The sequence below is a fragment of the Heptranchias perlo genome, chromosome 41 (genome assembly GCF_035084215.1).
Source record: "Heptranchias perlo isolate sHepPer1 chromosome 41, sHepPer1.hap1, whole genome shotgun sequence".
Classification (NCBI taxonomy): Eukaryota; Metazoa; Chordata; class Chondrichthyes; order Hexanchiformes; family Hexanchidae; genus Heptranchias; species Heptranchias perlo.
In genome coordinates this window covers 468,585-612,263 of record NC_090365.1, presented here as the reverse complement: position 1 = coordinate 612,263, position 143,679 = coordinate 468,585, and the positions used below count along the sequence as shown (strand labels likewise).

Sequence of the window (143,679 nt, the reverse complement as noted above, 5' to 3'; positions counted from 1 at the left end):
GTAAAGGCGCTAACTAGTGTTGTTCGAAAACATACAACAATAAATTGCATTTATATAGCAACTTTAATGGAGTAAAACGTCCCAAGGTGCTTCACAGGGGCTTAATCAACATAAGCTTGACCAAAAGCTTGATCAAAGAGGGAGGTTTTAAGGAGCGTCTTAAAAGGAGGAGAGAGGCGGAGAGGTTGTACATTACATTGAATTATAATCTACAGCACAGAAACAGGCCATTCGGCCCAACTGGTCTGTGCCAGTGTTTACGCACCACCTGAGCCTCTTCATCTCACCCTATCAGCATATCCTTCTGTTCCTTCCTCCCTCATGTGCTTAACTAGCTTTCCCCTTCAATGCATCACTGCTATTTGCCTCAACCAAACCACGTGATTTAGGGAGGGAATTCCAGAGCTTAGGGCCTAGGCAGCTGAAGGCACGGCCGCCAATGGTGGAGTGATGGAAATCGGGGATGCCCAAGAGGCCGGAATTGGAGAGATCTCGGAGGGTTGTGGGATCACAGTCAATAAAGCCCCAGGTTTGATCAGGATGTGCAGAGTTAGCTGATCTCAGCTGGAGCAGCGATGGGGCACAGGGCCTCCCTGGACGAGGGAGATGGAAAATCCACTCGGGTTCCTAGCCCTGATCACCACCCAGTAACGTCTGCTGGAAAGTGCACCCCAAGTGAGGTCAGCATCAGATTGAATGTGACGACTGGTTCCCCTCTCTACAGTTGAACAGGCTTCTGACACTCCCGTCAAGGCCAACACATCGAATCAGAGAATCTTATAGCACCAAAGGAGGCCATTCAGCCCATCGTGCCTGTGCCGGCTCTTTGAAAGAACTATCCAATTAGTCCCACTCCCCCGCTCTTTCCCCATAGCCCTGCAAATGTTTTTTTTCAAGAATTTATCCAATTACACAAGGAATTGGATAAATTCTGGAATGCGCTGCCTGAAAGGGCGGTGGAAGCAGATTCAATAATAACTTTCAAAAGGGAATTGAATAAATACTCGAAGGGAAAACATTTACAGAGCCATAGGGAAAGAGCCGGCACAGGCACAATGGGCCGAATGGCCTCCTTCTGTGCTGAATGATTCTATGGACAAGCTATAGGATGGCTACCACTACCCATAAACCCCAACAAGTAGTCATGGCTTTCAATAGAGGAGGGGTGAGCAGTGGAAGATAAAGAAGTGAGGCTGGCCGCTCACCCTCTGAATAGGGTCACATGGCTCCTCTCCTCTCTTCACTTACTCCCTTCTTTTTTAGTCAGTTGCGACTGCCATTGTGAGTTCACATTGGCTCCCAAAGCACCTTCATCACAGGAGCATGCAATGTACCTGCGTTTTACAGGACAGAGATGTCCTCCAACATGGTGGCAGCCTCTCGAGGACACCACAATCTCTACTGCAGTCTTCAAAACGGCCAACATGGGCAGTGTTGTGCTGTGGGCCCCAAGTCCACAAAGAAGTGGTCTGAGATGGGATCCTACCAGTTGGCAGAGGGCACTTTCAGCCCATCAATCCGGGCCACGGGGTGAAACCCAGAGTGCCCCTCGCTCTCTATTCACGTTCCTTTCTGAACTTCACTTCCAATGGCCAATTACCTGGGGGCTGAAGGGCGGGGGGTGGAAGAGAGGGAAAGAGACCCATCCCATATCAAACAAGGACACTAAATGTTGGATCAGCCTGGGAGCAGCACTGGCACTGCCTGCAGACATATCGAGGAGTGCACCAACCTGCTCGGCAGGCAATAGCCAATGCAAATGGTGAGTGGGTGGATGAAAGACGTGTAACTTTGGAGAGAGACAGAAAAGGGGCGAAAATAAAACATCTCGACAAAGCATTTTTCTTCGATTCCATCAACATTTGCCAGAGATTGAAACTCACAGCAGCATCTCTCAGCCCTGCACACCACATCTGGTACCCAAGTCAGGTTTAAGGCTTCAGCCTCAATTGATGTCACTTCCCGATTAAAGGAACATTAAAAAAAACAGCTCCAATTCTAACGCAGCAACATCACTCGAGATATATTGGGCACTGCTTTAAAACCTTGCTTCCAGCCCTCGATTTCTTCAATATTATATATTAAAAAAAGACGCCTAACACCGACACTGAAAAATCCGCCATTCAAATCACCTTTTCCGCATCCCCATCAAATCTCTCCTCTCACCATGTCCATTTAATTGCAATTTTAACAGAACTATTAATTTGAAGATGAACTAATTACTATTAGAATTATTTATTTCCTATGGTTTTCTGTCTATCTTTGCACCAAATACAATTTTGGAAAATTAAATCAGGATTTAAATGCAATGTTAATAACTCAAACATACATCAATACTGTAGAATAAAGGCATATTACTGAAATATTCAAATTGATATTTCTTCTTTAAAAAACAAAAGAAAACTCATTAATAAGATTTTTTAAAAAAAAATGGTCCTTCAGAGAGAGAAGATTGAAGATCAAAGGGTTTTATTAAGGGTTGGTCACATCAGTGCTGAATAAAGGGGATTGCGAGAAGGTACCAGTCTGTTAACTCCCTCTCTTTTCTAAATCCTTCACCGCACCAGCTGAAATATACCGCACCGTATCAAATAGAAAAATCACAGCGGATTTTCTGCATAAACCCTACCTGGTGCAAGCATATTTCTCTGATCCGAGCTGCAGTATATCCAATCACCTCTTCATTCACTCTCATTATCCGAATTTCCTGATTCCAGCCACAAGCACGATTTAAATGCACTCTGCGAGGGTCCAATCAACAATCTAACTATCAGCTTCTTTCCACCTACAGACCGTCTCCAACGTGTTCTGCATTCTAATTTTCACGCACCAACAATTTATTTTCTCTCATATAAGACAATTCTCGTCATTTTTTTATATTAAATAAAAGCATCGGTTTGAAATCACAAAACCTGCGGCTCCAGAAAGGGGAAATCTGCATTTAAAAAAAAAATAAATACAAATCTGCAGGGTTTTTTTTTAAATATCAATATTTCTGGACAGTCGCTCGCTGGGGAGCAATGCTGGATTCACATTCCTGGATTTGTACCCGATATCGAATCATTTAGTGAGGGTTTGCACTAAAAGAATAGAACGGTGTCAGTTTGAAAGATATTCGCTCTAAGATGGTGCTGAGCGGATTGTCGGTAACCGGTTAACGGGGGTCGATCTCACAACAACTACCCGGGGGGAGGGGGAAAGGGGGAAAGGGGGAAACTCGGGCAATACTCGGCTCTCGTTCATTTACATGTCCAGACCGCGAATAAACAAATAAATAAAACTTTAAACTCAACAGCACACAATGAGAAATCCATTGCACAGTCAGGACTCGCTTCCAATCACAGTCTGGAGCTGACTGAATGTCACTAGTTTTTCCCTCTCTCATTTCTTGGATTGTTAATATTCGGGGCTCCCATTTATTTATAACGGTTTGCGGCAGAGCGATTCTCGGAGCTGTCATTCGGCCACAGACCCCCGGCTCCCCCCTCATGCTGCTCACCTCCTGTGTTAGTCCGCTTTGTGCTGCCGGCCTCGATGGGCGCTTCGAGTGGTCTTTTCCTCGAGTCTGGGGGGTCGAGGTCTATGTGAGTCCCATTCTGCTGCATCGGGGCCATCATCTTTACAACAAGGTGTGAGGGGGTCAGTGAGCTGCGGGTTTAATGTTCCCCTTTGCTGGGCTGTGTTCTCCGGGGGGGGGAGGGGGGTGGGGGGAGACTGGTTATCTGGGTGTATTTTTGGGGAGGGGGGAGTGGAGTCTGCAGGCAGTGGGAGCGAGTGCTGCAGCAGCGCTGAGCCGAGGATCAGACAGTCCGCACCCCGCGATATTCGAGCGAGCTTTGCGCTCACATTGAAACACATCAAGCGCCCATTACGTCATCGAGAGCCGGCTCAGGCCACGTGACGAGGGTAGGCCCCGCCCACTCGTCGCTCCCCCTCCTCTGAAGCCGGCCCCATCGTCATGTGATCAGGGTCAACCTTCACATTCCAGTTTTCCCTCTTTCCCCCCCCCACTCCAGGGCGAACGGATCGCCAGCCCGGGGGGTGATGAGGACCGTTTATTGGCTCTCGGGACGTGGGCAAGGCCGGCCTGGCTGCGTTTACTGCCCATCCCGAGTTGCCCTGAGCAGGTGGTGGCAACTGAGTGACTTCGACAACAGCAAACAACAACTTGCATTTATATAGCGCCTTTAACGTAGTAAAATGTCCCAGGGTGCTTCACAGGAGCGATTATCAAACATAATTTGACACCGAGACACATAAGGAGATATTAGGACAGGTGACCAAAAGCTTGGTCAAAGGGGTAGGTTTTAAGGAGCATCTTAAAAGAGGAGAGAGAGGCAGAGAGGTTTAGGGAGGAAATTCCAGAGCTTGGGGCCCAGGCAGCTGAAGGCACGGCCGCCAATGGTGGAGTGATGGAAATCGGGAGATGTGCAAGAGGCCAGGATTGGAGGAGCGCAGAGATCTCAGACGGTTGTAGGGGCTGGAGGAGGTTACAGAGATAGGGAAGGGGCGAGGGCCATGGAGGGATTTGAAAACAAGGATGAGAATTTTAAAATTGAGGCGTTGCCAGACCGGGAGCCAGTGTAGGTCAGCGAGCACAGGGGGTGATGGGAGAACCGGACTTGGTGCGAGTTGGGAAACGGGCAGCAGAGTTTTGGATGAGCTCAAGTTTATGGAGGGTGGAAGACGGGAGACCGGCCAGGAGAGCATTGGAATAGTCCAGTCTGGAGGTAACAAAGGCATGGATGAGGGTTTCAGCAGCAGATGAGCTGAGGCGGGGGTGGAGACGGGCGATGTTACTGAGTTGGATGTAGGCGGTCTTGGTGATGGAGCGGATATGGGGTCAGAAGCTCATCTCAGGGTCTGGTTCAGCCTCAGACAGTGGCCGGGGAGAGGGATGGAGTCGGGGGCCAGGGAACGGAGTTTGTGGTGGGGAACAAAGACAGCGGCTTCAGTCTTCCCAATATTTAGTTGGAGGAAATTTCAGCTCATCCAGTACTGGATGTCGGACAAACAATGTGACAAATGAGAGACAGTGGAGGGGTCGAGGGAGGTGGTGGTGGGGTAGAGCTGGGTATCATCAGTGTACATGTGGAACCTGACGTGTTTTCGGATGATGTCGCTGAGGGGCAGCCCGTAGATGAGAAATAGGAGGGGGCCAAGGATAGATCCTCGGGGGACTCCAGAGGTAACGTTGAGGGAGCGGGAAGAGAAGCCATTGGAGGAGATTCTCTGACTACGACTGGATAGATAAGAATGGAACCAGGAGATCGCAGTCCCACCCAGCTGGACAATGGAGAAGGGACATTGGAGGAGGATGGTGTGGTCAATGTGTGACAGGCTGCAGACAGGTTGAGAAGGATGAGGAGGGATAGTTTACCACGGTCACAGTCACAGAGGATATCATTTGTGACTTTGATAAGGGCCGTTTCAGTGCTTGTGGCATTGGAAGGGTTCAAACATCGAGTTGCGGGATTTGGGAGACCACAACATGTTCAAGAACTTTGGAGAGGAAAGGGATGTTGGAGATGCTTCAGAGGGCATTCAGAGTCAACCACATATTGTGGGACTGGAGTCACGTGTAGGTCTGGCAGGCTCCCTTCCTAAGCGGACATCAGTGAGCCAGTTGGCAATCGAACCTGAGGCCTTCCTCTCCTGCCTGACTCACAACCAACACCAGGCAGTACATTCACCCAGTGAACCTGCAGCGCAGCTGCACCCAAGGGAGACTTGCCCTCGGGCCTCTCGTGCATGTCTTACAGATTTGCTTTGCATCGTTGGCAGAGGTCTGAGAGCAGATTGTCTGACTGCCCTCTCAACCATGGGGGGAAAGAAAGTAGAGTTACAGGCTGGAATCTAATCGAGGGGTTCGGGGTGTTTATATATAGAATAACAGATACCCGGGAGTGAGTTACAGACTGGAATCTAATCGAGGGGTTCGGGGGGTTTATATATAGAATAACAGATACCCGGGAGTGAGTTACAGACTGGAATCTAATCGAGGGGTTCGGGGGGTTTATATATAGAATAACAGATACCCGGGAGTGAGTTACAGACTGGAATCTAATCGAGGGGTTCAGGGGGTTTATATATAGAATAACAGATACCCGGGAGTGAGTTACAGACTAGAATCTAATCGAGGGGTTCGGGGGGTTTATATATAGAATAACAGATACCCGGGAGAGAGTTACTGGCTGGAATCTGGTTGTGATTTGGTTGCACCAGCTCTATAGTCCCTTTTGCACCCAAATTGTCATTCTTTACCGTGAGCCTGGAAGGCGGGTTTTCACAGTCAAACTCGACCCCTTGCTCACCCAACAGTCACACACACACAGGACATCGCCAGAAGGAATCAGTGGAGAGCAATGAGGAGCAAAGACCCTGTCTGACTATCCCCCGCCCCGATTAGGGCACAGTGACCGATTGTAACCAGGCACTGCCACCGTCCGATGGGGGCATAAACCGGGGGCAATGGCAAAGTGGGCATATTCTGCCTCTACGATGCAGCCCTCGAACTGACAGGGCCACGCTGAATCTTTCAAGTCTCGAAGACGTAGGCTCCGAATGAGGCCTAGTCGCGGTCGGGGCCGTTTTAAGGTCAGTGTCGGGTCAGTGGATCCAGTGGGAACGGTGAACTGTGACCCCGAGCGGCACGGTGAAGCAGATGGCATTCGCTGTGACCTTCTAGTCGAGAGCTTAGTTTGAAAATTTGCAAGACACAATCGGGGCAGCGGTTTGCTCAGCGCGTCCACAGTAAACACCATTGTTATTCTAAGTACGTCCCATCTGTTCAGTCTCGGCAGAGGCCGGGGTTGGGGGAGAGGGGGGGCTGCGGGCAGGAGGCTGCCTGTGGGGGTGGGGAGACGGTCGGGGAGAAGGCAGACGGGAGAATCCTTGAAAGGCTTTGTGAACAATGCCTGGTTTCCCAGAGGTGGAAGTTCAGTCGGTGAGAATCCTGGTGCAATGGAGTTTCCCCTGAATCTCTTCCCCCCCCAGTCTCGCTGGAATGTTTCCGATCTTTCTTGTACACAGCATTGGGGGCTTTTATTTCTGGGAGTTCCCTTGTTTAAAATTTTTCAGTTTCGTCTTAAGTTGTAATGAGATGCAGTGGTGAGCAGTGGTAAGATGCAGTGGTGAGATGCAGAGGTGAGATGCAGTGGTGAGATGCAGAGGTGAGATGCAGTGGTGAGCAGTGGTGAGATGCAGAGGTGAGATGCAGTGGTGAGCAGTGGTAAGATGCAGTGGTGAGATGCAGAGGTGAGATGCAGTGGAAGTTAAATTCCATCTCTACAGCAACAACAACAACCTGCATTTATATAGCGCCTTTAACGTAGTAAAATATCCCAAGGCGCTTCACAGGAGCGATTATCAGACAAAATTTGACACCGAGCCACATAAGGAGATATTAGGACAGGTGACCAAAAGCTCGGTCAAAGAGGGAGGTTTCACCACCCTAAAGGAGGAGAGCAGATTGCTTGGTTGGCAACTCTGACCCAAACACACGTCAACGTCCACCGAACAGAGATGAGGAACTGGCTGTTATCCCCTCCCTAGGTTGAGGACTTGAGTATGGTTTGAAGCCCTGGTATGTGGCAGTGGGGGCTATACAATTGGCCCCAGAGCCTAGGGTTGTCCAGTGTGTCAGTGGCAGCACTCTCGCCTCTGACTCAAAAGATTGTGGGCTCGAGCCCCACTCCAGAGACTTGAGCACAAAATCCAGGCTGACGCTCCCGGTGCAGTACTGAGGGAGTGCCGCACTGTCGGAGGGTCAGTACTGAGGGAGCGCCGCACTGTCGGAGGGTCAGTACTGAGGGAGTGCCGCACTGTCGGAGGGTCAGTACTGAGGGAGTGCCGCACTGTCGGAGGGTCAGTACTGAGGGAGTGCCGCACTGTCGGAGGGTCAGTACTGAGGGAGCGCCGCACTGTCGGAGGGTCAGTACTGAGGGAGTGCCGCACTGTCAGAGGTGCCGTCTTTTGGATGAGATGTTAAACCGAGGCCCTGTTTGCCCTCTCAGGTGGGCATAAAAGATCCCATGGCACTATTTTGAAGAGCAGGGGAGTTCTCCCGGGTGTCCTGGAACAATATTTATCCCTCGATCAACCACTAAAAACAAATGATCCAGCCATTACCTCATTGCTGTTTGTGGGATCTTGCTGTGCACAAATTGGCTGCCGCGTTTCCTACATTACAACAATGACTGCACTTCAAAAAGTACCTCATTGGCTGTAAAGTGCTTTGGGATGTCCTGAGGTTATGAAAAGCACTCTAAAAATGCAAGTCCTTTCTTTCTTTGGGTTAGTGAGTGAGGAAATACCGTCTGTAGTTTTGGTCTCCTTATTTAAGAAAGGACATAATTGCTTTGGAGACGGTTCAGAGAAGGTTCATTCGACTGATTCCTGGGATGAGGGGGTTATCTTATGAGGAAAGGTTGGACAAGTTGGGCCTGTATACACTGGAGTTTAGAAGAATGAGAGGTGATCTTATTGAAACATATAAGATCCTGAGGGGACGAGAAGGGGTAGATGCTGAGAGGATGTTTCCCCTGTGGGAGAGACTAGAACTCGGGGCCACAGCTTAAAAATAAGGGGTCTTCCATTTAAGACGGAGATGAGGAGAAATTTTTTCTCTCAGAGGGTCGTGAGTCTGTGGAACTCCCTTCCCCAGAGAGCGGTGGAGGCAGGGTCACTGAATATTTTTAAGGCTGAGTTCGATAGATTCCTGATTAACAAGGGAGTCAAAGGTTATAGGAGGTAGATGGGAAAGTAGGGTTGAGGTCACAATCACATCAGCCATGATCTTATCAAATGGCAGAGCAGGCTCGAGGGGCCGAATGGCCTACTCCTGCCCTTAATTCGTATGTTTGTATGAAATATCTCTCCCTCTCATGATCGCTATCCAACGAATCCTGTTGAAATGCTGAGAGAGAGCAGGGTTGTTCTCAGCTGGAATGCTCATCCATTTCAATGGCCCGCCGACAATCACAAGGAATTGCTCTGGACCGGGATACTGGAGGGAAAATGGCGCCTTGGAATTGTAACCCAGTCTTTAGGGGAAGGATGAATGAGGAGAAAATCGGGGATGGAGGAAGAACGATCGTTGGACGGGCACCTCGGAAACAGGAAGGGAAGAAAATCCCAGTATCTGTGGCTCTGGGTCACTCACGAGCAATCCCCACTCGTGGGCAGGCTGAGGCCCAGGAATAGGCCAAGGTGACGTCTTCAGAGAAGGGAGTGGGGGCAGGAAATTAAAATATGTCAAAAAATGTCACAAGTTCCGGGTGAATGATTTCAGTCCAATTATTGCCTACGAGATGGATCATAACTCATTCACAGAAATAAAATCAAAAACACTACGCAGGCCTGCGGGCCAGAGTCTATATATATTTATTTATTTTGGGTTTTTTTGGCTGCGACTAACACACGCTCTCTGACAGGCCACCGAACAGCACAATCTGTGAACCCAGTCGCCAGGGTGCAGCGGTTGCCGTGGTTACTCCGCAGCATCACCAGCGTGAAGCCTTTGACTCTTCGTTCTGCAGTTTGGTGGAGAAGGAGAGGGCGAGAATAATAATAATAAAAAAAAACCTCTCTTGTTTTCTTCTGTGGGAGGCTGACGTCATTTTCTGTGCTTCTTTTCGGCCTGCGTCTGGAGTGGGGGTTGGGGTGGATTTTGCCTCATTCTGGATTCTCTTGTTACCAAAAATGGCAGAAAAATGGTCTCCTTTTCGGGGCGATTAAAAAGCTGCAAATGAGCCACCGTTTTTTTTAAAGCAGCTGTGGTGTTTATTTATAACCTGCAGCTGAAATGAATGTCCATTGTATTTGTCTATTGTTATATTACTCCCCTTGATCGAATGTGTGCTGTGTGGGGAGTAGAGACAGATTAGAAGCCAGTTTCTCCGCACACTTGACGTCAATGGGAAGTTTTCAGTGAGTGATGTTGCCGGGCAGATCAGAGACTTGCGGCCACCGTGTCTTAAAGGAGAGACTGTAATCCCGTGACACAAACCCAAATGAACATTGACCAAGTGATAATTACATAGAATTTACAGCACAGGAACAGGCCATTCGGCCCAACTGGTCTATCCCGGTGTTTATGCTCCACACGAGCCTCCTCCCTCCCTACTTCATCTCACCCTATCAGCAAATCCTTCTATTCCTTTCTCCCTCATGTGTTTATCGAGCTTCCCCTTAAATGTATCTATGCTATTCGGCTCAAGCATTCCTTGTGGTAGCGAGTTCCATATTCTAATATTGTTAAGGGTAAGAACATAAGAAATAGGAGCAGGAGTCGGCCATACGGCCCCTCGAGCCTGCTCCACCATTCAGTCAGATCATGGCTGTTGCATTGAATGCTGGTATCGAGTGTTGTAACAATGTTTTGGTTTGATTGGCTCATCAAGCTATACCAAGCCTCATTCCCCTTTGCCAAATCCATCCACTACTCTGGGATCATTCTGGAGAGCAAGTGCTACCCTTGACTTCATCCCCCACTCCAGCAAGAAGGAGGTGAGGGTGGAAGGGGGTGAGGGTGGAAGGGGGTGAGGGTGGAAGAGGTGAGGGTGGAAGGAGGTGAGGGTGGAAGGGGCAGGGGTGACGGGGTGAGGGTGGAAGGGGGTGAGGGTGGAAGGGGGTGAGGGTGGAAGGGGTGATGGTGGAAGGGGGTGAGGGTGACAGGGGGTGATAGGGGGTGAGGGTGGAAGGGGCAGGGGTGACAGGGGGTGAGGGTGGAAGGGGGTGAGGGTGGAAGGGGCAGGGGTGACAGGGGGTGAGGGTGGAAGGAGGTGAGGGTGGAAGGGGCAGGGGTGACAGGAGCTCATCGACTTCTTTCTCATTAAGATTGAGGCTTCTGCCCTTTTCCGACTTTTCCCTTTCCCACCAAGCCAGACTTGCCCCAGTCTCCCTCATGAACCCCACCTCTCTACTTTCCTCCTTCTCCCATTCCTTCTGTGAGTTCATCTCACCCATGAGTCCCACCTCCTCTGAACCCCCCAACGTCCTTTCCTAGTCCCCCCGCCTCAACGTTAGCTGCCATTGTAAATGGTTCCTTTTCCCCTCCCTTTCAAAACTGTTGTTACCATTCCCTCCTCAAAAAAACCACCCTCAACCACTCTGTTCTTGCTAACTCGTGGCCCATCTCCAACCTCCCTTTCCTCTCCAAAGTCCTTGAACATATCGTTGCCTCCCAGATCCACGTCAATGTCTCCAGCAGCTCCCGATCTAAATTCCTCCTCAGAATTCTGCCCTACCCTTAATGTCATCACCTGTAGACATGAGGTCAGGTTCCACACGTACACCCAGCTCTACCTCTCCACCTCCCCCTCCACCTCCCCCTCCACCTCCCCCTCCACCCCTCCACCTCCCCCTCCACCCCTCCCTCCCCATCCACCCCTCCACCTCCCCCTCCACCCCTCCACCTCCCCCTCCACCCCTCCATCACTCTCCACCCCTCCACCTCCCCCTCCCCCTCCACCTCCCCCTCCACCACCACTCTCCACCCCTCCACCTCCCCCTCCACCACCACTCTCCACCTCGCCCTCCACCACCACTCTCCACCCCTCCACCTCCCCCTCCACCCCTCCACCTCCACTCTCTGCCCCTCCCCCTCCACCTCCCCCTCCACCCCTCCACCCCTCCACCACCCCCTCCACCTCCCCCTCTGCCACCTCTCTCGACCCCTCCCCTGCCTCTGTCAGATCACTTGTCTGAAAACCTTTCTTGAATGAACCGTGATTTCCTCCAACTAAATATTGGAAAGATTGAACCCATTGTCTTCTACCATAGCTCAAAACCAACAATTTCACTACTGACTTCATCCATCTCTCTGGCCACAGTCTCAGGTTGAACAAGATTGTTTGCATCTTTGGTGTCCCGTTGACCCTGAACTGAGTGTCTGACCCATCACAAAGACCACCTACTTCCACCTCCGTAATATTGCTCACCTCCACCCCTACCTCAGCCCATCTACCGCTGAATCCTAGATGGCAGAAGGCATGGCTGCCAATGGTGGGGTGAACGGAGGGGCAGATACACAAAAGGCTGGAGTCAAAGGAATGGAGAGTCCAAGGAAGGATGTAGGGCTGGAGGAGGTTACAGAGATAGGGAGGGGTTATACCATGAGGGATTTAAACATAGGATGAGAATTTTAAATTTCAGGCATTTGGAGACTAGGAGTCCATTTAGGTCAGCGAGGACATCGAGTTACATCAAGTTATGTCGAAACTACAGCACAGAAACAGGCCATTCGGCCCAACTGGTCTATGCTGATGTTTATGCTCCACACGAGTCTCCTCCCACCCTACTTCATCTCACCCAACCTCTCCAGTGCCTCTCTATCCTTTCCATAATATGGAGACCAGAACTGTGCCCAGTACCGCAAGTGTGGTCTAACCAAGGTTCGATACAAGTTTAACATAACTTCTTTATAATGGCTAGGGGTGATGACCTTTCTGTCCTCCTTAAGACCCCCCTTAAAAGCCACCTCTTTATCAAGCTTATGGTCAACCTCCTAACCTCTGCTCCTTTGGCTCAGTATCCATTTTTCCTTGTGCCTCTGTGAATGCCTTGAGATGCTTCTCGATGAGAAGGCACTATATAAATTCAAATTATTGTTGATGTATTGAATGTTTTAACAAATGCTCTATCTTACATTGAGTGTTGTAATGTATTGCATTAAGTAATGTACTGAGTGTTATAAGTGTTGTAATGAGTGTTGTAACAAGTGTTTTTGGATTGTATCGTGTCTTGTAACAAGGGTTGCATTGAGTGCTGTAAAGAAGCTTGCATTAAGGAATTTAACAAAGGTTGTATCAGGTGTTATATTAAGTGTCTTAACAAGTATTGCATTAGGTGTTATGATGAATGTGGCAGCAAGTATTGTATTGAATATTGTGGTAAGTGTAATAAATTTTGTAACATAAGAAATAGGAGCAGGAGTAGGCCATTCGGCCCCTCGAGCCTGCTCGGCCATTCAACAAGATCATGGCTGATCTTCTACCTCAACTCCACTTTCCCGCCCGATCCCCATATTCCTTGATTCCCTTAGAGTCCAAAAATCTATCGATCTCTGTTTTGAATATACTCAATGACTGAGCATCCATAGCCCTCTGGGGTAGAGAATTCCAAAGATTTACAGCCCTCTGAGTGAAGAAATTCCTCCTCATCTCAGTCTAAATGTCCTGAGACTATGCCTCCTAGTTCTAGACTCTCCAGCCAGGGGAAACAGCCTCTCAGCATCTACCCTGTCAAGTCCCCTCAGAATCTTATATGTTTCAATGAGATCACCTCTCATTCTTCTAAACTCCAGAGAGTATAGGCCCATTCTACTCAACCTCTCTTCATAGGACAACCCTCTCATCCCAGGAATCAATCTAGTGAACCTTCGTTGCACCGCCTCTAAGGCAAGTATATCCTTCCTTAGATAATGAGACCAAAACTGTACACAGTACTCCAGGTGAGGTCTCACCAAAGCCCTGTAGTAAGACTTCCTTACTCTTGCATTAAACCATTTGCCTTCCTAATTGCTTGCTGTACCTGCATGCTAACTTCCTAAGTTTTGTGTACCAGGACACCCAAATCCCTCTGACTACCAACATTTAATAGTTTCTCACCATTTAAAAAATATTCTGTTTTTCTATTTTTCTTACTGAAACGAATAACCTCACATTTCCCCACATTATACTGCATCTGCCACCTTCTCGCCCACTCAATTAACCTGTCTATATCCCTTTGCAGACTCTTTGTGTCCTCCTCACAGCTTACTTTCCCATCTAGCTTTGTATCATCAGCAAACTTTCATACATTACACTCGGTCCCTTCATCTAAGTCATTAATATAAATTGTAAACAGCTGAGGCCCAAGCACTGATCCTTACAGCACCCCACTAGTTACAGCCTGCCAACCCAAAAATGACGCTTTTATTCCTACTCTGTTTTCTGTGTGTTAACCAATCCTCTATCCAAGCTAATATATTATCCTCAATCCCATGAACCCTAATCTTGTGTAACAGCCTCTTGTATGGCACCTTATCGAATGCCTTTTGAAAGTCCAAATACACGACATCCACTGGTTCCCCTTTATCTACCCTGCTAGTTACACCCTCAAAAAACTCTAATAAATTTGTCAAACACGATTTCCCTTTCATAAAACTATGTTGACTCTGCCTAATCATATTATGATTTTCTAAATATTACTATGTCCTTAATAATGGATTCCAGCATTTTCCCGATGACTGATGTCAGGCTAACTGGCCCATAGTTCCCCGATTTCTCCCTCCCTTTCTTGAATAGCGGGGTTACATTTGCTACCTTCCAATCCACGGGGATCGTTCTAGAATCTAGGAAATTCTGGAAGATCAAAACCAATGCATCAACTATCTGCAGCCGCCTCTTTTAAAACTCTAGGATGTAGGCCATCAGGTCCAGGGGATTTGTCGGCTTTTAGTCCCATTAACATATGTGTTGTAATGACTGTTGTAATAAGTGCTACAACAAGTGTTGTAATGACTTCTGTCGTGTGTTTCTTGAGTTTTGTGACAACTGTTGCATCGAGTGTTTTAAAAAGTGTTGTAATGAATGTTGTAATGAATGCTGTATCAAATGTTCTATTAAATACTGTCATGAGTGTTATAGCAAGTGTTGTATTGAGTGTTTCAATGGGTATTATTTCAAATGATGTAATGATGTATTGTGTGTGGTATCAGATATTGTAATAAGTCCTGTAACAAATGCTGCTTTGAATGTTGCAATGAAAGTTGTAATGATTGTTGTATTGATCATCGTACCGAGTGCTTCAATGAATGTTGTTTCCAGTGTTATGAGTGCTGTATTAAGTATTCTATTGGATATTGCATTGTGTTTTGTGTTGTATTGATTGTTGTCTCAAGTTTTGTAATGAATGTTGTAATAGGTATATCACTGAGTGTTGTAATGAGTACTGTACCGAGTGCTGCATTCAGTGTTATAATGACTGTGTATCTACTGCTTCACTGAGCATTGTAACAAGTGTTGTAATGAATGTTGTATCAAATGTTATAATGAGTGTTGTATGAAACACTGTATCAAGTGTTGTATTGTATTGTAATGAGTGTTGTGATGTACGTTGTATCAAATTAAAAGAGTGTTGTAATGAGTTGTATGAATGTTGTAATTGGTGTTGTAATAGATGTTGTATAAAGTGTTGCATTGAATGTTGTGTTGAGTGCTATATTCAGCACTGTAACAGTGTTGTAATAGATGTTGCATTGTTACATTGAGTGTTACATTGAGTGTAAAATGGAGTGTCAGACTGAATATCGTGTGTTGTGTGATATTAGTGTTAGATTAAGGATTACAGAAGGGGTACTGAGTATTAACAGGCTATTTCACCATGAAGGTAGCTGGCCCTTGTGGACTGTACTGCAGCATGAGTCAGAAATGGAGGGGAGAGAACTGGGGGTGGAGAGGGAATAAAATCCTTTGGTGCATAAAACAATCTTCTGATACCAGCTCCTGATATCAAATCCTATTCATTTTGCGCTTTTAAATTTGCCTGCCCAATTTCTCAAAAAATATGAACAATTAATTAACGTCAGGAGCCCAATCTATCTGTCTGGTCTGGTGAGGAATATGGAATGGTTTTAGAACAAACAAAATACTGGCCAGCGGCAGGGTCGAGACTGAGCCGAGAACAGTTACAGATCTCCCCATCGCAGCAAGTGGCTGCTCTCAGTGAATTCACAGCAAATGCTTTAAAGCTCGTTTTTTTTTGTTCTGTAATGAACTGATGAATATTAATTACTGTCAGGATCTGTCTCTGCGAGGGAGTGCCTGTATGATCGGGAGAAAGTCCCTGAGAGCTTGAAGATCTCCCCGAGACGCTTTGCTGTGTCGATCGACAAAGGCCAAGCATTGGGCTTAGGGGCGAGGGGACGGGGGCAAGGGGCTGCATCTGGGCAAACTGCACCTCTCAATCTGATCAGAAGCATTTATTTTTTTGTAATCCTCTTCTGAAGGCGTTGACCCTCCTGGGGTAAGGGGTTCCCTAGACAACTGCCCGGCCTCCGACCTCCCATCTTGCCCAGGTGCCCACCATCTGTGTGAGTGTTCGCAGACTATTCTGGCATAGAAGGCATCGCAGCCGAGCCAAATCCAGCCCTCAATCCGACGCCCAAACATACTGACTTGCCGGCCAGGGTTGGTGGATATCCCGATCAGGAGGGGGATCACTTGCTGAACTCACCCTTTCTCAACATCAAGCTGACCCTTTCTGTTTAACTCATGCAATCACAAGAAAAAAAAGAAAGATTTGCATTTCTATGGCGCCTCTCACGATCTCAGGATGTTTCAAAGCGCTTTACAGCCAATGAAGTACTTTTGAAGTGTAGTCACTGTTGTAATGTAGGAAACGCAGCAGCCAATTTGCGCACAGCAAGATCCCACAAACAGCAATGTGATAATGACCAGTTAATCTGTTTTTAGTGATGTTGGTTGAGGGACAAATATTGACCCCAGGACACCGGGGAGAACTCCCCTGCTCTTCTTCAAAATAGTGTCATGGGATCTTTTACATCCACCCGAGAGGGCAGACGGGGCCTCAGTTTAACCTCTTATCTGAAAGACGGCACCTCCGACAGTGCAGCGCTCCCTCAGTACTGACCCTCCGACAGTGCAGCGCTCCCTCAGCACTGACCCCCCGACAGTGCGGCGCTCCCTCAGCACTGACCCCCCGACAGTGCGGCGCTCCCTCAGCACTGACCCTCCGACAGTGCGGCGCTCCCTCAGTACTGACCCTCCGACAGTGCGGCGCTCCCTCAGTACTGACCCTCCGACAGTGCGGCGCTCCCTCAGTACTGACCCTCCGACAGTGCGGCGCTCCCTCAGTACTGACCCTCCGACAGTGCGGCGCTCCCTCAGTACTGACCCTCCGACAGTGCGGCGCTCCCTCAGTACTGACCCTCCGACAGTGCGGCGCTCCCTCAGTACTGACCCTCCGACAGTGCGGCGCTCCCTCAGTACTGACCCTCCGACAGTGCGGCGCTCCCTCAGTACTGACCCCCCGACAGTGCGGCGCTCCCTCAGCACTGACCCCCCGACAGTGCGGCGCTCCCTCAGCACTGACCCTCCGACAGTGCGGCGCTCCCTCAGCACTGACCCTCCGACAGTGCGGCGCTCCCTCAGTACTGACCCTCCGACAGTGCGGCGCTCCCTCAGTACTGACCCTCCGACAGTGCGGCGCTCCCTCAGTACTGACCCTCCGACAGTGCGGCGCTCCCTCAGTACTGCACTGGGAGTGTCGGCCTGGATTTTGTGCTCAAGTCTCTGGAGTGGGACTCGAACCCACGACCTTCTGACTCAGAGGTGAGAGGGCCACCCACTGAGCCATGGCCGACACAGAAAGTTGGCAATGCCTTGATGGTGACCCTTTCTGTTTACCTTGCGAAATCAGGAGTGCATGACCAGGTCAGTCCAACAATTGGCGTTTCCGCTGGCTGACTGGACAAGTGTTTGAGGAGCTTCTTACCGGAACGCTGCAGATCCGAGGGGAACAGAGGGCCGATCTGCGACTTTGCCGGTTTTCCCATATCAGCAGCAATTTTTTTATTTGTTCATAGGATGTGGGCGTCGCTGGCGAGGCCGGCATTTATTGCCCATCCCTAATTGCCCTTGAGAAGGTGGTGGTGAGCCGCCTTCTTGAACCGCTGCAGTCCGTGTGGTGACGGTTCTCCCACAGTGCTGTTAGGAAGGGAGTTCCAGGATTTTGACCCAGTGACGATGAAGGAACGGCGATATATTTCCAAGTCGGGATGGTGTGTGACTTGGAGGGGAACGTGCAGGTGGTGTTGTTCCCATGTGCCTGCTGCTCTTGTCCTTCTAGGTGGTAGAGGTCGCGGGTTTGGGAGGTGCTGTCGAAGAAGCCTTGGCGAGTTGCTGCAGTGCATCCTGTGGATGGTGCACACTGCAGCCACAGTGCGCCGGTGGTGAAGGGAGTGAATGTTTAGGGTGGTGGATGGGGTGCCAATCAAGCGGGCTGCTTTGTCCTGGATGGTGTCGAGCTTCTTGAGTGTTGTTGGAGCTGCACTCATCCAGGCAAGTGGAGAGTATTCCATCACACTCCTGACTTGTGCCTTGTAGATGGTGGAAAGGCTTTGGGGAGTCAGGAGGTGAGTCACTCGCCGCAGAATACCCAGCCTCTAACCTGCTCTTGTAGCCACAGTATTTATGTGGCTGGTCCAGTTAAGTTTCTGGTCAATGGTGACCCCCAGGATGTTGATGGTGGGGGATTTGGCAATGGTCATGCCGTTGAATGTCAAGGGGAGGTGGTTAGACACTCTCTTGTTGGGGATGGTCATTGCCTGGCACTTGCCTGGCGCGAATGTTACTTGCCACTTATCAGCCCAAGCCTGGATGTTGTGCAGGTCTTGCAGCATGCAGGCACGGACTGCTTCATTATCTGAGGGGTTGCGAATGGAACTGAACACTGTGCAATCATCAGCAAACATCCCCATTTCTGACCTTAGGATGGAGGGAAGGTCATTGATGAAGCAGCTGAAGATGGTTGGGCCTAGGACACTGCCCTGAGGAACTACTGCAGCAATGTCCTGGGGCTGAGATGATTGGCCTCCAACAACCACTACCATCTTCCTTTGTGCTGGGTATGACTCCAGCCACTGGAGAATTTTCCTCCTCATTCCCATTGACTTCAATTTTACTGGGGCTCCTTGGTGCCACACTCGGTCAAATGCTGCCTTGATGTCAAGGGCAGTCACTCTCACCTCACCTCTGGAATTCAGCTCTTTTGTCCATGTTTGGACCAAGGTTGTAATAAGGTCTGGAGCCGAGTGGTCCTGGCGGAACCCAAACTGAGCATCGGTGAGCAGGTTATTGGTGAGTAAGTGCCACTTGATAGCACTGTCGACGACACCTTCCATCACTTTGCTGATGATTGTGAGTAGACTGATGGGGCGGTAATTGGCCGGATTGGATTTGTCCTGCTTTTTGTGGACAGGACATACCTGGGCAATTTTCCACATTGTCGGGTAGATGCCAGTGTTGTAGCTGTACTGGAACAGCTTGGCTAGAGGCATGGCTAGTTCTGGAGCACAAGTCTTCAGCACTACAGCTGGCATACTGTCGGGGCCCATAGCCTTTGTTGTATCCAGTGCACTCAGCCGTTTCTTGATATCATGTGGAGTGAATCGAATTTTCTGAAGACTGGCTTCTGTGATGGTGGGGATATCGGGAGGAGGCCGAGATGGATCATCCACTCAGCACTTCTGGCTGAAGATGGTTGCAACGCTTCAGCCTTGTCTTTTGCACTCACGTGCTGGACTCCGCCATCATTGAGGATGGGGATGTTTACAGAGCCTCCTCCTCCCGTTAGTTGTTTAATTGTCCACCACCATTCACGACTGGATGTGGCAGGACTGCAGAGCTTTGATCTGATCCGTTGGTTGTGGAATCGCTTAGCTCTGTCTATAGCATGTTGCTTCCGCTGTTTAGCATGCATGTAGTCCTGTGTTGTAGCTTCACCAGGTTGGCACCTCATTTTTAGGTACGCCCGGTGCTGCTCCTGGCATGCTCTTCTACACTCCTCATTGAACCAGGGTTGATCCCCTGGCTTGTTGGTAATGGTAGAGTGAGGAATATGCCGGGCCATAAGGTTACAGATTGTGCTGGAATACAATTCTGCTGCTGCTGATGGCCCACAGTGCCTCATGGATGCCGAGTTTTGAGCTGCTAGATCTGTTCTGAATCTATCCCATTCAGCACGGTGGTAGTGCCACACAACACATTGGATGGTGTCCTCAGTGTGAAGACAGGACTTCGTCTCCACAAGGACTGTGCGGTGGTCACTCCTACCAATACTGTCATGGACAGATGCATCTGCGACAGGTAGATTGGTGAGGACGAGGTCAAGTAGGTTTTTCCCTCGTTGGTTCGCTCACCACCTGCCGCAGACCCAATCTGGCAGCTATGTCCTTCAGGACTCGGCCAGCTCGGTCAGTAGTGGTGCTACCGAGCCACTCTTGGTGATGGACATTGAAGTCCCCCACCCAGAGTACATTCTGTGCCTTTGCTACCCTCAGTGCTTCCTCCAAGTGGTGCTCAACATGGAGGAGGACTGATTCATCAGCTGAGGGAGGACGGTAGGTGGTAATCAGCATGCAGCTGGAGAAAATGGTGTGACTCCTGATTCTCCTGCACCCAGTGAGTGACCTTTCCAAGGCCTGGAGGGGACTGGGCAACCGTGGGAAATGTATTGAGAAATGTACCTGCCGGGCTCTTCAGCCCTCACCCCTGTGCTCGCTGACCTACATTGGCTCCCGGTCCGGCCACCATTTTAAAATTCTCATCCTTGTGTTCAAATCCCTCCATGGCCTCGCCACCCTCCCTATCTCTGTCACCTCCTCCAGCCCTACAACCCTCCGAGATCTCTGCGTTCCTCCAATTCTGGCCTCTTGCGCATCCCCAATTTTCATCGCTCCACCATTGGCGGCCGTGCCTTCAGCTGCCTGGGCCCTAAGCTCTGGAATTCCCTCCCTAAACCTCTCCGCCTCTCTCTCCCCCTTTAAGACCCTCCTTAAAACCTGCCTCTTTGACCAAGCTTTTGGTCACCTGACCTAATATCTCCTTATGTGGCTCGGTGTCAGATTTTGTTTGATAATCGCTCCTGTGAAGTGTCTTGGGACATTTTACTACATTAAAGGCGCTATATAAATGCAAGTTGTTGTAGTTGTTGTTGCAATTCATGCCCACCCCAACAACTGGGGGGGATGGGGTTTGGGGACGGTTGGGGGCTCAACCGGGCGCTAATGAGGCAGGAATGACAGAAAACGCCATCACCACCTCATTACATAGAAACACACCCCCTTCCCAAAGTGGGCCAGCCCGCCCCCCCGACTGTCGAATAACGGGGTGGGCAATAGTTACAGAGGCTTTTGCTCTCACACCACTGCAGCGAGTGTCCGGAGAGGAAAATTCAGGACTGGACGTCCAGTTTATCTGTTAGAAATTTCCAAATGGCCCATTGAGAAACTGAGTGGCTTAGCTCCGTCATTGTAATTCTCAGGATGTGGGTATCGCTGGCATCTATTGCCCATCTCTAGTTGCCCTCGATAAGGTGGTGGTGGGCCGTCTACTTGCACCGCTGCATTGTAGCAGTTTGATACAACTGAACGACTTGCTCGGCCCACTTCAGAGGGTCAACCACGTTGGTGTGGGGTCTGGAGTCACAACTAGGCCAGACCGGGTAAGGACGGCAGGTTTCCTTCCCCAAAGGGATATTAATGAACCAGTTGGGTTTTTACGAGAATCCGACAGTTTCACAGTCACTTTTACTGAGACCAGCTTTTTAAAAAGTGAATTCAATTTCTCAAACTGCCACAGTGCGATTTAAACTCACATTCTCGGGATTACTAACCAAGTAACATAACCACTACTAACATAACCACTACACTACCAGTTATATGGTTTCGGCAGGCTCCTTGCTAGACTGAAGCACAAACTACAGTATTTGTCCGCCAACCAACATCACTAAAACAGATTACCTGGTCATTATCTCATTGCTGTTTGTGGGATCTTGCTGTGCGCAAATTGGCTTCTGTGTTTCCTACATTACAACAGTGACTACACTTCAAAAAGTACTTCATTGGCTGTAAAGCACTTTGGGACATCCTGAGGTCGTGAAAGGTGCTCTAAAAATGCAAGTTCTTTCTTTTCTTTTTATTTCATTCTGAACTCCCTCCCTCCCAACTACTCCACCCTTACTCCCTACTCCACCCTTACTGCCCTACTCCACCCTTACTCCCTATCCCACCCTTACTCCCTACTCCACCCTTACTGCCCTACTCCACCCTTACTGCCCTACTCCACCCTTACTCCCTACTCCACCCTTACTGCCCTACTCCACCCTTACTGCCCTACTCCACCCTTACTCCCTATCCCACCCTTACTCCCTACTCCACCCTTACTCCCTACTCCACCCTTACTGCCCTACTCCACCCTTACTGCCCTACTCCACCCTTACTCCCTATCCCACCCTTACTCCCTACTCCACCCTTACTCCCTACTCCACCCTTACTGCCCTACTCCACTCTTACTGCCCTACTCCACCCTTACTCCCTACTCCACCCTTACTGCCCTACTCCACCCTTACTGCCCTACTCCACCCTTACTCCCTACTCCACCCTTACTCCCTACTCCACCCTTACTGCCCTACTCCACCCTTACTGCCCTACTCCACCCTTACTCCCTATCCCACCCTTACTCCCTACTCCACCCTTACTCCCTACTCCACCCTTACTGCCCTACTCCACTCTTACTGCCCTACTCCACCCTTACTCCCTACTCCACCCTTACTGCCCTACTCCACTCTTACTGCCCTACTCCACCCTTACTCCCTACTCCACCCTTACTGCCCTACTCCACCCTTACTCCCTACTCAATCCTTACTGCCCTACTCCACCCTTACTCCCTACTCAATCCTTACTGCCAAGTGACCACTAAAGCTCATCACCACCACCAGCTGGTGGTTGGAGGTACTGTGGCTGCCTGTGTTGTGCTGATTTGGAAGTATCAGTGACGGTAATATCATGGATGACCAGGAATCTTAGATTGAAAGACGCACAGTGCTTTCCACAGAGTGTTTGTGAAGTATGTGTTGAACCTTTATAAAACACTGGTTCCGCCACAGCCCGAGTATTGTGCCTGTTCTGGACACCACACTTTAGGAAGGATGTCAAGGCCTTAGAGAGGGTGCAGAGGAGATTTATTAGAATGGGGGGGAATGAGGGATGAGGGATGAGGGACTTCAGTTATGTGGAGAGACTGGAGAAGCTGGGATTGTTCTCCTTAGAGCAGAGAAGGTTAAGGGGAGATTTAATCGAGGTGTTCAAAATCATGAAGGGTTTTGATAGAGTAAATAAGGAGAAACTGTTTCCAGTGGTGGAGGGTCGAGAACCAGAGGACACGGATTTAATGTGATTGGCAAAAGAACCAAAGGCGACATGAGGAAAAACTATTTTATGCAGCGAGTTGTTCTGATCTGGAATGCGCTGCCTGAAAGGGCGGTGGAAGCAGATTCATCGTGGCTTTCAAAAAGGAATTGGATAAATACTTGAAGGGAAAAAATTTGCAGGAAAGGGCGGGGGAGTCGGACTAGCTGGATTGCTCTTACAAAGAGCCGGCTCGGGCTCGATGGGCCGAATGACCTCCTCCTGTGCTATAACCGTTCGATGATTCTCTGCGAGCTGTGTGGTTCTCCCAACACAAGCGGAATATTATCAGCGTTCCACCTCCGGTCTGTGCCGAATTCACCGATTTCAGTTGGGACTTTGTATTCCTGGGTTGGAAGGAGGGGGAATTAACAGCTAGAATTCCCACTTTTGATCACACGGCAGTGATCTCCTGCTGAATGTACGTGCCTTGGATAGGAATATAGGATCATAGGAACAGAAGGAGGCCATTCAGCCCCTCGAGCCTGTTCCCCCATTCAATTAGATCATGGCTGATCTGTATCTTAACTCTATTTAGAATCATAGAATCATAGAAGTTTACAACATGGAAACAGGCCCTTCGGCCCAACATGTCCATGTTGCCCAGTTTATACCACTAAGCTAGTCCCAATTGCCTGCACTTGGCCCATATCCCTCTATACCCATCTTACCCATGTAACTGTCCAAATGCTTTTTAAAAGACAAAATTGTACCCGCCTCTACTACTGCCTCTGGCAGCTCGTTCCAGACACTCACCACCCTTTGAGTGAAAAAATTGCCCCTCTGGACCCTTTTGTATCTCTCCCCTCTCACCTTAAATCTATGCCCCCTCGTTATAGACTCCCCTACCTTTGGGAAAAGATTTTGACTATCTACCTTATCTATGCCCCTCATTATTTTATAGACTTCTATAAGATCACCCCTGAACCTCCTACTCTCCAGGGAAAAAAGTCTCAGTCTATCCAACCTCTCCCTATAAGTCAAACCATCAAGTCCCGGTAGCATCCTAGTAAATCTTTTCTGCACTCTTTCTAGTTTAATAATATCCTTTCTTGGTTCTGTAACCCTTAATCCCCTTACCTGACAAAAATCCATCGAGCTCACTCTTGAAAGCTCCAATTGACCCCCAGCCTCAACAGCTTTTTTGGGGGAGAGAGTTCCAGATTTCCACTCCCCTTTGTGTGAAGAAGTGCTTCCTGACATCACCCCTGAACGGCCTGGCTCTAATTTTAACGTTCTGCCCCCTTGTTCTGGACTCCCCCCACCAGAGGAAATAGTTTCTCTCTATCTACCCCATCAAATCTCTTTTAATCATCTTAAACACCTCAATTAGATCACCCCTTAATCTTCTACATTCAAGGGAATACAAGCCTAGTCTGTGTAACCTGTCCTCATAATTTCACCCTTTTAGTCCTGGGATGGAACCGGATAGAATAGGAGATTGAGGGGTGATCTGATCGAGGTGTTTAAAATGTTAAAAGGATTCAACAGGGTAGATACGGAGAAACCCCCGTACCCCAGTATTCCAATACCCCAGTACCCCTGTACCCCAGCACCCCCATACCCCAGTACCCCCATACCCCAGTACATCAGTACCCCCATACCCCCGTACCCCAGTACCCCCGTACCCCAGTACCTCAGTACCCCAGTACCTATGTACCCCAGTACCCCCATACCCCAGTACCCCCATACCCCAGTACCTCAGTACCCCAGTACCTCAGTACCCCAGTACCCCCATACCCCAGTACCCCCATACCCCAGTACCCCCATACCCCCGTACCCCAGTATTCCAATACCCCTGTACCTCAGTACCCCAGTACCTCAGTACCCCAGTACCCCCATACCCCAGTACCCCCATACCCCCGTACCCCAGTATTCCAATACCCCTGTACCTCAGTACCCCAGTACCCCTGTACCTCAGTACCCCTGTACCCCCATACCCCATACCCCAGTACCCCCATACCCATGTGCCTCAGTACCCCAGTACCCCCATACACCCATACCCCAATACCCCAGTACCTCAGTACCCCAGTACCCCAGTACCCCCATGCCCCAGTATTCCAATACCCCAGTACCTCAGTACCCCAGTACCCCCATATCCCAGTACCCCCATACCCCAGTACCTCAGTACCCCTGTACCCCCGTACCCCAGTATTCCAATACCCCAGTACCTCATTACCCCAGTACCTCAGTACCCCAGTACCCCCATGCCCCAGGACCCCTGTACCCCCATACCCCAGTATTCCAATACCCCAGTACCTCAGTACCCCAGTACCCCCATATCCCAGTACCCCCATACCCCAGTACCTCAGTACCCCTGTACCCCCGTACCCCAGTATTCCAATACCCCAGTACCTCATTACCCCAGTACCTCAGTACCCCAGTACCCCCATGCCCCAGGACCCCTGTACCCCCATACCCCAGTATTCCAATACCCCAGTATCTCAGTACCCCAGTACCTCAGTACCCCCATACCCCAGTACCTCAGTACCCCAGTACCCCCATATCCCAGTACCCCCATACCCCAGTACCTCAGTACCCCTGTACCCCCATACCCCAGTATTCCAATACCCCAGTACCTCAGTACCCCAGTACCTCAGTACCCCCATACCCCAGTACCTCAGTACCCCAGTACCCCCATATCCCAGTACCCCCATACCCCAGTACCTCAGTACCCCTGTACCCCCATACCCCAGTATTCCAATACCCCAGTACCTCATTACCCCAGTACCTCAGTACCCCTGTACCCCCATACCCCAGTACCCCTGTACCCCCATACAATGCAGCATCTTCAGTAGAAGAGAGGAAAGATTTGGGAAAACCAAACATAAAGTAGGGAATCTGAGCAACCAGAGCCTCTTGGTCTCAGCAGGAGGGGGTTTGAGGGGGTTTGAGGGGATTTGAGGGGGTTTGAGGGGATTTGAGGGGGTTTGAGGGGATTTGAGGGGGTTTGAGGGGGTTTGAGGCGGTTTGAGGGGGTTTGAGGGGGTTCTCCTTATGCAGCATATTGGCCCAATAGGAACTTAAGAAATAGGAGCAGGAGTCGGCCATTCGGCCCCTCGAGCCTGCTCCGCCATTCAATCAGATCATGGCTGATCTTCAACCTCAACTCCACTTTCCCGCCTGATCCCCATATCCTTTGATTCTCTTAGTGTCCAAAAATCTATTGATCTCAGTCTTGAATATACTCAATGACTGAGCAACAACAGCCCTCTGGGGTAAAGAATTCCAAAGGTTCACAACCCTCTGAGTGAAGAAATTTTTCCTCATCTCAGTCTTGAATGGCCGACCCCTTATCCTGAGACTATGCCCCAGTTCTAGACTCTCCAGTCAGGGGAAACAACCTCTCAGCATCTACCCTGTGAAGCCCCCTCAGAATTTTATATGTTTCAATGAGATCACCTCTCATTCTTCTAAACTCCAGAGAGTATAGGCCCATTCTACTCAATCTCTCCTCACAGGACAACCCTCTCATCCCAGGAATCAATCTAGTGAACCTTCATTGCACCCCCTCTAAGGCAAGTATATCCTTCCTTAGGTAAGGAGACCAAAACTGTACACAGTACTCCAGGTGTGGTCTCACCAAAGCCCCTGTACAATTGTAGTAAGACTTCCTTACTCTTGTACTCCAACCCCTTTGCAATAAAGGCTAACATACCATTTGCCTTCCTAATTGCATGCTGTACCTGCATGTTAACTTTCTGTCATTCACGTACCAGGATACCCAAATCCCTCAACACCAACATTTCTCAGTCTCTCACCTTTTAAAAAATATTCTGCTTTCCTATTCTTCCTACCAAAGTGAATAACCTCACATTTCCCCACATTATACTCCATCTGCCACCTTCTTGCCCACTCAATGAATCTGTCTATATCCCTTTGCAGCCTCTTTGCATCCTCCTCACAGCTTACTTTCCCACCTAGCTTTGTATCGTTAGCAAACTTGGATACGTTACACTCGGTCCCTTCGTCAAAGTCATTGATATATATTGTAAATAGCTGAGGCCCAAGCACTGATCCTTACAGCACCCCACTAGTTACAGCCTGCCAACCTGAGAATGACCCGTTTATCCCTACCCTCTGTTTTCTGTCCATTAACCAATCCTCAATCCATGCTAATATATTATCCTCAACCCCATGAGCCCTAATCTTGTATAACAACCTCTTGTGTGGCACCTTATCGAATACCTTTTGAAAATCCAAATATACTACATCCACTGGTTCCCCCTTATCTACCCTGCTAGTTACATCCTCAAAAAACTCTAATAAATTTGTCAATCATGATTTCCCTTTCATAAAACCATGTTGACTCTGCCTAATCATATTATGATTTTCTAAGTGCCCTGTTACTATGTCCTTAATAGTAGATTCTAGCATTTTCCCGATGACTGATGTCAGGCTAACTGGCCTATTTTCCCTCTCCCTCCTTTCTTGACTAGCGGGGTTACATTCGCTGGGAGATTCTGTTATTGAGCACATCACAAACAGTGGGCTCGATTTTACCAGCGGGTTCCGGGTGCGTTCCCGGCGGGGGGGCGTTAAAAATCGCGAAATCCAGGCGCGTCACCGGATCGCGCCTCGATCCCGCCCACTTCCGGGTTCCGCGCTGACGTGCGGGGGTGCGTGCGCAGCCCCCGCTGGTGGGAATCCCGCAGGCAATTAAAGCCAGCGGGAGGCCACTTGAGAGTATTTACTTTGCTTGTTGAGGTCATTAAATGACCTGATTCAGCTGTCCTAATAGGAAGTGTGGGATTTTACCTTCAACCGAGACTGTTTCACACACTGGGGGAAACAGTCTCACTCCAACCGGACGTGTTGCAGCCAGCAGCCTGTGGCAGTTGCCAAGGTGCACTCCACAGGTGGGGGGAGACCCCTCACCCACGCAGGAGGCCACTCCGTCACATAGGGCAACCCCTGCCCTCCACCACCCCCCTCCAAGCCAGAGGAAACACCGACGTGAAACCGCAGCCCCAGTGCGAGGAACCACCTACCTACCGTGCACAACCCCTCAGACCAACACCTGCCAGATGGGTGGTGCGTTGACATCCTCGGAGGACGAACAGCATCACCAGCCCCAGCAGCCTCGCAGTCCATGCCGTCCGCCTCATCGAAATGGAGCCCCCCAACACGGTGCTGTGGCACACCCACCTGCACAGCAGGAGGGAGGGCAACCGCAGAGAGAGCTGTGTCACAGGAGGCACTACCCTCCGCACAGGGTCTACAGACTGAGGCTCAGCTTCATGGACCCCTCCGAGGAGCAGTGCATACGTCGGCTCAGAGTCAATCGCCAGGTAGTCGCCGACATCTGCAGCCTCCTTAATGACGAGCTGCTCCCGGATGGACCAAGCAGCATCTTCTTACCTGTCGCCGTCAAAGTCACCACTGCCCTCAACTTCTTCGCATCCGGATCCTTCCAGGGTGCCACCGGGGACATCACCGGGGTCTGTCAGTCGTCTGCACACAAGTGCATAAGGCAGGTCACCGATGGGTTGTTCCGCAGGGCCTCGACCTACATCAACTTCGCCATGGATGAGCGCAGCCAGACGGAGAGGGCGGTTGGATTCCATGCTGTGGCCGGCTTCCCACGGGTGCAGGGTGTAATCGACTGCACCCACATCGCAATACGGGCACCTCCACATGAGCCAGGGCTGTTCATCAACAGGAAGGGGTATCACTCCATGAACGCCCAGCTCATCTGTGACCACCGCCAGAGATTCCTACACGTGTGCGCCAGATACCCCGGCAGCTGCCACGATGCCTTCGTCCTCAGGGAGTCCACCGTCCCGCCCCTCTTCCACGCACCCAACACCAGCAACGGCTGGCTCCTCGGCGACAAGGGGTATCCCCTCCACACGTGGCTCATGACACCTCTGAGGAACCCCATCACCGAGCCGGAGCGTCGGTACAATGACAGCCACACTGCTACCAGGTCTACAATTGAGCAGACCATAGGGCTGCTCAAGATGCGCTTCAGGTGCCTTGATCGTTCTGGGGGAGCGCTCCAATACACGCCACTCAGAGTGGGACGAATCATAGTTGTCTGTTGTGCCCTGCATAACATGGCCCAACAGAGAGGGGTGCCGCTGGAGGAGGCCCCATCCACACCCGCCACCCACATTGAGGACGGCGATGCGGACGGGGAGGTGGAGGAGGAGGAGGAGGAGGAGGGGGAGGAGGTGGAGGTGGAGGTGGAGGTGGAGGAGGAGGTGGAGGAGGAGGGGGAGGAGGGGGACGTGCCAGAGGATGATGTACGACCCATGCGCCGAACACCGGCTCACCGGGATGCTCGCCAGGCCAGGGAGGCACTCATATGTCAACGGTTCTCCTAGAGTCAGACAGTCTGAGGCGTTCACATCCCATCACCTGCACATGCGAGGGGCCATACCAGCCCCCTCCACTGAAGAGTGTTGCCAGTACTCCCGCACCCACAGCAGTGTGGCCAATGGGCGGCAGCAGGTGTTCGTCGTCATGATGGGCTGCACGGAACGTACCTATTGCACAGGCCGCAGAAGAATGGACGAGAGGTGGCAGGAGTGGTGAGAACGATTGTGTTTAATTTGTACACGGTGCAATACTATAAACAAAAAGTGTACAAATTAACAGACACCCTGGTGCATTCCCTTTGTGCTTATAACGCCTTTGGCTTTCGTTTCCAGGAACCCCTACGTGGTGCTACCCCTGTGGCTCCAGCAGAGGTAGTGGCAGGTTGCTCGAGTTCTTGCCCTGACCGGGTAGATGCTTTTGGCGGACGGCCCCTGGGTTTCGGTGCCCGTGAGGGCACCTCCACAGACTGCTCCTCCTGCACCGGGGCAGGGGCAGACTCGGCCACCTGGAGAGGAGGCACCATTGCGGGTACTGGTTGAGAGGTGGGCAACGGGTGGGACGTGGGGGCACCTTGAGAAGCGTCCCCGCTTCCATGACCCCAGTCACCATCATCCCTCTCGTGGCCTCGGCCCACATCACCCCTTCCACCCTGCTGGACGACGGTTTGGATGGCATGTGTGAGACCTTGCAAGGCCACCCCTAGTGTATCCGTCAGCCTGTTTATGGCGGCGGAATGTTGCTCACCCTGAATCCGTACAGCCGTTGTCAGGGCCTGCACGGACTCGATGTGGAGCTGTGCGTGACGCTCGAGGGAGGCCAGCCTGTCCTCCACCGCAGACGCTCCCGCACCTACCCGCGACACTGTGTCGCCGATACCCTCCTGTACCTGCGCCATCAATGCCCGCATGCAGGAGTTGGACTCCTCCATCGCCTGCGCAATTGTGGACAATGCGCGTGGCACCTCTCCCAGTACCTCGGCAATTAGCTGGTGCCCCTCGACGACTCTCCTTTTGACTGGTGGCCCCCTGGGTTCAGCACCTGGGTCCGGCTGAGCAGAGCCTGGAGATGAGTGCTCCCACCGACGCGGACCCTCCGCGGCTGCCCCTGCCACCAGGGTCTGCTCATGCTCACTCGTGCGCGGTGAATCACCAAGTGCTACCCCAACTAGTTGGCGAGGGGGACCCACCGAGGTGCGTGTCTCTGCGCTGGTGGATGGTTGGCTCAGATGTGACGATGCACCCTCAGAGACCGCCATGTCCTCTGAGGAATCGCCCTCCTCAATCGCAGCGCTCGCAGACGGCCCTGCAAGAGAACAGAGGGCACTATGAGGCATGTGGACCAACGTTACGGTGCGCCAGATGGCAGGTGATGATACGGTCACTCGCGATCATGAGTGTTGAGTGTCAGCTTTCCCTTACCGGCCGTTTCTGCAGCGCCAGACTCGCCATCCGCCACGGAGAGGCAATGTTGCGTGCCGGCGAGGTCGAGCGCCTCCACCTCTGCATCCGTCAGATCGACCACGTGCGGCGGGCCCCCTCCGGTGCGGGCCCTTTCTCGCGTGTTCTTGCATCTCTTCTCCTGTCAAGGCAAAACACAGATGCGTGAGTGAGTGCAGATTGCATAGTGACACGCATCGAGCATCGGTGTGGGTGGGTTGAGCGTGGGGCAGATGGATGGGAGGATGCGTGTGCCACATGCCCATCCCATTGCATGGGGATTGGGGTGTGTGGTAGTGCTTGGGTGGGGACAGGGACGGTGAGTACTTGCGGGCACGGCGAGGATGGTGAGTGAGTGGCTGTGAGGATTGCTGCGGGAGGGCTGTGGTGGCTCTGCAGGAGGGGTTGTGATCTGTTTGGTGTGATGTTGGAGACGGGTTGTGGGAGGGTGCGTTGGTGTACTCACCTTGCCGGACCTAGTGAGGTCATTGAAGCGCTTGCGGCACTGCTCCCATGTCCTGGGGGTGTTGGCCCTGCTGCTGACCTCCGCCGCCACCTCTGCCCATGCCTTCCTGGTGACGGAGCCAGGGCACTCGCGTCCGTCCGTCGGGAACAGCGTGTCCCTCCTCCTCCTCACACCCTCCAGCAGCAGCTGCAGCGCGAGGTCGGAGAAGCGTGGTGCAGCCTTGCCCCTGGGTTGCGCCATGCTGTGTTGCCTCTAGCCTGCAGCAGGAGGGGCTTTGGGGGACTGCCCCTTTAAGTGGAGCTCCTCCATCGCGATAACGTTAATGCGCATGCGCAGCCCGCCGGCACGCAGCTGGGGAGCGGAGAACCCGGAACCACGGCTTAATGTGATCAATTATCCCGCGATCGCGCGGGGGGCGCACTCAATTAGCCGTCCGCGTTTTCCACGCTCCCGAAGGACCACCCGCTGGGAACCCGCAGGCCTGCTAAAATCGGGCACAGTGACTCCATTCTGTGCAATTCTCCTTCTCTCACCCTCCCTTTTGGAACTTTAAGCAAAGAAAAAGCGACAGCAAACGCAAAATCAAACACTGATTGTGTCATGCATTGCCTCCCGCAGTTGGACAGCGGGCGATCTTTCACTCAGACACAATCCCTTCTTTCACTCTGTCTCCCTGGTGCTGTGACTCTGCGATGAATAACTGTGTTCATTGCAGTTTTAAAGGGCGGCTCTTCACGAGATCGCTGCCATCTGGTTGGCAGAGAACACGCCGCCCTGTTCTAAAAGATGTGGAGATCTTAAATCGAACAACGACGACAGCCTGCATTTATATAGCGCCTTTAACACAGTAAAACGTCCCAAGGTGCTTCACTGGAGCGATTATCAAACAAAATTTGACACCGAGTCACATAAGGAGATATTAGGACAGGTGACCAAAAGCTTGGTCAAAGTAGGTTTTAAAGGAGGAGAGAGAGGTGGAGGGGTTTAGGGAGGGAATTCCAGAGCTCAGGGCCGAGGCAGCTGAAGGCACGGCCACCAATGGTGGAGGGGATGAAAATTGGGAGATGCGCAAGAGGCCAGAATTGGAGGAGCACAGAGATCGCGGAGGGTTGTAGGGCTGGAGGGGGTTACAGAGATAGGGAGGGGCGAGGCCATGGAGGAGGTTACAGAGATAGGGAGGGGCGAGGCCATGGAGGAGGTCACAGAGATGGGGAGGGGGGGCGCGAGGCCCTGGGGGAGGTCACAGAGATGGGGAGGGGGGGCGCGAGGCCATGGGGGAGGTTACAGAGATAGGGAGGGGAGGCCATGGAGGAGGTTACAGAGATAGGGAGGGGAGGCCCTGGGGGAGGTCACAGAGATGGGGAGGGGGGGCGCGAGGCCATGGGGGAGGTTACAGAGATGAGGGGGGTGAGGTGAGGCCATGGGACTGCACACACTCTGTATTTCTGCCCTGCATCTGTACTCCGATTGTCACGAACATCCTCTCTCTCTCCTTCTCATCCTTCCCTCCCCTCCTCTCCCGGGAGTTGCTGGCTCCTTTTAGGGCGTCAGTCCCACAGATAAATTCCTCACATGTGAGCCTGGACTGTGAGCGTCGGTGAGCTATTAGACCACGGGAGGCTTCGCATCCGTCCTCAGCCAACGGGCACACAGCAGGATCAGCGAATGTTGATCAGGAGCAGGGACCCTGGCTGAGATCCCACCCCCTCACCCCACAACCTACCCCAGGGGTGTGGAGACAACTTGTAACCCACCCCCAAACTACCACCCTGCCAACTAACACAGCACAGTCCAGGGGTTGAAATGGGAGCTGTCTGGACTGTGGCTCAGTACCAGACTGAAATTAGCCACTGCAGGAAGACATGTTTTTTTCATTATAACATGTTTCTGCCTCTATTTCAAAAGGGAATTGGATAAATACTTGAAGGGGAGAAAATTTGCAGGGCCGGCACTGGCATGATGGGCCGAATGGCTGTGCTGTTAGATGATTCTAGAGCTATGCTTTTCCCTCCCTCCCTGTGAGAACCTGTCAGAAGAGGTCACCACCTGCTCCTGCTCCCTCGTCCCCTCCGTCACTGCCCCAATCCGTCCATCCCCAACTCTGTCTCTTCTCCACTGGTAGAGGAAGGCCATTTGGCCCTTCTCAGTTAATTCATTGAGATAGTCTCCCCCACACTGGCTATTCCCTGTCTTCAGAAATGCATCATGAAATTGATCACCAGCCAGAATCCTGCATCCTGAGCAAAGAATGTGTGGGTCCCATTCCTGGACCCCCAGTCCCTGGACCCCCAATTCCTGGCCCCCAAAACCTGTACCCCCAATCCCTGGCCCCCAGTCCCTGGACCCCCAATTCCTGGCCCCCAAAACCTGTACCCCCAATCCCTGTACCCCAGTCCCTGTACCCCAGTCCCTGTACCTCCAATCCCTGTACCCCAGTCCCTGTATCCCCCAATCCCTGTACCCCAATCCCTGTACCCCAATCCCTGTACCCCAATCCCTGTATCCCCCAGTCCCTGTATCCCAGTCCCTGTACCCCAATCCCTGTACCCCAATCCCTGTACCCCAATCCCTGTACCCCAATCCCTGTATCCCAGTCCCTGTATCCCAGTCCCTGTATCCCCCAGTCCCTGTACCCCAGCAAATCCTGTCTCCATGCTCTGCACTTTCAATCCAGCAAGTGGCAGCACTAACCTGTAATATCAGAGCTATCGGCTCAGTATTACGAGGGGCTCAGTGAGTATTACGAGGGGCTCAGTGAGTATTACGAGGGGCTCAGTGAGTATTACGAGGGGCTCAGTGAGTATTACGAGGGGCTCAGTGAGTATTACGAGGGGCTCAGTGAGTATTACGAGGGGCTCAGTGAGTATTACGAGGGGCTCAGTGAGTATTACGAGGGGCTCAGTGAGTATTACGAGGGGCTCAGTGAGTATTACGAGGGGCTCAGTGAGTATTACGGGACCTCGGTGAGTATTACGGGACCTCGGTGAGTATTACGAAAGCTCAGTGAATATTATTTTATTTAAACTGAATTCAAACTCTCAAACTGCCATGGTGGGATTTGAAGTCCCATTCTCTGGATTACTGGCCCAGTAACCAGTGTGTGACCGTGGCCACGCTGTGAATCAATGTGACGATGGGTTATTTGTGGAAGAACATCACCATCTGCTGGTCAACAATATGCCGACAATATCCTAAGCAGCTGAGTGAAATTAAAAGGGCAATTCCCTCCTCGCAGCCTGCCCGAGGAGATTTGGCTTCTCTCTCTCGGACGGGAGAAATAAAGGCGTGTTCTCCGCAGCCTTCAACATGTCATCGATGACGACGAACACCTCGCTAAGGCCATCCCCACACCTCCACTACTCGCCTTCAAACAGCCACCCAACCTCAAACAGACCATCGTTCGCAGCAAATTACCCAGCTTTCAGGAGAACAGCGTCCACGACACCACACAACCCTGCCACGGCAACCTCTGCAAGACATGCCAGATCATCGACACAGATACCACCATCACACGAGAGGACACCACCCACCAGGTACATGGTTCATACTCCTGTGACTCGGCCAACGTTGTCTACCTCATATGTTGCATGATGTGGAGATGCCGGTGATGGACTGGGGTTGACAATTGTAAACAATTTTACAACACCAAGTTATAGTCCAGCAATTTTATTTTAAATTCACAAGCTTTCGGAGATTTCCTCCTTCCTCAGGAAAATGTTTACATTTTCTACATTTTAAACATTTTGAAAATGTTTACATTTTCTACATTTTAAACATTTTCCTGAGGAAGGAGGAAATCTCCGAAAGCTTGTGAATTTAAAATAAAATTGCTGGACTATAACTTGGTGTTGTAAAATTGTTTACAATCATATGTTGCAGGAAAGGATGCCCCGGAGCATGGTACATTGGCGAGACCATGCAGACACTGCGACAACGGATGAACGGACACCGCGCAACAATCGCCAGACAGGAGGGTTCCCTCCCAGTCGGGGAACACTTCAGCAGTCAAGGACATTCAGCCACCGATCTTCGGGTCAGCGTTCTCCAAGGCGGCCTTCGAGACACAAGACAACACAAAATCGTCGAGCAGAAATTGATAGCCAAGTTCCGCACCCATGAGGACAGCCTCAACCGGGATCTTGGGTTCATGTCACGCTACACGTTACCCCACCAGCGAACAAATGTTATCTGTTTTTAATACAACGGGTCATTCTCTCTCTTTCTCTTCCTTTCGGATGTTTCTCTCTCTCTCTCTCTCTGTCTTTGGTTCTGGCCGTTTGTATATTCAGTAGTCTTGTATGTAATGTCTCTCTGTCTGAACACGATTCAATTCCTTTGATTGCCTTGATAACAGGCAGTTGGAAAGATTATCTGTAATCACCAGGCATTGTTCTCTGAATATATATGCGATAAATTTCAAGGGATCCCACACTCACCTGACGAAGGAGGAAGCCTCCGAAAGCTTGTGATTTTCAAATAAAACTGTTGGACTATAACCTGGTGTTGTAAGATTCCTATCATTATCTGAGGGGTTGCGAATGGAACTGAACATTGTGCAATCATCAGCGAACATCCCCATTTCTGACCTTATGATGGAGGGAAGGTCATTGATGAAGCAGCTGAAGATGGTTGGGCCTCGGACACTGCCCTGATTTGGCATCTTCAACGTAGAGAAATGTCCGGAGGAGCTTCACAGAGATGTGAGGAGAGAATAATCACCGAGCGAGAAAATGAGATAAGAAAGAATCTGCATTTATATAGCGCCTTTCACAAGCTCAGGGCATCCCAAAGCGCTTTACAGCCAATGAAGTACTTTTGAAGGTGTAATGTAGGAAACGCAGCAGCCAATTTGCGCACAGCAAGATCCCACAAACAGCAATGTGACAATGACCTGATAATCTATTTTTTAATGATCTTGGTTGAGGGATAACTATTGGCCCAGGACACCGGGGAGATCTCTCCTGCTCTTCTTCGAAATAGTGTCATGGGCTCTTTTACTTGAGATTGCCTCATTTAACGTCTCATCCGAAAGATGGCACCTCCGACAGTGCAGCGCTCCCTCAGTACTGACCCTCCGACAGTGCAGCGCTCCCTCAGTACTGACCCTCCGACAGTGCAGCGCTCCCTCAGTACTGACCCTCCGACAGTGCAGCGCTCCCTCAGTACTGACCCTCCGACAGTGCAGCGCTCCCTCAGTACTGACCCTCCGACAGTGCGGCGCTCCCTCAGTACTGACCCTCCGACAGTGCGGCGCTCCCTCAGTACTGACCCTCCGACAGTGCAGCGCTCCCTCAGTACTGACCCTCCGACAGTGCAGCGCTCCCTCAGTACTGACCCTCCGACAGTGCAGCGCTCCCTCAGTACTGACCCTCCGACAGTGCAGCGCTCCCTCAGTACTGACCCTCCGACAGTGCGGCGCTCCCTCAGTACTGACCCTCCGACAGTGCGGCACTCCCTCAGTACTGACCCTCCGACAGTGCAGCGCTCCCTCAGTACTGACCCTCCGACAGTGCGGCGCTCCCTCAGTACTGACCCTCCGACAGTGCAGCACTCCCTCAGTATTGACCCTCCGACATCCCCGGTCCCCCAGGATCACTTGTCCCCCCAACATCATCGTATCCCCGGCCTCTGAGGGTAATTCACCCCCTGCTGACTGTGGGCATCGCCAGGGGAGGTCCATGAGTGGATATAAAATTCTAAAATCACTGATTGATCAACCCCAAAAAGGGGCAAACTCAGCTCTACCCCCCCCCCCCTCCCCACCCACCCCCCCGCCTCCCTCCCACCCAACCCCCTGCCCCCGCCCCCCTCCCCACCCCCCGCCCCCGCCCCCTCCCCGCCTCCCTCCCTCCCCACCCCCCGCCCCCCTCCCTCCCCCTGCCCCCGCCCCCCTCCCCACCCCCCGCCCCCGCCCCCTCCCCGCCTCCCTCCCCCTGCCCCCGCCCCCCACCCCACCCCACCCCCCCACTGCTGACTGACTTTCTGTGAGCAATACCTCAGTTGATCCATTAACTAAAACAAAAATGTGATTAAAAGCAGGGATTTTACAGCAAAGGAAAGTCGTGGACGACTCTCCCAGTTGGGGTTTGAACTAAACCCCCCCCCAACCTGGAGAAGGTGCAAAACAGGTTCATGAGGCTGATACCAGAACTGAGAGGTCCAACCGATCAGGAAAGACTGAACAGGCTGGGGCTCTTTTCTCTAGAAAAAAGACCGAGAGGTGACCTGATAAAGGCCTTAAACATTATGAAGGGGTTTAATAGGGTAGATGTGGGGAAAATGTTTCCACTTGAGGGGAGTCCAAAACTAGGGGTCATAAATATAAGATAGTCACTAATAAATCCAATAAGGAATTCAGGAGAAACGTCTTTACCCAGAGAGTGGTGAGAATGTGGAACTCACTACAAGGAGTAGTTAGAATAGAAACACAGAAAGCTTACAGCACAGAAGGAGGCAATTCGGCCCGTTGAGTCTGTGCCAGCTTTCTGTAAGAGCAATCCAGCTAGTCCCACTCCCCCTAGTTGAGGTGAATAGCAGGGATGGATTTAAGGGGAATCGGGATAAACATGAGGGAGAAAGGGATAGAAACTTATGGTGATGGGGTGAGATGGAGGGGGAGGGGAGGGGATGGGGCGAGATGGAGGGGGGAGGGGGATAAGAACATAAGAAATAGGAGCAGGAGTAGGCCATTCGGCCCCTCGAACCTGCTCCGCCATTCAATAAGATCATGGCTGATCTTCAACCTCAACTCTACTTTCCCGCCCAATCCCCGTATCCCCTGATTCCCCTAGAGTCCAAAAATCTATCGATCTCAGTCTTGAACATGTTCAATGACTCAGCATCCACAGCCCTCTGGGGTAGAGAATTCCAAAGATTCACAATCCTCTGAGTGAAGAAATTCCTCCTCATCTCAGTCTTGGATGGCCGACCCCTTATCCTGAGACTATGCCCCCTAGTTCTAGACTCTCCAGCCAGGGGAAACAGCCTCTCAGCATCTACCCTGTCAAGCCCCCTCAGAATCTTATATGTTTCAATGAGATCACCTCTCATTCTTCTAAACTCCAGAGAGTATCGGCCCATTCTACTCAATCTCTCCTCATAGGACAACCCCCTCATCCCAGGAATCAATCTAATGAACCTTTGTTGCACCGCCTCTAAGGCAAGTATATCCTTCCTTAGATAAGGAGACCAAAACTGTACACAGTACTCCATGATGTGGAGATGCCGGTGATGGACTGGGGTTGACAATTGTAAACAATTTTACAACACCAAGTTATAGTCCAACAATTTTATTTGAAAATCACAAGCTTTCGGAGGCTTCCTCCTTCCTCAGGTGAATGTGGAAATGAAATCCTCAAACCTTTCGCATTTATAAATCACAGAACAATACCTGGTGATTACAGATAGTCTTTCCAACTGCCCGTTGCCAAGGCAATCAAAGTGTTCAGACAGAGAGGTGTTACCTACAAGGCCACCGAATATACAAACAACCAAAAAAAAAGAGAGAGGCAGAAACATGGAAACATCCAGAAGGAAGAGAAAGGCAGCAAATGACCCGTTATATTAAAAACAGATAACTTTTGTTCGCTGGTGGGGTTACGTGTAGCGTGACATGAACCCAAGATCCCGGTTAAGGCCGTCCTCATGGGTGCGGAACTTGGCTATCAATTTCTGCTCAACGATTTTGCGTTGTCGTGTGTCTCGAAGGCCACTGTCGAAAACTTAATTACCTATTATACACAATGCATTAACTCCAAACGCTTAATTCAGACAAGTAAGAATTTATTAAGAAACTTGTACAAGTTGGAAGTGCATCTCAATCAAGGGTTGAGACTACGACTTCAATTCAAACAAAGAAACGTTTATCTTTTATACACTTAGTTCAGTAATGTCTGTCTATCATTGAATATGGGCGTACATGTACACTCTCAGTGGTCAAGTGGTTCGTCAACCAAAAATAGGGAACCCACCCCCCTGACATCCATAGCTCATTCCTGCTTTGGCACGTAGGCTTTGCAGGCATGAGAGAACCCTGCCCCCCTAAATTCCGAAGCTCGCTGATCACAGGGATGAAGTCAGTATCAAGGCTACATGGCCTCTTCAAGAACTGTATTCTCATTATTTTATAAGCCAGCATGTCCTTATCTACAGGGGGGGGAGGGAGGGAAGGCCAGACAGTACCAAGCACCTGCACAGCCAACTTAATTATCGACGTACTAAGGACAATTGTGTCTTTCTGTGTGTGTGTGAGAAATTGTAACTACCCTATGTATGGGAGTCAAGGAGTTAACATTGGTCAAATACCCATCATGCTTTTCTCTTTTATGGTCAAGTAACTGTTCACGTATTTCTACATTAATGTGGTCTTTATAGTTTTCCACACCGCCTTGGAGTATGCTTACCTGAAGGTCGGTGGATGAATGTCCTTGACTGCTGAAGTGTTCCCCGACTGGGAGGGAACCCTCCTGTTTGGCGATTGTTGCGCGGTGTCCGTTCATCCGTTGTCGCAGCGTCTGCATGGTCTCGCCAATGTACCATGTTCCGGGGCATCCTTTCCTGCAACGTATGAGGTAGACAACGTTGGCCGAGTCACAGGAGTATGAACCACGCACCTGGTGGGTGGTGTCCTCTCGTGTGATGGTGGTATCTGTGTCGATGATCTGGCATGTCTTGCAGAGGTTACCGCCCTGTAGGTAACACCTCTCTGTCTGAACACTTTGCTAACGGGCAGTTGGAAAGACTATCTGTAATCACCAGGCATTGTTCTGTGATTTATAAATGCGAAGGGTTCGAGGATTTCATTTCCACAACCTTCACCTGAGGAAGGAGGAAGCCTCCGAAAGCTTGTGATTTTCAAATTGTTGGACTATAACTTGGTGTTGTAAAGTTGTTTACGCAGTGCTCCAGGTGCGGTCTCTCCAAAGCCCTGTGTAATTGCAGTCAGACTCCCTCACTCTGAACCTAAGGGCCAACAGGCCATTTAATGTCCCCGTGACCTCAATGAACTCTCTCTGGACACCAAGTGGGAGGACTACAAGGCCCAGGATGCCCCGCGCGGCGTCAGAGCGTCATTTCCGGCGTGCGGTGGCGCAGGCGCAGTGCGCGGGGGCCCAGTTTTTTTCCCCCCTATTGTCCGCCCGCCGCCCCCGGGGCCATGGGCTCGGCCCCGCCGCCCGCCGCCGCCTCCGCCCGCCGACACTCGTGTTACCTGTGCGACCTGCCGCGGATGCCGTGGGCCATGATCTGGGACTTCTCGCAGGCCGTGTGCCGGGGCTGCGTCAACTACGAGGGCGCGGATCGCATCGAGTTCGTCATCGAGCAAACCCGGCACCTGAAGCGGGCCCACGGCCTCCCGCCGCCCGGGCCGCCGCCAACCCAGCCCCCGGCTCCGCCCGCGGCCCAGGCCCCGGCCCGGCCTCACCCCCCGCCCCCCCACCACCAGCACCACCGCCTCCTCGGGGATTACCCGGGCCCCGAGCCCGCCGCCCGGCGCCCGCTGCTCGGCCCCGCCGCCGCCGCCGCCATCCTGGGCTTCCCCGCCCGCCCCGGGCCCAGCCTAGGCCTCGGCCTGGAGTTGGGCCGGCGGCCGGAGCTGGAGAGGGCGCTGAGGGAGAAGCCGCAGGGAGCGGAGGCGCTGGCCGAGCTGAGCCGGGCCCTGAGGCACCGGGCCGAGGAGTGGGCGGGCCGCCCGGCCGCCGTGCGGGACTCGCTGCTCGGCCTGTCGGACTGCGCCCCTTTCCCGGTGCGGCTGCGGGCCGAGCCCTCGCTCCTGGCCCGGGTCCTGGCCTTCGACGCGGCCGAGCGGCCCGACCGGGCCCTGGAGCTGCGGCTGTTGGTCGAGTACCCGAGCGGCTCGGGGGCCGTGTTCTCCGGGGTGACCGAGGCCTCCCGCCACATGCTGGGCGACAGCGGCAAGGAGGCCGGCAGCCCGGGCCTCGAGTGCCTCGAGTACGAGAGGAGGCCCGGGGCCGGCGACTGGCGCCCTCTGGCCCACCTGCTGACCGAGGCCGCCCGCCTCTTCAAGGAGGCCGTGCCCGCCGACCTGCTGCCCGAACCGCACTCGGACCCGGGCGGCTCGGGGCTGCCCCTGGGCCGCGGGGCCCCGGCTCGGCCTGGGGCTCGCCGGAGGAAAGCTTCCCCCGACCGGGACCCCGAGGCCGGCAAGCCGCCCGGGGACGAGCCGCAGAGGCCGGCCTGGCCCCCGGGGGGCGCGCACCTCGTCCTGGGCCCGGACGGCCCGGCCCAGATAGGCCACTCGCCCGGCCTGGTCAGCGCCGCCGACCCGCTGGGCGCCAAGGACCCGAGCCAGGCCGTCCACTCCACCACGGCGCCCGGGCACAGCGGCACCGGTCAGCGGCGCCTGGCGTCCCGCAACGGGGAGCCCGGGGGCCCCTCGGCCGAGCCCGGGCAGGGGCCGGAGGCCCAGAGTCCCCCCGACTCCTCCAACAGCCCCCTGTGCTGCACCATCTGCCACCAGCGGCTGGAGGACACCCACTTTGTCCAGTGCCCCTCGGTGCCCGGCCACAAGTTCTGCTTCCCCTGCTCGCGGGAGAGCATCAAGGCGCAGGGGGCCAGCGGGGAGGTCTACTGCCCCAGCGGGGACAAGTGCCCGCTCATCGGCTCCAACGTGCCCTGGGCCTTCATGCAGGGGGAGATCGCCACCATCCTGGCCGGGGACATCAAGGTGAAGAAGGAGAGGGACCCCTGATGTGGAGAGCGGCCGGGTTGGTGAAGAGAAACGGGAGCTGCCGCCCCACGGACGGGCCGAGATGTTTTACAACAACCAAAAGAGACGATGGGATTAATTCGCCCGCTTGGAAGAGTCCCCAGGACAGACCTGCTGTGCCCCTGGGGGCGTTGGCACAAAACGCTGGGGCTTAAGTGGAACAGAAGAAGGGGCACCATTTGCCGTCTTGCGTTCGAACACAGCTCTGCGGTCGGCGGCAGAGTTTTAACTATTTGAATTTGCGACGCGTCCGATCGTCCTGTCCGTGGTACCCCCATCGCGAATCTCAACGTCCCGCCGCGCTGCTGAGGGTTCGGTTGGCCGTTCAATCCAAGGGGAGGAGTTACCCAGTTGTTGACACTGGTCTGGAGTACTTCTTCACATTTATCAAAGTGGTCTCTCTCTCTCTCTCCCTCTCTCTGGACAAACATTTTGTACGTGTGTGTGTTTATCTGTCGTGCCGTTTTCCCCAGGGGAAGAATGGAGGAAGAGACACCCGTGAAGATCTTTGAAGCCACTTTGCGTGTCGCTCCCCTCGCTTTTGTACGCTGCCCACTCGAATGGGCGTAGAAAGCAGCGAAGCTTCGAGAGTTGCTGCTTCTGTAATTGGGAGGGGCCCGAGCGTAGGTAACGGGAGCTCGAGTCCCGCACCTCGCAGGTTCACACTGCACCCAGTAACTTTGCAGCAGTCGAGGGGTTAAAACAAACTGCTGGATCTGAGATTCACTTTTTTTTTTGAAGAGAAACTTTATGGACCTGTCGCAGATCAAACTGCCATAGCTGCAAACATGTGTTACAGGGCTGTGTTAGCATTTGTTTGTAAGTAGGTTGGGGGGGCGGTGAATGATTGTCCGTGTCTCTGAATCGTACTGTGTTACCTAGACGTCTACCACTTAAGAATTTCAGTTGTTCCCCTGTGGCTCAATTGGTTTAGGCACCTGTGGCTGGTCACCCAGGGGCACTGGGCAAGGTGGGTATCCTCCAACCTCAATTGGTTAAGTTGTGCCAATCACGCCACAGAGGCCCCGGATCAGAAGTCTGGCCTGTGCCGAGTTTACTGATCACAGCCCAGCGCGGTGAGTGGGGAATTTACCAATTGGCCTCAGCCCCCTCCCCCCGGATTAGGGAAGGGGGAAATTTGACCAGGGTTCCGTGCTCCCGATCGCTGTTCAGTGACTCCCGCTGGGAAGTGTGCACAGGTCTTGAGCAAGGACAAGATTGGCTTGGCTGTGATGCCTCACACGACCTGTGAACATTCGCTGCCTCAGCTCACAAGTGGGCGAGGTATTGGAGAGAGCTCCAACAGGAGTCAGCGACCGCAGGAGAGGAATGGAGAAAATGGGACAAAAACTAATATTTTCCTTTGTGATAGGAGCGAGGAGGCGACTCAGGCTGTGAGATCTCTCTGTGCTCATGTTGTTTTTCTCATGGGCTGATGGGTGCGGTTTGTGCTCTCGATGTTTTCAGTTGAGAGGAGAATATTTGTCTTAAAGTCCTTAGGGAAAAGGCCAAACTACAGTGTTACCATCAGACCTGAAATGTGTATTGAAACCTCCGTGGTGCTTTATCTTTCGTGTAAAAACACTGTACTGTCAAACTTTTTTTTTGTATCTTTGCAGTCTGGCCAATAAAAGATGGCACAGACTCTGAAGCCTTTTAAAAAGGGTACATTGTGAGCTCTGTCTTGGGCACTCCCACCCAGCGGTCTGTTACTGAACCAGACAGCAGGCAGGCTCCATGTTTGATCCCTGGTCTGAGTTCAGTTGGCTGATCGCAGCCTGGGCAGTGGTTGGGGCATTACAGTAACAATTGGCGCCAGGATTCTCACTCAAGTCTCGCTGTCCTTTGTTCTAAAGAGTGCACGTCCAGGTGGTGCCTTCTGTGGTGGAATAGTCTGCCTTGCACTTGAGTGACCGATTGGGTTGAACTCTGGAGGGGCAGCAAGAGTCCGTGTAACCGAACCCCAACAAAAGTCAGCTTGGTGGGGGGCTGGGCATGTCAGTAAAATGTTGTGATAATGACGGGCAGTGGTGTCTGCCTTTAGTTTAATCATCTCTCCTGTTCAGTGTGTTAAAATGCTACTGTTTTACAAATGATAAAACTACTGCCCCCTTGCAAGTAAACCTGAAGGTGTGGGGAGATTTTCATTGTGTTGTCACTGTAAGGATTTCATGGTGGTCTGATTTTACCAGTGTGTTGTGTCTCTCGATTCCTGTGATTTGTATCGACTGTTTTGTCCCCCCTATCTGTTGTGATAATCTGTAATTACGTTAGCTTGTGATAATCATGATTCAAGAGAAGAATGTGTTTTTTATATTTAAAAAAAAACCTCCCAAAATAAAGCCTTTTTACTGGTATTGGGATTGTTCTGTAGAATTAGAATTTGAGAGGGAGTTGCAATGATTGGGAATTGAATGTAAAATGGGGACAGTCCAGGCGAGGGGAAATGTAATCAAACACATTGATTCTTGTTTTAACATGCTGGCTGAGATCTGCTAACTTTTCTCATTAGGAAAAATTGTCCATCTTGAAACTGTGCGTCCCTGTGATTTTACTAGTTGGTCATTATTTCCCGAGAAAACACGGGAATTCTTTCCTTACTAAAGGAGCTTTGACCCTTGTTGCTCAAACTAGGAAGAGCCCCATCTCCCAGCACTTCAGGAGAACAGAAAGTGAGAGTTTTAACAGTGTACAAGGATGAGACACAACTGGGAGGAGGAGGAGGAGGAGGAGAGCCTCTGATTAATGGCTGGGGTTAGGGTAGTTCTGTGTTAGTCTCGACTCCCTCAAACTTATTTTTAAAAAAAAGATTAATTCTTGGGATGTGGGCGTCGCTGGCAAGGCTGGCATTTATTGCCCATCCCTAGTTGCCCTTGAGAAGGTGGTGTGTCTTGTTCTCGAACTGCTGCAGTCCGTGTGGTGAAGGTTCTCCTGTGTGAGGTTACCGAGCCGGTGACAATGAAGGAGTGTTGGTATGTGTCCAAGTCACGGTGGTGTGAGACTTGGAGGCGATTCTGTTCCCATGACTGCTCTTGTTAGAGCACTAGAGAAGAGGATAGTAGACAATTGCGATAGTAATGGTGGAAATGTTTGTCGGCTATGTTAGAAGTCAGAGGTCTATTGAAGACTAATACCATTGAAATACTCCCAGGGGATGGTACAGGTATTATATAGTTATTAGGGTTAGATGAAGAGGGGTGGGAGGAGGCTCGTGTGGAGCAAAACGCCAGCATCGACCGGTTGGGCCGAATGGCCTGTTTCTGTGCTGTCGGCTATAACTATATTTATGATTACTTCGGATCAGTCTTTAATTTTTACAACTTTTATTTCCCCTTATTCATTCTCTGGTTGTGGGTGGTGTTGGCAAGGCCGGCATTTATTGTCCATCTCTAGTTGTTCTGAGAAGATGGTGGGCCTTCTAACGATTTTCATACAACGGAATGACTTGCTGGGTCACTTCAGTGGGCAGTTAAGAGTCAACCACGTTAGTGTTGGACTTGGAGTCAGGTGTGGGCCCAGACCGGGTGAGGACGGCAGGTTTCCTTCCCTAAAGGACATTAGTGAACCAGTTGGGTTTTTACGACAATCTGACAGTTTTATGGTCACTTTTATTTCCAGATTTTTTTAAAAAACTGAATTCAAGTTCTTGAACTGGCTCAGTGGGGATTTGAACTCACTCAGGATTATCAATCCAGGCCTCTGGATGCTATCAGTGGGAAGTTAGAATCATAGAAGTTTACAACATGGAAACAGGCCCTTCGGCCCAACATGTCCATGTCGCCCAGTTTATACCACTAAGCTAGTCCCAATTTCCTGCACTTGGCCCATATCCCTCTATACCCATCTTACCCATGTAACTGTCCAAATACTTTTTAAAAGACAAAATTGTACCCGCCTCTACTACTGCCTCTGGCAGCTCGTTCCAGACACTCACCACCCTTTGAGTGAAAAAATTGCCCCTCTGGACCCTTTTGTATCTCTCCCCTCTCACCTTAAATCTATGCCCCCTCGTTATAGACTCCCCTACCTTTGGGAAAAGATTTTGACTGTCTACCTTATCTATGCCCCTCATTATTTTATAGACTTCTATAAGATCACCCCTGAACCTCCTACTCTCCAGGGAAAAAAGTCTCAGTCTATCCAACCTCTCCCTATAAGTCAAACCATCAAGTTCCGGTAGCATCCTAGTAAATCTTTTCTGCACTCTTTCTAGTTTAATAATATCCTTTCTATAATAGGGTGACCAGAACTGTACACAGTATTCCAAGTGTGGCCTTACTAATGTCTTGTACAACTTCAACAAGACATCCCAACTCCTGTATTCAATGTTCTGACCAATGAAACCAAGCAAGCTGAATGCCTTCTTCACCACCCTATCCACCTGTGACTCCACTTTCAAGGAGCTATGAACCTGTACTCCTAGATCTCTTTGTTCTATAACTCTCCCCAACGCCCTACCATTAACTAGAAGAATGTTCATGTAGTTCCAGTTTTCAAACAGAAAGATAAGGCAGTGACAGGGAACTGGACTTGAGTCATAGGAAAGATGGGATTGTAAGAGCTGCTCTATACCATCACCGGGACAGGGAAGGAGCCACGAGGGATGCCCATCATGACCTCTGTAGAAGAAGGTCGTGTTTTACTAATTTGAATTTTTTGAAGAAGTCACCAGGTTGGTGGATTGGGGGTAAACATAGTCTACCTGGACTTTCAGAAAGCCGTTGATTTTAAAATTCTCATTCTTGTTTTCAAATCCCTTCATGGCCTCGCCCCTCCTATCTCTAACCTCCTCCAGCCCTACAACCCTCTGAGATCTCTGCGCTCCTCCAATTCTGGCCTCTTGCGCATCCCCGATTTTCATTGTTCCACCATTGGCGGCCGTGCCTTCAGCTGCTTAGGCACTAAGCTCTGGAATTCCCTCCCTAAACCCCTCTACCCCTCTCTCCTTTAAGATGCTCCTTAAAACCTACCTCTTTGACAAAGCTTTTGGTCACCTGTCCTAATATCTCCTTATGAGGCTCGGTGTCAAATTTTGTTTGATAATCGCTCCTGTGAAGCACCTTGGGACGTTTTACTACGTTAAAGGCGCTATATAAATGCACGGTGTGGTTGATTATGGTCCCTCAAAGATAGAATTGTGGAATTAGTGGGAAGCTCCTAGGGTGGATTAATAATGGGCTCCGTGCCTGCAGGCAGAGATTTATCAATGGCTGTGGATCTGCTTGGAGTTGCCAGTGGTGTCCTACAGGGATCAGTGTTGGACCTTTGCTCCAGTGTCTTTGTTAATGACCCAGATGAAAGTGTTGGGGGGAACGATCTGCAGGTTTATGGATGTTAGGACTGGAGGAGACTAAACAACTCGGTGTTTGGCAAATGATATTTAACTGAGACAACTGCAGTATTATGTGGGCAGGACCAACGCTAAGTACACTTGCACCTTACAAGGAACAGAACTGACACCTGTGTTGAAAGAAAAAATCTTGATGTCATAGTTCATAACTCTCTGAAGATTCATTGAATTACATAGAATTTACAGCCATTCGGCCCCACTGGTCTATCCCGGTGTTTATGCTCCACACGAGCCTCCTCCCTCCCCTCTTCATCTCACCCTATCAGCATATCCTTCGATTCCTTTCTCCCTCATGTGTTTATTGAGCTTCCCCTTAAATACATCGCTGCTATTCACCTCAACTACTCCTTGTGGTAACGAGTTCCACATTCTCACCACCACCATGACACATGCAGAGAAACTATAGCTAAAGTAAATAGGCTGCATTCACAGGGCGATCCATTACCAAACGAAGCATGCCATTTTGTCTTTGTATAAAACCTTGGTTAGGCCTCATTTAGAATACTGCATCCAGTTCTGGTCCCCTCACAGGGTGGGTGACATTAAGGCTTTGGAAAAGGTTCAGTGGAGAGTCTTCAAGAATAATTCCCAGTTTAAAGCACCTTCACTACCCAGATAAGCTGAAGGTGCTGGGCCTACATTAGAGAAATGTAGACTTGGGCAATTGGATTGAGGTCCATAAAGTAATGAAGGGGCGAGATTGTGTGCATACTACAGATTATTTCAATTTGAAGGACATGGGCTCATGCTTATAAATTACACAAGGGAAGCAATAGGTTAGATGTTAGGCTGTTCTTTTCTCCCTAGAGAATGTTGGACCTGTGGAACAGGCTGCCGGCTCGTGTGATGAACACTGAGTCACCATGTATCTTCAGCCGAGAGCTGGACTGTTTCCTGGCTGGGGTGGAGATCGCATTATACAAGATGTAAGTACCAATTAACAGTCATAAAGAAAGATTTGCATTTATGTAGTGCCTTTCACGACCTCAGGACGTCCCAAAGCAGTGTTGTAGGTGTCACTGTTGTAGGAAACAAGGCAGCCAATTTGCGCACAGCAAGATCCCACAAATACCAAATAATCTATTTTTTAATGTTGCTTGACGGATAAATATTGGGCAGAATACCAAGGAGAACTCCCCTGCTCTTTAAAATAGTGTCACAGGATCTTTTACCTCCACCTGAGAGGGCCTTGGTTTAACGTTTCATCTGAAAGACAACACCTCCGACAGTGCAGCACTCCCTCAGTACTGCACTAAGTACTGGGAGTGACGGCCTGGATTACGATGAATCTCGAGTTCAACACCGTGAAGATGCAGGGAATGGTGAGATGAGTGTGTGAGGGCAGAGTATTTGGAGCGAGGACCATGAAAGTTCAGAGGAGAAGTGAAGGAACGGGATGGAAAGGTCAGTCAGCCACGCCAACAGTATCGATGAGACAATTATACGGTGGAGTAATTGGTAATGAGTGCGTTGTCTACAGGGTAGTATTTACAGCAATTCCACCATTAAATGTTAGTTCAGCATTGGAAGAATCAGAGGCTCGGATAGCTTCCAGCCGTCTACACGAGCAACTTAGGCATTGGTTGTTAAGCAACACAACCTTTAGCCCCCCCTACAAAAAGGTCAACAAGTCACGTGTAACTCATGGACAATATTGGCCTGAACACTTTAAGTCGCTTTCGTCAGGAGTCTGGCAGACAAAGTCAGCTCTGCCCGTCGTGAACCAGGTGACTGAGCAAACACAGGCGTCTCCAAACACACGAGCACAATGTCGCTCAGTAGAGATAAAAAGAAACAACAAAACCCAGAAAAGGCTCGAGTGCACATTGGCGATCTCAGCATCTCAATTGGCTGCTGGGTTTCCTACAATTCAACACTGACTACACTTCAAAAGTACTTCATTGGCTGTAAAGCGCTTTGGGACGTCCTGAGGTGGTGAAAGGCGCGATAGAAATGCAAGTTCTTTCTTTTAGGAAAGGAGAAGAACATTGGAACGGAGAATGCACTTTTTGCTTTTTTTTCTATTTTGGTTGGTGTAGTTGAAGGGACACGCAGACGCCCATAGGCGCACGCAGACGCCCATAGGCGCACGCAGACGCCCATAGACGCACGCAGACGCCCATAGACGCACGCAGACGCCCGTACACACACGCAGGCACGCACACACACGTAGCCTCCACAAATTCCTGCTTTGGACTTCTTGTGAGAATCAGTTGCGGTGATGGATCTGGGAGGCAGGTTGGCCTCTTCCAATCCGGGTTCTGTAAGCGGGGCTGATTGACGTCTGTGTGGGCGTTGCCCTGGAAACGCGGGCACACTGGGAAGTAGGCCTCTGCGTCAGTGACCCTGGGGTGAGGAATGTGGTGGAATGCGGCCATCGATTTGGAGGGAGGAGGGGAGAAGGATTGAATTTCAACAGTTTTTAAAACAAAAACGCAGCCTAAATATTTAACCCTGTGAGACCAATGCCTCTTTGCTGCTGAATTTCTCCCCCCGCTCCCCCATCCTGAAGCTGCTGCCTTGCGCTGGCAGCCCCCTGCTGTCATGCCTGAATTGTTCTCAGGATGTGGGCGTCGCTGGCAAGGCCGGCATTTATTGCCCATCCCTAGTTGCCCAGAGATGGTGGTGGTGAGCCGCTGATAGTGAGTGGTTTGATACGACTGAGAGGGTTGTTAGGCCGCTTCAGAGGGCAGTTAAGAGTCAACCACGTTGGTGTGGGACTGGAGTCACGTATAGGCCCAGACCGGGTAAGGACGGCAGGTTTCATTCCCTAAAGGACATTAGTGAACCAGTTGGGTTTTTACAACAATCTGACAGCTTCACGGTCACTTTTACTGATCCCAGCTTTTTATCTCCAGAGTTTTTAAACTGAATTCAAATTCTCAAACTGCCAAGATTTGAACTCTCAATTTCTAGATCATTAGTCAAGGCCTCCGGGTTACCAGCCCAGTAACGACCACCTCGGGATAATCGTGTGGGGAGTGGCAATTGCAGCCGAGACTGGTAACTCTCCGTGTGTTTGTGGTTTCCAGCAGGGGCTCGCGATCAGGAGCAGGAATCCTGGCTGATTCGTATTGACCCTGTCCCTAGCCCAGGGCTGCTGAGACAAAGTGTAAAACTTCAGCTGCTGCCCCATCTGTGATCAGTAATTCAGCCCAGGACCTTCTGGCCTGTATGGATCAGGATTGTACCATCTGGCAGGTTCACCCACTGGGTCTTGGGGTGAGCTGTAACTATTGAATGGGCCTGATTACAGGTGTCAGCCGTGGCTCAGTGGGTCTCACTCTCGCCTCGGAGTCAGAAGGTCATGGGCTCAAGCCCCACTCCAGAGAGTTGAACCCATAATCCAGGCTGACGCTCAGTGCAGTACTGAGGGAGTGCTGCACTGTCGAGGTGCCGTCTTTTGGATGAGACATTAAACCCCCTCAAGTGTATGTAAAAGATTCAATGGCACTATTCGGAGAAGTACAGGGGAGTTTTCTCTGGCATCCTGGGGCCAATATCCCTCAACCAACATCATCAAAACACAGATTATCTGGTCATTATTGCATTGCTGTTTGTGGGATCTTGCTGTGCGCAAATTGGCTGCTGCGTTTCTTACATTACAACAGTGACTACACTTCAAAAGTATTTCAGTGGCTGTAAAGAGCTTTGGGACGTCCTGAGGTTGTGAAAGGCGCTATATAAATGCAAGCTCTTCCTTTCCTTTTGTTAATTAAACTCAACAACTTGCTTTTAGAGAACGCCTTTTATGTAGAAAAACGTCTCATGGCACAATCAAAAAATATGTGCACCAAGCCTTAAAAGGAGCTGCTGATCAGAGAGATGGAGGGTCATAAAGGAGGAGAGAGAGGAGAGGTTTAAGGAGGGGCTCCCAGAGCTCTCAGCAGTTTGAACAGGGCCGGAGCTGGGGGACGTTCGCTCGAGATGGGGTGGGGTGAGGCAGATGGGGTGGGATCTCAAACTGCTGTTCTCCATCTCTCAGCTCCTTGATCAATTCCTCCCTCTCCCGTCCCCATCATAAAGCAATGCTGAGCACGGGTATGTCAGTGAGAGTATTGTCAGGATGTATCTGCCTTGCATTCGAGCGTCGTAGGCCAGCGATGACCAAGAATAAACAATAAATCTCACTAAAGGTGCAGGGGCTGGTTACTGTGAAGAAAGTTTCCTATATTCCTCTCACGACCGCTCCCCCTTCTCCCCCTTTCTGATCTCTAGTCTTCCTTCATCTCTGCACATTTGCTGGGTGAGTTCGCCAGCAGAATTTCAAGTACCCTCGAGCCATTAAATCACTTCCCTCCCATCTTCATTGACATCATGAGCCACTCTCTTGGGTCAGCTGCTCAGATTCCTCTCGCTTTTAACTCCTTCATTCTCGCTGCATTCATTGAAAAGCTTCCTATGCCCTCCCTCCAATATTTCTCCCCTCTCCTGAAGGGGCTGTCTCTTGCTGGAGTATCGTTCCACCAGCAGCCAACCCAGTAACCCATTCAACTGGGCACTCATCGTGTGACATTCGCAGGCTATTTGGCCATGGGCAGCATCACCCAAAGTCTGTATAAACATTCATTTTCCATCATTCAGTTCCCATTGTATAGAATTCCAATGGACCAAATCCCTTCCCATTTGTGCCTTTTGTATTCATCCACCCAAGGACAGACTGGACGTCGGGCGATTATCTTTTCCCAGACAGTAGTGAGCCTGTGGAGAGGTTTGCCGGCTGGTGCGATGGGTGCTGACTCTGCATTACCTCCAAGAGGGAGCTGGACTGGGGCAGAGATTGCATCATATAGAAGGTCAGTATCTTTACAGATTACACTTGGTCCCTGTGATCTGGACTGGTTTTCATCGCTTGAGGGGGTCGGAGAGGAATTTTCCTGAGTATTTTTTCCATTACTGGCCCTGGATTTTTTTTGCCTCTCCCGGGAGATTATATTGGGGGGTGGGGCAGGGTGGGGTGGTGCAGGATTGGGGGGGTGCAGGGTGGGGGTGCAGGGTGGGGGGAGTGGGGGTGGGTTGGGGTGGTGCAGGGTGGGGGTGCAGGGTGGGGGGAGTGGGGGTGGGGTGGGTGGTGTGGGGGGTGGGGGTGGGGTGGGGGGAGTGGGGGTGGGTTGGGTGGTGTGGGGGTGGGTTGGGTGGTGTGGGGGGTGGGTTGGGTGGTGTGGGGGGTGGGTTGGGTGGTGTGGGGGGTGGGGTGGGGGTGGGTTGGGTGGGGTGGGGGGGGGGTGGGGGTGGGTTGGGTGGGGGGTGGGGGTGGGGTGGGGGGAGTCTTTAGTCCTGATGCTCCAGTCGTCATGGTGTGTGGGGCAGGCCTGATGGTCTTTTCCAGCCCGTTAATCTCGTATGTTGGTAACGCAATTGAAATGGTGGATGAAATTTCTGTGAAGCTCTCTGCGTGGGGAGGAGACTCGTGATGTGAGACTCTGTCAGTGGCTCAGGATGAAATTGAAAGGAATCTGAGGGGGATGAGAAGCAGCAACAAACTAACGAAAGAAAGAAAGTCTTGCATTTATATAGCACCTTTCACAACCTCAGGATGTCCCAAAGTGCTTTACAGCCAATGAAATACTTTTTGAAGTGTAGTCACTGTTGTAATGTAGGAAACGCGAGAGCCAATTTGCGCACAGCAAGATCCCACAAACAGCAATGTGATAATGAGCAGATAATCTACTCCCATGGGATCCAAGGGAAAGTGGCAAGTTGGATCCAAAATTGTCTCAGTGGCAGGAAGCAAAGGGTAATGGTCGACGGGTGTTTTTGCGACTGGGAGGCTGTTTCCAGTGGGGTTCCACAGGGCTCAGTACGAGGTCCCTTGCTTTTTGTGATATATATTAATGATTTGGACTTAAATATAGTGGGCATGATTAAGAAGTTTGTAGATGATACAAAAATTGGCCGTGTGGTTGATAGTGAGGAGGAAAGCTGTAGACTGCAGGAAGATATCAATGGACTGGTCAGGTGGGCAGAAAAGTGGCAAATGGAATCCAGTCCGGAGAAGTGTGAGGTAATGCATTTGGGGAGAGCAAACAAGGCAAGGGAGTACACAATAAATGGGAGGATACTGAAAGGTGTAGAGGAAGTGAGGGACCTTGGAGTGCATGTCCACAGATCCCTGAAGGGAGCAGGTCAGGTAGATAAGGTGGTTAAGAAGGCATATGGAATAATTTCCTTTATTAGCCGAGGCATAGAATATAAGAGCAGGGAGGTTATGCTGGAACTGTATAAAACACTGGTTAGGCCACAGCTTGAGTACTGGGTACAGTTCTGGTCACCACATTACAGGAAGGATGTGATTGCACTAGAGAGGGTGCAGAGGAGATTTACGAGGATGTTGCCAGGACTGGAGAATTTTAGCTATGAGGAAAGATTGGATAGGCTGGGGTTGTTTTCATTGGAACAGAGGAGGCTGAGGGGAGATTTAATTGAGGTGTATAAAATTATGAGGGGCCTAGATAGAGTGGATAGGAAGGACCTATTTCCCTTAGCAGAGGGGTCAGTGACCAGGGGGCATAGATTTAAAGTAATTGGTGGAAGGATTAGAGGGGAGCTGAGGAGAAATATTTTCACCCAGAGGGTGGTGGCGGTCTGGAACTCACTGCCTGAGAGGGTGGGAGAGGCAGAAACCCTCAACTCATTTAAAAAGTACCTGGATGTGCACCTGAAGAGCCGTAACCCACAGGGCTACGGACCAAGAGCTGGAAAGTGGGATTAGACTGGATAGCTCTTTTTCAGCCGGCACAGACACCTCCTGTGCCGTAACTTTCTATAATTCTAAGATCATTTTAGTGATGTTGATTGAGGGATAAATATTGGCCCAGGACACCGGGGAGAACCCCCCTGCTCATCTTCGAAATAGTGGCAGTGGGATCTTTTACATCCAACTGAGCGTAACCAAATAAAATCATAGAACGGTTACAGCACTGAAGCAGGCCATTCAGCACGTTCAATCCATGCCAGCTCCATGCAAGAGCAGTCCAGCTAGTCCCACTCCCGTGCCCTATCCCTAAATAAAACATGGAAGTCGTGCCAAAGTTGTACAGAGCTCTGGTCAGACTGCGTCTTAAATACTGTGTTCAGTTCTGGTGACACAAGCGAGCCATTCAACTGCTGGGGGCAATGTAGAGAAGAGCCACGAGGTTTATCCCTAATCTTGAGTTCAGATGGCGAGTGTCAAGCAATTTGTCTCGGGGAGGCATCACTGTTGGTTCTGAACCTGCCCTTATCTAAACTGACATATGCCACGCACGCCCACACCCAGAGACACACACACCTTCCAGCAAGAGTTACTAGATAGCTATCGGGAACAGAAATCCCTAGCCCTGGGCTGCTGCCCCCCTATTGCTCCCTCAGCACAGATCAACCCCGGGCCTCGACCTGTATCTCTGGGCATTCTTCAGTCCCAGCAGAATCCTCCAATTGTTTGCTTCAATCATTAGCCTAAACATTCCACTCCCCCCACCACCGGTGCACCATGGCTGCAGTGTGTGCAATCATAGAATCATACTGCACAAAAGGAGGCCATTCGGCCCATCGTGCCTGTGCCGGCTCTTTGAAAGAGCTATCCAATTAGTCCCACTCCCCCTGCTCTTTCCCCATAGCCCTTCAAACCTCCCCCCTCCAAGTATTTATCCAATTCCCTTTTTGAAAGTTATTATTGAATCTGCTTCCACCGCCCTTTCAGGCAGCACATTCCAGATCAGAACAACTCGCTGCCTAACATTTTTTTTCCTCATGTCGCCACTGATTCTTTCACCAATTATCTTAAATCTGTCTCCTCTGGTTACCGAACCTTTTGCCAATGGAAACAGTTTCTCCTTATTTACTCTATCAAAACCCTTCTACAGGATGCACTGCAGCAACTCGCCACGGCTTCCCCGGCAGCACTTCCCAAACCCGCGATCTCCACCACCGAGAAGGACAAGCACGGGACCCCGGCGGGACGGGACCCCGGCGGGAGCCGGCGCCTGCGGGAATGGGACCCCGGCGGGAGTCGGCGCCTGTGGGAGAGAACGGGGCCCCGGCGGGAGTCGGCGCCTGCGGGACGGGACAGTGGATCTGAAGATGTCGCCCTGTGAGGGTGCTGCCACCTGTTGGCAGATTAAGTATCGTTGCTGCTGTTGATGGATGAAAGTTGAAGTATTTGTTAAATGGGATGTTTTATACAGTGGGCCTGGATCAATGAGGGTGATAGTGAGATAACTAGTAATTAGTAGTGTTATTAATAAGTACTAACAGATCACTAATAGTGTTGCTCATGGTGAGTTGGAGGATACACTATTTTATAATGATTGGGGTCTCATTAATAACGTGGGAGGTTGGCGGAGGGGGGCAGGGGAAGTGTCACAGGAGATGTGACATAGAAAGAGCACAAAACTTTTTAAGACATTACTGGTAAATCGCCCGTGACATTCCTCCGATCAGTTTATATACCGGGAGTGATGGAATTGGGAGGGAGAGTCCAGAAACTTGCTCCTCAGCACCGCCTACTGGCCACATCCTGCATGTGCACCGTTACAGGCAACTGTTTACATACAGGATTTCCATTCTAAATGTTTACATGGCCGTTTCAATGTTAAATGTTGACCTAAAGGCATGACTAAAAATCATGACCACAGGAAGTTGAAAAAAGGTCAGGGCCGAATTTGAAGCAATGGGCCCAATTCTAAACATGGGCCAATTCTGGTGTTTACAGTGAATTTGGGAATTTGAGAATCGGTCCGATTTAGTCCACTTTTTTAATGCGAATTGGACAGGTCATCGCAAAAAAACGACGTGGGCTGCCCCCCCAAATGGCTCCCTGGGTAAATGCATCACCTGGTGTGGTACTGAGCCAAACATAAATCATATTCGATGCCACAGTCTGTACTCCCCCACTCATCCCATGGTCAAGTAGCTTGCTGATGATCACTGCCTAGAATGGCCCTTTGGGTGAGGTACCGGAGGGAGCCTCCTTCATTGAATTATACCCCAACAAAGAGTCAAACCCCCCCAGTCGGGGGAGGGGGCTGGCGGTGGGGTGGGGAGATGAGAGAGACAATTGATCGCTCCTGTAATCATTCTCGGTCCGGCAGCACCTCGATTTTAAAATTCTCATCATTGTTTTCAAATCCCTCCGTGGCCCTCGCCCCCTCCCTATCTCTGTAACCTCCTCCAGCCCCACAACCCTCCCAGATCTCTGCGCTCCTCCAATTCTGGCCTTTTGCGCATCCCCCGATTTTCCACCACTGGCGGCCGTGCTTTCAGCCGCCAAGGCCCTGAATTCCCTCCCTAAACCTCTGTCTTTCCACCTCTCTCTCCTCCTTTAGAGAAAGAAGGAAGAAAGAAAGAAAGTCTTGCATTTATATAGCGCCTATCACAACCTCAGGACGTCGCAAAACGCTTCACAGCTTAAGACGCTCCTTCAGACCGACCTCTTTGACCAAGCTTTTGGTCACCTGTCCTAATATCTCTTTATGTGGCTCGGTGTCAAATTTTGTTTGATAATCGCTCCTGTGAAGCGCCTTGGGACGTTTTACTACGTTAAAGGCGCTATATAAATGCAAGTTGTTGTAATAACTGAGTCAGGCATTGGCTGAACGTGCAGCTCCTCAGTACAGCCACGAGAGGTCAGTAGAGGTTCAGTATCCACTCAGCCGCCTCCAGTCACCTCACTGATTAAATCAAGGCCCACAATTGTCATTAACCCTCGGCTGCGTCAACTTTTTGGACTTAGTTAGTCCCTGACACCAAACAGTAAAATAAATACCAGTTGTTAAACCTCCTGATTTGATAGTGAGAAGCTGCTGTCTGCCAGTAGCCAACATGTCAACATAAGAAATAGGAGCAGGAGTAGGCCATTCGGCCCCTCGAGCCTGCTTCGCCATTCAATCTGATCATGGCTGATCTTCAACCTCAACTCCACTTTCCCGCCCGATCCCCGTATCCATTGATTTCCCTAGAGTCCAAAAATCTATCGATCTCAGTCTTGAATATTCTCAACGACTCAGCATCCACAGCCCTCTGGAGTAGAGAATCCCAAAGATTCACAACCCTCTGAATGAAGAAATACTTCTATCTCAGTCTTAAATGGTCACCCCCTTATCCTGAGATAATCCCTCTAGTTCTAGACTCTCCAGCCAGGGGAAACAGCCTCTCAGCATCGACCCTGTCAAGTGAACAACTTGCATTTATATAGCACCTTTAACATAGTAAAACGTCCCAAGGTGCTTCACAGGAGCGATTATCAAACAAAATTTGACACCGAGTCACATAAGGAGATATTAGGACAGGTGACCAAAAGCTTGGTCAAAGAGGGAGGTTTTAAGGAGGGTCTTAAAGGGGGAGAGAGAGGTGGAGAGGTTTAGGGAGGGAATTCCAGAGCTCAGGGCCGAGGCAGCTGAAGGCACGGCCGCCAATGGTGGAGTGATGGAAATCAGGGATGCGCAAGAGGCCAGAATTGGAGGAGCGCAGAGATCTCGGAGGGTTGTAGGACTGGAGGAGGTTACAGAGATAGGGAGGGGGTGAGGCAAAGGAGGAGTTTGAAAACAAAGACCAGAATTTTAAATGGAGGCGTTCGGGGACCAGCGTGAAGCACCTTGGGACAATTCACCACGTTAAAGACAATATATAACTGCAAGTTGTTAACAATGTGTACAGACTACCTGAAGTGAATGGTTGCTGCGAGATCTCTGGTACACACAGGCTGGCATTTCCCAGTCAGTAAATCCACCGCCTGGTTTGCGGCTGAGCCATGCAGACCTGGATGGTTCCGGATTGCACACCCCAGGCCTGTGTTAAGATAGCTGATCACACCTGGGGCAAGAGGAGGGGAAGAGATGGGTGGGTGGGTGTACAATTGGCCCTGGGCTCCCTGGCCGGCTCCTCACTCCTGCTGGCTATTGAATGACTACTGTTGGAAAGTGCACATGGATGTCAGGGGAAAGCATGCTTAGTTGTGATGCTGCCTTTGGCCAAATAGCCAATTTCCTAGGTTCGTGGGTGATGAATGGGCACTTGGGAGAGAGGTTCCTGGAGGGCGGGCAGTGGGGCCCTGCCCCAGGGAGGGTGAATGCCTTCAGGAGAGGAATATATTTTAGAAAAATCATTCATGACCAAGCATAACGAGTACAATAGAGACAAGTGGTAACTCCACACAGTCTGGTTGTGACTTCGGTATTCGTGTGCAGAGGGGTCCCTATGTTCAGGACTCACACTGAAATACTTTCACAGTCTTATATGTTTCCAGTTCTTTCACCTCCTCCAAGTGGGATGTTCAACTGTGGAGGGCATCACGAGCAAGCCAGATCCTGTCCTCACTTGAGTCTCACAAGGGTACACACTCGCGTGCTCGCACAGACCCGCGCGCGCACACTCGCGTGCTCGCACAGACCCGCGCGCGCACACTCGCGTGCTCGCACAGACCCGCACGCGCACACTCGCGTGCTCGCACAGACCCGCGCGCGCACACCCTCTTTGCAGCTCGGATCACTGGATGGTGATCGGGGCCAAGAACCCTGGCTGATTCTCCCGCTCCCGAACCCAGGGACGCTGAGGGCAGTTGGAGTATCCGTTACTGCCACACAGACCAGGATGTGGAAGCTGGGACCAATGGCGTCTGTGTGCATTGGTTGTCCGCAGTCTCTTCCCACTGAGCATTCGGGAGCCCGCCCAGCTCGGGGTGTAAATGGAGAGGTGGCTGGGCCAGTGATGGATCGACAGGTCCCCCTGTCAGTCATAGCTCAGGGGGAAGGACTCTCATCTCTGAGTCAGAAGGTCGTGGGTTCAAGCCCCACTCCAGAGACCTGAGCACAAAATCCAGGCTGACACTCCCAGTGCAGTACTGAGGGAGTGTTGCACTGTCGGAGGGTCAGTACTGAGGGAGTGTTGCACTGTCGGAGGGTCAGTACCGAGGGAGTGCCGCACTGTCGGAGGGTCAGTACCGAGGGAGCGCCGCACTGTCGGAAGGTCAGTACCGAGGGAGCGCCGCACTGTCGGAGGGTCAGTACCGAGGGAGCGCCGCACTGTCGGAGGGTCAGTACCGAGGGAGCGCCGCACTGTCGGAGGGTCAGTACCGAGGGAGCGCCGCACTGTCGGAGGGTCAGTACCGAGGGAGCGCCGCACTGTCGGAGGGTCAGTACCGAGGGAGCGCCGCACTGTCGGAGGGTCAGTACCGAGGGAGCGCCGCACTGTCGGAGGGTCAGTACCGAGGGAGCGCCGCACTGTCGGAGGGTCAGTACCGAGGGAGTGCTGCACTGTCGGAGGTGCCGTCTCTCAGATGAGACGTTAAACCGAGGCCCCGTCTGCCCTCTCAGGTGAACGTAAAAGATCCCGCGGCCACTATTTCAAAGAAGAGCAGGGGAGTTCTCCCCGGTGACCTGGTCAATAATTATTCTTCAACCACCATCACTAAAACAGATTATCTGGTCATTATCATATTGCTGTCTGTGGGATCTTGCTGTGCGTAAATTGGCTGCTGCGTTTCCTACATTACAACAATGACTACACTTCAAAAGTACTTCATTGGCTGTAAAGCATTTTGGGACGTCCTGAGGTCGTTAAAGGCGCTATATAAATGCAAGTCAGTCTTTCTTTCATGTAGCCCATCCCTAATGAGTCCCTGTGGACAATATGGAAAACTGTGGGAGCTGGATTCAGGGCCAGGGCCAGAGGTGAAAGGCCAGGGACTCACTCTGTACCACACAGCTCCCTGCGATTGCACCTGTGTGAGTGAGTGTCAACAGGCTATTTGACCATGGAGGACCTCACAGCCCAGTCGTGACACCCTCACAGGGGCTGACTGGATAGTGATCAAGAGCGGGATCTCTGGCTGAATTTATCCCTCCCAAGGGCTGCCTGTGTCGGTGGAGAAAATGCAGCAGCAATAGTCAGGAGGAGAAGGGAGATTCCAACATTTCAAAGCTGGAACAGAGCAGCAGAGGACCAGTACTGTGGAAAGAGAATGCTGCCTTGTTGAGGGCTTGTGCACCAGGCACTGTCCGATTGAATGCCAGTGAATGTGAGGGGCAAGATTCTGCTCCAAGGTATGAACTTGGACACTGATTAATGAAAAGCAGAGCTGACTGTTCTGCGTGAGAAGGTGTTTATCTCGAGCATTCTGCTGTCGTGTGGAAATATACAAATTATTTATTTTTGCACTGGGAGCTCAACGCTGAAAAGAAAGAACTTGCATTTCTATAGGGCCTTTCACACCCTCAGGACGTCCCAAAGTGCTTTACAGCCAGTGAAGTACTATTGAAGTGTCGTCACTGTTGTAATGTAGGAAACGCGGCAGCCAATTTGCACACAGCAAGATCCCACAAACAGCAATATGATAATGACCAGATCATCTATTTTCCGGTGCTAATGGGGGATAAATGTTAGCTGGGACATTGGGGAGAATTCTCCTGCTCTTCTTCAAATAGTGCCATGGGATCTTTTACATCCACCTGAGAGGGCAGACGGGGCCTCAGTTTAACATCCCATCTGAGAGACAGCCCCTCCGACAATGCAGCACTCTCTCCGTACTGTATTGGGAGCGTCAGCCTGGATTTTGTGCTCAAGTCTCTGGAGTGGGTCTTGTACCCACGACCTTCTGACTCTGAGACGAGAGTGCGACCCGCTGAGCCACGACCGACTGACTCACCAATAGGTGGTGAACAGGCTGAGGGCAGTGAGCCATGGGAGGGATGTCGGTCAGATCAGGGAGTGCTGGTGTAGAACGGCCAACTGTTGCCATGTTCTGAGGGAGTCGATGTGTTCGATCGAGGTCTCCTTACCTCCTGCTTCAGGATTGCCATCTCATGCCTGCACCCGTCTGTAATTCACTGCGTTTCTCTTGCATTTTCTCACTGGAGGCCGAGGGGAAACTATGGAGGCATAGCTATCCCAGCATTCATAGCATTAGTGAAAGCTCTCCATTCAGCCACTATTATTTAAAAATATTTCTCCCCACCTCTCCTGAAAGCACTGATTCGTGCGGGAGTAAACGGTTAACGTCTGTTGCTGCTCCCAAGTGCAAGCCCAGACGGTCAGGGTTGGCCAGCTATTTGACTATAGGGGGACTCACAGACAAGCCTGATCTTATCAGTACCCCACACAGGTGGACTTTCCAGCGGGAGGTAGGGGAGGGTCACTGGATCCTGATCAGGAGGTTTTCTCTCTGCTCCATAACCCCAGGGGCACCGAGACCACTCGAACCTGAAGGCCTCCCGTTCCGTCTGGCTCAGCACCAGTCCAGACAGTGCGTCTACCCGCTGAGCCACGGGACGGGGTGGTGGGAGAAGGGGGGTAGAGGCGGTGAAACACGTGGACTTGATTACGGCACGGACACTTAAGAACAATTAAAGAGCTTCTGATAAGGAAAGAGATGAAAACTGCAAGGAGTTGATATTGATTGTCGCCTCTCTCTGTGAACATTCACTGTTTGGCACAGGACCAAGTGTCGAAAGATAAAACTGAGACGTTGAACAAATGGAAAAAATGATCCTGTCGTTTATTTTTTTAAAAACACACCGTTTGCACTGCCTGTAAATCACAGCCAGGCATTTAGGTTCTCAGTATCTGGTGTCCTTTACCATTTATTGCCTCTGCTGTGAGATTTATTAGGTTGACAGGATTTTTTTTTAATGATAGTATCTTGGTACAAATTACATCTCTGGGGGACAACAACTTCCTGTTCGAATGCAGCTGCATTAACCCCTTGTGGAGCCCCGGGCCAGTGTGCATTAAGGTCACGGGTTCAGTCTCGGTGCTGAGTTAGCCAATCTGGGCAGTTGGGCCTACATTTGGCCTCAGCACCTCCGCACCGGGGTGGGGGGAACGTTAAAAAAAGGTCACCCAGGACTCCTGCCCAGTCGTGTGGGAGGGTCAAGGATCAGGGCACAGCTTTGATACCCCCTCTGGAGCAATGACTTGCTGACAGTCAGTGTCTAGGCTCAGGGCTGACTGCTCCCTTTCGAACTGAATCTCGAAACAGTCGGCATCTTTCAGGGTAAAGAGGGCAGAAAATTAACACAAGAAATTTTCAGATGAGACATTAAACCGAAGCCCTGTCTGAGGCACCCCCTCCCTCGGTCCCCCTCGCGCCCCCCCTCGCGCCCCCCCCCCTCTCGGTCCCCCTCGCGCCCCCCCTCTCGGTCCCCCTCGCGCCCCCTCTCTCGGTCCCCCTCGGTCCCCCTCGCGCCCCCCCTCTCGGTCCCCCTCGCGCCCCCCCTCTCGGTCCCCCTCGCGCCCCCCCTCTCGGTCCCCCTCGTGCCCCCTCTCTCGGTCCCCCTCGCGCCCCCCCTCTCGGTCCCCCTCGCGCCCCCCCTCTCGGTCCCCCTCGTGCCCCCTCTCTCGGTCCCCCTCGCGCCCCCCCCTCTCGGTCCCCCTCGCGCCCCCCCCCCTCGGTCCCCCTCGGGCCCCCCCCTCTCGGTCCCCCTCGCGCCCCCCCTCTCGGTCCCCCTCGCGCCCCCTCTCTCGGTCCCCCTCGGTCCCCCTCGCGCCCCCCCTCTCGGTCCCCCTCGCGCCCCCTCGCGCCCCCCCTCTCGGTCCCCCTCGCGCCCCCCCTCGCGCCCCCCCTCGCGCCCCCCCTCTCGGTCCCCCTCGCGGTCCCCCTCGCGCCCCCCTCTCTCGGTCCCCCGACAGTGGTTCTCTTGCCTGATGCTGCACCAGCTGCAGATCATCACTTGGTCACAGGCGCCGTTCTGGCCTGCGCCCGAGGGTCAGACAAAGGTCACCGTCATCACGAGGCGTCAAAGTGATTGCTCCATCAGATGAGGAGGGACTGACTCCCGACTCCCGACTCCCGACTCCCGACAGGCCATTGGCACCTACAACCCCTGGCACGTGCCCTCTGCATCGATTGAACGCTGGTCGTAGTTGGCACCTGCCCGTCTTTAGAAGCCAATTCGATATTGGGCACGGTGCCCTTACCTGTACCACCGGAGGTAAACTTACCGGATTCGCTGAGGGCGGCAGTAGGTTAGTCACTGAAATCAGGGCTCGATGCCACCGGTACGATATCGAAGTGCTTTCATTGGACTGCAGCACTTGCTCTCGGGTACCTGCCAACCGTGCGAGGTCGCGACCTACATCGGCATATCACCCCTCGGGCAAAGGATAGCTTTAGGGTGAGGGTGGGGAGGGAGACACCAAGGAGGAAGAGGGGAGAGTGAAAATGGTGTAACGGAGGGAGCAGAGACCACACTAGAGTCAAAAATAACATAGGAACAGGAGGAGGCCATTCAGCCCCTCAAGCCTGTTCCGCCATTCAATTAGATCATGGCTGATCTGTACCTCAACTTCATCCGTCTTTGCTCCAAATCCCTTGATATCTTCACCTAACAAAAAATCTATTGACCTCAGTCTTGAAAGCTACAGCTGACCTGCAGCATCGACAGCCTTTTGGGAGAGAGAGTTCCAGAGGATGCAGTCTGGCATGTCGGCTGAGGAAGATTATTCAGCTCGGGCACGGAGAGATTTGAAGTCAAGGATGAGGATTTTTTGCTTGAGAAGTTTTCATTGATATAATTTCTCTAGCTTTTCATTTCTTTGCTCAACACCCACCCACCCCCCAACTCTCTCTCCAGAACCTGTGATCCCACGGTCCAGAGCTCCCACGGTCCAGAGCTCCCACGGTCCAGAGCTCCCACGGTCCAGAGCTCCCACGGTCCAGAGCTCCCACGGTCCAGCGCTCCCACGGTCCAGCGCTCCCACGGTCCAGAGCTCCCACGGTCCAGAGCTCCCACGGTCCAGAGCTCCCACGGTCCAGAGCTCCCACAGGGGAGCCGCCGTTACAGTGCGTTGCTCCTCGGGAGATCGCGGGTGAATACCTCATCGCTTTCCATCCGTCGATAGTAAAAAAAATTAAAATTAATGGACCCGAAATCATGGCCTGCTTGCCCGGGATTTCCTCAGGTGCGCTGCCTACGAACGCCGCTCCCAGACAGGAGCTCCGGATTGTGCCGCTCCCCGCCGGGAGCTCCGGATTGTGCAGCTCCCAGACAGGAGCTCCGGATTGTGCTGCTCCCTGCTGGGAGCTCCAGATTGTGCCGCTCCCCGCCGGGAGCTCCGGATTGTGCAGCTCCCAGACAGGAGCTCCGGATTGTGCCGCTCCCCGCCGGGAGCTCCGGATTGTGCCGCTCCCCGCCGGGAGCTCCGGATTGTGCCGCTCCCCGCCGGGAGCTCCGGATTGTGCCGCTCCCCGCCGGGAGCTCCGGATTGTGCAGCTCCCAGACAGGAGCTCCGGATTGTGGAACTCCCCGCCGGGCACTCCGGATTGTGCCGCTCCCCGCCGGGCACTCCGGATTGTGCCGCTCCCCGCCGGGAGCTCCGGATTGTGCCGCTCCCCGCCGGGAGCTCCGGATTGTGCCGCTCCCCGCCGGGAGCTCCGGATTATGTCAACATTCTCACAGCTGGATTCAGTTCTGACAGTGCCCTCCTCCCCAATCACAGCCCTCGCTATAGATTCAGCCCCAATCCAAAGATTTGAGCACATAATCCATAACCTGACACTCCCAGTGCAGTACTGAGGGAGTGCTGCACTGTCATAGGTACCATCTTTCAGATGAGACATTAAACCGAGGCCCCGTCTGCCCTCTCAGGTCGACATAAAAGATCCCATGGCACTATTTTGAAGAAGAGCAGGGGAGTTCTCCCCGGTGTCCTGGGGCCAATATTTATCCCTCAACCAACATCACTAAAAACAGATTATCTGGTCATGATCTCATTTCTGTTTGTGGGATCTTGCTGTGTGCAAACTGGGTGCCATGTTTCCTACATTACAACAGTGAGTACACTTCAAAAAAAATACTTCATTGGCTGTAAAGCATTTGGGACGTCCTGAGGTTGTGAAAGGCGATATATAAATGCAGGTCTTTCTTCAAAGGATGTGAAATTGACTTTAATTGTAAAGAATATCAGGGACGGTCTCACACTGGCTGGCGATTTGTTACAGGCCCGTTTCACGTTATTAATGTAGATCAATTTCACCACCAAATTGTTTCTTTCTTCACACATCCAATCACATCAATATTCACACCTGAACATGTGCAAAAGCTGCACATGCAGTAGGAGGCCAGTATATGGCAATACCTCCTGCACCGACTGACTGTCCAATCTGACTGGACATCCCAGTGTGTCACATGTATAAATACTCCATCAGCCTACATGTCAGTTTCTGTGTTCAGGTAATTTCATTTAATGCAGTAATCAGAACCGATCTGACCATAAGACCATAAGAGATAGGAGCAGGAGCTGGCCATTCAGCCCCTCGAGCCTGCTCCACCATTCAATGAGATCGTGTTGATATGAAATTATTTACTTATCTAACAGGAGGTTTCTGCAAACTGTTTGGATAAATCATGTCCCACTGTCCAAGTTCAGGGACATGTGAATTGCATCTGCACTGAAATATACCTCTGTCACCTGGTGTAGGAATAAGCCACAAGGTCTAGGTTCAGTCCTCGGCCCACGCTGAGTTAGTTCTTCAACAGCACCTCCCAAACCCGCGACCTCTACCACCTAGAAGGACAAGGGCAGCAGGCGCATGGGAACAACACCACCTGCACGTTCCCCTCCAAGTCACACACCATCCCGACTTGGAAATATATCGCCGTTCCTTCATCGTCACTGGGTCAAAATCCTGGAACTCCCTTCCTAACAGCACTGTGGGAGAACCGTCACCACACGGACTGCAGCGGTTCAAGAAGGCGGCTCACCACCACCTTCTCAAGGGCAATTAGGGATGGGCAATAAATGCTGTGCAAGAGAGGGGAGAATCAGCCAGGTCACTATCCAATGATGCTTGCTGTCAAATACAACAACAACCTGCATTTATATAGCGCCTTTAACGTAGTAAAACGTCCCAAGGTGCTTCACAGGAGGGTAAATCAGACAGAATTTGACACCGAGCCACATAAGGAGATATTAGGACAGGTGACCAAAAGCTTGGTCAAAGAGGCGGGTTTTAAGGAGCGTCTTAAAGGAGGAGAGAGAGGCGGAGAGGTTTAGGGAGGGAATTCCAGAGCTTAGGGCCCAGGCAGCTGAAGGCACGGCCGCCGATGGTGGAGCGATGGAAATCAAGGATGGAAGAGGCCAGAATTGGAGGAGCGCAGAGATCTCGGAGGGTTGTAGGGCTGGAGGAGGTTACAGAGATAGGGAGGGGCGAGGCAATGGAGGGATTTGAAAACAAGGATGACATTTTAAAAATTGAGGCTTCCGATCACTGTCCGGTGACACAGACAGGAAAGTGTGCATTCGGGCGTGGATAGGATCAGGCTCGACTGTGAGGCTGTCCTGCTGACACTCAACTGTCTGGACTCACGTGTGGCAGAATGGCCATTTGGGTGAGGCACCAGAATGCAGGCGCCCATGGGAGCAGTAAACCAGTGAGAATCAGTGTCTTTCAGCAGAGGAGGGGAGAAAAGATGCATTTGTGCTCCTTAAGTGTGTAATTTAATTATTTTTTAAAATAGTTTAATTTGAACCGAAAGCTTTTTGCCTGGGACACTGAGCTAATGGAATTATTTTGTACTGATTTAATTTCGAGCAGATTTCTTAGCTGTTTCCTATTTTTGGTCCTTTCTGGATTAGCCCATGAAACAATTGGCATCTCCTCCAAACAGGAGTCATGCTCCCTCCCTCCCTCCCTCAGCATCGACCTGCCTGAAGCGTTAAAGCTTTCAGTTGATAAGATACTTTCAGCACCATTGATTTCAAGGCAAACTAGCTTTCATTTAATAAACGTATCTCCTTTAATTAAGCTTTCTGCATTCACGCTCCTTCCCGCTTATTTAATCCACAATTTCAGAGCAATCTCGTTTGCAAAAACTGTGGATAAATTCACACAAGTTGCAGACAGGAGCAAGGAAAGAAACAAAACAGAGAGAGGGAGAGGAAGTAATAATCACACAGACACATTTAACAATGCACGGGCAATAAAAATAGACATTCCAAAGGCTCAGTATAAGGACCTGGGTCTAAGCTTTTGAAGGGTGATGTAATGAGAGAGGGGAACTGACGAATCAGAGGGAATGGGGGGACGGGGCTTGTATGTTAATGACCGATTGAGTGACACAGTCCTCTCTACATGTCAGTTTCCCCTAATGAAATTGACCAAAAAAAAGTGTAAGACACACAGACTGTATCAATTGCTGGGGAAACAGTCTTAAAACGGGCCACATGGAAACTCTGCCGGGCTGATACATCCTACTGAGAGAGAGAAAGAAAGAAATAGCTCAAATAACGAGATGCTCCCGGCTTTTTCTTTCCCTGTGAACCTGGATCGAAGCAGGAATAAAGAGCGACTGGAAGCCAGCCTGGCCGGCCTCTTGGAGTTGCAATTCCTGAGGCAAAGGCAGGAATATTTGGTACAAGAGGCTCTGCAGATCGCCGGGAGCAGACGGGAGCAGGATCCGTTCCTGCTAAACTGGGATTTAAACGACGAAGAGAGCTTTTATGCCGCCCCTGGCTTCAGGGAAGCAGAAGGAAACAGTCTCAGAAGGCATCTGGTGAGTGCAGATTTCTGCCGTTCTCTCTCCCCCCTCTCATCTCTGGGCTCCCTGATCACCGGCATTAATCATAACCAGAAAGGCAGAACATTTTACATTTAGCAACATCGAAAGCCCATCAGGTCCTGTTGCAAAGGACACTTTGCCCCCCCCCCGCAAATTAATCTTTTTTTTGTTACAAACATTTGGCTCTGAAAGCTTCCAAAAATGTGATTTATTTTTTGTGTGTGACATTGCAACTGACGCAAATGTTGGTTTTCAGTATTTTGTCTGACCTTTTCTTGTTTCAAGTTGCAAGTGCTGGACTTTTAGACAGTTTGAGTCCCTCTGACCATAATTTGAGGGATTCAGCACAGAGGGAAGTGTTTCTTGAGATCTCTTGTAAACGTGACGAGAAAGTCCAGAGAGAGGCGATCTTAGCCCATGTTTAAAAATAGAAAAAAAATTATAGCTGTAGCACAATTTCAAAAAAGTCCTCTAAATATTTAAATGCTACAATGTGCGAATCAGCATATTAACTCTACCCCTTCCCATAAAACCATAACACCACCCCCCTCTTAAAATGAAATTGGAATAGCTCCTTCAAAGAGCTGGCACAGGCACGATGGGCCGAATGGCCTCCTTCTGTGTCATTCTATGATTCCATGACAGTTATTCCTAATTTCTGTTACCACTTAATTGCCTCCAACAGTTAAAAACCTTCAGTGTAAAAAGGTGTGTTTCTGTAGGTGTTCCAAACATGTGCCAGATTTTCCTCTGAAATAACATACTTTGCAAATTACATAAGGGATATTTTACAGCACTTTTACAGAGATTTAAAACCAATTAAATGTTAATATTATGTTGTGAAAAAAAAGCAGGCAGCTTCCTTTTAAAGATGATAATTTAACATGCCTGTGAACACAATGTTGTGAAGAGATGTCCCTGCCTTATGCCTGACAAGGGGCAGCTCAGTTAGTTTAAATAATGAGGGATGTGTTTTCAAGACAGAGACGCTTCCCTTTAAGAATGAAATAACTAGGCCAAAAGATAATGTGGAATTTAAAGGGGCGGGTGCAAATTGTTTACCGAAATGGTATCATTGCAAAACAGGGAGAGTTCAACGAGGGAACCGCAAGGTGATGATGTCATTATGTTACCGGCCAAACGCCTGCCCCTTGAAAAGTTCCTCCTCTCTCCCCTCAGCGGGCGAAGCCACTGCTCGGTGGGGTACAAGCCGGGGAGAGGCGAGGTTTCGGTCCCTGCTCTGATCCAAGCCAGGACGCCACTGAAAATCAGCCCGTGTTCTCAAGACTTCTGCGTGAGGATGTGGTTTGGATGTGATGCCCCACACAGTCAAATAGCCCGCTACCTAGGCTCACACGAGGCTGAATGCTTTCAGGAGAGGGGACAAGGGCAAAACGAGTCAGCAATTTCAGGAAACGAGAAGAGCTGTGATTTCAACCCTCTGAGATCTCTGTGTTCCTCCTACTCTGGCCTCATGCGCAACCCCCACATCCTTCACCCCACCATTGGCGGCCGTGCCTTCAGCTGTGTAGGCGCTAAGCTCTGGAATTCCCTCCCTAAAACTTTCCGCCTCTTTCTAAGACGCTCTTTAAAGCTTACCTCTTTGACCAAGCTTTTGGTCACCTGTCCTAATCTCTCCTTTGGCTCAGTATCAAATTTTGTTTGATAATCGCTCCTGTGAAGCGCCTTGGGACGTTTTACTACATTAAAGGCGCTATATAAATGCAGGTTGTTGTATTGTACAAAGCGAATGTCCGCATGGCTGCTCATGGGATGGTGTTTGCACCATTTGTTTACCTGATATGACACACGAGGCTCTGCCCACTTTGTGTCCTGATTGTTTGCTCTCATGTCAAGTTCTTGGCCATGGCGGCCATTTCCTGTGTAACCTTTAAATAATGCGGCAGGGATGAATCATAGGAACAGGAGGAGGCCATTCAGCCCCTCAAGCCTGTTCCATCATTCCATCATGGCTGATCTGTATCTTAACTCCATTTACCCGCCTTGGTTCCATGACCCTTAATCCCCTCACCCAACAAAAATCCATCAATCTCAGTTTTGACATTTTCAATTGACCTCCAGCCTCAACAGCTTTTTGGGGGAGAGAGTTCCAGATTCCCACTCCCCTTTGTGTGAAGAAATGCTTCCTGACATCACCCCTGAACGGCCTCACTCTGGGTGAGTGGGGAGCTGAGAGCTATCTTTAATAAATATGGCATGTGAAGCCCAACACAGCTGAATTTCCTGCAGACACTCAAATGTCTAGACTCATTTATTACTCGAGTGGACCCCTGAGAGGGGGTTATGTGCCCAGCGTGTACCCCCAGCAAAAGGCAGCTCCTTCAGGAGAGGAGGGGAGAAAATTGAGGGTGAGAATCAATTATATTCTCATAATAGTAAGAGAGGAGGAGTAAGTGGTAAATCTCACAGATTGTTGGTAGGGTGGGGGGTGGGGGCGGGTCAGAGTCCAAAGCAGATGTTCAGAGAGAGTCCACATCTGGTCCAGTCTGGCACCTATTGCCTGACTCTTGCTTCCCACCTCTTCAAATCTAAATCTACACACAGACTCAGGGAGGATATCTCTCTGATATCGAGGCTGATATCTGTTGCCTGGAGACGAGCACAGTGATCGAAGGCTCACCTTGGTGCCAGGCCAAACACCATCCTGTTGTCGGAGGAGAGGCTGCTCCCTGTATCCAAACTCGTACCAAGTCCCATTCACCCATCCATCTCTGTAACCTCCTCCAGCCCAACAACCCTCCGAGATCTCTGCACTCCTCCAATTCTGGCCTCTTGTGGATCCCCACTTCGCTCCACCATTGGCGGCCGTGCCTTCAGCTGCCTCGGCCCTAAGCTCTGGAATTCCCTCCCTAAACCCCTCCGTCCCTTCGCCTCTCTATCCTTTGAGACACTCCTTAAAACCTACCTCTTTGACCAAGTTTTTGTTCACCTGTCCGAATATCTCTTCATGTGTCAAATTCTGTGAAGCACCTTGGGACGTTTTACTATGTTAAAGGCGCTATATAAATGCAGGGTGTTGTTGTTTGCTGTATTACTGTTTATTCTCAGAAACCCAAGGCCCAGGATGCAGGGTGCCACCAAGAATATAAAGAGCACAAGAAAAGGTGAGGAATAACCTTAAAATTAGAGCCAGGCCGTTCAGGGGTGATGTCAGGAAGCATTTCTTCACACAAAGGGGAGTGGGAATCTGGAACTCTCTCCCCCAAAAATCTGTTGAGGCTGGGGGTCAATTGGAAATTTCAAGAGTGAGATCGATAGATTTTTGTTGGGTGAGGGGATTAAGGGTTATGGAACCAAGGCGGGTAAATGGAGTTAAAATACAGATCAGCCATGATCTAATTGAATGGCGGAATAGGCTCAAGGGGCAGAATGGCCTCCTCCTGTTCCTGTTTCCTAAACACCAAGCCTGGGTTTTAGAACCCTGTAGATTGTAGGAGGAAGGCGAGGCTGAGGGAGTGTGAGGAGGCGAGGCTGAGGGAGTGTGAGGAGGCGAGGCTGAGGGGGTGTGAGGAGGCGAGGCTGAGGGAGTGTGAGGAGGCGAGGCTGAGGGGGTGTGAGGAGGCGAGGCTGAGGGAGTGTGAGGAGGCGAGGCTGAGGGGGTGTGAGGAGGCGAGGCTGAGGGAGTGTGAGGAGGCGAGGCTGAGGGGGTGTGAGGAGGCGAGGCTGAGGGAGTGTGAGGAGGCGAGGCTGAGGGGGTGTGAGGAGGCGAGGCTGAGGGGGTGTGAGGAGGCGAGGCTGAGGGGGTTGTGTGGAGGCGAGGCCGAGGGAGTGTGAGGAGGTGCGGCTGAGGGAGGGTGAGGAGGCGAGGCTGAGGGGGTGTGAGGAGGCGAGGCTGAGGGGGTGTGAGGAGGCGAGGCTGAGGGAGTGTGAGGAGGCGAGGCTGAGGGAGTTGTGAGGAGGCGAGGCTGAGGGAGTGTGAGGAGGCGAGGCTGAGGGGGTGTGAGGAGGCGAGGCTGAGGGGGTGTGAGGAGGTGAGGCTGAGGGAGTGTGAGGAGGCGAGGCTGAGGGGGTGTGAGGAGGCGAGGCTGAGGGAGTGTGAGGAGGCGAGGCTGAGGGCGTGTGAGGAGGCGAGGCTGAGGGAGTGTGAGGAGGCGAGGCTGAGGGAGTGTGAGGAGCAGGGAGGAGGGGCCAAGGTATGTCACTTAAGCTGAAGTAGAACAAGAGTGAAAAGCTCTGAGAAGCACTAACAATAACAACAACAACCTGCATTTATATAGCGCCTTTAACGTAGTAAAACGTCCCAAGGTGCTTCACAGGAGCGATTATCCAACAAAATTTAACACCGAGCCACATAAGGAGATATTAGGACAGGTGACCAAAAGCTTAGTCAAAGAGGTAGGTTTTAAGGAGCATCTTAAAGGAGGAGAGAGAGGCGGAGAGGTTTAAGGAGGGAATTCCAGAGCTTAGGGCCCAGGCAGCTGAAGGCACGGCCGCCAATGGTGGAGCGAAGGAAGTCGGGGATGAGCAAGAGGCCAGAATTGGAGGAACGCAGAGATCTCGGAGGGTTGTAGGGCTGGAGGAGGTTACAGAGAAAGGGAGGGGCGAGGCCATGGAGGGATTTGAAAACAACGATGAGAATTTTAAAATGGAGGTAGTGAGTGGGTGAAGAAGGCAGAAGGCTTCCAATGGTTACTGTACGTTGCAGACCATCCATTGGATGGATCCCCACAGTCCTGGATCACGGGTGATTTGGAGGATCATTTCCTGGCCCGTACACTAGGAGCCAATAGCGACTCTGCTACAGGCAGGTCTTTAATCTGAACTTGGTGTTGCCATTGTTGGATGCACTCGGTATCACTCTCTCCTCCCCCCACCCAGCGATTTAGAGAGAGAAAAGACTTTGTCCCCGGGGGATGAATTGTCTTCATGTTCCCAGGAATGTTAAACAGTACCAGGGTGCGACAGTCACACATTATTGGGCTCCATCTCACACCTAGGCGATTGGTTCAGTCTTCAAGTGTCTCACATGTGTTTGTACACAGAGTGTCTGTGTGAAGACAGATGTTCCCTTGTCTGAACCACATGTTCAGCAATTTGAAGTTTACTTTCTTTCTCCGCTCTCCAGTGGCAAGAGCTGTAGGGGCTGTCATAGTGCCCAGACAGCCAGAATTCAGCTTGGCTCAGTGGGTTTACTGACTCAGGAGGTTGTGGGCCTGTGCCCCACTTTGGAGACTTGGACCTGTGACCAAAGCTGACACTCCCAGCACAGTACCGAGGGAGTGCTGCACTGTCAGAGGTGCTGTCTTTCAGATAAGACACTAAACTAGTCTGTTCAGCTGGTGCTATAAGAGATGGCTGCTCAGCGTAGCTCCATGTAACAGCAGTCGCTACCGTACAAAGTCATTAATGAAGCATGTTAAGATCTTTCGGAGAGGCACGATTAGGCGTTGTATAAAAAGGAAAAGAAAGACTTGCATTTATATAGCGCCTTTCACAACCTCAGGACACCACAAAGCTCTTTACAGCCAGTGAAATAGTTTGGAAGTGAGGTCATTGTTGTAATGTAGGAAACGCAGCCGACAATTTGCTGAGCAAAAAGAATGGAGGGAGACAAGGTGAAGGGGAAAGAGAAAGAGGAAAAGGACTGGGACAGAGAGAGAGAGAGAGAGAGAGAAGGACAGAAGAGTGAAAGGGACGAGATACAAAGGGAGAGAGAGAAAAGGAGGGAGAGAGGGGAGGCACAAAGAAAATAGGGAACGAGAAAAAGAGTACAGAAGATTGGGGGAGCGAGAGTGACTCGGCAAACGCAGAATGAGGCAGAGGGAGAGATTAACAGAGAGACGGGGAGAGCAGACAGATTGTGGTGTGGGATGTGTGAATGTATTTAACTGTGACAGACAGGAAATGAACTGTCCTGAGTTTCTTGTAGAAATGTTTTTACAGTCTGCAGGATGTGGAGAAAGTTCGGGGCCTGACCTCCCTGTGAGGGTGCCCCTGGACCCCAGTAAAGGGGGGAGGGTCCCTCAAAGACCACCTGGCTAGTCTAACCGTTCCCTCTCCTATCTCTGAAACTGACTGCATCCTGTACGAAGCTCGAGGGTTTTGTTTCTATCCATGAGCTATGGTCGGCCTCAAAAGGGCCTCTTAACACTGTGGCCATTCAGTGTCTTGTACGTCAGTCTCCAGGCAATCCCACAGGCCACACACCTCCCCCTCAGCCTTCACTCCAAGCCTCAACTGACATCTGCACTTGATCCCGGGCAGGCATCTAATTATTTTCCCCCCTCCCTCCTCCCCCTGGGGTGGCACCGTTCTAGTTTCTCTCCAGTACTTCACCCAAAGGGCCATCTTTCATTTGTACATCTAATCAGTGAGGCTATTCCACCATGGAAGGAGCATCACAACTGAAGGCCGATTCAGCGGAGTGGGCGGGGGGGGTCACTGGGTAGCAATCGGGGGAGGAACCTTCACTGATTTATTCCTCTCCCTCGTCCGGGGATACTGAGACCAGTTGTAGTGCCCTAGGCCGAGACTGGAATCAAAACGGACAGACAGACAGAGAGATACAAACAGACAGAGGGGTAGAGAGAGAGAGAGACAGTGGGAGAGGGACAGAGTGAGATACAGACAGAGGGGCAGAGAAAGAGAGACAGACAGAGAGGGACAGAGAGAGATACAGACAGAAGGAGAGAGAGAGATACAGACAGAGGGGCAGAGAGGCAGAGAGAGAGAGATAGAGTGGGAGAGGTAGAGAGAGAGAGAAAGAGCGGGAGAGGTAGAGAGAGAGAGAAAGAGTGGGAGAGGTAGAGAGAGAGAGAAAGAGTGGGAGAGGTAGAGAGAGAGAGATAGAGTGGGAGAGGTAGAGAGAGAGAGATAGAGTGGGAGAGGTAGAGAGAGAGAGAAAGAGTGGGAGAGGTAGAGAGAGAGAGAAAGAGTGGGAGAGGTAGAGAGAGAGAGATAGAGTGGGAGAGGTAGAGAGAGAGAGATAGAGTGGGAGAGGTAGAGAGAGAGAGAAAGAGTGGGAGAGGTAGAGAGAGAGAGAAAGAGTGGGAGAGGTAGAGAGAGAGAGATAGAGTGGGAGAGGTAGAGAGAGAGAGAAAGAGTGGGAGAGGTAGAGAGAGAGAGATAGAATGGGAGAGGTAGAGAGAGATAGAGTGGGAGAGGTAGAGAGAGAGAGAGAGAGAGTGGGAGAGGCAGAGAGAGAGAGAGAGAGAAAGGGACAAACAGGAAGTGCTCACCCAATCCATAAAACATTGGAACCCCATGCGTCACTCCCTCCAGGTCCCAATCCTGCCAATTTCCGGAGCAGGTTAAACCTGTGGCCAATTTCAGGAGAAACTTGGATCTTTCTTTTCCAAAGCCCTGGAATCATCGAGCTCCAGGAGATCACATTTTGAAAAATTTGTGCCGGGGATGTGGGTGACACTGGCGAGGCCGGCATTTATTGCCCATCCCTAGTTGCCCCTTGAGAAGGTGATGGTTGGCATTCTCCCTGAACCGCTGCAGTCTGTGTGGTGAAGGTTCTCCCACGATAGTGTTAGGTTGGGAATTGCAGGATCACAATGAGGGAGCGGTGATATTTGTCCGAGTCAGGATGGGGGGGTGATTTGATGGGGAACTTGGAAGTGACAGTGTTCCCACAACATTGCTGCCCTTGTCCTCAGTTGTAGAGCTCACCATGATGCATCCACTAGAGAGATTTAAACTAACGCCCGCTCTCTCCCCTCCAATCCCTGTTTCAATCTCCTCAGCAACACAGGATGGAAATGACCAAATCCGCCCAGTGAGTTTCTCGCAAAGGTCCCTCACTCCGATTCCCTGACAGCAGCCCTGCCTCCCAAAAACCCTTCAACATTTGTAACATCCTCTGATTGTGCTGTGTCCCTGGATCGCAATTCCACATTCCACTCTCTGTGTGAAGATGTTTAGGATAATATTCTGACTGCACATTCCTGGCAGGGAGCCTTGCCCAATGGGAGCACATATCTGAAATTCAGACACGATCTGCGCATTGATTTCTCAACCATTAAATGGCAAAGGCGGAAAATTACGAGAGAGTGAAGGAGATAAAGAGAGAGAAGGGGGAGAGAGAGGGAGGGGAGAGAGTGTGGGGGTGGGAGAAAGACAGACAGAAACAGAGATATATAGGGGAAGAGAGGGAGAGGAGAGTAAGAGGTAGACAGAGAGTAGGAGGAGAGAGAAAGAATGTAGAGATGAGGAAGGAAAGTGGGAGACAAAACAAAGAGAGAGACAGAGACAGAGATAGACGGGAAGAGGGAAAGAGAGAAGGAGAGACAGTGACAGAGAAAGAGAAATGGAGAGCGAGTGTGAGAGAAAGTCAGAGATGGAGAGTGTGAGAGAGACAGAGAAGAGTGAGAGAAAGACATACAGAGGCAAAGAGAGGAAGAGACAGAAAGAGAGAGACAGAAAGAGATTGAGAGAGAGAAAGAGACAGAGAGAGTGAGAAAACACTGATGAAGACAGAGGTCCCAAAATTCCTCCTCGGTTCGGACAGTCTCTTGATTTAACTCCGGGTCAGATACTGTCAAGACCTTCAGGAAGATGGCGGAGATCTGGTCTCCTAATCTCCTTCAGTACCTCACAAGATAAATCATGGCCTGGGTGGAGATGGGGCAGGGTCAATGATGGTCTGGGTGGAGATGGGGCAGGGTCAATGATGGTCTGGGTGGCGTTGGGGCAGGGTCAACGATGGTCTGGTGGAGATGGGGCAGGGTCAATGATGGTCTGGGTGGAGATGGGGCAGGGTCAATGATGGTCTGGGTGGAGATGGGGCAGGGTCAATGATGGTCTGGGTGGAGATGGGGCAGGGTCAATGATGGTCTGGGTGGAGATGGGGCAGGGTCAATGATGGTCTGGGTGGAGATGGGGCAGGGTCAATGATGGTCTGGGTGGAGATGGGGCAGGGTCAATGATGGTCTGGGTGGAGATGGGGCAGGGTCAGTGATTGTCTGGTGGAGATGGGGCAGGGTCAACGATGGTCTGGGTGGAGATGGGGCAGGGTCAGTGATTGTCTGGTGGAGATGGGGCAGGGTCTGAGGTTGGAGTCCCTGCTCCTCAGGCTGAACGGGGACCTGGATGTTTTTGTGGGTGAGTGAGCGAGAGGAGGCCTACCATCCTGCACGGGGGGCCGTATGTGGGCCCACCGATGGGGTCCAGACCAGGCAAGTGGCCTGAACCCTGGAGGAGAGGAAATTTCCAGATGGGCTCCCTTGCTTAGGAGGCTGAGGGGAGTGTGAGCTGGGGCGTGGGTAACGCCCTCCGCCACAGGCAGGCACGGGGCAGGTGGTTCTCATGCCTGCCTATCCCATGGCAATTCAGTATCCCCTTCCCCCACCCACGGAGCCCACAAATTCCTGTGGGTTCAGTGTTAGAGATCACCACCAGTGCAATCGTCATCGCGACCCGAGAAATCCCAGGGCCAGACTGTTAGGGACGCAGGATAGAGAACTGGAGCGGGAGCTAGGAAGGAACCAGAGTGAAGCATGAAAGAAATCAGACAGGGAGAGATTAAACTCTGGAGTGGCAGAGAGTGAAAACAGATAGAGAGAGCGAGAAAGAGAGACGGACAAGTAGAGAGAGAGAGAGACAGGGAGACAGAGACAGAGAGAGAGAGAGACAAGGAGAGAGAAACACATCGAGACAAGGAGAGAGAGACACAAAAAGAGACAGACAGACAGGCAGACAGAGAGAGACAAGGATAGAGAGACAAGGATAGAGAGACACGGAGAGAGAGACACGGAGAGAGAGACACGGAGAGAGAGACACGGAGAGAGAGACAAGGAGAGAGAGAGCAGAGAGAGAGAGAGACAGAGAGAGAGAGAGAGACAAAGAGAGAGAGACACGGAGAGAGAGACAAGGAGAGAGAGACAAGGAGAGAGAGAGCAGAGAGAGAGAGAGAGACAGAGAGAGAGAGAGAGACAAAGAGAGAGAGACACGGAGAGAGAGACAAGGAGAGAGAGACAAGGAGAGAGAGACACGGAGAGAGAGACACGGAAAGCAAGACACAGAGAGAGAGAGAGAGCAGAGAGAGATAAGGAGAGAAAGAGCAGAGAGAGAGAGAGAGACAGAGAGAGGCAAGGAGAGAGAGACTCAGAACCAGAGGGAGAAACAGAGAGAGACAAAGACAGATACAGCCAGAGAGCGAAGGGGAGACAAAGAGATAAACACACAGCCAGATAGAAGGAGACAAGGAGAGAAGGAGAGAGGGAGAGAAGGAGGCACAAGAGGTGGGAGAACACAGACAAATAAAACATAGCAGGAATAACATCTTAGGACTGATGGAAATTGAAAGACTTGGTTTTTAATATTGTAAATTTGATGTAATCGAACATGTTTAAATGAAAAGCAAAGGATTAAATTTAAAATTAAACTATGTGCTACTAAAAACCACACATAAATATTTCTTCTGGGTATGCTCGCTGAGTGTGATTTATTTCCGAGGTTTATTGTATATGAACTGATTCCATTACCCGGTCATGTATTTTAGATTCTCAGTTCATTTAAGGGCAGGTGTGAGTTGCTGGAGTCTCCACCAGAATGAGTTACGTCTAACAGAAATCAAAGGGGTTTGTAAAATGGTCGGAAAACCAGGTGAGACCCACAGCTACATTTCTAAGATGAGCTTTGGGTGGACAAGCTGGCAGGGCCGTGAAGTCAGAAAATCCCCCAAATACTCACTCTTTGAGTTACTTGCTCTCGGGGTGTGGTGACACTGACAAGGCTCCATTTACCGCCCATCCCTAATTGTCCCGAGAACATCCAGTGGGTGAAATTGGTCTTCGGCAATAGAACAAAACAAATGTTAGCGAGTCAGGAGCTCCTTTCACATTCAAAGTGGCAATTGCGTTCTGACTCACCCTTGGCCTCTAAAAGAAAGGCTTTGATTTGTTCAGCACTTTCCATGACTTTGGGACGTCCCAAAGAGCTTCTCAGTAAATGAAGTACATCCAAAGTGCAGTCACTACTTTTATGTAGGCACATGCAGCAGTACTGAGGGAGTGCTGCATTGTCGGAGGTGCCGTCTTTCGGATAAGGCGTTAAACTGAGGTCCCGTCTGACCTCTCAGGTGGACGTAAAAGATCCCACGGCCACTATTTCGAAGAAGAGCAGGGGAGCTCTCCCCGGTGTCCTGGGGCCGATATTTATCCCTCAACCAACATCACTAAAACAGATTATTTGGTATTTGTGGGATCTTGCTGTGCGCAAATTGGCTGCTGCATTTCCTACATTACAACAGTGACTACACTTCAAAAGTACGTCATTGGCTGTAAAGCACTTTGAGACATCCTGAGGTCATGAAAGGTGCTATAGAAATGCAAGTCTTTCTTTATTTTATTGCTGTTTGTGGGATCTTGCTGTGCGCAAATTGGCTGCTGCGTTTCCTACATTACAACAGTGACTACACTTCAAAAAAAAAGTAATTGATCAGCTATAAAACGCTTAGGGAGAAGTTAGAGGTACTGTATAAATACAAGTCCTTTCTTTCTTTTTCTTTAAAAAACCCAGCTCGGCTCTTACTGCGTGCTCTGTGCTCCGTTATGTGTGATTATTCCCGGATATTTAAACCAGTGGTTTGTAATGAGAGGGCTCACTGGAGTCAATAAGACAGTCAGTGTCGTATTAAATTGAAAGTCGTTTACAATCAGCCCGGGCTGATTGCTTGTTTGAGGTACAGCTGTGGGGAAATGATTACACCAGCAGAGAATGTTTACCTGACAGATGGGAACGAGCAGTCTGCAGTCAGCTCGATCAGGGCTGTTTAAACACGGCCCACTCATTTTTTTGCTTTTTAAGCAATTTGCGAATTTTTGTTGCCTTAATTGAAGCATTCTGGCTGCTTCCGCCCAGCGTCTACACTCATTGCCCCCCCTCCCGCCCCTCAAACCTCTCCTGAAGAGGCCTCCCCATCTTTGCAGTATTTTTAACAATTTCATTTTTGGCATGTGGGTGTCGCTGGCAAGGTTGGCGATTATTGGCCATCCCCACACATCCATTAGCCCCAGGCATCAATCCCTTGCCTAGTCCAGGTTGCTGGTTTTTGTTTTAGTGTTGGCCGTGCCTCAGTGGGCAGCTCTCTCACCTCCGAGTCAGAAGATCGTGGGTTCATGTCCCACTCCAGAGACTTGAGCATAAAATCCAGGCCGACACTCCCAGTGCCAGTGCTGAGGGAGTGCTGCACTTTCAGAGGCGCCGTCTTTCAAATGAGACTTTAAACTGAGGCCCTGTCTGCCCTCTTAGGTGGACATAAAAGATCCCACAGCCACTATTCGAAGAAGAGCAGGGGAGTTCTCCCTGGGATGGGTGTGTTAGTGTTCCCAGTGAGGGGAAGGGGTTTGTGCTTGGGGTGAGACCCTCTCACCATGACCCCGTGCTGGTGGGACCCTCTCACCATGACCCCGTGCTGGTGGGACCCTCTCACCATGACCCCGTGCTGGTGGGACCCTCTCACCATGACCCCGAGCTGGTGGGACCCTCTCACCATGACCCCGTGCTGGTGGGACCCTCTCACCATGACCCCGTGCTGGTGGGACCCTCTCACCATGACCCCGTGCTGGTGGGACCCTCTCACCATGACCCCGAGCTGGTGGGACCCTCTCACCATGACCCCACACTGGTGGGACCCTCTCACCATGACCCCGTGCTGGTGGGACCCTCTCACCATGACCCCACACTGGTGGGACCCTCTCACCATGACCCCACACTGGTGAGACCCTGTCACCATGACCCCGTGCTGGTGGGACCCTCTCACCATGACCCCACACTGGTGGGACCCTCTCACCATGACCCCACACTGGTGGGACCCTCTCACCATGACCCCGTGCTGGTGAGACCCTCTCACCATGACCCCGTGCTGGTGAGACCCTCTCACCATGGCCCCGTGCTGGTGAGACCCTCTCACCATGACCCCACACTGGTGAGACCCTCTCACCATGACCCCATGCTGGTGGGACCCTCTCACCATGACCCCGTGCTGGTGGGACCCTCTCACCATGACCCCGTGCTGGTGGGACCCTCTCACCATGACCCCACGCTGGTGAGACCCTCTCACCATGACCCCACGCTGGTGGGACCCTCTCACCATGACCCCGTGCTGGTGGGACCCTCTCACCATGACCCCACACTGGTGGGACCCTCTCACCATGACCCCACGCTGGTGGGACCCTCTCACCATGACCCCGTGCTGGTGGGACCCTCTCACCATGACCCCACGCTGGTGGGACCCTCTCACCATGACCCCGTGCTGGTGGGACCCTCTCACCGTGGCCCCATGCTGGTGGGACCCTCGATCTTGTCCACTTTGCCAGTTTCTCGTGGTTCCATTTCGAGCTGCCTCATCGCTCACTCCTCAACTATTCACTCATTCTGTGCCTCGTAAATGACTTTAAATTCTCTCATTCTACATCCTGTTGTCTCAGTACCATTTCTGCCATTTAATCATCTCCTGTTTTCAATTTAAGCACTTTAGTGGTCATTATATTTCTTGTATGTGTCAGTGTGCGCATGTGTGTCTGTCTGGGTGTGTATATCTGTTTCTGTGTGTCTACATGCATGTGAGTGTATGTTTAAATGTGTGTGTATGTGTTTGGGTGTTTGTGCGTGCATGCATGTGTGTTTGAGTTTGTGTCTGTATGTGCGTTTGTGTGAGTGTGTGTCTTTGTATCTGTATTTGTGTGTTTGTGTCTGTCTGCACGTATTTGTGTCTCTGCGTGTGTTTGTGTCTTTGTGTACGTTTGTGTTTGTGCCTGTGTATATCTGCACACGTTTGTCTGTCTGTCCACCTGTGTGTATCTGTGTGTATGTGTCGATATCTGTGTGTGTATCTGTATATGTGTGTTTGACTGTCTATCTGTGTGAATCTGTGTGCATGTTTTTGTCTGTCTGTATATCAGTGTGTATCTGTGTGCGGTGTTTGTCTGTCTGTATATCTGTGAGCGTGTGTTTGTCTGTCTGTATATCTGTGTGTATCTGTGTGCGGCGTGTGTCTGTCTGTATATCTGTGTGTATCTGGGAGTGTGTGTGTGTCTGTCTGTATATCTGTGTGTATCTGGGAGCGTGTGTGTGTCTGTCTGTATATCTGTGTGTATCTGGGAGTGTGTGTGTGTCTGTCTGTATGTCTGTGTGTATCTGGGAGCTTGTGGTTTCCCTCCCCCTTTCCTTTTGTTCTGTTCCTTTATAAATGCTCGTTATCTGTAATATCCTCCAGTTCTGATGAAGGGTCTACACAGGAAACGTTAATTTGTCTGTTCTGACCTGTCTGACCCGCTGAGTGTTTGCTGCATTTTCTGTTTTTAGATCAGAATCTCAGTGTTATTTCACCCACTTTTGTTACTCTTTGTTTTGGAGGAGGGTCCCGCAGGGAGAGGCAGCTCAGTGCTGGCGGATGGAATACTTTCCTAGTTTGGACACCCAGTGTTCAGTGCTCCCAGGCCAGGCACACCACCAAATGTAATTAACCCCCAACCCAAGAACAATATCCCCCTTACTGCACCCAGTGTGACCTTTTAATTTCCCACATCAGGCATCTCTGAACAACAACAACTATCTGCATTTATATAGCGCCTTTAATGTAGAAAAACGTCCAAAGGTGCTTCACAGGAGCGATTATCAAACAAAATTTGACGCCGAGCCACATAAGGAGATATTAGGACAGGTGACCAAAAGCTTGGTCAAAGAGGTAGGTTTTCAGAAGCATGTTAAAGGTGGAGAGAGAGGCGGAGGGGTTTAGGGAGGGAATTCCGGAGCTTAGGGCCCAGGCAGCTGAAGGCACGGCCGCCAATGGTGGAGTGAAGGAAGTCGGGGATGAGCAAGAGGCCAGAATTGGAGGAGCGCAGAGATCTCAGAGGGTTGTAGGGGCTGGAGGAGGTTACAGAGATAGGGAGGGGGTGAGACCATGGAGCGATTTGAAAATGAGGTTGAGAATTTTAAATTTGAGGCATTGGTGGACCAGGAGCCAATATCGGTCAGTGAGCACAGGGGGCGATGGATGAAAGGGACTTGGTGCGAGTTAGGATACGGGCAGCAGAGTTTTGGATGAGGCGGCCAGCTTACAGCTGAATTCTGTCCCTGTGATAACCAGCAAGTTTCTTGAGATTGACCTCTGGTACCTCCCTCCGTGTGTGAGGCAGTGAGTATTGGTGGGCCATTCTACTGTGGGTGCCAGCACTATCAAGCCCGACCCTTTCCTCCCCCTAATGTCCTTCTGGCGGGGGTTGGGTGGTCACGGCATGGTGATCAAGAGTAGATGAATTTTCCACCTCTCTCCTCGGTTCAGGTGTGGTGAGACCAATTGTAGAGTTGATTCTGAGACCTAGACTGGTATCAGCCAGCTCAACACAGACTGGGGATCAAAACTGGGGTCCCCCTGGTGTTTATCGTCCAATGTCGACTGGGTCTTTGAGGGGGGAGGGGGAGCAGCAGTCTACTTCGTTCCATCTCTCAGTAGGGTCGCCAACTCTGGTTGGACGTATTCCTGGAGGTTTCATCACATGACCGTCCGATCGAACAGCCTTTTATTCCCCCATTTCTAATATTTCGACAACTAATAAACAAAGAATACGAAAAAAACCTTTTTTTTTAATGCCCCTATGATTTTACTCCCAGGTTGCTCACGGCAGTGTCCTGGTGATTCGTAGAATCATAGAATGATATAGCACAGAAGGAGGCCATTTGGCCCATTTTGCCCGTGCCAGCTCTTTGAAAGAGATATCCAATTAGTCCCACTCCCCTGCAACTTTCTCCATAGCCCTTCAAAATCTTTCCCCTTCATGTATTTATCTAATTCTCTTGTGAAAGTTTTATTGAATCTGCTTCCCCCACCCTTTCAGGGTTCCGATTAATCTGCAATTCCTGGAGACTCCAGGGCAATCCTGGAGGGTTGGCAACCCCCTCCACCAGTGATAGAATTCTGTTTTATTTTAAATTTAGGCAGAGAATTCCCTTGGGGTCCATGCAAGAGGAAGAAGAAAGATACAAACAGCCTCGACTCTGAGTCAGTGAGAAATCAGGAAGTGTTGAGTCTGCCTATGCGCCATCCTGTGAGTGAATGAGGCAGGCAGGAAGCACCAGCCAGTCAATAAAGATCGAGCCGAGATATTTAAAGAGGGACTGAAGTCAGGGAATGAAGCAAAGCAGAAACAGGTGTAGTGACCACAAGGCATCATAAGGAGAGCTCGCTTAGTAAACATGCTGGCAGGAAAGGGTTAATGCAGAATGGTTATCAATTCCAAGGGAGTGCAGATAGACATTCAGAATTATTGGGTCAGGGAAAGAGAGAGAGAGAAAAACAGAGACAGACATAGAGAAAATGACAGACGCAAAGGAGAGAGAGACAGACATTGAGATAGAGACACAAAGGCAGAGAGAGATAGAGAGAAACTCTAAGGGAGAGAAAGTCAGAGACAAAAAGAGAGGCAGAGACAAAGATTCACAAAGAGGGAGAGATAAAGAGAGAGAGGGACAAATGGAGAGACAGGCGGAGGCAGACGTAGAGGCAGAGACAGCAAGGGAGAGACAGAAACAAAGGGAGAGAGAGTGACAGAGATAGATTTAGAGACAGAGACAGAGAGAAACAAAGGCAGAGAAAGAGATAGAGACAAAGTGAGAAACAGAGACAGAGACAAAGGTTTGCAGGGACAGGAAGAGACAGAGAGGGAGGTACACAAATAAACAGAGGAAGACAAGCAGAGAAAGAGACCGACATAGAAGACATAGAAACATGCACAAAAAGACAGACACACAGAGAGACAAGGACAAAAGAGCAAAACAGAATGAAAGAGTGTGGTGGGGAGAGAGAGAGACACACAAAAGGCAGAGAGCGAGAGACAAGACCCACTCTGGGGTAAACCTGCACTCGGTAAAGGTCAGCATCAGTTCCAGTGGCCGGCCACCAATAACACCTGTATTTTCCCCCCATCAGATGGGCTGACTTCAGTCATTAACAAATACTGTTCCCGCGGGCAGTAAGGCACTGATTGGTGCCCAGCCTGGACAGCCCATGAGCACAGTGCAGCCCACTGGGGAGAGGGGAAACATCTCATCCTGACCCGACCTGGTTGGGGGCCTGTATAGGTCTGGGAATCTAAAGGGGTGGGGGTGGTTCTGGGAGACAATTCATAATCAGATGTCATGAACAAGGCAAGACCGAGGAATGAGAGACCAATACACTAGATGGGAAAGAACTGAATGATGCAGAGAGATAAGGAGTGAGAAAGTGGAAAAATAGACCGAGATAAAGAGAGACGAGAAGAAAGAACAAACTTGCATTGATATAGCAACTTCCACAACCTCCTGAGACAGCCAATTAAGTACTTATGAAGTGTAGTCACTGTTGTATTGTAGGAAAGAGAAACTCTGAGGTAAAGTCAGTGCTTTCATAATATTTATTTAGTGAATTGGTGCCAATACATAAACCCAGTTCCCTCTAATGTGGTGGGATAAGCTTGTTCAGGCTTTTACGTTGGTCTTTTAATTTGGATTCTAGGAGCCCAGTAACCATGAACCAGTTCGCGGCCTTTCCTTCAGACCAGCGACAGACTGGTAGACTCTGTCGATACTGGATCTACAGGTGTAATTTTCTGACTTCATTCTACCTTTGAGGGGCCTCACCTACTGGCAGCACCTGGTAAAATTCAGGCATGCATTGGGCATGACCTTTTGACCAAAGACGGTTAAATGCCCAGGGTGTGTTGCCAGCAGGCTGGCCTCCGTCTAGCGGTGGGGAGCGTGCCTCCTATCTGTCTTGCCGCCCGGTCTACAGAAACCGGATTTAACGGCCTGCAGCTGGATCGAGGAATTCTCGGGCTCCTGGAATCCCATTGAGAAGTAAGGCCATATAAAAGTGGCTTTAAACCATCTCCTCAAGTTGTCCTCCTACTGTGAGTGACAGACCTGAACCCACTTTACCCTTGTGTGATGCAACTCAAGCCTCTGAAGATAGTATTGGATGAAAAAGACTCTTTGGGGCCCATTGATCCCACCCTACTGTCTTCCTATCACTGCAGCTCACTGATTTCCTGGGAACTTCATCCAGTTGTTAATCATCCTTTGTGTAAAGAAATAGCTCCTGTGTCAGTCTCAAACTTGTCCTTCAGATCCCTGAATCGGTGCCCTTGTTGTCCTGGATAGGGATTGGGAGTAAGGACCCAAACGGACTTTTCCCTCCCTGGTGCAGGGACATGGACGCACAACTGTGGTGTCCCCCTAGTTCTACCTGGGCTGAGATGGGCTCACTCGGCACACACCAGGGATGGAATCTCGGACCTCCCCAGTCGAGTAATGTGCTCAATCTCTGATTTTACTGAGTTTCTTCAGTTTAAGAAAATAATTACAGTGGAAGGACAGAGTCTAATAAATCAAGAGGTTGTGGTGTAGTCAATGCCAAGTTTGGCTTATAAAGCCTATAGATTGAAGCAGCAATGGGAGACTGAGGGAGGTGAAGAGTTTAATAGGTTTGAGGTCCTGGGAATGAGCGAGTCAAAGCAGGAGATGGTTCAATAGAGTCTTGATTTCAACAGAGTGAGGATCGACTTCACATCAAAAATTTGCGGTCTGATGGTGCACAGGAAGAGTCTCCTGGATGTGGGAGCAGTGTTTGAAATATTGAACGGACGGGGGCTTGAGTCAGAGCCAGTGTAGGGGTGGGGTCCAGACACGAATCAGTGGGCCCTGTCAACTCATTCTTCGAGCATTCAGTCCCTCCTCTCCTGGTCATCCTGCAAGTGGTTTTGATGGAGACCTGCCTTCTGCCTGTCTGGTTTGCCCCCTAATGTTTTTCACTACTTTTGAAGGTCGACCGTGTCTTTCCACCAAACTTTTGGTAGTTTAAATGGAACAGTTTCCCCTGATAAAGCCGATTGGCATGTGGTCCATTAGGTGCTGGGAAGTCTGCCTCCTGGTATGGTGTTGCCAACCCCCCAGGATTGGCCTGGAGTCAGGAATTGAAGGTTAATCCCCAGGACACTGCTGCCAGCAAAATCCGGGAGAAAAATCACAATGGGCATTAAATAAATATGGTGTGTTTTTTTTTCATTTTCTTTGAACACTTCTCTTTATCAGTTACAAAAATATTGGAGATTAGGGAACAAAAAGGCTGTTTGACTGACAGTCAAGAATCATCCAATCGGGTAACAAAGAGTCTGTTTGCTTTCCGATTGGACATGGGAAGGTGGAACGCCATGCGGATAATGTGTAGGGCAACCAATGGCGGGAGCGTGGGGGGGATGGGCGGGTCACCACGAGGATGGACGTGTCAGGAGACCAATGGCGGGAGCGTGGGGGCGGGGCACTGTGAGGATGGACGTGTCAGGAGACCAATGGCGGGAGCGTGGGGGCGGGGCACCACGAGGATGGACGTGTCAGGAGACCAATGGCGGGAGCGTGGGGGCGGGTCACCACGAGGATGGACGTGTCAGGAGACCAATGGCGGGAGCGTGGGGGCGGGGCACTGCGAGGATGGACGTGTCAGGAGACCAATGGCGGGAGCGTGGGGGCGGGGCACTACGAGGATGGACGTGTCAGGAGACCAATGGCGGGAGCGTGGGGGCGGGGCACTGCGAGGATGGACGTGTCAGGAGACCAATGGCGGGAGCGTGGGGGCGGGGTGGTTGGAAGCCATGTGATGAAACCTCCAGGAATAGGTTCAGCCAGAGTTGGCAACCCGATCTCGACACCTCACCCGAGTGGCGGTCCCTCATGTGTGAATCTAGACATTATTGCCAGGCTGTTTGTTGCAGGGAAAAGAGAGAATGCATCACTGCCATGTGACTGCTTCCTGCGGTGCAGTTTGCTGCTTTTAACCATGACGACATTTTAGACACAGGGCGATGCCTCGAATCTACTGAAGAGCTCACACTGCTGCCTGTTCTGTTAATATTTGTGCTGCGGAGCCTGTCAGTGATTGCTGAGCCAGGCCTGAATTCCCAAAATGGGTCATTCAGTGTCCTCGAACGATGGGCTTGCATTGTTCCTATTTGGCGGCCTGCAGTCCACAGATAGTTTTGTGCCTCGGGTTGAGAAATCATTTCTATTCAAGGTTGTAAGAGGCTGAATTCAATTTAAAATTTCAATTCCTCTCAACACCGCGGCGTTTGATACAAAGTACTAGCTGATCTCCCATGGCATTGCTCCCTGCTAGGGAAGAAAGATCAAACTTGCATTTATATAGCACCTTTCACAAACTCAGGATGTCCCAAAACACTTCACAGCCAATGAAAACTTTTGCAGTGTAGTCACGTCCGTTATTCTACATATTTATCCCCCGAACCCCTCGATTAGATTCCAGTCTGTAACTCACTCCCGGGTATCTGTTATTCTATATATAAACCCCCCAAACCCTTCGATTAGATTCCAGTCTGTAACTCACTCCCGGGTATCTGTTATTCTATATATAAACCCTCCGAACCCCTCGATTAGATTCCAGTCTGTAACTCATTCCCGGGTATCTGTTATTCTATATATAAACCCCCCGAACCCCTCGATTAGATTCCAGTCTGTAACTCACTCCCGGGTATCTGTTATTCTATATATAAACCCTCCGAACCCCTCGATTAGATTCCAGTCTGTAACTCACTCCCGGGTATCTGTTATTCTATATATAAACCCTCCGAACCCCTCGATTAGATTCCAGTCTGTAACTCACTCCCGGGTATCTGTTATTCTATATATAAACCCCCTGAACCCCTTGATTAGATTCCAGTCTGTAACTCACTCCCGGGTATCTGTTATTCTATATATAAACCCTCCGAACCCTTCGATTAGATTCCAGTCTGTAACTCACTCCCGGACATCTCTTATTCTATATATAAACCCCCCGAACCCCTCGATTAGATTCCAGTCTGTAACTCACTCCCGGGTATCTGTTATTCTATATATAAACCCCCCGAACCCCTCGATTAGATTCCAGCCTGTAACTCACTCCCGGGTATCTGTTATTCTATATATAAACCCTCCGAACCCCTCGATTAGATTCCAGCCTGTAACTCACTCCCGGGTATCTGTTATTCTATATATAAACCCCCCGAACCCCTCGATTAGATTCCAGCCTGTAACTCACTCCCGGGTATCTGTTATTCTATATATAAACCCCCCGAACCCCTCGATTAGATTCCAGCCTGTAACTCACTCCCGGGTATCTGTTATTCTATATATAAACCCCCCGAACCCCTCGATTAGATTCCAGCCTGTAACTCACTCCCGGGTATCTGTTATTCTATATATAAACCCCCCGAACCCCTCGATTAGATTCCAGTCCGTAACTCACTCCCGGGTATCTGTTATTCTATATATAAACCCCCCGAACCCCTCGATTAGATTCCAGCCTGTAACTCACTCCCGGGTATCTGTTATTCTATATATAAACCCCCCGAACCCCTCGATTAGATTCCAGTCCGTAACTCACTCCCGGGTATCTGTTATTCTATATATAAACCCCCCGAACCCCTCGATTAGATTCCAGCCTGTAACTCACTCCCGGGTATCTGTTATTCTATATATAAACCCCCCGAACCCCTCGATTAGATTCCAGCCTGTAACTCACTCCCGGGTATCTGTTATTCTATATATAAACCCCCTGAACCCCTCGATTAGATTCCAGCCTGTAACTCACTCCCGGGTATCTGTTATTCTATATATAAACCCCCCGAACCCCTCGATTAGATTCCAGTCCGTAACTCACTCCCGGGTATCTGTTATTCTATATATAAACCCCCCGAACCCCTCGATTAGATTCCAGTCTGTAACTCACTCCCGGGTATCTGTTATTCTATATATAAACCCCCCGAACCCCTCGATTAGATTCCAGTCTGTAACTCACTCCCGGGTATCTGTTATTCTATATATAAACCCCCCGAACCCCTCGATTAGATTCCAGCCTGTAACTCACTCCCGGGTATCTGTTATTCTATATATAAACCCCCCGAACCCCTCGATTAGATTCCAGCCTGTAACTCACTCCCGGGTATCTGTTATTCTATATATAAACCCCCCGAACCCCTCGATTAGATTCCAGCCTGTAACTCACTCCCGGGTATCTGTTATTCTATATATAAACCCCCCGAACCCCTCGATTAGATTCCAGTCCGTAACTCACTCCCGGGTATCTGTTATTCTATATATAAACCCCCCGAACCCCTCGATTAGATTCCAGTCCGTAGCTCACTCCCGGGTATCTGTTATTCTATATATAAACCCCCCGAACCCCTCGATTAGATTCCAGTCTGTAACTCACTCCCGGGTATCTGTTATTCTATATATAAACCCCCCGAACCCCTCGATTAGATTCCAGTCTGTAACTCACTCCCGGGTATCTGTTATTCCATATATAAACCCCCCGAACCCCTCGATTAGATTCCAGTCTGTAACTCACTCCCGGGTATCTGTTATTCTATATATAAACCCTCCGAACCCCTCGATTAGATTCCAGTCTGTAACTCACTCCCGGGTGTCTGTTATTCTATATATAAACCCCCCGAACCCCTCGATTAGATTCCAGTCTGTAACTCACTCCCGGGTATCTGTTATTCTATATATAAACCCCCCGAACCCCTCGATTAGATTCCAGTCTGTAACTCACTCCCAGGTATCTGTTATTCTATATATAAACCCCCCGAACCCCTCGATTAGATTCCAGTCTGTAACTCACTCCCGGGTATCTGTTATTCTATATATAAACCCCCCGAACCCCTCGATTAGATTCCAGTCTGTAACTCACTCCCGGGTGTCTGTTATTCTATATATAAACCCCCCGAACCCCTCGATTAGATTCCAGTCTGTAACTCACTCCCGGGTATCTGTTATTCTATATATAAACCCCCCGAACCCCTCGATTAGATTCCAGTCTGTAACTCACTCCCGGGTATCTGTTATTCTATATATAAACCCCCCGAACCCCTCGATTAGATTCCAGTCTGTAACTCACTCCCAGGTATCTGTTATTCTATATATAAACCCCCCGAACCCCTCGATTAGATTCCAGTCTGTAACTCACTCCCGGGTATCTGTTATTCTATATATAAACCCCCCGAACCCCTCGATTAGATTCCAGTCTGTAACTCACTCCCGGGTGTCTGTTATTCTATATATAAACTCCCTGAACCCCTCGATTAGATTCCAGTCTGTAACTCACTCCCGGGTATCTGTTATTCTATGTATAGTGAACAGCTGAGAGTTTGGTGAGTGGGGGAGTTCGGTGACGTGGGGGAAGGAGGTGCTGCTTTTCCTTTGCTTTTCCTAACTTTTTCCACAGAGCAGCGGCGGACCTGAGCGGCAGAAGACTGAGAGTGGGGAATAAAAGCAGCAGGTGAGATGAGGCAGGAGAGTCCGAGAGGTGAACACAGGATAAAAGGAGAGACTGAGAGCGGGAGGAGAGTCCGAGAGGTGAACGCAGTGTAAATCTAAGGCAAGTCATGGCAGCACAGCTCGCACCCGTGATATGCTCCTCCTGCTCTATGTGGGAAGTCATGGACACTACCAGTGTCCCTGGCGACCATGTGTGCAGGAAGTGTGTCCAGCTGCAGCTATTGGCTAACCGTATTTCAGAGCTGGAGCTGCGGGTGGATTCACTGTGGAGCATCCGCGATGCTGAGATTATCGTGGATAGCACGTTCAGTGAGGTGGTCACACCGCAGGTAAAGATTACGCAGGCAGAAAGGAAATGGGTGACTGCCAGGCAGAGTAAAAGGACTAGGCAGGTACAGCAGGAGTCCCCTGGGGCCATCTCTCAAACAGATATACCACTTTGGATACTGTTGGGGGAGATGGCTTATCAGGGGAAAGCAGCAAGAGCCAGGTTTGTGGCACCACCTCTGCTGCACAGGAGGGGAGGAAGAAGAGTGGCAGGGCTATAGTGATAGGGGATTCAATTGTAAGGGGAACAGATAGGCGTTTCTGCGGCCGCAAACGTGACTCCAGGATGGTATGTTGCCTCCCTGGTGCTAGGGTCAAGGATGTCACTGAGCGGCTGCAGGGCATTCTGGAGGGGGAGGGTGAACAGCCAGTAGTCGTGGTCCATATCGGTACCAACGACATAGGTAAAAAAAGGGATGGGGTCCTGCAAGGTGAATTTAAGGAGTTAGGAGATAAATTAAAAAGCAGGACTTCAAAGGTAGTGATCTCAGGATTACTACCAGTGCCATGTGCTAGTGAGTATAGGAACAGGAGAATAGACAGGATGAATGCGTGGCTGCAGGGATGGTGTAGGAGGGAGGGATTTAGATTCCTGGGACATTGGGACCGGTTCTGGGGAAGGTGGGACCTGTACAAGCGTGACGGGTTACACCCGAGCAGGACCGGGACCAATGTCCTCGCGGGGGTGTTTGCTAGTGCTGTTGGGGAAGGTTTAAACTAGAGTGGCAGGGGGATGGGAACCTGAGCGGGGAGTCAGAAGGGAGTAAAGTTGAGAGCAGCAAGAGAGGGCAAGACCCAGGGGAAATTTACAATACAAATAGTACAAACAGTTGTTCAAGAACAAGTGAAAGGGAAAAGCGTAGAGCAGCAGAAAGAAAGTGTACTTTAGGTACAACAGATAAAGTGAAAACTAGAAGGTGTAAGGCGATTAACCCAGTATCAAAGCTGAAGGTCAGGCTAGGGTGTGTGGCCCAACTAAGAGTTCTATATACAAATGCACGGAGCATAAGGAATAAATTAAATGAACCACAGGTTCAAATTCAAATTGGAGGGTATGACATGATAGCTATTACTGAGACATGGCTGCAGGATGGTCAGGATTGGGAACTAAATATACCAGGTTATAAGGTCTACAGGAGAGATAGGGAAAATGGAAGAGGGGGAGGAGTAGCCTTAATGATGAGAGATGAAATCACTTCAATGATAAAGGAGGATATAACGAGAGGTAAGCAGACAACAGAGACCTTATGGGTTGAATTGAGAAATAGGAAAGGATCCAAGACTATAGTGGGAGTTGTGTATAGGACCCCTGGCAGCAGCTCTGAAGTGCTAGATTGTATAAATGCAGAGATTAGACAAGCGTGTAACAAAGGCATAGTGGTCTTAATGGGGGACTTTAACCTTCACATAGATTGGGGAAAGCAGACTAGCAACTGTCAGAAAGGTAGTGAATTTCTTGAGTGTGTCCAGGATAGTTTTCTACAGCAGTATGTCCTAGAGGCAACAAGGGGGCAAGCCATACTAGATTTAGTAATGAGTAATGAACCAGATTTAGTTAACGGCTTAACTGTGCGTGAACATCTATCCAATAGCGATCATAACATGATCGAGTTCAATGTAGTGTTTGAAAGGTAAAAAAGTGAATCAGCTGCTAAGATTCTAGACTTGGGTAAGGCCGACTTCAATGGGATGAGACAGAGACTGTCCACAGTAAACTGGGCAAATCTGTTAATGGGTAAAACGACTGATGATCAGTGGGAAATGTTTAAAGAAACATTTAACGTGATACAGAATCGGTTTATACCCCTGAGGGGCAAGAACTCTACTTGCCATAAAAAACAGCCTTGGACAAATAAAGAGGTAAGGGACAGTATAAGACATAAGGAAAGGGCATACAAAAAGGCAAAAAATGGCACAGATCCTGGCGAATGGGAAAGATACAAAGATCAACAAAGGGTCACAAAACAGATGGTAAGAGCTACAAAAAGAGAGTATGAAAAGAAACTTGCAAGGGATATCAAAACCAATACAAAGAACTTTTATCGTTACATTAGGAAAAAGAGGGTGGTCAGGAGCAGCGTGGCCCCTTAAAAACTGAAAGTGGGGATATTGTCATTGACAATGGGGAAATGGCGGACATGTTGAACAATTACTTTGCGTCAGTATTTACAGTAGAAAAAGCATGCCGGAAATCCCAAGAAAACTAATATTGAATCGGGGACAGGGACTCAATAAAATTAATATTAGTAAAACAACAGTAATGAAGAAAATAATAGCACTAAAGAGTGACAAATCCCCAGGACCAGATGGTTTCCATCCCAGGGTTTTAAAGGAAGTAGGTGAGCACATTGCAGATGCCCTAACTATAATCTTTCAAAGTTCTCTAGATTCAGGAACTGTCCCTCTGGATTGGAAAATTGCACATGTCACTCCGCTTTTTAAGAAAGGAGAGAGAGGGAAACCGAGGAATTATAGACCAGTTAGCCTAACATCTGTTGTGGGGAAAATGCTGGAGTCTATAATTAAGGATAGGGTGACTGAACACCTCGAGAATTTTCAGTTAATCAGAGAGAGCCAGCATGGATTTGTGAAAGGTAGGTCGTGCCTGACAAACCTGATTGAATTTTTTGAAGAGGTGACTAAAGTAGTGGACAGGGGAATGTCAATGGATGTTATTTATATGGACTTCCAGAAGGCATTTGATAAGGTCCCACATAAGAGACTGTTAGCTAAGATAGAAGCCCATGGAATCGAGGGAAAAGTATGGACTTGGTTAGGAAGTTGGCTGAGCGAAAGGCGACAGAGAGTAGGGATAATGGGAAGATACTCACATTGGCAGGATGTGACCAGTGGAGTCCCGCAGGGATCTGTCTTGGGGCCTCAATTATTCACAATATTTATTAACGACTTGGATGAAGGCATAGAAAGTCTCATATCTAAGTTTGCCGATGACACAAAGATTGGTGGCATTGTAAGCAGTGTAGATGAAAACATAAAATTACAAAGCGATATTGATAGATTAGGTGAATGGGCAAAACTGTGGCAAATGGAATTCAATGTAGACAAATGTGAGGTCATCCACTTTGGATCAAAAAAGGATAGAACAGGGTACTTTCTAAATGGTAAAAAGTTAAAAACAGGTCCAAAGGGACTTAGGGGTTCAGGTACATAGATCATTGAAGTGTCGTGAACAGGTGCAGAAAACAATCAATAAGGCTAATGGAATGCTGGCCTTTATATCTAGAGGACTAGAGTACAAGGGGGCAGAAGTTATGCTGCAGCTATACAAAACCCTGGTTAGACCGCACCTGGAGTACTGTGAGCAGTTCTGGGCACCGCACCTTCGGAAGGACATATTGGCCTTGGAGGGAGTGCAGTGTAGGTTTACTAGAATGATACCCGGACTTCAAGGGTTAAGTTACAAGGAGAGATTACACAAATTGGGGTTGTATTCTCTGGAGTTTCGAAGGTTAAGGGGTGATCTGATCGAAGTTTATAAGATATTAAGGGGAACAGATAGGGTGGATAGAGAGAAACTATTTCTGCTGGTTGGGGATTCTAGGAGTAGGGGGCACAGTCTAAAAATTAGAGCCAGACCTTTCAGGAGCGAGATTAGAAAACATTTCTACACACAAAGGGTGGTAGAAGTTTGGAATTCTCTTCCGCAAACGGCAATTGATACTAGCTCAATTGCTAAATTTAAATCTGAGATAGATAGCTTTTTGGCAACCAAAGGTATTAAGGGATATGGGCCAAAGGCAGGTATATGGAGTTAGATCACAGATCAGCCATGATCTTATAAAATGGCAGAGCAGGCACGAGGGGCTGAATGGCCTACTCCTGTTCCTATGTTCCTATAAACTCCCTGAACCCCTCGATTAGATTCCAGCCTGTAACTCACTCCCGGGTATCTGTTATTCTATATATAAACCCCCCGAACCCCTCGATTAGATTCCAGCCTGTAACTCACTCCCGGGTATCTGTTATTCTATATATAAACCCCCCGAACCCCTCGATTAGATTCCAGTCTGTAACTCACTCCCGGGTATCTGTTATTCTATATATAAACCCCCCAAACCGCTCGATTAGATTCCAGCCTGTAAATATGTCCATTGTGTAGCTTGACAGAAACACTCTGAGCCAAGTGGGAGCTTTGTTCCTTCTGAGTGAGGAAAGAGAAAGTACTGAGTCTATTTATAACCCCAGCCACTCGTCTCTAATTTTCTTAATATGGATGAAAAATGTCTTCCTGATATAAATTATTTCTCTAGGTTTAGCTGCCCGTTGTACAGAGTTGTTGCACAACTCGGGGATCTGTCCCTTGCTCTTGTTGTTGATATAACCTTTAGTCGGTCAGCTTTTTGTTTCTTGTTTAACCCCTTGCTGCCTGAACTATGTGAGCGGCACAAGTGGGAGCAAGGCTGAATTAGGACCACCCACCTCTCCCCCTCCTCTCCTGAAAGCTCCGGCTCTCGCCTGTGGTATGGTTTCTGTGGGAACTGGCCATCTACCAGCACCTGGCCCCAAGCGGCGTGTAAGCCGAAGGTCAGTGGGCTATTTGACCACTGGAGGCATCACAGGCAAACCCGACCTGGCCGGAGCAGGATCATTGGTGCACCTTCCCGGGGATTCACCAGATCGCGAACAGGAGCCCCGGCAACCCTGGCTGACCTTTCACCTCCACTACCTTGAGGTTATCATGGTGTCTCTCCACGGTTGCTCTGCTTGCAATCGGGGAAATCAAACTCCTCCGAGGCCAACTCCATCTTGCTGCCGGCGCTTTCGAGGACACCCCCAGACCGTCTCCCCCTCCCCACCTTCCCCCTTCCCCCAACCCGGCCAATCAGACTGGAGCTGGTTGATTTTCCGCCCTCCCAGACAGGCGAGCCCTTTTGTCATGAGCCCATAATCCAGGCCGACACTCCCAGTGGAGCACCGAGAGAGTGCTGCACTGCTGGAGGTGCCGTCTTTCGGATAACACATTAAACCGAGGCCCTGACTGCCCTCTCAAGTGGACGTAAAAAATCCCATGGCAGGGAATTCGAAGAAGAGCAGGGGAGTTCTCCCCGGAGTCCTGGGCCAATATTTATCCCTCAACCAACATCACTAAAAAACAGATTATCTGCTCATTATCACATTGCTGTTTGTGGGATCTTGCTGTGCACAAATTGGCTGCTGCATTTCCTACATTACAACAGTGACTACACTTCAAAAAGTACTTCATCGGCTGTAAAGTGCTTTGGGACGTCCTGAGTTCATAAAAGTCTCTATAAAAATGCAAGTCTTCCTCTCACTCTTTCTTTCTTTCTACCAACTCCACCAAAAAAAGATGAACTGGTCATTTGCCTCATTGCTGTTTGTGGGACCTTGCCATGTTTGCAGCAACTAAGCATGAGTTAACCTCTGTCTGGTGATCTCTGGTGTCTCCTGTCACCTGGACTCAGAATAGCATTTTGCTGGCCGTCTCACTGCAAGCAGCAAGTCCGCCAGGCATTGAAAAAGGTGATAAAATACAAAAGATGAAGGGAGACATTTTCTCAAATGCTCCATAAATATATCAGCAATTCCACATGACTCACCTTTCTCGATGATTCACACATCATTAGGAAATTATTGAACGTCTGTTTCTCTACAAATTCCAAAAGCCCGGTTTGTACTCTAGAGGATTTAGAAACAGACTGACAGGAAGAAACTAACCACAGCAATGATATAATCGGAGAAAGATCTGCCAAAGAATTCACTGCTTTACAATGTAGAACAAGATTAGGAGTGACACAGACTGTTAGAGATAGAGGAGCTGGTATCTGAGAGTGGGACAGACTGTGTGTGGGGGTGATGGAGGAGCTGGTATCTGAGAGTGGGACAGACTGTGTGTGGGGGTGATGGAGGAGCTGGTATCTGAGAGTGGGACAGACTGTGTGTGAGGGTGATGGAGGAGCTGGTATCTGAGAGTGGGACAGACTGTGTGGGGGTGATGGAGGATCTGGTATCTGAGAGTGGGACAGACTGTGTGGGGGTGATGGAGGAGCTGGTATCTGAGAATGGGACAGACTGTGTGGGGGTGATGGAGGAGCTGGTATCTGAGAGTGGGACAGACTGTGTGTGGGGGTGATGGAGGAGCTGGTATCTGAGAGTGGGACAGACTGTGTGTGGGGGTGATGGAGGAGCTGGTATCTGAGAGTGGGACAGACTGTGTGGGTGATGGAGGAGCTGGTATCTGAGAGTGGGACAGACTGTGTGTGGGGTGATGGAGGAGCTGGTATCTGAGAGTGGGACAGACTGTGTGTGGGGGTGATGGAGGAGCTGGTATCTGAGAGTGGGACAGACTGTGTGTGGGGGTGATGGAGGAGCTGGTATCTGAGAGTGGGACAGACTGTGTGTGAGGGTGATGGAGGAGCTGGTATCTGAGAGTGGGACAGACTGTGTGGGGGTGATGGAGGAGCTGGTATCTGAGAGTGGGACAGACTGTGTGGGGGTGATGGAGGAGCTGGTATCTGAGAATGGGACAGACTGTGTGGGGGTGATGGAGGAGCTGGTATCTGAGAGTGGGACAGACTGTGTGTGGGGGTGATGGAGGAGCTGGTATCTGAGAGTGGGACAGACTGTGTGTGGGGGTGATGGAGGAGCTGGTATCTGAGAGTGGGACAGACTGTGTGGGTGATGGAGGAGCTGGTATCTGAGAGTGGGACAGACTGTGTGTGGGGTGATGGAGGAGCTGGTATCTGAGAGTGGGACAGACTGTGTGTGGGGGTGATGGAGGAGCTGGTATCTGAGAGTGGGACAGACTGTGTGTGGGGGTGATGGAGGAGCTGGTATCTGAGAGTGGGACAGACTGTGTGTGGGGGTGATGGAGGAGCTGGTATCTGAGAGTGGGACAGACTGTGTGTGTGGGTGATTGAGGAGCTGGTGTCTGAGAGTGGGACAGACTGTGTGTGTGGGTGATGGAGGAGCTGGTATCTGAGAGTGGGACAGACTGTGTGTGTGGGTGATGGAGGAGCTGGTATCTGAGAGTGGGACAGACTGTGTGTGGGGGTGATGGAGGAGCTGGTATCTGAGAGTGGGACAGACTGTGTGTGGGGGTGATGGAGGAGCTGGTATCTGAGAATGGGACAGACTGTGTGTGGGGGTGATGGAGGAGCTGGTATCTGAGAGTGGGACAGACTGTGTGTGGGGGTGATGGAGGAGCTGGTATCTGAGAGTGGGACAGACTGTGTGGGGGTGATGGAGGAGCTGGTGTCTGAGAGTGGGACAGAATGCAGTTGATGCCATTTGGGAATTCATTGCTTGCACAAAGTGAACTATGTGACCACCTGTCCCAGTTCTGTCTGTAAAGTGAACATCATTTCACAAGTTCCGTTTGTCCACTCTCCACTTTCCACTGTGCGGAGAAGATGAGCTGAACTCAGGGGATTGAGGATGAGAACGCATCCTCGCTGCCTGTTCAAAATCACTGATAACTTAATAAATGAGATCATGTTGGGACATTCTGTCACCCTGGAGATTTGAAGGTCTCTTTACACTAGTAAAGACAGATGGTTAAAACATGGAGTCCAAGACAAGAATGCCGACCAGACTAGCAGCACAGTGCTGTCTAGACAGTGCTGGGGCAGGAATCTCTCTGTTCATATACTTTCATGTCTGTTGATATCTACTGGTTCATTTAATCAAAAGCAAAATACTGCGAATGCTGGAAATCTGAAATAAAAACAGAAAGTGCAGTAGAAGCTCAGCTCAGTTTCAATCTTCCAGTTCTGACGAAAGGTCTTCGATCTGAAACGTTAACTCTGTTTCTTTCTCCACAGATGCTGCCTCACTTGCTGAGCTTCTTCAGCATTTTCTGATTTCCTATCTCCTGATTCATTTGCTTGCAGCTTTTCTCTGTTCCCAGTGTCGATAAGAATGGAGACAGATTGAACAGTTTAAACAGGAGGAGGGGGATAATTTAAATAAATATTTACAATTTCAAGAATTTGTTTTGACCTCTTCCCCCCACCCCCAGTTGTCCCCCCCTCCTCTTCAGTTTTGGAAACCCCATCATAGGAAGGAGTGCAATTCAATGAATAGTCTGCAGGGATTCCCTGGATTCAAGGATGAGAGGTTAGAGTTATGAAGAGAGGCTCAAAACAATAACGTTTTTTTCACTTGAACGGAGAAGATTAGGGGGAATTTGACAAAGGTTTTCAAGATTATGGAGGGTTTTGAGAGGAGAAATATTGAAAGTTTTTTCACTGGTTGGTGAATTGCCACAGACTGAGGATTCTCACTGGAAGAACAAAGTGGGGAAATGAGAAGAAATATTTTCACCCGGAGGCTTATTTGAACGGAATGTTTCACCACAAGGGGCTAGTGAGACAGAGACTATAACATCATTTAGGAGGGAAACGGATGAGGATTTAAAAAGACATAATGTAAAAGGAATGTGGGGAAAGGGCAGGAAAATGTCCGATGGGCCTAGTTCTCTGTCGGAAATTTTAAGATGCTTTGAAGGTGCTGAAGATGCTTTTAAGGAAATTTTAAGCTGCTTTGGGGGTAAACTTCCTGGGGTGTCATTCAGTCCCTCACCCAAATGGCCACTCGTCCTGTGTGTGAAAGCCTACATGGTGATTAAAAGCAGGCTATTGGACCATGGGGGATATCACAACTGAGCCTGATCCTGGTCTGTTAGCCCATGTCCACATCCAGGCAGTTTCCAGCAAGAGCTTTTTTCTTCAAATTCATTCTCGGAATGTGGGCGTCGCTGGCAAGACCAGCGTTTTTTTGCTCATCTCTAGTTGCCCTGAGAAGGTGATGGTGGGCTTTCTTCTTGATTTGATACAACTGATGGGCTTGCTAGGCAGAGGGCAGTTAAGAGTCAACCACGTTGTTGTGGGACTGGAGTCACAAATAGTCCAGTCTGGGTAAGGAGTAAGTTGGAGCCACTGATTAGGAGCAGGAAGCCTGGCTACGGTAATAGAGGGAGTCAAACCTAGCAAGAGAAGGGAATTCAGCAGAGGCGGAGAGAAAATTGGAGCCCTGCTAGGCCTCAATTTGTTCATTATATAAATTCCCAAAATAGCAACATATTTTCATTTGACAGGTTAAATATCTTTCTCTCCTTTTCTCTGTAGACACTGCTGAAATGTTTTTTGTGAGTGAGCCAAAATTAACAACAGAAAAAAAAATTCATTTACTTCAGATCAGGGGCTCAATCTGAGACTTGGACAACTCTTACTGCAGTGGGTAACGCCCACTGGTTATCCCCAAATTCCCAGTCTTGCTGTGTACAGCTAACTATGAGATATTGTTCATTTTAAAGGGCGTTGCACCAGTAAAATACTAAGGGATGGTTTAGTCAGCCTGACCCAGACAGTTTTCGAAATTGGGTTGAAGTAAAATGGACTGAGGTTTGGAAAGTTATCATATTCAAATTCTTTATCTCCAGCCGCTCGATGGCTTTGTGGGTAGACACATGGCAGTACTGAACCCTACAGAATAGGAAGATCCCACAGTCCATCCCAGGTTCAGCGGGCACGGGAGTTAAAATGGGCCTCCGTCCCCCCCTGGGCTACAGAGGGGATGAGTCAGCCGAGGTTCAGAAGGTCATGAGTTCGAGCCCCACTCCAGAAACTTGAGCACAATAACCAGGCTGACACTCCCAGTGCAGTACTGAGGGAGTGCTGCACTGTCGGAGGTGCCGTCCTTCAGACGAGACGTTAAACCAAGGCCCGTCTACCCTCTCAGGTGGACGTAAAAGATCCCACGGCCACTATTTTGAAGAAGAGCAAGGGAGTTCTCCCCGGTGTCCTGGGCAATGTTTATCCCTCAACCAACATCACTAAAAACAGATTATCTGGTCATTATCACATTACTGTTTGTGGGATCTTGCTGTGCATGAATTGGCTGCTGTGTTTCCTACATTACAATGATGACTGTACTTCATTGGCTGTAAAGCACTTTGGGATGTCCTGAGGTCGTGAAAGGTGCTATATAAATGCAAATTCTTTCTTTTTCTTTCCAATCACTTTCCAGTGCTGGGAAGGAGACTATCAGGTGAGGATAGCATGTTCTGGGCTGCAGTGCCTCCCCGATGGCCTACTGACGCTTACTGTTTAGGTGCAAATATGAAGAGGGGCCTTCATAGCAGAATTTTACCACAGCAAGAAGCCACGCCTTAAGGAGAGGAGGGGAAAAAGATGAGGGTAGGGTGGAGGGGGCTGGTGGATGAAGGTGGGATTGTTTTTGGAGGAAAATGTTTCAGAAGCTTGTTGCGTTTCTTCAATTGCTGTACTGGGGAGTTTTCTTCAATCGTCCCTCCCAGCCTTTCCCTCCTTGTTCCCACTTCTCTCCCTCCCCTACCTCAGCACGCTCTGGCCCAACACCCACCCCCTCCCAATAGGCCATATGGAGTAACTCATCGAGCACAGACGTTATATCAGCTTTCGAGACACGCGAGTGATGAGATTAGCATTTGTATTGTTTCTTTCACCAAGATGAAAATGTGAGTTTGGGAGACAGATTGCCTGAAGTTCATTATTGCCATTCCATTTGCTTCTTAGCCATGCTCGATTGCACGATAGCCTCCTGCATCAGCACAGGTCATCTTGGCCTGTATAATGAAGCTGAGTTAAGATCCCATTTTAGTTACTTGTTCTTCCCTTGATCCTCCAAATATGGGGATCGGGCGGGAAAGTGGAGTTGAGGTCGAAGATCAGCCATGATCTGATTGAATGGCGGGGCAGGCTCGAGGGGCCGAATGGACTACTCCTGCTCCTATTTCTTATGTTCTTATATCCCAAGCTCCTCCTCCTCCTCCTCGCTGTATTCTCACTGTGTTGAATTCGAGACTCATCGCACTGCCTCCTACTCTAAATTGTCTCCCTAATCAATTTACCTCCTCTCATTCTCTGCTCTTTCGCCTTTGGTGCTGTCCTGAACAATGGGCCTTGACCCTTCTCCTAGGTTTCTCGATAAGAATAATTAAAAAGCCACTAGCAGAAGCCTGGGGAGAGGAGGAAGGCTCTTCTAAATGGCCTAGTGCCTGAAAAGGAAGACTTTTTTTTTGTATGAAACCCTGACAATTGCTTGGAACTGAAATACACAAACCTTTCAGCAGCTGATTGAATCGCAATAATGGACTTCTTGACAAATTGGGCGATCAGCTTGGAAGATTGATGGACTTGACCTATGACCTTGTTCTTCAGTCACCCTCCCGGCCTATCCTCAGTCTGCTGATGCTGGTCACATGACATGCAGTGTCCATAGTGACTTCATTCCATCGGCTCGAGGCAAAGACCGACTGACAAAAAAAATTACATCCTGGAGATCAGCAGCTGTGTGAAGGTGCGGCCTTCAATGAAGGCTTCAACAAAAATTTGTTACACTTTACTAATTAGTGTGAATACGTTTTGAATTCTGACCCCTGCACAATACGGGCGACAGGGAGAGGCAGATGGGCAAGGGGACTTTTCTTCTTTGTTTTCTCTTAGTATCCCACCCACCCACCCCCTCGTCTCATGAAAGTATCGCCTCTTGCTGGAGTATGGGTTCCACTGCCGCTGACCGCCCTTTGCTACTCCACCCGAGCGGCCACTCTTTGTGCGGGGGTCTGGGCAGTGAGTGGTGGTGAGCTGTTCAACCATGAGGGAGTCACAGCCAAGCTCAATCCTGTCCTTCCACCATGTCCGCACACACTTTCCAGTGGGGGGGGGGGGGTGGGGGGGCGGTCACTGCATGGTGGTCGAGAGTGGGAACTCTGGCTGATCATTTGCCCCGAGATCAGGAGCCTTGAGGCCAATTTAGAAGGGCTAGTGCTGCCCCCCCACCTCACCCACTGAGATCAGCTAAGTCAACATAGAAAGGGGATTGAGGAGAAGATAGTTCCAGAGGGAAGTGCGACTGACACTATGTACACATGTACACGGCACTATTGGAAGAGCAGGGGAGTTCTCCCCGGTGTTTTGGCCAATAATCAATCCCTCAACCAACACCTGAAGCAGATTATCTGGTCATTTATTTCATTGCTGTTTGTGGGATCTTGCTGTGCACAAATTGGCTGCCGCGTTTCCTACGTCACAACGGTGACTGCACTTCAAAAAGCACTTCATTGGCTGTAAAGCACTTTGAGACGCCCACCCGAGAGGGCAGACGGGGCCTCGGTTTAACGTCTCATCCGAAAGACGGCGCCTCCGACAGTGCAGCACTCCCTCAGTATCAGCCTAGGGTGCTCCAGTATCTGGACAGGGACTTGAACCTACAGCCTTGGGGAGGGCCACCCACTGAGCAACGGCTGACACTAGAAGGTGAGGAGTTCCACTGATGGAACCTGGGACTTTGCTGGGCGGTGCATTCACTCACCGAGCCACTGTGGAAATCATATTTCAGTCTTATTCCCCCGAAACATCCAACTCAGCAAAACTGTATCATTATGTGTCAATAAATTATTCCTACATTACAACAGTGAGTACACTTCAAAAGTGTGTCATTGGCTGTAAAGCGTTTTGGGACGTCCTGAGGCCATGAAAGGCACTGTATAAATGCAAGTTCTTTTCTTTTCAGGGAGTGGCTGTAGTTTTCATATTGATCAGTTTGTGTTTGTTTGACCGTCCCATATCTAATAATGTCTTTTTTTCTCCCTGTTCTCCCACCACCCCCTCAGAATAGTCTGAGGCGACAAGAACTCGCCTTCCTCACCCCTCTCCAGCAACTGGAGAGACAGGTCAATGACCTGCGACTGGATGGGACCCAAACATCTGGCGGGGAGCCGGAGATTGACAGCCGCCCAAGCTCGGGTAAGACACGGCCGGGGAGACGGAGAGGGGGGAGATGGTGGAAGATGGGGAAAAGGGGGAGACGGAGAGGGGGGAGATGGTGGAAGATGGGGAAAAGGGGGAGACGGAGAGGGGGAAATGGTGGAAGATGGGGAAAAGGGGGAGACGGAGATGGGGGAGATGGTGGAAGATGGCGAAAAGGGGGGGAGGGAGATGGGGGGTGGATTGAGTGTTCCTTGTCCGTGGAAATTCAAATGTGTTTGAGTGATTCGGGGATTTTTGAGCCAAGGATAGAGAACTGAATTCCTCTCAAACAGAATGTCATGTCTTTCGTTTATCTTGTTACATTTCTTTCTAACTCTTTGGCCAGACTGCAGTTTCCATAAACAGACAGAATATCTAATGAACTGTAGCGCTGGTTTAACAATCAACACTGAATTGCACACAATTGCCTACTGGAGAATATATGTGATGCCTGCCAACTATCTTCCAGCACCTTTGAAGGTGGAAAACACCACATGCCTTGACCGATGGTAACAGATTAAATCTACTTGGTTAGATTTATTTCCAAGTGAAATAATATATAGAAGCAAAAAAGACACGGTAAAGTCTCAATCCAGGCCAATAACCAAAGTTACTCAGTGCGTCCAACCTGACAAATGTGGAACTTCACGGATGGAAAATTACGAGCAGCACCCGCCATTTCCTGGAAATGTGAGACCAGCAGATGGGACTCCCTGTCAGTAGCAGGCGTTCAACAAATTGTCCCTAATATGTGAACAGAAAATGCTGAAAATACTTAGCACATCTGTCTGGATCTGTAAAGAGAAAAGATAGGTTAATGTTCCAGATGTTCATGTTAGAGATGCATAATGTTCCAAGTCAGAGGTTTGAGGTCAGTTTGGGGGCAAAGTTTGATTTCTTTGCCCTTGGGTTATTCCTGATAGATTTTCCCTTATCAGTTTCCACTGAAATGTATTTGAATTTTTTACCCACTTAGTTCTGAGCTTTTAAATGTTTCTCTGTCTGTCTGCCTCCCTCAGTAATAGTATCTTTGCTTCTGTCTGTGTGTGTCTCTTTCTAGTTGCATCATGTCTTTTTCTGTCTCTCTCTATTCTTGTCCCTCTCTCTTTCTTTCTCTCTCTATCTCCAGCTTTTTCCCTCTCCACCTCTCTCTGTTCCTTTCCTGTTGTATTTGTGTCTGTTTCTATCTTTGCATATCTCCCCTTCTGAGTGTTTCTGTGCATCTTTCTATCTATCTTGGGCTGTCCTTGCCCCTCCCTCTCTCTCCCTGTTTCTGAGCACAAATCTCTGTCCCTTTTGTTTTAAACCTAAACAAAAGCCCTCACTGATTGAATTATTTCACAAAGCATCTCAGTGACGGCCCTGGGCACTCGATGTCACTCTGAGGCACACACGTGCATTTCAGTTGGCAGCAGCAAAGCCAATCTATGAAAAAGGTCATTACTGCCTCTGCTTCTGTCTTAATATGTTGTGTTAGAGTCGGTGATCACAGGATGTCATGGTGCCAATACCTGGATGATAATTGACCGAGTGTGCTACAAACCAAATAGGAGTCAGCCTAAAAGTCCCCTCAACTTTCTCAATCCTAACAACACTCGCTGTGTTTCCAGAGTAAGGTTTTCATTTTTTAGTTTTCTCTGCTTGTTCTCGGATGTGAGCGATGCTGACAAGACCTGATTTATTGCTGATCCATCGTTGCCCTGCGGAGATGCGCCTTCTATTAAGAAAGACTTGCATTTCTATCGCGTTTTTCATGACTTCAGGACGTCCCAAACGCTTTACAGCTACTGAAGTACTTTTGAAGTGTCGTCACTGTTGTAATTTAGGAAACGGGGCAGCCAATTTGTGCACAGCAAGATCCCACAAACAGTGATATGACAATGATTAGATAATCTGTTTTATTGATGTTGGTTGAGGGATAAATATTGGCCCAGGACACTGGGGAGAACTCCCCTGCTCTTCTTCGAAATAGCGGCCGTGGGATCTTTTACTTCCACCTGAGAGGGCAGACGGGGCCTCGGTTTAACGTCTCATCCGAAAAACGGATACTGCTTCATAGCAATTGTTTGTACAACTGAGTGGCTTGCTGGGTGACTTCAGAGGGGATGAAGAGTTAATTACAGAGTCAGCTAAACCAGGTCTGGGGTGGTCCTTTCCCTTCCCTGAAGGACATTAGTGAACCAGTTGGGTTCTTCAACAACCCCAGCAAATTTCATGGTCATTTTTCCAGTGCCTTTCCAAAAATTACCACATTTATTGAATTCATTCACATAACTTTCACGGTGGCGATTAAACACACGGCCTCTGGGTTGCTAGTTCAGCATTGTAATCGCTACGACCGCCTGCTTTTCTATCTGGCTCAAGCTCACAATCTCATGCCAATAGGGGCTGTGCCAATCTGCTCAGCCCTTGCCTTGCATACTCTTGCTGGAGGGCAAATGAAGGCAATGGAGGACAGGCTATCCCAGCATCCTTAGCGGTACTAAAAGCCCTCTATTAAAATGAAAGGCAAATTGTACAGCCCTGTATACTATGAAGAAAGATAAGAAAAAGATAAGAGAAGAATATATTAATGCTGCTTGTCCATCCCTTGGAGGTCATGCGACAGGTGGCCACTCCTTGCAATTGATGACGTGTTGACGCTTTTAACCATGTTTATACTCTTGAGATTGGAAAGCTCAGACTGAGCATTTGTTGGTAGCTCTGTCTTTCTACTCAACTCTTTCTGACTGGCCTCCTTTACTCCACTAATAAGCCGGACAAATGAGCTCTTTCACAGTGCACGAGTTTCTGGCCCAATAGATTTACCAGAATGGTACAAGGGATGAGGGACTTCAGTTATGTGGAGTGACTGGAGAAGCTGGGATTGTTCTCCTTGGAGCAGAGAAGGTTAAGGGGAGATTTAATAGAGATGTTCAAAATCATGAGGGGTTTTGATAGACTAAAAAAAATGAGGAAAAACTGTTTCCAGTGGCAGGAGGGTCGGTAACCAGAGGACACAGATTTAAGATAATTGGCAAAAGACCCGGAGGGGAGAGGAGGATAAATTTTTTTTACGCAGCGAGTTGTTCTGATCTGGAATGCGCTGCCTGAAAGGGCGGTGGAAGCAGATTCAATAATAACTTTCAAAAAGGGAATTGGATAAATACCTGAAAAGAAAAAATTTGCAGGGCTATGGGGAAAGAGCAGGGAGAGTGGGACTAATTGGATAGCTCTTTCAAAGAGCCAGTACAGGCACAATGGGCTGAATGGCCTCCTTCTGTGCTGTACGATTCTGTGATTCCATGATTCTAGCAGCCATGTCTTGTCCAGGGCCTGTCACGACCACTCTCCTCCTCAGAAGAAGAACAACCCCAAACTGCACTCCGCAGAGGAGCAGGGGTTGTCCCCAACTTGTGGCTCGAACACTTGATCTGACCCAAGAAGCCAATTCTGTATACGTTTATCTCCCTTTTCTCTCTGGACCGTCCTGTTTGAATTTCATGGGCCTGGAGTTTTGGGATGTTTTGAATGCTGTTGTCTCATTAGAATCATAGAATCATAGACGTTTACAACATGGAAACAGGCCCTTCGGCCCAACATGTCCATGTCGCCCAGTTTATACCACTAAGCTAGTCCCAATTGCCTGCACTTGGCCCATATCCCTCTATACCCATCTTACCCATGTAACTGTCCAAATGCTTTTTAAAAGACAAAATTGTACCCGCCTCTACTACTGCCTCTGGCAGCTCGTTCCAGACACTCACCACCCTTTGAGTGAAAAAATTGCCCCTCTGGACCCTTTTGTATCTCTCCCCTCTCACCTTAAATCTATGCCCCCTCGTTATAGACTCCCCTACCTTTGGGAAAAGATTTTGACGATCTACCTTATCTATGCCCCTCATTATTTTATAGACTTCTATAAGATCACCCCTAAACCTCCTACTCTCCAGGGAAAAAAGTCTCAGTCTATCCAACCTGTCAAACCATCAAGTCCCGGTAGCATCCTAGTAAATCTTTTCTGCACTCTTTCTAGTTTAATAATATCCTTTCTATAATAGGGTGACCAGAACTGTACACAGTATTCCAAGTGTGGCCTTACGAATGTCTTGTACAACTTCAACAAGACATCCCAACTCCTGTATTCAATGTTCTGACCAATGAAACCAAGCATGCCGAATGCCTTCTTCACCACCCTATCCACCTGTGACTCATTGTTGGGTCAATCCAAAATCAGAGCACCAAGATCAGCGAGTAACAGCAGCTTGAGAGAGATGGGAATTAGTGGAATCGTTTAAGCTTTTACCTGTGGCTTAAGTTTCCCCTGGAGACAAACATATCAAACACCTGCATTGCGAAGGGTCTAGAATATTCTGTTCAGGACACCCCCTCCCCAGACCTCTCGAGGTGTTATACAGTGACAGACCTGTCCCCACCAGTACTGTACCCCAATATCACACAGTGACAGACCTGTACCCACCAGTACTGTACCCCAATATCACACAGTGACAGACCTGTACCCACCAGTACTGTACCCCAATATCACACAGTGACAGACCTGTACCCACCAGTACTGTACCCCAATATCACACAGTGACAGACCTGTACCCACCAGTACTGTACCCCCGTGTTATACAGTGACAGACCTGTACCCCCCAGTACTGTCCCCCAGTGTTATACAGGGACAGACCTGTACCCACCAGTACTGTCCCCCAGTGTTATACAGTGACAGACCTGTACCCACCAGTACTGTACCCCAGTGTTATACAGTGACAGACCTGTACCCACCAGTACTGTACCCCAGTGTTATACAGTGACAGACCTGTCCCCACCAGTACTGTACCCCAGTGTTATACAGTGACAGACCTGTACCCACCAGTACTGTACCCCAGTGTTATACAGTGACAGACCTGTACCCACCAGTACTGTACCCCAGTGTTATACAGTGACAGACCTGTACCCACCAGTACTGTACCCCAGTGTTATGCAGCTTAATATACTCTCTATGGACACAACCCAAGTTTGGATGAACACCTTCTTTTGTTGGTGGCTATTGGCTGTTTTTGTACAATTCTAGGAGACAAGGTACACAAAGTTCACAGGCCTGCCGTTCGGTTTTACTGAAATCCTGGAGCCAAGACTGGCGAATGTTTGAGCCACACCCTAACGTTATGATTTTTCCCCCCTCCCCTTTCCTTCTTTTCTCTCCCCCCTCCTCCGCTCCTTCCTGCAGGCTTCTATGAGCTGAGTGAAGGCCCATCCCCGGCTCTGTCCGATTCCTCAGCCTCCATCTTTGCCGAATGCTTTTCCAACTTTCAGTCTGTCGCATGCAACTATTCCCGGATTGGCCTGGCTGATGCTCGCATTAATTATGCAAACGAACGCCCCAAATCTTTAGGTAGGTGTCGACCAGCTGATGCCCCAGGAGTAGACTCTGATCGTGCAGTGATCGGGGAGCATTTCCAAAGGGTGTTTAAATTAACAGCCCCGCCCGACAACTAGACGAATATCAAAAGCTCTGCACCTCCACTTCATAGAATCATACAGCACAGAAGGAGGCTATTCGGCCCATCAGGCCTGTTCCATCATTCAATTAGATCAGGATTGATCTGTATCTTAACTCCATCTACCCGCCTTGGTTCCATATCCCTTAATATCCTTACCCAACAAAAATCTATCAGGGGGTAAAAGCTGGCACCTGGTTTAGGACTTGGCAGAAGGGAAACTCCTTGAGCCGATGAACAGGGGGAAGATACAGTATCGTGTTCCTAACACACCGATACCCGCTGGTGTAATGAGCACGGCCTCTGGCTTCCCAACTAACACAAAAAGCATGTAACACCCTCCAACCCCAACCCCCCCACCGTAACATTCCCTCTCGATGTAACACACCCCCCAGGAGCTTTACTCTAACCCGTGCTGTACCTGCCCTGGGAGTGTTTGATGGGACAGTGTAGAGGGAGCTTTACTCTGTATCTAACCCTGTACCTGCCCTGGGAGTGTTTGATGGGACAGTGTAGAGGGAGCTTTACTCTGTATCTAACCCTGTACCTGCCTGGGAGTGTTTGATGGGACAGTGTAGAGGGAGCTTTACTCTGTATCTAACCCGTGCTGTACCTGCCCTGGGAATGTTTGATGGGACAGTGTAGAGGGAGCTTTACTCTGTATCTAACCCGTGCTGTACCTGCCCTGGGAGTGTTTGATGGGACAGTGTAGAGGGAGCTTTACTCTGTATCTAACCCTGTACCTGCCCTGGGAGTGTTTGATGGGACAGTGTAGAGGGAGCTTTACTCTGTATCTAACCCTGTACCTGCCCTGGGAGTGTTTGATGGGACAGTGTAGAGGGAGCTTTACTCTGTATCTAACCCTGTACCTGCCCTGGGAGTGTTTGATGTTGACACTGGGTCCATGAAATGAGAAGTGTTCCCTTTCTCCTACTAACATCTCTCTCATCCTGATGAGATTTTGTGGTAAGAAAAGCTGATTAGTTACTTGCAGTTGAAAAATTATTTCTAATGTAAGGTGTCAATTGTTTTTTCAGCCGAACCTCTACACCTGGACCGAGAGGAGACCTTGAGCTATGTGGACAGCGATTATGTCTCCTCTGTGCCCCGCTCCTTCTCTGTGCCCCACTCCGACTCCTTGGAGGCGCTGGTGGATGTGCGGCCAAAGTACCAGTGCGACTTGATTACCCGCGACGGCCTGGACTTGTTCCCATACCCCAGCCCCCTCCATGCCATGGCAGTCCAGAGCCCGATGCTCTGCCAAGCCCTGAGGGGGAGCAGTGAGGAGAGACCCTTCTCCCCAAACTCTTTCCTGGCCGGGTACAAGATGGAAGCCGACGGGGAACTGTTTTATGCCTCCCAGGGTGAGCTGGAGGCCGTGCAGTCGAAGAGGCTGGAGAATTACATCGCAGGCCTCGTTCATAAAAGGATATACCCGGTTAGATCAAACAAGCCAAGGACTAGCCTCAGCACAGACCCCATAAAAGGCCTGATTAGGCAAAGCAGCGTGTGCCAGAGGAACATGGAAGCAGTCAGCCCACAAAGTACCAATTGTGAGCCTACTTACGCCTCGTCCGAGAGAGGAAATATCTCAAATTCTCACAGCTACGATGGAAGCTTGCCGTCTGCAAAGTATAGGCCCCAGTGGACTGCAGCAGGGGATCAGCTGTCAGCCAAGAAAAATATTTCGAGCTGCCAAACGCCAGACACCTTCATCTCTGCTGTTCAGCAGCAAAAGAGCTCAGAGGAGCCACAACGTTCCCAGAGTCTGAGGAAGCAAATCAGGCTGATGGCTAACACCCCTCCAATGAGGCCTATTTCACTCGAGTATCACGAGTTGAATTATCATCCGGCCATGAGGAGTTCACCTCAGGAAAATTATTACCAAAATGTCTACGAGTTGGACGACAGGTCTCAGGCTTTCATGTCTCCTCGGCCCGAGTCCATTGAGGTCCATTCCCCGCCCTTTGACCAGCGGGTTGGGTCAGAGGTCAGAGATAAAAGGTCGCCTCCGCACAGCACAGACGACGTAGGGTATCAGATGGTCAACGCGCAGTATATCCCGGCCCAGCAGCCCTACAAAGGCCACACCACCAACCAGGGTGGCAAGGTCAAAGGCGGCCTGCTGAGCAAGGGCAGGTCGATGGACATGTCGCCCGAGGGAGGGCCCCAGGGCTTCCGGGAGAAAGGCAAGGCGTCGAGCAAGAAGTGCCGCTTCAGCGAGGAGGCGGAGTTGGCCAAGAGGAGCGGGCGGAAGCCCTCTCCCCGGGGCAAGAAGACCTGCCGCTCGCAGTCAGAGAACAGCCTGCTCAACAAGCAGGCGGTGATGGCCAGCATCAAGTACAACACGGTGGAGCGGGACGAGGTGGCGCTGGCCAGACAGCAGCGGCCGAGGCGCCAGCCCAGCGGCAACTACCGGCGGTGGAAATCCACGGCGGAGATCTGCCGGGGGGAGGAGGCGGCGGTGGGAGGAGACGGGGGGCAGCGCCGCACCAGGAGGTGCCAAAAGGCCCCTGCCCAGGGCCAGCTGGGGAGCGACTCAGAGGGCTCGACCCGGGGTCGTGACCCCGGCCAGGGGGAGGAGGGGGGCGGTTACCCCGCCGGCAACTGCTTCGGCGACAGCGAGTCGAGCCTGAGCGAGGCGGAGTCACCGGGATTCAGCACCTGCTCCAGCGACACGGATGACGAGGCCGGGGGCCTGGTCTGGCCCCAGCAGGTGACTCCGCAGGCCTCCTCCTCCTCCGCCACCGGACGCAACGCCCCGCAGCCCAAGGTCTTCGTGAAGATCAAAGCTTCCCACGCGCTGAAGAAGAAGATTCTTCGTTTCCGCACGGGCTCCCTCAAGGTCATGACAACCGTCTGACAAAGAAAGAATGGACTCCCATTTCTATCGCGCCTTTCACCACCTCAGGACGTCCCAAAGCTCTTTACAGCCAATAAAGTACTTTTGAAGTGTTTATAATGTAGGAAACGCGGCAGCCAATTTGCGCACAGCAAGATCCCACAGCAGTGATATGATAACTGATCAGATCGTCTGTTGTGGTTTTTTTTTAAGTGATGTTGGTTGGGGGATAAATATTGGGCCCAGGACACCGGGGAGAACTCCCCCCTGCTCTTCTTTCAAAACAGCACCATGGGATCTTTTACATCCACCTCAGAGGACAGGCGGGGCCTTCGGTTTAACGTCTCATCTGAAAAACAGCACCTCTGGCAGTGCTGCACTCCCTCAGTACTGGCACTGGGAGTATCGGCCTAGATTACAAGCTCACGTCTCCTAGAGTGGGACTCTGAACCCACGACCTTCTGAGTTAGAGGCGAGAGTGGGAGCCACTGAGCCATGGCCAATTTGGCAGATGAACTGTGAGGTATCAAAGCCTGGGTCTCCTGGGCGAGTCAGTGCACTTCCCATGGATTACAAACCACTCAACTTCCAAGCAAATCATTTTGAAATGACAGTGCTTTGAAGAGCAGTTTTAATTTGAGGGAGTGTTGTGCTGGAATGTTTTTATTTGTTGACAGGTCGAGTGGGCTGATCGATTGTACTTATAGAAGGGGGTGCATTAATATTGAGCAGTGTTAGCAGAGTGCGATTTATTTAACTCTACGTTACCACAGAAAGTGTTTGATGTTCCAGCTGGTAGAAGGACTCGGGTAAAGCAACTCATCGCTTTGCACCTCTCCATCATTCCCTCCCTCTCCGCCTCTCTCCCCCTTTAAGCTGCTCCTTCTCCCATCACCCCCTGTGCTCGCTGACCTACATTGGCTCCCGGTCCAGCAACGCCTCGAGTTTAAAATTCTCTTCCTCGTGTTCAAATCCCCTCCATGGCCCTCAACCACCCCCCCTCCCTATCTCTGTAACCTCCTCCAGCCCTACAACCCTCCGAGATCTCTGCAATCCTCCAATTCTGGCCTTTTGCACATCCCCGATTCCCATCACTCCACCATTGGCGGCCGTGCCTTCAGCTGCCTCGGCCCTAAGCTCTGGAATTCCCTCCCTCTCTCCTCCTTTCAGACTCTCCTGAAAACCTATCTCTTTGTCACCTGTCCTAATATCTCCGTCTTTGGCTTGGTGTTACATTTTGTCTGATTACACTCCTGTGAAGTACCTTGGGACGTTTTTGCTATGTTAAAGGCGCTATGTAAATGCAAGTTATTGTTGATGTTTTACAATGTTTCACCTTGTTCCTTCTTTTTCTTGAAAATGAAGGAGCAGGGAATTTGGGCCAATCCCTCAGGTCATCATCGACCAGTGCTGGTCGCACGTCCTGTACAGTTTTTGGTTTCCCAATGCTCTCTGGCCTCGAATAACGGAGAGGTGCGAACCAGTAAGGCCAGTCCCTCGAGACCCCCCTTTGTAAAGTACTTCACAGAAGCCTTGTACCTGCTGGAATGAGGGGCAGGTCGGGCTGCCCAAGGTCGGAAACCGAGGTGGAGTGAGATCACGGCTGGATTTCTGATGAAAATCCATAGAAAACCTTTAAGAACTAAAAACTTCACACCCTAGGCAAGGAAAGATATATTCTAGAAGTTTCTAGACAAAAAAGTGTAAGCGAATGGGTGGGGATTTTAAGCGGGGAACGGTGACTTTACGGTGAGAAGTCTGCTGTAAGACCCCCGCAGTCCTGCTGTGGGTGGGGGGTTCATTAGTCCAGGACTATGGCCTGATGTTTTCTGACCCCTCCTTTCACCGCCCCCCTGGGGTTGGGTGGATTGTGGTACAGATATTAAACGTGTCCATGTAACCGGTTTGAGTGTCTAATTCAGTTATGTAATTATTATACTGCAAATAATTTTATACAGAGAGGACTGCCAATGGGAAATGGAATCTCGAAAAGCCGTTGGTTTGTTTGAAGTCCCGTTTTATAACACGTGGCTCCAACTCTGTGTCAGAAAAGGGTTTGGAAACTTTTTTTACGCAGCGACTTGTTCTGATCTGGAATGCGCTGCCTGAAAGGGCGGTGGAAGCAGATTCAATAATAACTTTCAAAAAGGGAATTGGATAAATACTTGAAGGAGGAAAGTTTGCAGGGCTGTGGGGGAAAGAGCAGGAGGAGTGGGACTGATTGGATAGCTCTTTCAAAGAGCCGGCACAGGCATGATGGGCCGAGTGGCCTCCTTTTGAGCTGTGTTGTTCTATGATTCTAAATGTTTTTTTTTGCTTTTTGCAGCCGATCAGGCCTGGGGGGGGTTAAAATTCTGATCCCAAAACCGTTGTCTCTTCCTCTCCATATCCCACCCCCCCCCCCGCCCAAAACTGGACAGGCTCCGAGTGTGACTGACAGAGGAGACACGTGTGTCAGGCTAATTGTGTAAATACTAGTGTAAATTCATTGTAGCTGGTGTGACGGAAAAATTGTGGGATATCTTCTCCAAATGAAACTTGTGGGTGGAAGGGCTGATTTAATAGACTTACCCATTCCCCGTTTCGATTGGGCACCTGGCCCTGATTTGGTGTCGGTTGTGCATGAGGCTTTCCTGCCCTCCCTTGGAGTCTCCGGGACCCCATTCACCTGGGGACTGTTTGCCTGAGCAACCACACAGCGTTTTCCCCTTGCCGGCCTGTACAGAGCAGCCTCCCTGCCCACCCCCACCCCTCCATGGTCGGGGCGGGGGTGGGGGGGAAGAGGTTGGGCCCACCTGGCCTCTTAAAGGGGGCACATTTGACAGTGTCGAACCACATTACAGGACTGCTTTGCTTTCGACCAGGCCTGTGATACAAAGGGCCGCAACATGAGAGAGGGAGAGGGGAAACGGGGGCAGGCAGTGGTGCGAGTGGGTAGAGCTCAGGTTTTCCCCCTGTTGGGTAGATTTCATATAGCCACTCATGGACCTCCCCTGGCGATGCCCACAGTCAGGAATGGGGTGAATTTCCCCTCAGAGGCCGGGGTGTGGGAGGGGGGGGTCGTACAGGTGCTCCATCTAGCGGTAGATGTGTGCGGCTGCAGGTGTGACTGTGGTAAATCAGGAGCGGTCATCACATGAAGCACATTGGTGTGTTATTAGAGATGTCTGGCCTATATGGGGGAGGGGAGTGTGGGGGAGGGGAGTCTGGGGGAGGGGGAGGGGAAGGAGAGGTGAGTAGTTGGGTGGACCACCTGAGGTCCAACCTGAGATCTGACGTCCAAACGGGGCTTAAAGACAAGTATTATAACCTGAGCGTCCATGGGGTTGCCAACTCTGGTTGGGTGTATTGCTGGAGGGTTCATCACATGACCTCTAACCTCAAACAGCCCCCCCCACCTCACACTCCTGTCATTGGTCCATCCTCCAGTCATCATGGCCTTCCCATGGCCAACTGAAAAGGGAACAGGCTCTTGGTTACCTGATTGGATGAATCTTCAGTCTCAGACAAACAGCCTTCTTTCCCCCATCTCCAATATTTTTATAACTAATAAATAAGTGTTCAAAAAAAACCACTTTCATTTTAACACCCCTTTGATTTTTCTCCTGAGTGTTTGCTTGTAGCGGGTGTCCAGGAGATTAATCTTCAATTCCTGGAGACTCCAGGGCCAATCCTGGAGGGTTGGCGAGCCCGAGTGTCCACCTGGAACAAGGCCTCTGGTTTCCAGTAATCCAACGGTTGTGTCTTTTATTCATTGCATCGCGGCGGGACTGAAACCCAGCTTAGCTGTGGTTGGTTTATGTTGTCACCCTGATGTCACAGTGTCACGGTCCAAGTAGTGTTTATGGAGTATTCAAAGATATTAAAAGTTTTATCCTGAAGTGAGTGCAAAAAAATGAAGCAGCTCTGAGTTTTTTTTAAACTTTATTTTCACTGTTCTTTATGTCAGCAGACCGGGGCTAAAAGGGTTAAATTACGAGGACAGGTTTCGTAGACTAGACTTGTACTCCCTCGAGTATAGAAGATTAAGGGGTGATCTAATCGAGGGGTTTAAGATGATTAAAGGATTTGATAGGGTCGATAGAGAGAAACTATTTCCTCTGGTGGGGGGAGTCCAGAACAAGGGGGAATAACCTTAAAATTAGAGCTCGGCCGTTCAGGGGTGATGTCAGGAAGCATTTCTTCACACAAAGGGGAGTGGGAATCTGGAACTCTCTCCCCCCAAAAAGCTGTTGAGGCCGGGGGTCAATTGGAAATGTAAAGACTCAGATCAATGGATTTTTGTTGGGTAAGGGGATTAAGGGTCATGGAACCAAGGTGGGTAAATGGAGTTAAGATACAGATCAGCCATGATTTAATTGAATGGCAGAACAGGCTTTAGGGGCTGAATGGCCTCCTCCTGTTCCTGTGTTCTTAACCTGGTTTCATATTTCTTAAACTCATTTAATTTCAAGAGTGAAACTGATTTGATTCCCCCTCGTGTCCCTGTGAAGTGCCTTGGGCCGTTTTTCCACATTAAAGGCACTGTATAAATGCAAATTGTTGTTGGAACACGAAAAGGCCGGATAGAGGCAGGAAACTTGGCTTTGATCACAGTTTTGGTTCAGCTCTTCCATATGCCACGATGCATCGTACAGAGCAGGTAAAAGAAAGAAAGAAAGACTTGCATTTATATAGCGCCTTTCACAACCTCAGGACGTCGCAAAGTGCTTTACAGCCAATGAAGTACTTCTGAAGTGTAGTCACTGTTGTAATGTAGGAAACGAGGCAGCCAATTTGAGCACAGGAAGATCCCACAAACAGAAATGAGATAAATGTCCAAATAATCTGTTTTGGTGTTGGTTGAGGGATAAATATTGACCAGGACACTGGGGAGAACTCCCCTGCTCTCCTTCAAACAGTGGCCATGTGATCTTTTGTGTCCACCTGAGAGGGCAGACGGGGCCTCGGTTTAACGTCTCATCCGAAAGACGGCATCTCTGACAGTGCAGCACTCCCTCAGTTCTGCCCCTCCGACAGTGCAGCACTCCCTCAGTACTGCCCCTCCGACAGTGCAGGACTCCCTCAGTTCTGCCCCTCCGACAGTGCAGCACTCCCTCAGTACTGCCCCTCCGACAGTGCAGCACTCCCTCAGTACTGCCCCTCCGACAGTGCAGCGCTCCCTCAGTACAGGACTCCCTCAGTACTGACCCTCCGACAGTGCAGCGCTCCCTCAGTACAGGACTCCCTCAGTACTGACCCTCCGACAGTGCAGCGCTCCCTCAGTACTGACCCTCTGACAGTGCAGGACTCCCTCAGTACTGCCCCTCCGACAGTGCAGGACTCCCTCAGTACTGACCCTCCGACAGTGCAGCACTCCCTCAGTACTGACCCTCCGACAGCGCAGCGCTCCCTCAGTACAGGACTCCCTCAGTACTGACCCTCCGACAGTGCAGCGCTCCCTCAGTACAGGACTCCCTCAGTACTGACCCTCCGACAGTGCAGCGCTCCCTCAGTACTGACCCTCTGACAGTGCAGGACTCCCTCAGTACTGACCCTCTGACAGTGCATGACTCCCTCATTACTGCCCCTCCAACAGTGCAGGACTCCCTCAGTACTGACCCTCCGACAGTGCAGCACTCCCTCAGTACTGACCCTCCGACAGCGCAGCGCTCCCTCAGTACTGACCCTCCGACAGTGCAGCGCTCTCTCAGTACAGGACTCCCTCAGTACTGACCCTCCGACAGTGCAGCGCTCCCTCAGTACTGACCCTCTGACAGTGCAGGACTCCCTCAGTACTGCCCCTCCGACAGTGCAGGACTCCCTCAGTACTGACCCTCCGACAGTGCAGCACTCCCTCAGTACTGACCCTCCGACAGCGCAGCGCTCCCTCAGTACAGGACTCCCTCAGTACTGACCCTCCGACAGTGCAGCGCTCCCTCAGTACAGGACTCCCTCAGTACTGACCCTCCGACAGTGCAGCGCTCCCTCAGTACTGACCCTCTGACAGTGCAGGACTCCCTCAGTACTGACCCTCTGACAGTGCATGACTCCCTCATTACTGCCCCTCCAACAGTGCAGGACTCCCTCAGTACTGACCCTCCGACAGTGCAGCACTCCCTCAGTACTGACCCTCCGACAGCGCAGCGCTCCCTCAGTACTGACCCTCCGACAGTGCAGCGCTCCCTCAGTACTGACCCTCCGACAGTGCAGCGCTCCCTCAGTACTACACTGGGAGTGTCAGCCTGGATTTTGTGCTCAATTCACTGGACTGGGGCTGGAACCCACAACTTTCTGGTTCACTGCTACCACTGAACCACGGCTGACACCCAGGTCGCAGATCCCAGGTTGGGGTGGGAGCTTTGGGAAACTACGACCCCCTAACCTCGGGAAGCGATAAAATCAGCCAGGGAGCAGGCTCAGTCAGCTGTGATGCTCCTCATGGTTGAATAATCTGCCGACAACTTACTGTCCGGGCTCATAATATGAAGAAGGCCTGCTTGGTTGAGTTACTGGAGGGCAGCTGTAGTATCTGTCCCCCAGCAACAGTCGGTTGTAGGGGAGGGGGATGTGGGGGGTTTGGTGGAAGATGCACGGAGTTACAGTGGAGAAAATAATGCTTCTTTTTGAAGTGGACAGGGGGGTGGCAGGAGACTCATTCCTCGGGGCGCTGATATCTGGACGTCTGATCAAAGGGGCCAGCGTGTCCGCCTCACTCTGAGCGGAGATTCTTGCCTGTTTCCATGGTGATGGCTGGAGAAAGGCATCTTGGGAATTGTTTCAGGATAAAAACATTTTTTTTTGCAAAGCATTCAGCAAAAATAAAAGAACCAGACTGCGTCTGACTCCCCTCCCCCCGCGTCTGACTCCCCTCCCCCCGCGTCTGACTCCCCTCCCCCCGCGTCTGACTCCCCTCCCCCCGCGTCTGACTCCCGTCCCCCCGCGTCTGACTCCCGTCCCCCCGCGTCTGACTCCTGTCCCCACGCGTCTGATTCCCCTCCCCCCGCGTCTGACTCCCGTCCCCCACGTCTGACTCCCGTCCCCCGCGTCTGACTCCCGTCCCCCGCGTCTGACTCCCCTGCCCCATGTCTGACTCCCGTCCCCCCGCGTCTGACTCCCGTCCCCCCGCGTCTGACTCCCCTGCCCCATGTCTGACTCCCGTCCCCCCGCGTCTGACTCCCGTCCCCCCGCGTCTGACTCCCCTCCCCCCGCGTCTGACTCCCGTCCCCCCGCGTCTGACTCCCGTCCCCCCGCGTCTGACTCCCGTCCCCACGCGTCTGACTCCCCTCCCCCCGCGTCTGACTCCCGTCCCCCCGCGTCTGACTCCCGTCCCCCCGCGTCTGACTCCCCTCCCCCCGCGTCTGAATCCCGTCCCCCCGCGTCTGACTCCCGTCCCCACGCGTCTGATTCCCCTCCCCCCGCGTCTGACTCCCGTCCCCCACGTCTGACTCCCGTCCCCCGCGTCTGACTCCCCTGCCCCATGTCTGACTCCCGTCCCCCCGCGTCTGACTCCCGTCCCCCCGCGTCTGACTCCCCTGCCCCATGTCTGACTCCCGTCCCCCCGCGTCTGACTCCCGTCCCCCGCGTCTGACTCCCGTTCCCCCGCGTCTGACTCCCGTCCCCCCGCGTCTGACTCCCGTCCCCCTGTATCCACTCCCCTCCCCCCGCGTCTGACTCCCCTCCCCCCGCGTCTGACTCCCGTCCCCCTGTATCCACTCCCCTCCCCCCGTGTCTGACTCCCATCCCCCCGCATCTGACTCCCATCCCCCCGCGTCTGACTCCCGTCCCCCCGCGTCTGACTCCCGTCCCCCCGCGTCTGACTCCCGTCCCCCCGCGCTTGACTCCCCTCTCCCCGTGTCTGTCTCCCATCCCCCCCGTGTCTGACTCCCATCCCCCCGTGTCTGGCTCCCCTCCCCCCGCGCCTGACTCCCCTCCCCCCGCGTCTGACTCCCGTCCCCCCGCGTCTGACTCCCATCCCCCCGTGTCTGACTCCCGTCCCCCCCGTGTCTGACTCCCGTCCCCCCCCCCGTGTCTGACTCCCGTCCCCCCCGTGTCTGACTCCCGTCCCCCCGTGTCTGACTCCCGTCCCCCCCCCGCGTCTGACTCCCGTCCCCCCGTGTCTGACTCCCGTCCCCCCCGTGTCTGACTCCGGTTCCCCCCGCGCCTGACTCCCCTCCCCCCGTGTCTGACTCCTGTCCCCCCTGTGTCTGACTCCCGTCCCCCCGTGTCTGACTCCCCTCTCCCCGTGTCTGACTCCCGTCCCCCCCCCGCGTCTGACTCCCGTCCCCCCGTGTCTGACTCCCGTCCCCCCCGCGTCTGACTCCGGTTCCCCCCGCGCCTGACTCCCCTCCCCCCGTGTCTGACTCCTGTCCCCCCTGTGTCTGACTCCCGTCCCCCCCCCGCGTCTGACTCCCGTCCCCCCGTGTCTGACTCCCCTCCCCCCGCGCCTGACTCCCCTCCCCCCGCGTCTGACTCCCCTCCCCCCGCGTCTGTCTCCCGTCCCCCCGTGTCTGACTCCCGTCCCCCCGTGTCTGACTCCCCTCCCCCCGCGCCTGACTCCCCTCCCCCCGTGTCTGACTCCCCTCTCCCCGTGTCTGTCTCCCGTCCCCCCCGTGTCTGACTCCCGTCCCTCCGTGTCTGACTCCCCTCCCCCCGCGCCTGACTCCCCTCCCCCCCGCGTCTGACTCCCCTCCCCCCGTGTCTGACTCCCCTCCCCCCGCGTCTGACTCCCGTCCCCCCCGTGTCTGACTCCCGTCCCCCCCGTGTCTGACTCCCGTCCCCCCGTGTCTGACTCCCCTCCCCCCGCGCCTGACTCCCCTCCCCCCCGCGTCTGACTCCCCTCCCCCCGCGCCTGACTCCCCTCCCCCCGCGTCTGACTCCCGTCCCCCCGCGTCTGACTCCTGTCCCCACGCGTCTGATTCCCCTCCCCCCGCGTCTGACTCCCGTCCCCCACGTCTGACTCCCGTCCCCCGCGTCTGACTCCCGTCCCCCGCGTCTGACTCCCCTGCCCCATGTCTGACTCCCGTCCCCCCGCGTCTGACTCCCGTCCCCCCGCGTCTGACTCCCCTGCCCCATGTCTGACTCCCGTCCCCCCGCGTCTGACTCCCGTCCCCCCGCGTCTGACTCCCGTCCCCCCGCGTCTGACTCCCGTCCCCCCGCGTCTGACTCCCGTCCCCACGCGTCTGACTCCCCTCCCCCCGCGTCTGACTCCCGTCCCCCCGCGTCTGACTCCCGTCCCCCCGCGTCTGACTCCCCTCCCCCCGCGTCTGAATCCCGTCCCCCCGCGTCTGACTCCCGTCCCCACGCGTCTGATTCCCCTCCCCCCGCGTCTGACTCCCGTCCCCCACGTCTGACTCCCGTCCCCCGCGTCTGACTCCCCTGCCCCATGTCTGACTCCCGTCCCCCCGCGTCTGACTCCCGTCCCCCCGCGTCTGACTCCCCTGCCCCATGTCTGACTCCCGTCCCCCCGCGTCTGACTCCCGTCCCCCGCGTCTGACTCCCGTTCCCCCGCGTCTGACTCCCGTCCCCCCGCGTCTGACTCCCGTCCCCCTGTATCCACTCCCCTCCCCCCGCGTCTGACTCCCCTCCCCCCGCGTCTGACTCCCGTCCCCCTGTATCCACTCCCCTCCCCCCGTGTCTGACTCCCATCCCCCCGCATCTGACTCCCATCCCCCCGCGTCTGACTCCCGTCCCCCCGCGTCTGACTCCCGTCCCCCCGCGTCTGACTCCCGTCCCCCCGCGCTTGACTCCCCTCTCCCCGTGTCTGTCTCCCATCCCCCCCGTGTCTGACTCCCATCCCCCCGTGTCTGGCTCCCCTCCCCCCGCGCCTGACTCCCCTCCCCCCGCGTCTGACTCCCGTCCCCCCGCGTCTGACTCCCATCCCCCCGTGTCTGACTCCCGTCCCCCCCGTGTCTGACTCCCGTCCCCCCCCCCGTGTCTGACTCCCGTCCCCCCCGTGTCTGACTCCCGTCCCCCCGTGTCTGACTCCCGTCCCCCCCCCGCGTCTGACTCCCGTCCCCCCGTGTCTGACTCCCGTCCCCCCCGTGTCTGACTCCGGTTCCCCCCGCGCCTGACTCCCCTCCCCCCGTGTCTGTCTCCCGTCCCCCCCGTGTCTGACTCCCGTCCCTCCGTGTCTGACTCCCCTCCCCCCGCGCCTGACTCCCCTCCCCCCCGCGTCTGACTCCCGTCCCCCCCGCGTCTGACTCCGGTTCCCCCCGCGCCTGACTCCCCTCCCCCCGTGTCTGACTCCTGTCCCCCCTGTGTCTGACTCCCGTCCCCCCCCCGCGTCTGACTCCCGTCCCCCCGTGTCTGACTCCCGTCCCCCCCGCGTCTGACTCCGGTTCCCCCCGCGCCTGACTCCCCTCCCCCCGTGTCTGACTCCTGTCCCCCCTGTGTCTGACTCCCGTCCCCCCCCCGCGTCTGACTCCCGTCCCCCCGTGTCTGACTCCCCTCCCCCCGCGCCTGACTCCCCTCCCCCCGCGTCTGACTCCCCTCCCCCCGCGTCTGTCTCCCGTCCCCCCGTGTCTGACTCCCGTCCCCCCGTGTCTGACTCCCCTCCCCCCGCGCCTGACTCCCCTCCCCCCGTGTCTGACTCCCCTCTCCCCGTGTCTGTCTCCCGTCCCCCCCGTGTCTGACTCCCGTCCCTCCGTGTCTGACTCCCCTCCCCCCGCGCCTGACTCCCCTCCCCCCCGCGTCTGACTCCCCTCCCCCCGTGTCTGACTCCCCTCCCCCCGCGTCTGACTCCCGTCCCCCCCGTGTCTGACTCCCGTCCCCCCGTGTCTGACTCCCCTCCCCCCGCGCCTGACTCCCCTCCCCCCCGCGTCTGACTCCCCTCCCCCCGCGCCTGACTCCCCTCCCCCCGCGTCTGACTCCCCTCCCCCCGCGTCTGACTCCCCTCCCCCCGTGTCTGACTCCCGTCCCCCCCGTGTCTGACTCCCCTCCCCCTGTGTCTGACTCCCGTCCCCCCCGTGTCTGACTCCCCTCCCCCCGTGTCTGTCTCCCCCCCCCCCCGTGTCTGACTCCCGTCCCCGCCGCGTCTGACTCCCCTCCCCCCGTGTCTGACTCCCGTCCCCGCCGCGTCTGACTCTCCTACTCCACGTCTTCCACCACTTGGGGCAGGCACCTTACCCGAGGGTTGATGGTCACGCACTCTCCCCTGGAGTGGAAGGCTGAGGAGGTGACAATCTCCAGGTGGCCTCGAAGGTGAACCGTGCCAATTCTTTCTTCTCTAGACTCTCCCTCCTCTCCGGAAGGTGCCAACTCTTGCCGGGGATACAGTTCCACAAACACCAGACAACTCAACTGGCCACTGTGCGTGGGTGAGGCCTGGACAAGGAGTGTCAGCTGGCTTTCAATCGTTGGGTGGGGGATTGGATCATAGCCGAGCCTCATGCTGTTCTCCCCCCATTGACCCCCCCATCACTTTCCAGTGTGGGTCACTTGCCGGCATTGACAGAGTGAGCTCTTCTCTCTCCTCCTTTAAGACGCTCCTTAAAACCTACCTCTTTGACCAAACTTTTGGTCACCCGTCCTAATATCTCCTTATGTGGCTCGGTGTCAAATTTTGTTTGATAATCGCTCCTGTGAAGCGCCTTGGGATGTTTTACTACGTTAAAGGCGCTATATAAATGCAAATAGTTGTTTCTGTTGTAATTCATTTCTCTGAAGTGAAATGAAAAGACTGAAATATTTCATTCGGCCCTGGGTCACACTGAAACAGTCAACTAAGATAAATGCAATATCGCTTTGCAAACAGTGGGCGAAAGTCTCATGATCAGACATCGAGTAAATGTGGTCTAATACCTCATGATTGAACATCACATGATCAAATGTCACTTGATCAGACATCCAACCAGAGTTGGTAACCCGACTCCTACTCTTGCAGCCTGCTGGTGGGGTTGCCAACTCTGGTTAGATGTAATCCTGGAGAATCCAGGACAATCCTGGAGGGTTGGCAACTCTACTTGCTGGTGTCCTACACTGGAGGCCTCGGCCTTCACCTCAGTTTCTCAATGATAAAGACCAGTGTCGATTTTTCACCACCCACACACTGTTACCTTTGACCCTGAATGATGCTCTTCGTTCCTTTTGCCTCCCTCCCAGAATCTTCCCTTGGAAGCACGTGGAAAGGCAGGAGGAAGCAGCCTTCCATGAAGAGTCTGACGGACAGGGAGAGGCAGGTGAAAGAACTCAAATCCACCTCAGGCTCTCTGAACACTGACCCCACACAGGTCACAGAGACACTGACAGGAGACTTTTCGATCAGCGAGGAGCAGGGGTAATGGGGGTGATGCAATTCAGCCAGTGTTTGCACTCATTGGGGAGTCATTGTTTGCAGTGGTATTCACAGAGAAATGTGTGCTTCTCCTCAGACTTGTTACATTCCCCCCGGGTTGTGTTATATCCATGAGGAATGCACATAATATATCCGGGAGGGAGCAGTTACATACAAAGGGTTATGTTTACATGAGGGAGGGGTTTATACAAGAAGGTACTACAGCCAAAAAGGACGTGTATTACATACAGAGGGTGTGTTATATACAGAGGGTGTGTGTTATAGTCAGAGGAGGTGTGTTTTAAGAACATAAGAACATAAGAAATAGGAGCAGGAGTAGGCCATTCGGCCCCTCGAGCCTGCTCCACCATTCAACAAGATCATGGCTGATCTTCTACCTCAACAACATTTTCCTGCACTATCTCCATATCACTTGATGCCTTTAATATCTAGAAATCTATCGATCTCCGTTTTGAATGTACTCAATGACTGAGCCTCCACAGCCCTCTGCGGTAGAGAATTCCAAAGATTCACAACCCTCTGAGGGAAGAAATTTCTCCTCATCTCAGTCCTAAATGGCCGACCCCTTATCCTGAGACTATGACCCCTGGTTCTAGACTCCCCAGCCAGGGGAAACATCCTCCCTGCATCTACCCTGTCGAGCCCTGTAAGAATTTTGTATGTTTCAATGAGATCATCTCTCATTCTTCTAAACTCTAGTGAATACAGGCCGAGTCTACTCAATCTCTCCTCATACGACAATCCCGCCATCCCAGGAATCAGTCTGGTGAACCTTCGTTGCACTCCCTCTATGGTAAGTGTATCCTTTCATAGTGAAGGAGACCAAAACTGTACACAATAATCCAGGTGCGGTCTCACCAAGGCCCTGTATAATTGCAGTAAGACATCTTTACTCCTGTACTCAAATCCTCTTGTAATAAAGGCCAACATACCATTTGCCTTCCTAATTGCTTGCTGCACCTGCATGTTAGCTTTCAGTGACTGGTGTACAAGGACACCCAGGTCCCTTTGTACATCAACATTTCCCAATCTCTCACCATTTAAAAACTACTCTGCATTTCTGTTTTTCCTACTAAAGTGGATAACTTCACATTTTTCCACATTATATTCCATCTGCCATGTATTTGCCCACTCACTCAACTTGTCTATATCCCCTTGAAGCCTCTTTGCATCCTCCTCACAACTCACAGTCCCACCTAGTTTTGTGTCATCAGCAAACCTGGAAATATTACATTTTGTTCCCTCATCCAAATCATTGATATATATTGTGAATAGCTGGGGCCCAAGCACTGATCCCTGCGGTACCCCACTAGTCACCGCCTGCCACCCCGAAAAAGACCCATTTATTCCCACTCTCTGTTTTCTGTCTTTTAACCAATTCTCAATCCATGCCAGTATATTACCCCCAATTCCAAGTGCTCTAACTTTGTTCACCAACTTCCTGTGTGGGACCTTATCGAAAGCCTTCTGAAAATCCAAATACACCACATCCACTGGTTCTCCTTATCTATCCTACTAATTACATCCTCAAAGAATTCCAATAGGTTTGTCAAACATGATTTCCCTTTCATAAATGGTGAGAGATTGGGAAATGTTGATGTTCAAAGGGACCTGGGTGTCCTTGTACATGAGTCACTGAAAGCTAACATGCAGGTGCAGCAAGCAATTAGGAAGGCAAAATGGCCTTTATTACCAGAGGATTTGAGTACAGGAGTAAAGATGTCTTACTGCAATTATACAGGGCCTTGGTGAGACCGCACCTGGAGTATTGTGTACAATTTTGGTCTCCTTACCTAAGAAAGGATATACTTGCCATAGAGGGAGTGCAGCGAAGGTTCACCAGACTGATTCCCGGGATAGCGGGATTGTCAAATCTGCCAAATCCTATTATTATTTTCTAAGTGTCCTGTTATCACATCCTTTATAATAGATTCTCGCATTTTCCCCACTACTGACGTTAGGCTAACAGGTCTGTAATTCCCTGTTTTTTCTCTCCCTCCTTTTTTAAATAGTGGGGTTACATTTGCCACCCTCCAATCTGCAGGAACTGTTCCATATTCTATAGAATTTTGGAAGATGACAACCAATGCATTCACTATCTCTCCAGCCACCTCTTTCAAAACCCTGAGATGTAGATCATCAGGTCCTTGGGATTTATTGACTTTCAGTCCCATTAATTTCTCTAGTACTATTTTTTTACTAATACTAATTTCCTTCAGTTCCTCATTCCCACCAGACCCTTGGTTCTCTAGTATTTCTGGGAGGTTTTTTGTGTCTTCTCCCGTGAAGACAGACAAAGTATTTGTTTAATCTCTCTGCCATTTCCTTATTCCCCATTATAAATTCTCCCGACTCTGTCTGTAAGGGACCCACATTTGCCTTCGCCAGTCTTTTCCTTTTACAAGAAGCTTTTACAGGGAAACATTGTTGGGAGTGTTATATACAGAGGGTGTGTGTTATATACAGAGGGTGTGTGTTATATACAGAGGGTGTGTGTTATATACAAAGGATGAGTCTTATATATAGAGGGTGTGTGTTATATACAAAGGATGAGTCATATATACAGAGAGTGTGTGTTATATACAGAGAGGGTGTGTGTTACATATAGAGGTTGTGTCTTATATGCAAAGGTGGGTATGATGTACATAGGTTGAGCGTGTTGTAAAGATGGTGTAATATACAAGGATGTGTGTTATATATGAGGATGTGTGTTATACTAAGAGAGTGAGTTATATACAGTGTATCATATACACTGAGCATCATATACAGACAGTGTGTTATATGCAATGTGCGTAATGTACAGTGAATGTGTTATATATAGAGCATTACATACAGATGGCCTGTGATATAGACCTGGGGGGGGGGGGGGGGTATGTTATACACAGTGAGGATGTGTGTTATACACAGAACGGGTATGTTAAACACAGGGAGGGTGTGTGTTACACACAGAACGGGTATGTTAAACACAGGGAGGGTGTGTGTTATACGCAGAACGGGTATGTTAAACACAGGGAGGGTGTGTGTTACACACAGAACGGGTATGTTAAACACAGGGAGGGTGTGTGTTATACACAGAACGGGTATGTTAAACACAGGGAGGGTGTGTGTTATGTAGCAGGGAATATTTTCACAGGCGCACAGCTGCTGCTCTCTGGTGCTGTGTGTGTGGGCAGTGCTGGTACACGAGAGCACGGTGCAGGGAGGCGGCCTGCCCTCCTGTGTTGAAAGTCTCTGTGTTTTAAGGTCTCAGATAATACAGCACAGGCGTCTCCATGGAAACAGGAGGATCTGGAAAAGAAATCCAGATGCTCCTTAAATACCATGCTTGCTGCAACCTAAACCACACATCATCAGACAAGCTGTCCACTCAACTCTGATCTTTGACCTTGATCTCAACTTTGACCCTGCAATTAAAGAGGAATTGTTCGGGCCTGGATGGTCCTCTTGTTTTACACCACCCAGTGTGGTACTGAGTCCAGGATCATCCTGGAGTCTCCAGGAATTAAAGATTCATCTCCTGGACACGCGCTGCAAGCAAACCCGGGAGAATAAATCAAAGGGCCATAAAAATAATCTGTTTTTTTTCCAATTTCATTTGAATATTTTTCATTTATTAGTTATAGAAATACTGGAGATGGGGGTGGGAGGTGCAGCCTACTTGACTGACAGTCAAGAATCATTCATAGAATCATAGAAAATGTACAGCTCAGAAGGAGGCCATTCGGCCCATCGTGTCCGCGCCAGCCGAAAATGAGCCACCCAGCTTAATCCCACTTTCCCGCGCTTGGTCTGTAGCCCTGTGGGTTACGGCATTTCAGGTGCACATCCAGTGAGGGTTTCTGCCTCTCCCACCCTCTCAGGCAGTGAGTTCCAGACCCCACCACCCTCTGGGTGAAAATATTTCTCCTCAGCTCCCCTCTAATCCTTCTACCAATCACTTTAAATCTATGCCCCCTGGTTGTTGACCTCTCTGCTAAGGGAAATAGGTCCTTCCTATCCACTCTATCTGGGCCCCTCAATTTTGTACACCTCAATTAAATCTCCCCTCAGCCTCATCTGTTCCAAAGAGAACAACTCCAGCCTATCCAATCTTTCCTCATAGCTAAAATTCTCCAGTCCTGGCAACATCCTCATAAATCTCCTCTGCACCCTCTCTAGTGCAATCACATCTTTCCTGTAATGTGGTGACCAGAACTGTACACAGTACTCAAGCTGTGACCTAACCAGTGTTTTATACAGTTCCAGCATAACCTCCCTGCTCTTATATTCTATGCCTCGGCTAATAAAGGAAAGTATTCCATATGCCTTTTTAACCACCTTATCTACTTGTCCTGCTACCTTCAGGGATCTGTGGACATGCACTCCAAGGTCCCTCACTTCCTCCACACCTCTCAGTATCCTCCCATTTATTGTGTACTCCCTTACCTTGTTTGCCCTCCCCAAATGCATTACCTCACACTTCTCTGGATTGAATTCCATTTGCCACTTTTCTGCCCACCTGACCAGTCCATTGATATCTTCCTGCAGTCTACAGCTTTCCTCCTCACTATCAACCACACGGCCTATTTTTGTATCATCTGCAAACTTCTTAATCATGCCCCCTACATTTAAGTCCAAATCATTAATATATATCACAAGAAGCAAGGGACCTCGTACTGAGCCCTGCAGAACCCCACTGGAAACAGCTTCCCAGTCGCAAAAACACCCGTCGACCATTACCCTTTGCTTCCTGCCACTGAGACAATTTTGGATCCAACTCGCCACTTTCCCTTGGATCCCATGGGCTTGTACTTTTTTGACCAGTCTGCCATGTGGGACCTTATCAAAAGCCTTGCTAAAATCCATGTAGACTACATCAAATGCACTACCCTCATCGACCCTCCTTGTCACCTCCTCAAATAATTCAAACAAGTTAGTCAGACACGACCTTCCCTTAACAAATCCATGCTGATTGTCCTTGATTAGTCCGTGCCTTTCTGAGTGACAGTTTATCCTGTCCCTCAGAATTAATTCCAATAATTTGCCCACTAGCGAGGTTAGACTGACTGGCCTGTAATTACTCGGTCTATCCCTCACTCCCTTTTTAAACAGTGGTACAACGTTAGCAGTCCTCCAATCCTCTGGCACCACGCCTGTAGCCAGGGAGGATCGGAAAATGATGGTCAGAGCCTCCGCTATTTCCTCCCTGGTTTCTTTTAACAGCCTGGGATACATTTCATCTGGGCCTGGTGATTTATCTACTCTCAAAGATGCTAATCCCCTTAATACTTCCTCTCTCACTATGTTTATCCCATCCAATATTTCACACTCCTTCTCCTTAACTATAATCTCTGTATCGTCCCCCTCTTTTGTGAAGACAGACACAAAGTATTCATTAAGAACCATACCCACATCTTCTGCCTCCACACATAGGTTACCTTTTTGGTCTCTAATAGGCCCTACTCTTTCCTTAGTTATACTCTTGCTCTTAATGTATTTATAAAACATCTTTTGGTTTTCCTTGATTTTACTTGCCAATATTTTTTCATGCCCTCTCTTTGCTTTCCTAATTTCCTTTTTAATTTCACCCCTGCACTTTGGATACTCCTCTTGGCTTTCTGCAGTATTGAGCTCTCGGTGTCTGACATAAGCTTCCCTTTTCTGCCTTATCTTACCCTGTGTGCTCCTTGACATCCAGGGGGCTCTAGATTTGGGAATCCCACCCTATTTCTTTGTGGGAACATGTTTACTCTGAACCCCTTGAATCTCCCCCTTGAATCTCTCCCACTGCTCTGACACTGATTTACCTTCAAGTAGCTGTTTCCAGTCCACTTTTGCTAAATCACTTCTTAGCTTAGTAAAATTGGCCTTTCCCCAATCGGGTAACAAAGAGTCTGCTCGCTTTCCAATGGGCGGTGGGAAGGCGGGGCTTCATGAGATGGGCATGTGGAGTGACCAATGGCAAGGGCTGAGGCCAGGGCACGTGAGGATGGGCTGTCGAGCGACCAATGGCGGGGCAGGGCGGCTGGGGGTGGAAGGTCATGTGTCAAAATCTTTCCAGAATTCGTCCAACCAGAGTCGGTGACCCTGGGTGAAGGTCCCAGGATCAGTCCTTGCCCTGTGCTGAGTTAATCAGTGACTCCCTCGGGCAAGGGAGGGACAATCAGCCAGGGCTCTGACCCCTGATTGCTATCAAGTGATCCCCTCTACAAAAGGCGGATTTGTAGATGATCCATTGCAGACAGGATCGGGCTCAGCTGTGATGGCCCCCAGGGTCAAATAGTCTGAAGATGTTCGCTGTCTTGGTTCACACATGAAGAAAGGTCACATTAACGATCTAGAAAGGCCGGTGAAAGTGGAATAATATCCCTGGCAAGAGTTCCAACAATAAACAATGGCCCTTCCGGAGACAAAGAAGAAAGACAGACTTGTATTTATACAGCGCCTTTCATGACCTCAGGTCGTCCCAAAACGCATTACAGCCAATGAAGTACATTTTTGAAGTGCAGTCACTGTTGTAATGTAGGAAACATGGCAGCCAATTTGCGCACAGCAAGATCCCACAAACAGCAATATGATAATGACCAGATAATCTGTTACAGGAGTTGGTTGAGGGATAAATATTGGTCAGGACACCGGGGAGAACTCCCCTTCTCTTCTTCAGAATAGTGGCGTAGGATCTTTCATGTCTACCTGAGAGAGCAGGCAGGCCCCCAGTTTATTGTCTCATCCGAAAGACCTCCAACGGTGCAGCACTCCCTCAATACTGCACTGGGGGTGCCAGCCTGGATCCCGTGCTCAAATTGTTGGAGTGGGGCTCGAACCCACGACCTTCTGACTCTGAGGCAAGGATGCTGCCCATTGAGACACGGCAAGTGGAGGAAGCTGGGGGGGAGGGGGGTGAGAGAGAAAGCAACTGCTCCGGGGGGCTTGAGCCCCGCCCAATTCCTAGGTGCTGCCATATTGGGCAGTGCGGCTGGCTGCTCGACAGGGTGGTCACTGCCAGCTTGTGCGACCCACTTGGTGTGGGCTTTCACCATTTAATTCCTGAGGATAAACAACAGGTAACAACAAATGATGTCATTGTGACATGTGCGATCACAGGGGAAATCTTTGCTTGTCAGCTTCCCGGACGGAGAGTTCAGGAATCTGGAAATAGGAATTTTATTCATTTTGCTGAGTGTTTGTGCTGCTCGAGTTAAAGGGTCTCAGTGTTGGGGAAAGGAGCAATTCACCACTGACTTTCATCAATAGGGAGCTTTACTTTGTATCTAACCCGTACTGTACCTGCCCTGGGAGTGTTTGATGGGACAGTGTAGAGGGAGCTTTACTCTGTATCTAACCCTGTACCTGACCCTGGGAGTGTTTGATGGGACAGTGTAGAGGGAGCTTTACTCTGTATCTAACCCTGTACCTGCCCTGGGAGTGTTTGATGGGACAGTGTAGAGGGAGCTTTACTCTGTATCTAACCCTGTACCTGCCCTGGGAGTGTTTGATGGGACAGTGTAGAGGGAGCTTTACTCTGTATCTAACCCGTGATGTACCTGCCCTGGGAGTGTTTGATGGGACAGTGTAGAGGGAGCTTTACTCTGTATCTAACCCTGTACCTGCCCTGGGAGTGTTTGATGGGACAGTGTAGAGGGAGCTTTACTCTGTATCTGCCTGCCCTGGGCATACACGCCAGGAGATACTCACACATAGGCACACACACACACACACACTCATACTCACATGCTCACACTCACAAACTCACTCACACTCACACACACGCGCGTGCTCACACACACACACACACACACACTTCTCAGCAGAAGTCACTGTGTGGGGATCAGAAGATGGTACGTTGACTGACTTTATTTCTGCTCCCAGCCCAGGTGGGGCCAATTCACGTCTCCCAGCACCACCCTAACCGAGCTCAGCGAAATCAGCAGAGCCTGGAGTTTATCTTGTGTTTCTGTTGTGAGTTTTACAATTGCAGTGAGTCACAGAGCCAGAAGCAGAGCAAGTTCCCAATAAATGATTCAAACACATATTGTGCTGTACTCAGAACTCAATTTGTGGGAGGTCCAGGGAATGAATGATGTGAAACAGTACCACAATCCCCTACAGCGGAATAGCTGATGTGAGTAAGAGACTATTCAAAATACATTTAACTGATTGATCACACGACTCAATCCATTCTCCCATCTGCAATTAAAAATGCAGGGAATAGAATCCTCTGAGAGCAATTCCCAAAGCTTCCCAATTATTTCATACCTTTTTTTATTTCGCTGTTATCAAGGTGAGTGATGTTAGTGAAGGGAATGCCAGCCAGTGTCGGCATTGCACACTCCCTGGGCAGGTACAGGGTTAGATACAGAGTAAAGCTCCCTCTACACTGTCCCATCAAACACTCCCAGGGCAGGTACAGCACGGGTTAGATACAGAGTAAAGCTCCCTCTACACTCTCCCATCAAACACTCCCAGGGCAGGTATAGCACGGGTTAGATACAGAGTAAAGCTCCCTCTACACTGTCCCATCAAACACTCCCAGGGCAGGTACAGCACGGGTTAGATACAGAGTAAAGCTCCCTCTACATTGTCCCGTCAAACACTCCCAGGGCAGGTACAGGGTTAGATACAGAGTAAAGCTCCCCCCACACTGTCCCATCAAACACTCCCAGGTCAGGTACAGCACGGGTTAGCTACAGAGTAAAGCTCCCTCTTCACTGTCCCGTCAAACACTCCCAGGACAGGTACAGGGTTAGATACAGAGTAAAGCTCCCTCTACACTGTCCCATCAAACACCCCCTCTACACTGTGTGTGACCATTTACTGTATTTTCATGTATCCCACCCAGTGAATCAAAGCCTCTGTGAGATTGTGATATCAGGGTGAAATTCGGATGTGGTTTGATGCTGTTGACCTCTGACCATAAACTGAGACTGCCTCAAACTCAGTCCCTGTAGGACCTGGAGGGCAGAGGGCTGAGCATCTGTTCACACCATCGGTTGGGACTCGATTTGAATCCAGGTCCCAGCATTGAGTGCAACTTTCTGATGACCTCAGGATTCTGTCATTTAAAATTAAGTTTGAGAATCCGAAGTGTGCATTTACCATGATGTCAAATTGGCATCAAATCAGAACCAGAGCCCTGAGCAGAGTTGGCACCAGGTGGTTTCTCTCATCGTGAATGATTTAAATATTGTGTTTTACACAGCGAGCAACAGATGGCTGAGAGTGGGTTATACACAGTCAGTGCTGGGACACTCAGTCCTGTTATACACACAGTCAGTGCTGGGACACTCAGTCCTGTTATACACAAATGTCAGGAATCTTACAACACCAGGTTATAGTCCAACAGTTTTATTTGAAAATCACAAGCTTTCGGAGCTTACCTCCTTCGTCAGGTGAGTGAGTGAAGGGTTCTAAAATCGCATAGCATACATTACACTGGGAGACGATCACAGCAATCAAAGGTGTCATTGGTGTTCAGACAGGTTAGCCACGGAAAACATTACATCCCAGTATACTGAATACACAATGGGTCAGATTACAAGGCCAGAGAGAGAAAGAGACCCGAAAGGCAGAGAGAGAGAGAGAATGTCCAGTTGTATTAAAAACAGCTAACTTTTTTTTTTCACTGGTGGGGTTACGTGTAGCGTGACATGAACCCAAGATCCCGGTTGAGGCCGTCCTCATGGGTGCGGAACTTGGCTATCAATTTCTGCTCAACGATTTTGCGTTGTCGTGTGTCTCGAAGGCCGCCTTGGAGAACGCTTACCCGAAGATCGGTGGCTGAATGTCCTTGACTGCTGAAGTGTTCCCCAACTGGGAGGGAACCCTCCTGTTTGGCGATTGTTGCGCGGTGTCCGTTCATCCGTTGTCGCAGTGTCTGCATGGTCTCGCCAATGTACCATGCTCTGGGGCATCCTTTCCTGCAACGTATGAGGTAGACAACGTTGGCCGAGTCACAGGAGTATGAACCATGTACCTGGTGGGTGGTGTCCTCTCGTGTGATGGTGGTATCTGTGTCGATGATCTGGCATGTCTTGCAGAGGTTACCGTGGCAGGGTTGTGTGGTGTCGTGGACGCTGTTCTCCTGAAAGCTGGGTAATTTGCTGCGAACGATGGTCTGTTTGAAGTTGGGTGGCTGTTTGAAGGTGAGCAGTGGAGGCATGGGGATGGCCTTAGCGAGGTGTTCGTCGTCATCGATGACATGTTGAAGGCTGCGGAGAACATGGCGTAGTTTCTCCGCTCCGGGGAAGTACTGGACGACGAAGGGTACTCTGTTGGTTGCGTCCCGTGTTTGTCTTCTGAGGAGGTCTATGCGATTTTTCGCTGTGGCCCGTCGGAACTGTCGATCGACGAGTCGAGCATCATATCCCGTTCTTACGAGAGCGTCTTTCAGCGTCTGTAGGTGTCCATCGCGTTCCTCCTCGTTTGAGCAAATCCTGTGTATTCGCAGGGCCTGTCCATAGGGGCCCAGCCTTCAACATGTCATCAATGACGACGAACACCTCGCTATGGCCATCCCCACACCTCCACTACTCGCCTTCAAACAGCCACCCAACCTCAAACAGACCATCGTTCGCAGCAAATTACCCAGCTTTCAGGAGAACAGCGTCCACAACACCACACAACCCTGCCACGGTAACCTCTGCAAGACATGCCAGATCATCGACACAGATACCACCATCACACGAGAGGACACCACCCACCAGGTACATGGTTCATACTCCTGTGACTCGGCCAACGTTGTCTACCTCATACGTTGCAGGAAAGGATGCCCCAGAGCATGGTACATTGGCGAGACCATGCAAACACTGCGACAACGGATGAACGGACACCGCGCAACAATCGCCAGACAGGAGGGTTCCCTCCCAGTCGGGGAACACTTCAGCAGTCAAGGACATTCAACCACCGATCTTCGGGTAAGCGTTCTCCAAGGCGGCCTTCGAGACACACGACAACGCAAAATCGTTGAGCAGAAATTGATAGCCAAGTTCCGCACCCATGAGGACGGCCTCAACCGGGATCTTGGGTTCATGTCACGCTACACGTAACCCCACCAGCAAAAAAAGAGTTATCTGTTTTCAACTGGTCATTCTCTCTCTTTCTCTTCCTTTCGGATGTTTCTCTCTGTCTGTCTCTCTCTCTGTCTTTGGGTTCTGACCGTTTGTGTATTCAGTAGTCTTGTATGTAATGTCTCTCTGTCTGAACACTATTCAACTCCTTTGATTGCCTTGATAATGGGCAGTTGGAAAGATTATCTGTAATCGCCAGGCATTGTTCTCTAACTATATATGCGGTAACCTTTAATGGAATCCTACACTCACCGGACGAAGGAGGAAGCCTCCGAAAGCTTGTGATTTTCAAATAAAACTGTTGGACTATAACCTGGTGTTGTAACATTCCTTACATTTGTCCACCCCAGTCCATCACCGGCATCTCCACACCTGTTATACACACAGTCAGTGTGGGACACTCAGTCCTGTTATACACACAGTCAGTGTGGGACACTCAGTCCTGTTATACACACAGTCAGTGTGGGACACTCAGTCCTGTTATACACACAGTCAGTGCTGGGACACTCGGTCCTGTTATACACACAGTCAGTGCTGGGACACTCGGTCCTGTTATACACACAGTCAGTGCTGGGACACTCAGTCCTGTTATACACACAGTCAGTGCTGGGACACTCAGTCCTGTTATACACACACACAGTCAGTGCTGGGACACTCAGTCCTGTTATACACACAGTCAGTGCTGGGACACTCAGTCCTGTTATACACACAGTCAGTGCTGGGACACTCAGTCCTGTTATACACACAGTCAGTGCTGGGACACTCAGTCCTGTTATACACACAGTCAGTGCTGGGACACTCAGTCCTGTTATACACACAGTCAGTGCTGGGACACTCAGTCCTGTTATACACACAGTCAGTGCTGGGACACTCAGTCCTGTTATACACACAGTCAGTGCTGGGACACTCAGTCCTGTTATACACACAGTCAGTGCTGGGACACTCAGTCCTGTTATACACACAGTCAGTGCTGGGACACTCAGTCCTGTTATACACACAGTCAGTGCTGGGACACTCAGTCCTGTTATATTGTGAGTGCTGGAATGAAAAAGCGAGTGACAAAATGGAACTTGTGTTGTTGTTACTTGCACACCTCCTGCGATATGAAACCAGTCCCTTTGGGTGATAGCCAATTAACACTTCAAGTTTAAATGAGTATAACAGCCTATCCTACGTTTAACGAGATTGTGGTGCTAATTTAATTATTTTGGATGCATATTAACAGCTTCTCTCTGAGTTTACACACAAGCCCTAGTTTGGGAAGATGCAGAAATAGCTTCATCCCTGGCTCCGCGATGGGAATGGTTTCCACGGCAGATGGCCCATCTGCTCCCGTGTGAATTTTCAAAATATCGTTGCGATATTTCTTTTTCATATTTTCCCCTATCCCACCCGGCTTGCACTTCCTGTAAATGTTGACTCCCGCTAGGGTCCAGTTTCACAGTTGCACCCCAGTCCCTAGCCCCAATGGCGGTCTTAGCCGGTAACGGGTTAATCCCTGCGGAGTCTGGAAAATGCTCCAGCATGATGAATCTGCCGGCTTTCTGTGTCGCTGCAGCTTTCCTTCCTGGTCCATAGTTGGTCGCCATGGCGACCTTGGTGGTAAAATCTGAACTGCTCACCAGCCTTCAGGTGAAGAATTATTCACTTGTGCGTTGGTGAGACTTTTTAGAGACGCCCCCTAAATGACACACGAAGCCCACACTGCCTGGAAACAATGGCGGGTCTCAGGTCCAGCCAGCATTGCAGCAGAGATTGGGCCGAGCTCCCACCGTTAATATGACTCACTCCCAGCCTCATTCCCTTTCATCACCTACACCCTGTGCAAAATCCCATCACATATCAAACCGAACAACCATACAGCTATTTAAAGGAGCCGCACCATCTGGGATTTACAGCTTGCAAGCCAAGAAATTCCTGCTGCATATAAACAGACCAGTCGGAAGAATCCAATGCGATGGGAAAGGACAGGGAGAAGATGGAGTTCACTTCAGTTTGAAGGGATTAGACACAAAAATGGACCTTTTTCACCTCCGTCTTGTAAAGTAGTGCGTTGATTTTTCTCTTCAAATTGACAGGGTTAGAGCAGGCATTTCAGAATCACTCCCCCAAAGTCTGTGTCCTTCACTCACCTTCACTGTCTGAAATTATTTCACCATACTGTATGGAGTCGCTGCCTATTCAGCAGGGTAAGGGTCACTCACGGTAACTGTACAGAGTCCCTGTTTATTCAGGCTGAGGGTCACTCACTGTATCTGTACAGAGTCCCTGTTTATTCAGTGTGAGGGTCACTCACTGTGTAACTGTACAGAGTCCCTGTTTATTCAGGGTGAGGGTCACTCACTGTGTAACTGTACAGAGTCCCTGTTTATTCAGTGTGAGGGTCACTCACTGTGTAACTGTACAGAGTCCCTGTTTATTCAGGGTGAGGGTCACTCACTGTATCTGTACAGAGTCCCTGTTTATTCAGGGTGAGGGTCACTCACTGTGTAACTGTACAGAGTCACTGTTTATTCAGGGTGAGGGTCACTCACTGGGTAACTGTACAGAGTCACTGTTTATTCAGGGTGAGGGTCACTCACTGTGTAACTGTACAGAGTCCCTGTTTATTCAGGGTGAGGGTCACTCACTGTGTAACTGTACAGAGTCCCTGTTTATTCAGGGTGAGGGTCACTCACTGTGTAACTGTACAGAGTCCCTGTTTATTCAGGGTGAGGGTCACTCACTGTGTAACTGTACAGAGTCCCTGTTTATTCAGGGTGAGGGTCACTCACTGTGTAACTGTACAGAGTCCCTGTTTATTCAGGGTGAGGGTCACTCACTGTGTAACTGTACAGAGTCCCTGTTTATTCAGGGTGAGGGTCACTCACTGTGTAACTGTACAGAGTCCCTGTTTATTCAGGGTGAGGGTCACTCACTGTGTAACTGTACAGAGTCCCTGTTTATTCAGGGTGAGGGTCACTCACTGTGTAACTGTACAGAGTCCCTGTTTATTCAGGGTGAGGGTCACTCACTGTGTAACTGTACAGAGTCCCTGTTTATTCAGGGTAATGAAATACTTTGCCAAGCAAGGGCTGCAGAGTGGAATAATCAGATTGAATCCCTGCTCTGCTCTGTGTCCAATTTGAGACCCCCTAAGGGGAGGTTTGCATCATTCCCCCGCAGGGCAGAGGGAGATCTCGAGGAGGTGGTTGTGCTTGGGCAGCACTTCCTGGTCTGGAGGCTGTCCATTGTGGGGAGGGGGAAGGGGCGGAGAATGTCAGCAGTTGGGGATCAAGGAGTCTGCGTGTTTTCCCAGCAGCAGACTTGTGAATACCAGGCAGGAGTTGACTGATCTATATCACCATGTTTTTTTCTGGCTGTGTTTCCTCCCCTCCCATGTCCTGAGGGTACCGACTCCTCCCTGGACTCATGGTCCTAAAGTGTGGGCACTGTTGTAATGTAAGAAAGACGGCAGCCAAATGTGAGCACAAAAGTGTGTGTCATCGAGCTTTTTTGGGAGTGGGGGCTTGTGGCACAAGGCCTGGAGTTTGGGCATCCCCGCAGTAAACTATGGGGAATTTGCTGCCTGTTTGGACCCTAGTAAGATTTTCTCTGTGCCTCTTGGTGCTCCAAGAAGCCATCTTAGACCATGTTTGGAGGTGCAGATACAGAGAGACCTGGGGGTGCACGTACACAAATCTTTGAAGGTGGCAGGACAGGTTGAGAAGACTGTTAAAAAACCTTCCGGCTCCTGGACTTTATTAGTAAAGGCATAGAGTACAAAAGCAAGGGAGTGATGCTAAACCTTTATAAATCACTGGTTAGGCCTCAGCTGGAGTATTGTGTTCAATTCTGGGCACCACACTTTAGGAAGGATGTCAAGGCCTTGGAGAGGGTGCAGAGGAGATTTACTAGAATGGTTCCAGGGATGAGGGACTTCAGTTATGTGGAGAGACTGGAGAAGCTGGGGTTGTTCTCCTTAGAACAGAGAAGGTCAAGGGGAGATTTAATCGAGGTGTTCAAAATCATGAGGGGTTTTGATAGAGTAAATAAGGAGAAACTGTTTCCAGTGGCAGGAGGGTTGGTAACCAGAGGACACAGATTTAAGGTAATTGGCAAAAGAACCAGAGGGGAGATGAGGAAAAATGTTTTTACGCAGTGAGTTGTTCTGATCTGGAATTCACTGCCTGAAAGGGCGGTGGAAGCAGATTCAATAATAACTTTCAAAAAGGAATTGGATAAATACCTGAAAGGGAAACACTTGCAGGGCTGTGGGGAAAGAGCAGGGGGAGTGGGACAATTGGATAGCTCTACCAAAAAGCCAGCACAGGCAAGACGGGCCGAATGGCCTCCTTCTGTGCTGTACCATTCTATGATTCTATATTGGTGGGTGGCCATTCAGATACAGATAGCTGCAGCCGTATTGTGCAGTTCCTGACGTTTGGAGTCCTCATTACTCTCTGATTTCTCAGCCACACTACAAGGGCACCAACTGCAGGAGGACTGTTGCAGCTCAGCCCCTTCCATTGCCAAAGTGCACATTCCTTCCTCTGGCACATTCAGACATGCCACGCTGTGAGGCCCAGTAATACAGGAGCTGGCATGCCACACATACCTGGCATTCCTCACACACAGTAAACTGCTGACCACCCCCTGATCGGTCCAGACAAAAGGACGGGATGTTTTGCGCATTTCAAGTTATGTGGTTTGCCAATGACCTTGTAGTTGTGTGAGTCCCTCCAGACTGGACTATTCCAATGCTCCCCTGGCCGGCCTCCCACCTTCCACCCTCCATAAACTTCAACTCATCTAAAACTCTGCTGCCCGTATCCCAACTCGCACCAAGTCCCGTTCACCCATCACCCCCTGTGCTCACTGACCTACATCGGCTCCCAGTCCAGCAACACCTCCATTTTAAAATTCTCATCCTTGTTTTCAAATCCCTCTATGGCCTCGCCCCTCCCTCTCTCTGTAACCTCCTCCAGTCCTACAACCCTCCGAGATCTCTGCGCTCCTCCAATTCTGGCCTCTTGTCCATCCCCGATTTCCATCACTCCACCATTGGCGGCCGTGCCTTCAGCTGCCTCGGCCCTAAGCTCTGGAATTCCCTCCCTAAACCTCTCCGCCTCTCTCTCCTCCTTTAAGACGCTCCTTAAAACCTACCTCTTTGACCAAGCTTTTGCTCGCCTGTCCTAATATCTCCTTATGTGGCTCGGTGTCAAATTTTGTTTGATAATTGCTCCTGTGAAGCACCTTGGGACGTTTTACCATGTTAAAGGCGCTATATAAATGCAGGTTGTTGTTGCCTTCTGTTCTCAGACGTGAAGATTGCTTAGTGGGGCAGAAATCTGGAGGCGCAGGGTAGGGGGAGGAGAAAGAGAAAGGCACACACACAGACTATAGCAGTGATTCTCTGAATTTACACTCCTGGTGTGTAGGTACACCCTTGGGTGGGAGTGTAAGGCGGATAATCGCGTGCGCGTGAATCCAAAAATTCCTCCCATAGCGGTTTGGTTTTAAAATGGCCAGGAAAGAGTTAAGAACGAGCTGCAGAATCTGACGCGATTATCCCGCCACATGAACCATGCCTGAAAAAGAGATGAAGAAGGTAAATTGGAAATATTTACCCAGTTGACATCATTCTCTTGTTCCCTGTCAGCCCGGGTCCATGTGACCCATCAGGAATTTGCACACTGAGGGAGATCACTTCAGCACATGGGCTGTAAATTTACTAAATTATACATCAGTGCTGTCTGGTTAGACAACAAATGTTAGCTCCCATAGAGTCACTGTACAATTTACAGACTGTTCTAAACCTCTTAAAGGGACAGTCACTGCTGAGAATTCTGCTGTTCTCCAATCTTCATTGGTAGGCGTCTGATTCTCTCTGGTCATCCTTTTTCTGTTTGGTTCTTTTCTGTTTTAATTTTCCTCTCTCTGAAGGCACCGACTCTCACTGGGGTACAGTTCCATTGGGTGATGGGCACTCTCTGATATCTCACAAGCATCCTTTGCTGCAGGAGTGTTTGGATAGTGATCAGGAGCTGGAACCTGGACCTAGTTGCCTGAGCTGGAGCTCCCGCTCCTGATGCCTATCCAGTGACTCCTGCTGGAAAGGCTCCATGCGGTGGGGTGGGGGCAGGATGGGTGGCATTAATATTGTTCTGCTGGCACGCAACATCCAGACTCATGCGGAGAACACCCACATTGGGAGAAGTCTGGTGGAAGATCAGTGCCCTCGGGACTGTACCCCAGTGAGGGGGGTGGGGGTAGCCTTACTACAAGCAGAGACCTTAAGATTCAGTCTGTCACGTAAGGTGGCAGACCGGGTGGGCTGGATGATAAGAGGCCTCCCTCCCCATCCCAGGCGTCTGTCGATTGGTCCACAAAGTCAGTACCAGAGGAGAAAAAGATCAGCCCAGTGATCTCTGCTTCCTCATCAGAAATAGAAAAGTAGAAAAATAAAAGCTAACATGTAATTATACTTCCCTCAGAAGGTCGCACTGCGTGAAATTAGATTGAATTCAAGTGGTGACGCCCCAACAGGCCAGCAAATTAGATGTTGTTCTGGTTCTCACAAGAGACAGAATTATAATCTGCTCTCTGGCAGAAAAGGGACAGTACCCAGAGCGAGGCAGTGTAATGGCATCTGTCTGATACCATCTCCGCTATCCGACACCTCAAATCAAGATTCGACACATCCTAGCCTAACTCATTTCTTTCCCCCAGGATCTTAATTAACACTGTGGAACTCGTACCTCCCAAAGCCAAGGGGTGCTGAGGCCAATTTTACCACCCTCCCCCCTCCCCAGCTGCTAGTTCAACACCAACCAGGTATCTGCTCAGTGACACATCAGCTGTGGTCCCTCACCCACTGAGCCATTGGGCAGCCTAGAATTAGTTTCAACAACAACTTGCGCCTTTAACGTAGTGAAACGTCCCAAGGTGCTTCACAGGAATGTAAAACAGACAAAAATTTGACACCGAGCCACATAAGGAGATATTAGAACAGGTGACCAAAAGCTTGGTCAAAGAGGTAGGTTTTAAGGAGCGTCTTAAAGGAGGAGAGAGAGGTTTAGAGAGGTAATTCCAGAGCTCAGGGCCGAGGCAGCTGAAGGCACGGCTGCCAATGGTGGAGCGATGGAAATCGGGGATGTGCAAGAGGCCAGAATTGGAGGAGCGCAGAGATCTCGGAGGGTTGTAGGGCCAGAGGAGGTTACAGAGATAGGGAGGGGGCGAGGCAATGGAGGGATTTAAACACAAGGATAAAAAATTTAATGCAAGTCAGCGAGCAAAGGGGTGACAGGTGAATGGGGCTTGGGATGAGTTAGGATACGGGCAGCAGAGTATTGGATGAGCTCAAGTTAATGGAGGATGAAGATGGGAGGCCGGCCAGGAGAGCATTGGAATAGTCCAGTCTAGAGGAAACAAAGGCATGGATGAGGGTTTCAGCAGCAGATGGGCTGAGGCAGGGGTGGAGACGGGTGATGTTATGGAGGTGGAAGTAGGCGGTCTTGGTGATGGAGCGGATATGTGGTCAGAAGCTCATCTCAGGGTCAAATAGGAGGCCAAGGTTAGTTCAGCCTCAGAGAGTGGCCAGTTTTCCATTAAAGACTGGTCTACATAGGATCATAAAAACAGGAGTAGGCCATTCAGTAATTGCGGTGATGACCAGATAGCCTGTTTCAGGGATGTTGGTTGAGGGATAAATATTGACCAGGACACCGAGGAGAACTCCCCTGCTCTTCTTCGAAATAGTGCCTTGGAATCTTTTACACTCACCTAAGAGGGCAGACAGGACCTCGGTTTAACGTCTCATCCAAAAGACGGCACCTCCAACAGTGCAGCACTCCCTCAGTACTGCACTGGGAGTGTCAGCCTAGACTTATGCACAAGTCTCTGGAATGAGGTTTGAACCCACAAACCTCATGACT

At 50.7% G+C, this 143,679-nt stretch overlaps 3 protein-coding genes across 5 annotated transcripts in view; 2 read left to right on the top strand and 1 right to left on the bottom strand.

The window, feature by feature from the left end:
• LOC137305890 (RNA-binding protein Nova-1-like) overlaps positions 1–3,830 on the bottom strand; it is a 123,687-nt gene extending 119,857 nt beyond the window's left edge. The window contains exon 1 of the mRNA XM_067974827.1: positions 3,500–3,830. Within this exon, the coding sequence (XP_067830928.1) occupies positions 3,500–3,617 (118 nt within the window). The 5' untranslated portion in view covers positions 3,618–3,830. The remainder of the gene's footprint in view (positions 1–3,499) is intronic.
• Positions 3,831–40,286: 36,456 nt separating this feature from the next.
• Positions 40,287–44,281, top strand: LOC137305889 (interferon regulatory factor 2-binding protein 1-like). The gene has a single exon (XM_067974826.1). It carries the CDS (start codon positions 40,353–40,355, stop codon positions 41,904–41,906), a length of 1,554 nt encoding a protein of 517 aa, XP_067830927.1. The 5' UTR covers positions 40,287–40,352; the 3' UTR covers positions 41,907–44,281.
• A 23,085-nt stretch (positions 44,282–67,366) lies between these two features.
• Positions 67,367–116,340, top strand: LOC137305887 (dapper 1-like). 3 transcript variants are annotated; one of them, XM_067974823.1, is made up of 4 exons: positions 67,367–67,742; positions 103,984–104,116; positions 109,332–109,496; positions 110,640–116,340. In XM_067974823.1, exons 1-4 carry the CDS (start codon positions 67,482–67,484, stop codon positions 112,463–112,465), a joined length of 2,385 nt encoding a protein of 794 aa, XP_067830924.1. In that variant the 5' UTR covers positions 67,367–67,481; the 3' UTR covers positions 112,466–116,340. The 3 variants fall into 3 exon arrangements, with proteins under 3 accessions (XP_067830924.1, XP_067830925.1, XP_067830926.1); XM_067974825.1 differs by having other exon boundaries at positions 67,598–67,742; positions 103,989–104,116; XM_067974824.1 differs by lacking the exon at positions 109,332–109,496.
• Positions 116,341–143,679: the final 27,339 nt, after the last annotated feature.

Coding starts and splice junctions, on each gene's coding strand:
- LOC137305887 (XM_067974823.1), top strand. CDS start 67,482: ATGCTCCCGGCTTTTTCTTTCCCTGTGAACCTGGATCGAAGCAGGAAT. Junction 104,117..109,331: donor TGACAGCCGCCCAAGCTCGG/GTAAGACACGGC, acceptor TCCTTCCTGCAG/GCTTCTATGAGCTGAGTGAA. Junction 109,497..110,639: donor CGAACGCCCCAAATCTTTAG/GTAGGTGTCGAC, acceptor TTGTTTTTTCAG/CCGAACCTCTACACCTGGAC.
- LOC137305889 (XM_067974826.1), top strand. CDS start 40,353: ATGGGCTCGGCCCCGCCGCCCGCCGCCGCCTCCGCCCGCCGACACTCG.